We start from the raw sequence: 125,006 nt of genomic DNA on the forward strand, positions 1-125,006 counted from the left end.
GCCACAGGTTAAAGGGCAAGAGCTAATGGGAAAAGCAACTGGCCAGGAAAGGAGGTTGTAAACTGAAGAAGTTTTTACTTAGAAAAGGCCTTTGCTTCTAAAAATCTATATATGTTATGTATGAAATATATTGGCTTAAATGTAATTATGCAAAGGATTTAGAAAGTAAGAAATGTTAGATTCTTATGTTAGATTCTTATTTCATAGAATCATAGAATCATAGAGTTGGAAGAGACCACAAGGGCCATCGAGTCCAACCCCCTGCCAAGCAGGAAACACCATCACAGCACTCCTGACATATGGTTGTCAAGCCTCTGCTTAAAGACCTCCAAAGAAGGAGATATTTCATTGATGGTGTGTGGGAATGTGAACCCAAGATCTCTGACCTCTGTTTAAGATAAAAATTTAAAACCATTAGCCATCTGTTTTGGAGGGCAAAAGGGCAAGAGGTGATCTGGTAATTAAGGTGCCTTGTTGAGGCAAATGTAAGATATATGGCTACTTGTTTGCCATAGAAGGAAATATAGCTCTTTGTCTCCCATAAAAGGTAATAGGAAATGGGTGTATCTTTTATGATTGGTTCTAGCAAACAGCCAATAGGAATTTCAACCAGGCTGATTGGACAGAGGCAGCCAAAGGAGGAGCAAGGGGGCTGGGCTGAGGAAATATAAGTGCTGACCATCAGGGCTGGAGTGGGCAGAGCTTTGGTAACCATATACCACTGTGTCTCTCATTTATTTGTCTGACAAAAAAATTATTATTTTAATTTCTCTATTGCTGCGTTGAATATTTCATTCCAGCTAAGTGTTAACCACAAGCAGGGTGCTACAGCACCACTTTAGCTAATGGGGCCTCCTGCTGCCGCCGCGCTGCCAGAGCACGATTTCTGTTCTCATCCTGAAGCAAAGTTCTTAACCCGAGGTACTATTTCTGGGTTAGCGGAGTCTGTAACCTGAAGCGTATGTAACCCGAGGTACCACTGTAGATTGATCATCCTTACCTGCAGGGTTTATAATCCTATAAACCTATTGAAATCAAGCACTGTACTCTTTTTGGCCCCTGCTGAAAACAATATGCTTTAGACAAGTCTACCCAGATACTTAGAAAGTTGAGGTAATTTAAATCTGCTTTAGTATTTTAATTTTTGTATGTTTTAAAGTATGGTTGTGAATTTTTCTCATTTTTAATGCTCTCTCTTTTCAAAAACCGCATTGAGGTTTGTTTGTTTTTGCAATCAAGCAGCGTATAAATTTTAGGAAATAAATGAGCAATAAATGATAAAAGTCAAGGCACAAAAGGGGGGGAAGCACAAAGGAGGATAAAAACAAAAGCAAACTCAATTCTTAAAGTTATGTAGTAATAGTTCTTATAATACGCTGCTGAAATGGAAGCAGCCTGATGGAATCAGCCGAGGTGGGAGACCTGTGGCGCCACTCATGATGCAGAACTACAACTCCCAGCACTCCATGCTGCCTGGGTCTAATGGGAACATTTTTGAACGCTCAAACGCCCCCCCCCCACAATAAGCCCCGCTTCCTTTCTCTCTCTTCCAATAAGGTTCAAGCTCCTGCCTTCCGGCAATCCAACTAACCAATCCGCATGCTTGGAAGACGAAAAAGAGGCGGAGCCGAGCGCCCCTCGCGGCGTGCGAGAGAAAAGGCGCAGCGGAAGACAAGGCTCCATCCAGTTGCACGCATGCGCTCCGACTCGTGCACGGCCCGCCCGCCCCGCATGTCCGCCCGCTACGCAGCCTCGGCGTCTCTCGCATCCGGGTCCTTCCTGAGCGCGACTCGCCAATAGGCGAGGAGGCGAGAGGCGTGCGCGTGCGCGCTGGAGGGCCGGCCTGGCTGGTTCCGAGGCTGAGGGGGAGGGGCGCTGCATTGTGCGAGCTGCAGAAGCGGCAGCAAAATGGCCGCTGCGCCGTCTGGGGCCGCCGCCGCCGCCTTCGCCTCCCCCGCCGCCTCGTCTGCTGCTGCTGCCTCGTCTTCCTCCTCCTCGTCTTCGGCCAGCGGCGCCCCGGGCCCCAACCAGACGCCGACGGAAAGCAAGAAAATCACGGAGCTGCGGGTTATCGACCTCAAGTCCGAGCTGAAGCGCCGCAACCTGGACGTGGCCGGCGTCAAGACCGTCCTCATCGCTCGCCTCAAGCAGGTGAGGAGGAGGAGGAGGAGCGGGGTAGGCCGCGGGCCCCGCAGGCCTGGGGAGGGAGCGGGGAGGGCGCGGGGCCTCCGTCAGCGCCCGGCTCGCCTTGCCTCCGCGGCCTCTCCCTCTCTCCGCCGCTCGGCGTCCTTCCTCTTAACCGCCTTCCAACGAAGAAGCGCTGCCGGCGGCGGGCGGAAGGCTTTCCTGCGCCCCGTGAAGGCTTTTCTTCTTCGTTTGCCCCCGCAATTTGCAGGCTGGTAGCGCACACGGAGACGCCGTGGGGTTTGATAGGGCTTAAAAAACAGAAAACTATTTCGAGAGAACTGTTTGCAGGCGGTTCCGTGGCAATGGCTGTTCTGTATCCTGCCCTGAGGTCTGCTATAGGGCAGCCGATACAAAATGTGCTTAATAAAACAAATGGGCGAGATCGAAAGTGAGGGAAGGAGGCGGGAAACCCTCAACAGTCAGCGAAGGAGGGCATGTGTGGAGTTGAGCTTGTGCTCAGCTAAGTCACGATGCACCTTCGTTTTTATTCTTTCCTCCAAGGAGCTCCGGGTGGTCTGCATAGTGGTTGTCTCTCTCACTCCCCCCCCCAAAAAAATTTGCTCCGCACAACAACCCTGTGAGGTGAATGAGACCAGCAGTTAATGACTGGCTCAAGCTCTTCCAGTGAACTAAATGGCTAAGTGAGGATTTGAACCTGGCTAGTCTGACTGGTCAAACCATTATTCCATGTTGTCTCCTGAGAATCATTGCATATGGCTGGGCATTTATCATTCAGTAAATGTTTGTGAACTTGTCTTGGATCTCGGCTTCTAGAGCCAGGGGTTGTTCATACTGCACTTATTTTGAAAGTTCTGCATTGGCTGCCTTATCACTTCTGGGTTTAGCTTAAGGTGTTCATGGTGTTTAACTTTTAAAACTTTAAAAGATCTGGGACGCAAATTCATGAAGCAGCATCTTTTCCCATACCAGCCTACCCATATCTTAAGATCTTCTGAAGAGGCCTGCTCCAAGTTCCTGCTTTTATACTATGCTTCTACAAATGAGATTCACAAACGAGAGTGATATTTTCTCTGGTGGTATTCCAGATTTGTAATGCTCTTCCTATGGTGCCAATGTTACAGGTTTTTAGACACCATGTGAAAACATTTCTATATGCTTGGGCATTTTAGATTAGATTAGATTTTTTAAAAATCATGTCCAGGGGTATTTTGTTTTGTTTTATTGGCTATTATTAGGTTTCCTTTTAGTTTTAAAATGGATTTTTATATTGAATGAAAATTATTTACTCTTTCTACACGACTGTGGAATCTTTTAATGAAGGGTTGCTAAATATTTTAAAGAAAGTAAAATCTTGTTTGTTAGGTTTTCAAAGGCCTATTGTAGTTTAATGTTGGTACAGCACTTATAAATGTTGGGGGCTTCCTAAATAACCAGATTATATCTGGAACCCTTGGCGTATTTAAGAAAATCACAGGTTTGTACTGAGATCCATGACAGTTGTCCTGCTATAAGTTGTTTCTGGTATCTGCAGGCATATGTCGTGAAAGTTCGGTTAATCACTAATTGCTGTTAATGTGTTCGTGACAGACTTTTAATTTGCAAACTGTTGAATCCTGTACTGCTGCACCCCCATTTCTTCATGGTTGTTACCCTATTTCCAGATGTCATAATTCCCGAGTCTTCGTTCTTTTGCCCAAGGCACAGAACAAGAGCAGCTGCATAGGTTGAGTGTTAGATTTCTTGATTTATTTAAGAACACTTTTAACCCATTCTTCATTGAAAGGCAAACTCAGAGTGGTGTACAGTAAAACAAATTAAAATTGCTGATAAACAGCTTAGTCTAATCACAGGGTAGGTAAAACCAACACCTAAGCATTAGTAAAACAAGAATCGAAAGAAAGAGAAATAACCCTCCTACTTAACAAAACCTGTGCAAACAAATAATACTTTTAGCTGGCAATGAAAAAGAATTGGTGCCAGCCATAACCATGGATTCTACAACCATGGCACCACTACAGAAAAGGTCCCTGTATGCTGTCTGTATCAACATGTGACAGAAGTGAGCTGAAACTCAGTGGCTTGCCCCTCACTTTTGAACACAGATCATATATTGCTTTCAAGATGAACATGAATAAACTGTGATTAAAATACCAGATTAACTGTGTTGGGTATGGCCAGGAGATTTAGTCCCCCTCCCCCCTGCTCCTCCCATGTATTTATTGTTTTCTGCCCAGGACTACAATTGTTTCAAGTACATACTAGATTGGTTTAACTTTGTGGGCACAGGTGTCTAATGATGCATATATTGTTTGCATGTCATCATTTAGTATGGAGGACTGCTGCATGACGTGTGCAGCTATCCTGTACCTGTGGAATTGCTTGGACTGTACCTGGGTCTCATATCCATGCATAACAGACTCTCAGAACAATTATATTAGGTAGTCGGTCTGCTCAGTCTTGTTCAAGTTCATTCAGAAGTCTCACTTCTAAGCAGGGATGTGGGTGGAACATTTTCTCAAAGGAGTAATTTCCAGAGCTTTATTTTTCCATGGTAAAAAAATACTTAATAAGTTATTTGGTAACAATGAATGGTTGCCATTTGCAAATAAATTTTAGGCAACCTTGGCAATTCCAAAGTTTTTTGTTTGAGTACAAAATGCAAGTACAGTGGTAACCTCGGGTTAAGTACTTAATTCATTCTGGAGGTCCGTTCTTAACCTGAAGCACCACTTTAGCTAATGGGGCCTCCTGCTGCTGCCGCCGCATCGCTGGAGCACAATTTCTGTTCTCATCCTGAAGCAAAGTTCTTAAACTGAAGCACTATTTCCGGGTTAGCGGAGTCTGTAACCGGAAGCGTATGTAACCCAAGGTGCCACTGTAAAATATCCAAATACTACTGGGGGGTGGGTGGGAGGAGGCTGTGACCATTGTTCTTGATGATTGGACATGCAGACTGGGGCTTTAAGGGGAAACATGCTGTGCTTGTATTATTTAATTATCATAATTATTGTCATTCTGTGCTACTTTTCCTCTCATATGAAGTGCAGTATAGGGTAGTTTACAGCATAATAAAATTTGATCTTAAGAAATCATGTTAGATATTAAAGCCACATAGCTAAACAAAAAAACCTAACTCATCCCAGGGACATTTAAATTTCTTGTGATGATGCTGGTATGATCCTGTTCGATTAAAATTTCTGTGGCAGTCAATCAGTGAGGTCTCTCAATTATCCCTCTATATATTTTCATTGGAATGAAATCCAAGGATACTTTGCAGGAGAAACTGGAGAAGGAGAGAAACCTGCACATGGTTAGGCAGCTTAAGTCACATTGAACTCAGTGACAAAGGTGTATCTAGGGTCGTTTGCGCCCTTGCCAAGGAGTGATATCTGCACCCCCCCCCCCAAAATAACTTCACCCATGTTTGATCTCACCACTTATTGAACATACATTTAAGCTGTAATTATCACTGACTGGGGAAGGGACCCCAAGGGTCGTTTAGTCCAACCCCCTGCAATGCAGGATTTTTTATTTTTGTATCTCATTGCCATTCAACTCCCATCTTATAATTTTCTCCTTTGTATGCCTGTTGGAGGGGTGTGAGGAGGTGATGAATATTTCCACCCATACTGTCTGAAATTGTGATATTCAAAAGTAAGGACAACAGGGTTGAGGTTTTATGACCTTAGTTTTAAAAAAATCAGCATTATGATATTCTTTAAGATATGTGGTGACAATAATTATACACAATATTCCAGGAGCAGCTACAGAATAGACTTGTATAAGGCCATTACGATATTTCCATTTTTCCCCAATCTTTTTCCTAATGGTCACCCATTTTACTGCTGCCACAACCTGGATCAACTTCTTGAGCTTTCCACTATAAACCTAAGATCTCATTCTTGGTCAGTCACCGCAAGCTCAGACCTCAATAGCATATATGTTATTTTGCCCCAGCATGCATCACTTTACATTTGTTAACACTGGATCAGATTAAACCATTCACCCAGTTTGAAGAGATCCTTTTGGAGTGCCTTACAGCCTCTTTTAGTTTAAACTACCTCAAACAGCTTGGTGTCATCTCCAAGAAGGGTTAGAAAGATGCTCTGTCTCATGCTGCAGACTTAGGTTCAAAAAGCAGACGACAACACATCCAGTAAATCTCACTGTCACAAATGGGCAGGACCGGAACAAAGAATTAGACCAGAATGGGTTTCTTATCTATTTCAAAATAGAAGCACTTACACTGCTCGCTCCATACCAGATACACAAAATCAAACTTCAGAATGGGCAGGTACACAGGAAGGACGGCCCACCCCCTGCAAAAAGCCTCCTTTTTGTCATAATTTCCAGTTTGCTCTCCCCACCCCCATGGTCAACCTGCATTCCTAGGAAAAAAAAGATGCAGCAGAATCCAAATAAAGGGATCAAACCTTTGTTTTTCCAGGCAAGCCAGCAAAAATAATACTATGAGAAGAAATGAAAGGCAACATGAGAAAAGCAGCATTGCTTTACTGCAAGGTGGATTTGATTTAATTCAAATCGATTTAAATTACGATTTAAATCACTAGTCAGTAAGGCTTTATTTAAATCAGTGGTCAGTAAAACTTGATTTAAATCATTTTTTTACAGAGAGACTCATTGCTGGTATAATGTTAATATTGACAACCATATGAAGGTTTCATTTTTGGAATAATAAATTTTCAGAGTAGTTTTCACAGTTAATAACCATTTAAACAATTTATTTAACTAAAACAAGAACATTATAGCATATGTATCTATGTTTGTTAACCTTAGACTGAGTTTTAGCATGCATGAAAAACTTAAAGCAAATCCTTATTTCCTGATGAAGAGCCGTTGGACTATAATGTAACTTAAATAGAAGACTATATTTAGAAAGGTTTTTCCTCCAAAAGCATTTTATTTTAAAAATCCAATTTAAATTAAAAACTGATTTTTTTTAAAAAAACGATTTTTATTTTTTTTAAAATCATTGATTTTTATCCACCCAGCTTTACAGCTAGATAGGGCTGGGCCACGTCAGCTTTTCAACGTTGCGATGCATCACCAGCCAAACATCACGATATGGCAATACATCACAGTGTTGAGATGAAGGGGATGCAACATACACACACCCCCAAGTTAGGAGAGGGGAGGGATGAGCGCCATCTTCCTGCTTTGCGTTGCTTGCTAGCCTCCCCAGCACCACAATCCCTTCCCCTAGGATAGCTGCTTTCCCACGGAGCCAAATTCTCCTTTGGGTTCCGCTGTGCTCCTGTCTGATTTCAAGCATCCTTCACCACACTCCTGATTCTCCATGCCCCACAGAGGCCTAGGAAGAGGATGCCCCCAGCCTTAGTGGCCCAGTGGAGACTGGCCAAACGGGAGGCCTGTACCTTACCTTGGGCATTGCTGGGCCTGCATGGCAGAAAGGCTCCCCTTCAACAGGCACTCGGCTCCCAGGCAGGCATTGCACACAGCAAGCACAAGAAAGGCCGAGCAGTGCTTGCCTGCACGCCCGGCTTCCTACTTGTCTGTCCATTCCCAACGGCAAGGGCTGGTAGACTGGCTGGCTAGGTAGGCTCCCTCTCCCAGTTGTTTGCTTATTCCAAGCTGCCTCTGTTGCTGGCAATCAGCACCCACTGGCCAGCCCCAGAGGCACCATTCGCCTGCGGAGCTTGTAGCCAGGGCTACTACAACATACAGCTACACAAGCCTTTGGGAGGCAGAGAGATGAGAGGGCATCAGAGGGAAGAAAAGAGGGACTGAGGCTGGTGTTGCCCACAGCACCCCTGACCATCATTCAAGGCACCCCAGGGGTGCCTTCTCATTATTATAAAGTGCTATTAGGATCTTCCTCAAGCACCTCACCAGAACTATGCAATATGAATTACACTTTGTCCTTTGCAAAATGCCCTTAACTTGAAGTTTATTGTATCAGTGCAAAAACTAAATTGTAGTTTTTGTAAAATGTTTGTATAACCCAGTCCTGTGTTTCATTTTGTTAGGCTATTGAAGAAGAAGGAGGGGACCCAGATAATATTGAAATAGCTGTCTCAGCTGATACTCCAAACAAGAAACCAACCAAAGGAAAAGGTCAGAACTGTGAAAGTAAACTTTATGAAAATGGTGATGTTAGTTAAAGAATCTGCTACTGAATTTTAAAACACATTTCTACAAGTAAAAGGTATCCTGGTATTTATTGAGATACTAATTAGCTGATAGCCTTGTCTTGATCACATCAGTTTGTTTGAAGCCTGTGACTACACTGCCCTTTGTTCCTTTATAGTACAAATGGCTAATTTGCTAATCTCCAGATGTTACCAGACTCCAACTCCAGTTTTTGCCATCCTGGCCGTAATTGGGGCTTCTGGGAGTTCATGTCCAGCAACATATGGTAGCCACTCTTGCTTTCTTGGCTCAATCAACATTTTAAATTTATGCCTTGTTTTTCTTAACTTAAAAAGCACAGCTATCAGTATAGTTAGTGGTTCAGCTGGAAATTTTGACTGAAATTAGTCTTCTAAATGCATTTGATTTGTCATCGTAAGTTTATTCTAGTCAAAGGCCATGACAAACTTGTAAAATCATACAGAACATAAATCTATAATATAAGAGAGAAAAGATACCAGAGGCACCAACAAGCTTAAATCTAACTTAATTTCAGATTGCACCTCTGAATCACCAAAACAACTTATAGCAATTTTATCTAAAACACATTTTCCCTGAACTTTTTAGCTGCCAGTGTGTAGAGGGCCCCTCCATTATTGTCATTCAAAAGAAACTCTTTTCTGCCAGGGTGTAACTGCTTGCTTGTGAGAACAAAAGTTTCAGAAACTGATCTCCTGGATCTCTATACAAAGAGCAATCTAACAGATAATGAGTGATGCCTTCCACCACAAAGTTTCTGCATACGGGACCTTGTTATGGTAATGGCCATCCAAGGTTGCAGTTGGCATCACTTGGAAACACAGCTCAATAAAGGCATTTCTTAAGAAACTGGTGAGAGTTTGGTCAGATAACTAGCTCTGAAATGCTTTGTTGTCAGGAGTGGGTACTAAGGAGGAAATATGGTGTTCCTAATTAGTTACAAGTCCCTTCTGGATTCTAGCCAGAAGAGCCAATCTCTTAATTGACACCAGTGTTCGAAATCAACCAGTCGCTAGTTTTTTTGGGGTGGGGGGTTTGCAACTCAAGACCGCCACCTAGCGACCAAGTTCAGCTTTTTGGTTGCATTCTCTGCAACTGGCTGTGCAGGAGAGCTGAAGGGAACATCTTTGACTGAATTTGCTCTGAGGACTGCTAGGAAGCTCCAATACAAAAAAAACAGGCCGCCAAACCAGCCAGCCTTCCTCCAGGTCCTAGAGAAGGCTGCTGGATGCTTATCACAGGCAGCACAGAGGAGACCAAGTGCTGCTCCTAGTTGCAAAAGGAAGCATCTTTTACCTCAATAAGCCAACCCCTGCTGCCACAAGCCAAAGACCACAAGGGTCTCTCCACCCAAGAGAAGAAAGTCGCCCACTAATGTTTCCCATTTTTTTATGTCAAAAGACAACCCTCCCAATACCACAAATTGCAAAAAGAACCAAATATTATTTTTTACAAAAAAATAAATAGAAAGTGCTGTTGCATTGGGGGCGGGGAAATGGTGACTAACCATTCTGTTTTTGTGCCCACAACCCAGGTTCTAGGAGACATTTGGTGAATAGTTTTTGCATCTCAGTTTCTAACACTGATTGACAGTTATTCAAGGTCAATGTAGAGCTCAGTTGTGGGAATCAATAATAATAGTCTAAAACATCTTGACAGTTGGTTACCACCCAATTCCATATAGCACAGCACAGGAAAACACTCAATTGGTATAGTAGTGATTCTTTTAATATATTTTAACTAGATGCAGTCCGCTCTTGCCCTACAGGTTGACCACTTGTATTCTATATATGGATATTGTGTACATTTCCCAAAACTTTAATGGAGCTCAAACAGACCCACAAATTTCAATGTCATAGGGCATTTGAGTAAGCACTGCTACCAAATAACTTTAGGGCAGGTTCAGTCAGCTTCCCTCCCTTATTGTAATAGAACATTTATCAATGCCCCTCTGGTTTTCTAGGCTTGGACATTCCATTTGACACTTCCAAGAGCCAGTTTTACTAAAGAGTACACCCAAGTATCTAAATGAAGCAGTTTGTTCTATAGCTTGCTTCTCTAAACACCATTTATACCAAGGTCTGTCTTTGCCAAAATCATAATCCTGGTCTTATAGCAATTCATAGATAGGCTTTCCTGTTTACAGTATTTAGTGAGCACCTCCAGGAGATCTTTGAGTTCCAGTCAGGAAAGTGAGAGGAGCACTAAATCATCTACTTACATCAAGATTGAGATCATTCTGTTCCTAATTACCAGAAAGTTAAAAGGCATGGGGGCCAGTATGCAACCTTGCTTTCACTCCTCATGACATTTTAAAGGCATCAGTCATACTACCATTTAAACCTACTATGATCCTCATTTTTGTGTTTCTGCCTAGTTCTTGAATCAATAGCAGAAGTCTACAGACGATGTTAGCAATTTGAAATTTCTTGCACAGTCTATTGCAATTAATAGAATTGAATGTAGCAGACAGATCAATAAAGGTTGCATAGATTATTCTTAATGTTCTTAGTATATTTCTTTATAATATGGTTCCGAGTAAAACATTGATCAATGGTACTGCGTCCTCTGAACCCTGCTTATTCTTCATGAATAATGTTACTTTGCAGCCAGTTTGATAACAACCTAATTGGCTGGGCCCACCCATGCATAAGTGAAGTGCATGTAAGTGGAGAACACCCTGCAGAGACCTCATGGCTCCTGAAGAGACCTTTCCCAGAGCCCAAAGAGGACTTCCTCTTCAGGCTCTGGAAAAGGTCTCTTCATAAGTCATGAAGACTTCGGAGCTCCGTGGTTTCCTTGCAGCAGGGCTTTGTTGAGACTGCTCCGCCTCCCACCTAACAGCTGATGTGCAGGGTACTACAGCAGCAGCTGTTTCCCTACACATCAGCAGAGCAGCTCAAGAAAGTCCCACTGGCCCTCCAGCTCGTGAGGACACCCTTTCCAGAGCTCGAAGAGGACATTGGGGAGTTGCCTGTATTTAAAGAGTGAAAAAAATTGTTCCCTTATTTCCAGGAAGTTGTACTATAAATTATGCAAAATTTCAACTTTTCCCATCACAAGTTCTATAACAATGAAAGTTTAAATATAATTTAACATAAAGAGCATGCTGTCATACAAGTAGCTTATGTTGTGCAGTAAAGGATAAAACTTTGCTCAGTAAATTTACTGAAGATTTTGTTTTGTAGTATTTGAGGGGGAAACCAAAAAGTTTTTTAAAAAAAGAACTTTCAGTTGAAAAATTACAGGCCAAACTATGAATTTATGGAAGCACAGCTGCTGAAAAATAAATCACCCATTGCTAAATCAAATTGAGTGATGTGATTCTCTGCTCAGCTGAGCTAAATAAAGATATTCAAACACTGTTTTTTGCAGAAATTGAGTGCTTTTCAAGGTGGGCATCTTGAGTTCCAAGGAATAGTGTTTAACAAAGTGGCTTTTCTGGAAAAATCTGAAACTGCCACATTTCCTTAATATTGTGCCTGCATGTAGGAGCCATCCATTCATTGTTACTAATTTACTTGTGAAGTAAAACAATTTCCACAGAAAAATTAAGCATTGGGATTTTTTCACTTTTGGAAACATTTATTCCAATCAGCATTAGTAGTATGGGTATTCTAACCCCACAGGAACAGTGACTACTGGGGCATGTGAATACTACCTGTTCTTAGTTTTTAGAGGTGTACATTAAATTTACAAACACCTTAGAATATTTGGCTGTGGTAGTTGTTTGGTTAGTAAAAAAATTGAAAGCATTAAGTTGGTTGAGATGCATTTATTTTAAAGGGTCATTCCATATCATGTCATCCAATTTTCTTAATATATTGTACACTTGTTGAATGACCAAAACTAAGTTTAAATCTAAAATGTTTATTTTTTATATCATCCCATTTTTTTTTAGTTATGAAGGTTTGAAGTTTTTTTTAAAAATATATGGCAATTTTGGCCTTGCCAGACTACACAAAATCATTAAAAGCTCAGCCCAGAATTAAGACATTTCAAAACTCAAAATACCAACCTATTCAGAACTGCATGGGCTTTACTATGATATGTCATATGATGGGCTTACTTTAAATTTTTAAGTACTTCATTTCATGGACATTACAACAAAACATATCAAACAAAATTATGACACCTCTGCAACTCTTTAACTGGTGCTAAAAATTGGATCACTTGATATGGAATAACCCAATGTCAATTTATTATTATTACATTTATATTCCACCTTCCTTCCCAGAAACTCAGTGTCAGTACATGGTTCCTCCACTCTCTGTATAATCCTCTAGATTAGGCTGAGAGTTGGTGACTGGCCCAAGGTGAGATTCATGGCCAAGTGGGCATTTAGACCCTGGTCTCCCAGGTCCTAGTCCAACTAATCACTGCACCATGCTGGCTCTCAGACAGATAAGGATATGTTGATGATGATGATAAAATGGTATTATTGTTAAACCCTGTCCATCTGGCTGGGCTTCCCCAGCCACTCTGAGTGGCACTCACATGGCACTCAAATATATCTATTGAGGGACATGAATGCTCTACTCATGCGGAAGCCTTAACCTCTAGTAGAATTTACAGATTAATTTGTCTGATGTTGATGTCACATCTTAACCTGGGGCAGCAAATGTACCCCTCAGTTGTTGTGAACTCTTAACTCCTTCAACACAAATGTGTTACTTTATGATAGCTGTTTGGAAGATTTCTTTGGCTAACAAGGAGAGTTGTATAGATACACAAGTGACAATGTGATATGAGAATATGAGTTCAAGCCATGTGTTTCTTACAAGAAGGGGGTATTCTGTGATTCCTGTGGAGCAGGGCCAAGTAGCACTGCGTGATCCTAGGGCCAGTAATGCAGCTGCACTACGCAGTAGAATAACACATGAAGGGGATGTTAATGATGAATTTCCATAACTGAGAGGCAGAGATGCTCACCAGTTCAAATCTTTTGCTTGGTAGCAGGCAGTTGCAGAAGACTATCAATCTAGATTGTCACAGTATAGATTTAGATTAAGTTGATTAAGTTCTGTCTGTACCACAAGCTGTCCCCCAAAATGTAATATGAATAAGGCTTCCTACAGCATTCAATGTATTGTTGCTATGGTTTGTTTCTACTTGGGTAAGCAGCTAGGTGATTGATTGTATGTTTTTTGGTTAGATTGTTTTTCTGGAGTGCCTTATTCGTTGAGGGCTTTCCTGAGTCTTGTGGTGAGAGAGACATTTGAAACGGAGCAGATACAAGCTTGTCATTGGCATATCATGTCTTTTAGGTAAAAAGCAGGAAACTGATGAATTAAGTGGTGATACTTCAGTGGAAGATGATTCCATGGTCAAGGTAATTCTGCTATGAAAAATAAAACTGGGGATCCAGTCCTAAGTTTTGCCAAATTCATTCTCACTTCTAAACAATTTTGACTGTAAACCATCTTTGATACTGAATTTGCAGTTTATTGTTATTCAGACTAAGTTAGATGCTCTTGGTTCCCTTTGATTTCAGTGGGAGTTAAGTCATCACTAACACGTCCCATTGAGCTCAGCTTCCTTCATCTGCATACAGTTCTAGGAGACCTTGCATACCAACTGTAATAAAGTATTGTTGGGCAAGTTATCTGTCAAGGAAGCATGAACGCTTTGTAATTTGATGAAGAGACCTTATGTTTAGTTAGAATCCTAGGTTTTAAGGCTACCGAATTCAAGATACAAGAAATTTCCTTCTGATATATTAAGTTTAAGTGTTGCTCCTATTGAAAGGAGAGTGAACTGGAAGCTCAAGATGCAAGTGACCAGGATGGAAATGATGAATTGAAAGAGTCGGAAGAATCCGCAGAAAATGGAGAGGAATCCTTGAATTCTAAAGCGGTGCCTCGTGTAGACAAGAAGAAAACTCATTCAAAGCAGACAGAGAAGGACTTGGAAATCCAGGTATATTGCAATATAAGTAAATTATTAGGATGGCATCTACAACTTTCCTTTCAAAATTTGTCCCATTAACATTCCATAAATTCACCTGCTTCCTTGCCCATGGTGATTGCCTGTCTCATTTTGGGTCAGTGCCCCTTCTTCCACAGCAACATCCACCTCATTGCTGTTGCTGCCTCATACAAAAGTCAGGCCAAGGGATAGAAATTGCACCGCCTTTCCTCCATGAACAAAGTGGAGAGGGAAAAGGGGGTACAAATTCCCTCAGGAAGGAGCAATGATGGAAGCAACAGAAATAAGTGCTTTGTTTCCATTTGTGTATGTGCTAATCTGTTGCCTCCTCTCATCCTCTGTGCAATGTGAATGTTTAAACCAATGGAGCTCTTATGCACCAGCCCGAACCTCCTCTGCAGCTATGCTGGCCTGGTCCAAAACTGGGAATATAATTCTAGCTTGCAAAGCAGAGCCTTTGGAAGACAAGTATGAAGCACAGTCTGGCAGCTGGTCTGTGATTGCTAGTTTTATTTTCAGTGAATTGGCAGATTCACAGGAGGTAAACAAGTGCTGGGAGGATTGCATCCAAGGATGGGTGGGTAAATTGGTTTAACCCTTGCCTTGCTTCTCCCTTCTACCATGCAGTCCTAATTCTCCCCACCTTAATCCCAAATGCACTCTTCAGAGAGAGAAAGCAAAGGCAACATAAATGGAGAAAGTGCCATTTTAGAAACCCAAGCTTAAGTGAGCAACAAGATGTAATTTCTCCTTTCCTCCAGTTCAATTGTGACATTGGAAAGAGGTGTCATCTGAATTACTCATGGTTGCTTCAGGTTCTGTGCAGCAAAACACACTTCGTTTCTATTTATCTGTCTTTCAAGGCCCATTCTGTGTGATGCCATCACTCTATCAAGATGTCAGTGTGAACCTTTCCCCAACCTATTCCCACTTACTTGGGAGTAAGTGCCATGGAACTCTGAGACTTACATCTGACTAAGCCTGCTTAGAATCAAGCTGTTAAGAACACTTTCCTTAGCTAAATATAGTAAGGGAGAACAGTAGTAAAATAAAATAATTCCATTGATCTGCTCATGCAAGAAGATAAAAGTCCTGAATAGGATTTACTGCCATGGGAAACAATTAATTGTCCAAATTTTGATAAAGCTACAGAACTTGTAGTTCTTAGTGCTGAACAATCATAACAACCAGCACATATTTGATGAGACACAACCTCTCTGTTTGTCATCTTCCCTAAATCTTCTTTTGGCAGGAATCTTTGTTTGCAAGTGATGCTGGGATTGAGTACATTGCTAGAAAATGATTGGCCATCAATTCCAGACTCATTTGATGCTAAGATCTAATTTCCCTTTGCTTCTTGCCTCTTGCTGCAACAATGTAGTATAAAAAGTGCATTAACTGCCAGCGAGAGTGTTTACCATTTGTGACACTTTTTCTGGGGAAACGGAGCTCCTTGCTTCCCCATATGTCTCCAGAGATTGGAGTGGGGAAAAGAAGCCTTTCTGTCCTGTTGCAAGGTATTGTGGTGCTCTCTGGTTAATGGAAGAACCTTATTAAGGCGAAACCTTCGCATGGCACTGTTGACAGTAGCTCAATTTATGGACAGTTTGTGACTTGTCAAATAATATTGTTCAGTAACTTTAATGTACTTGGAAATGGAGACTGCCCTTTGTAAGCTCAAGAAAGGACTTGGTGTGCTTTTCATGGGTCTGAAATTTTGGTTGCCCAGCCACAACTGTGCAGAAGATGAAACAAAGAGAACTCAATGAGCTTTGTTCGGCTGGTCAGCATTCTGTTAGACAGGTCTGCTCCACTGCAGGAAATTATGGCAAGGTAGAGAAACTTGCTTAAGCAGAGGGTTGCAACATTACCAGCTGTCCCTTAGAAGGCATCTTCTTGTTACTGCTCACCTCCCCAGTGGGAGTGAACCACACCCAAGGCAACTTGTAAAAAGCAGTTGTCATTCAAAGTGCAAGTTCTTGGTTAGTGCATCTGCTTGCTTCTGAAGTAAGCCAACTTGCTTAGGCTGTCTTTGTTTATTTCCTCATGTTAGGCCAGCAATATTCGAGATACAGAAGATGAAAGCTTTTCCGCTAGTCATGTAAGTTTCTAAATTGCCTTCTTAAACCTGATTAGAAAGCTGATTATATATGAATTCAGCTAGAAGGGATCTATAGGGACCACCTCTAAAGTGTCAAGTTTAGTTGCATTGTAGAAAGACTTTGTATACCTTAATCTCTGTCATCTAATTCCACAAAACTACTGAAATAAATACCGTGTGTTGTGGACTATTGATGAGATTATGGCTTGCACCTTACTGTCTCAAACCAGGCTACTTAACTGTTCCCAGAATATTCCAGGATATCCCTGGGTCTGGTGTAGCACATTGTGCAAGCTAGTGCCTATGCCCTCCCCCCCCCATTTTATTTTTAATTTTTAAATTAAACTGCCAGACATGGATTCTTCCTTCTTGTGTAGTGAAAGAGCAGCCTTCACTAGAGTTAGTTACTTGCTCTGAACCAACTTTTAATGACATCTGCAGGAAGGTGAACTTGCCTTGAAACAAGGGTTTGGGGTGCTATTTAAGGAGCACCACAAGGGAGGGAGATGAACCATTAGCAAGTTTGACTGCACTAGTTCTATTGAAATGTGTGGGAGCAGGATAATTTCATAAATGAGAAGGATGTCTCTTGGGTTGCTGTACCTCAGTCACCAAAATCTTGCGGAGTTGTGTGGTCTTGGATTACATACACAAGACATTTAAAAGGCTTCCACTGGAAATTTAAGGACTTCCTGAATATAGTCAAAAGGGAAATGGCAGTTCCTTCCCTAGATCTCATAGTATGTTTCTGGAGTTTCCATATTGTAGACAAATCATTCTTTGAAATAGTGGAAGCTGCGAACCATCCACTAGTACTAGCTTAGAATGTAAAGCTTAATAGATTTCAGCTGGGCAGATATCTGTTAATTGAGTCCTTGCCTTATTAGAACAGGCACCTCAGTTTGTTCCTCTAGATTGCCATTAGTTTACTGGCTCTGTTTAAATTGAATCCTAATCTGGAATGCTTATTCGATTTTTATTTTATTTTACAGGATGGAGATGAAGAGAATGAGAGAGGTATGTTAGAAGTTCAGTAGAGTTTTGAGTGTTCTAATATGCTTCAAGTTGCCTTTTGTAAATGGCAGGTGCACCAGTTGGTTCTCTATCAGGCATTTCAGCTATATCTGTGCCTTTGCAATGAAGAGTGGTTGGATCCATGCTCTCTGTTGGCTTTTCTGCTTTTAAATTGTGCATGTGCCTATCAGTTACTTCAGTGGATGTTGTTACATGCATATGACCACCACATGCCTTTAATGGAACAAAGATCCCAGACTCCGTAGATCTGAATCCTTTTTTCTCTTTTTTTGGGGAGTGGGGGGTACGGTAAGTCTTTATGTCTATACATTCTCTTGCACTGCAGTAACAGATAGGTGCCAGTTGAATATTACGTATTCTGCAGTTTGAAAGCCATTTGAACTACAGGCCACATTCTGCTTCCACACATTGGCAATTGCCACATCACGCTTTACAGCCTCACATGAAATTTTGGAACAAGTAACAATGGAATCATCTAATCAGCATTGCCTTTAAAAGCTACAGAAACCCACCCTGGCTTCACATTATTGCTAAAGAAGACTTCTAGAGAGCATACTAAGGACCTTGCATGTTGTGGACTAAAGGACATGGAATCATTGTGACTCAAGCATAACAGTGGAAATCTTGAATGGGCACTTGTGGGTGTAAGCCCACAGACTTGGTGTTTGGAAGGGATCCGAAGGCAGAAGCTTTTGTGGAACGTAAGAATGCTGATGGAAACACTATTAACAGAACTGAGAGTATTGACCCCATGGACACAGGATGAAGACTCCGCATCCTTTCTGAACTTTGGCTTAAGTTGGTGCATGAACAAGAACAGCCGACATCTGCGACTTCACCATGGCTGACAGCAAGAGTTGGAACGCAGAGGACAGTGGTTCTACAGCTATGAAGGATTCGTCTATTGAACTATGAGCCATTAGAAGGATATTGGAAGACAAAAAGACTTGTCAGTGGAAGTGTAGATATACTGACAAGCAGTCAGTATTTGGTCATGAAGAAAAACTTCTTTGCACATTAATGCCAACATTGGAAGCCAGGTACTTGTATTGAAGAACAGGTATCTGCTGGATGGAACCTTTGTCTAACTTCTGTTCTATTTTGGTATTTATGTCTAGGGAATTTGTTTGCCATGAAGAATGAGTGATCCCGGGTAAAGGATTGGTTTATATGTTAATGCCCCTTATGCTTTCCTTCCCCCCCTAACCTTCCATCAGTTCTAATAACTGGCTTTGTATTTTCTAGGTCCTCTCTTCTAGCTTATACATATGCAAATGTTTAAACTTCTTGTTTTGCCATATTTATTCCTGTTAAATCCTCTTAGATAAAGCAGGTTCTGGTGATGGTACACAAGAAGTATCTAAGCCTCTTCCTTCAGAAGAGAGCCTAGCTGAGGCTGATCACTCTGCTCAGGAAGAGATGGAAGCTAACGTGTCTGTGAAAGAAGCTGAGGATGATAACATATCGGTTACAGTCCAGGCCGAAGATGCCATCACTCTGGATTTTGATGGGGATGACCTTCTAGAAACAGGTAAAAATCTGAAAATTACAGATTCAGAAGCAAATAAGCCAAAAGACGGACAAGATGCCAGTGCACCGAACCTGGAGAAGGAAAGCAAGGATTATGAGATGACAGAGAACCATAAAGATGGTAAGAAGGAAGACTGCGTGAAGGGGGATCCTGTCAAGAAGGAAGCCCGAGAAAGCTCGAAGAAAGCAGAATCTGGAGACAAAGACAAGGATACTTCGAAGAAAGGTCTCTCGTCTACTGGGGCCTCAGGTCAAGCAAAGAGGTTTGTCTTTCTATGTCAGTTCTTTAAGATACTGCCAGCATTCGATAAGATCACTCTGCATTAAGGGGGTAGCAGCAAGAAACTTATAATTAGTATCTTATGCTCCTGCCTATAAAATGTTTTGACGGCCATAAGTTACCTGTGTGTTCCTTAAAAAAAAATCGGGATCTTCGTATATGCTTTGTCCTGCTGGCTGCATTGGCGAATTGACAGCATTTTATTTTTTATTTTTTCAAATAGTCAAGTTTTATGTATCCTTGTGATGATGGTAATGAACAACTCTCAGTTCTGAGAAACACCAGTATGAAGTCAAGTCCCAGTCCTGAAAGGTGGAGAAGATTACCATATCCACTGAATAAAATTGTCAGAAAATCTAGATCTTCGGGCATCTTGGGGAAAATCAGTGCAAGAAAACCATGATGAGGGGAAATCACTTTTCCTCAAATAACAGTCCAGCCCTCCTTTTTGTTTTGTTTTGGTTTCCTTTTTTTGAAATGACTTGCTTAATAATGTAAGATTCTGGACAAGCAAATTCTGCATGTTCAATTTTCTTTGATTTGTTCCTCCTTTTAGCTCTACCAAGGAATCTAAAGAAAGCAAGGCTTCATCAAAGGATGAAAAAGGTAATGTGTCCTTTGTGATATGTTGCTATCTTGGATCTGGTAGCAAGGCCATGAGACTAGAAAGCTTCAGGGATGTTTCTGCCTGTCCCGGAGGGGGTGATGCTTATGCCCTTCTCACCTTCAGGTTTTTTCCTTTCCGCTATACAGCCTGGCTTCAATTAGCTGATTTGAAAGGTGTTTTTTTTTTTTACACAGCAGGTTACTTCTAAGTGGGGTGGTATGACTGTAGTTACTTTAGATGACCAGATGTCAATCTTGCTCCACTGCTACTTTTTATGCTATTGAGTGAGTGGGGGAACGTTGTAGAAGCAAAAGTGTTCCTTCCATTGCTACTAACTTGTGCCTGTGTCTTAACAAACGTTTCCCCAAACATCTTTGTGGAGTAGGAGGATCCTACTGAATATATCCTTAGTTGTACTCCAAATATTGTTTGTTACTCGAAAAATGTGTCATACATCCAGTTGATGATTACATTGCTCTGTTGTATTCTCATCCTAGAAAGAATCTATAGATTGTTCATGCTAGGTAGTAAAGTTAATTGTAAATGAAATTTTAAATAGAAGACATCTTCGTTTGAGACAATGGTCTCCTTACAAGATGGCATCTGAAATGAGGTGAGAAATCCTAGGCTTGGGCATTTGACTGGTCAGGTACAGTCAGCAAATAAGTTCTTTAAATTTAGTGGATTACTATAACTTAACAGTTTTTGGTAATGTTTTTGTAACTGAACAATTTCACTGGGCAGTGCCTTTACTTTCCCCCCTGGAATACTTAGGGCAGCCTATCATTATACTTTTTAAAAATGAATTTCAAATAAGTAAAACAAAATAACAGCACAATTAAAAAAAATCAGTTGTGCTAAGAGAGCCAATTATTCAAGCATGATCTTCATTATGAAGGAGATGCTGCCTGGTTTCTGGAGTAAGCAGGATTGAGACATGGGCTATCCTTGGCAAGGGCATTTGCCACTAACTGCTTATATTCCTATTTGGAGAAGCCTGCAGTTACTGCAGCTGGTCCATAGAAGCAGCTTTGCACTGCTTCTGTGTGTTTGCCCCTGACTACCGCAAGGCTTGGCTGCAAACTGCCTTTTCTGCCTCCCTTGCTAACAAATGGCACCATCATGAAATAAATGCAATATAGTGGCATTCTGAGTTGCATGGAATATTTGACAAGTCTGCTGACTATCCTGCAAACCTAATAGATCAGGGGTCAGCAACCCTTTTCAGCCGTGGGCCGGTCCACCGTCCCTCAGACCATGTGGTGGGCTGGACTATATTTTTTTGGGGGGGGGGGAATGAATGAATTCCTATGCCCCACAAATAACCTCGAGATGCACTTTAAATAAAAGGACACATTCTACGCATGTAAAAACATGCTGATTCTCGGACTGCCCACGGGCCGGATTGAGAAGGTACTTGGACCACATCCAGCCCCCAGGCCTTAGGTTGCCTATCCTTGTAATAGATCCTTGCTTGAAATATGTCCTCAGCCAACATAACTTGATGCAAGAATGCTAACTAATGGGTATTTAAAACAACAACAGCACCATGAAGTTTGTAAGGTGTAATTTTAAAAAAATGGAGGCACATACCTGTCATTGTCTTCTCGAAGGTATCTTAGAATAGTCTGCTTGTTTGGACCATAGAATAGTAGAGTGTTGACTAATCTGAGCTGTGGCAGTTCTCTAGGAGCTCGTGAGAAAAGGGTCTTTCTCGTCACCTGCTATCTGAGTGGTTTCTGGATGTGCTTGCTTTAGAAAATCTTTAAAAGCGCATCGTAAGTGTCTTTGCTGCTGTAAATTTGGTGGCACAGATTGCATACCCTCCAAATCTCCCCTCTTGCTCTCTGATCTTGGTCTTTGTGCACCGTTTGCTTATTAAAAGAAAATTGTGGGTAGAAGTCATCTTCCAAAACTGCACTTTACCACTTGAATGCTAGTTTTTAATATTGATACTGAAATGTTCTGTGAAATTTGTTTTAGGAAGTGCAAGCAGTGGGAGCAGCAGCAGCTCTACTAAGAACTTATGGGTTAGTGGCTTGTCTTCTAACACAAAAGCCGCTGACTTGAAAAATCTCTTCGGCAAATATGGGAAGGTATGGTTCCGTTTAACAGTATCAGTTAATGAATATGATGTTGACTGAGGTTGCAAACAGTGTTCACACACTTGGGAGTGGTATGGCTTTAAACACAAACAAACAAATAATAGTTTCACTTAAAATAGCCTAGATTTGAATGTATTACTTAAAGTCTGCACATCTCAGAACTGAATCTTGACTGTTGAGCTAAAACCTATTTTTCTATGTAAAAGAACAAGCCAGAAGCAAAAAAAATAAAGACTTTAAGATTAGACTTCATACAATAACCTATTATGTGCAAACTATGAGTACTTGGACATTCAGCCAAAGAGTGTGGAGACCTAATTTTCCATCTTCTGGAGAGAAATGCTATTTTGTCCAGCTACCAGTCTTTTCTTCTGTAATGGATTTGGCACTTACTCTTTAAGAAACTGGTCTTACGTAGTGTCCTTGCATGTGAACAGGAAGCCGGGCCAAAATATTTTAACTTAAAATTGTTCCCCTACACCGTGTAATAGGCACCAAAGGCTTGTGGGCTTGAGAGCATAAGAGCCCTTCTGGTCCAACATCCTGTTTTCACAGGGTGTAACGGACTCACCCCACTAACTGCCCCCAATTCAATACAGCAGGCCCACTGCACAGTACGCCAACAAATTTCTTCCATTTACCACAGGCTATCTTGTGGGGGCCTTGTGTGAGGGGAACTTTGTTTCAGGCAGTCTCAGGCAGGAGTTGATCAAACAAGGAAAGTTTTATTTACAAAAAGAGTGGTGAAACAAAGTTGGGTTCGGAAGAAGTTAACTTTTACTTAAACTAAATATAAAGATGTCACAGGCTTAAACACAGTAGTATATGCACATCTTTTCTTAAACTTCAGTTGCTAAATATCGGTTGCTGCACTTCAGGTAAATGTTCCAGTTTCTAGAATAGGTGGTGAAATGCTTAACTCAGTTTCTCTTGTTCCTTTACTTGGTTATGACAGGTCTTTTAGTTAAATACTTTGGACACGGCACAGCTTCCTTCACGGCTTAATGCTCTGTCTCGTGATCTGTTTCGTCATTTACCCCCTCTCACTTCTGAGGTATAAGAGACTTTGGGATGCTCTTAACTGGCTTGGGAGTCTTCTTTTCCTAGAAGAGCTCTCCTCGCCTGACGGGAAGGAGACGCAAGGGAACTGTAGTCCCACAGCTTTTCCCTCCCCTGGCTCAGACTCAGCCCTCCAGGCAACTCCTGTCTCCTCACACGGTCCTCATCTCTTCAATATGAGGCTCCTTCCTCTAGCTACAGATATTCTCTGCAGAGCAGATGCTAAACTCACATTTGAACCCACTCTCTTGGACAAACCCATTCCTAATCCCTTTCTCCCATTTCAAACCAAACTAAAGCCTGTCTCACTCCAGCTCTTTCCCTTCCCTATCCCCATCTCAAGGCTTCCTCAGAAGCTGCTCCTTTTATGTGCACCCCCCATTCTGCTCCTTCCCCCTCTGTGGCCAGCTGACTTTGTAGCCAATCAGAAAGAGGCTCCAACCCTCTGGTGGAACTCTGAGGGACCTCCCATCACATAGGGGCCAACCAAAAGCCTACATGGGAAGCCTGCAAGCAGAATCTGAGTGCAACTGTGTTCGCCTCAGTTATGCTTGCCAGCAACGGATGTAGTGGATTGCATCCAGTTAAATTCTACTCAGAGTAGACCTATTGAAATGGACACACCCAAATTAGTCATGCCCATTAATTTCATTTAGTCTACTTGGCGTATGACTAACATTGGATACAACTTGCTGCCTCCAATATGCTCCCGGGGAGTAGAAAGTCTCTAGTTGCAGGTGGATCTTTAATTTTGTTAAAGTAACAGGTAAGTGTGCATGCTTGTCTTGTTCAGAAAATACAGAAATTACAGTGGTACCTCAGGTTACATACGCTTCAGGTTACAGACTCCGCTAACCCAGAAATAGTGCTTCAGGTTAAGAACTTTGCTTCCGGATGAGAACAGAAATCTTGCTCTGGCGGCGCGGCGGCAGCAGGAGGCCCCGTTAGCTAAAGTGGTGCTTCAGGTTAAGAACGGACCTCCAGAACGAATTAAGTACTTAACCCGAGGTACCACTGTAGTTTGGAGTCCATCACTGTCTGGAGGCTCACCAGTTCCCCATCCTGACTTTAATACTACCTCAGGGAATGTTACTAGCTAAGAAGCATATTTTCTTCCCTTCCTTTTAAAAAACTGTTTGCCCCATGTTCTTCCATGTACACTCACCTTCAATTGAAGAGACCGGCAGGCCGGGTTAGCAAAAACTGAGTTCCAAGCCTGGCTCCTAATGGTTGAAAGTAAAGCAGATGCCACACTAAGTGGTGGCAGCAATTGATGCTAAAGTAAATTTTGAGAGCCAGCAACGCTAACCTGTTGAAGTTTCAGGGAAGGAGACAGAGAGATGCCAGTGCTCTTTTCTTCTCTACCCACTTTCCAGTAAGGGGCATAAACTACAATTCATGCCCAGCCTTTTCAGGTTATGACAGTCAAAAATAGCAGGCTATCATAACACTAGATACAGGAGGAAGAGGATATGGGTTTGTATGTTGGAACAAAGATCGTACATCTTGATGTAAACAAGAGCAGCAGTTAAGCAAAGGGATGAAAATAGTGACCTCCTTAATTTAGTAATGCAAGAGGATCTCACACTTGTCAAAGTGTATCTCACCATTTATCTAGAAGACAATTTCTAAACTGCCAAGTCATCTAAAATATAATGGCATTGTACAATATTATAATTAATATGTAAGATCAGTATTTACAGTGCAAATAGCCAATTCTGCATTCAATTAATCTCTAAAAATGCTGGGCAAAACCGACAGTTTCAGCAGACAACAGACTATCACAATCCTCAGGTTTCAGTAGAAAGTGTTCTAAAGTCCTGGAGCCACTTTGCTTTATTTAAAAAAAAAAGTATTGGTTCACAAAAAATAAACAAGTGATAACTGTGAGACAGTCGGTAGGGCTTCTCCAGATGATGGTAGTGTATAAGGGACAATTTGGTCCTTCAAGTAACCTGGTCCTAGGGTTTTTAGGACTTTACACACAAACAGTGGTATAGGCATAGGAATTGTGCGCATGTGCACAGTGCTGAACCCAGAAGTGACCCGAAAAGTCACTCAGCACGTCACAGAAAGGGTGGGGTGGGCTTATACACGCATGGGTGCTGGGAATGGAACCTCTGTGCAAAATGCTTGTCCTACTGTGCTTTGAATGTAGCGCCATAATATACTGGAAGCCAGTGCAGAGCTTTCACCACTGGTGTAATGCAGCTGATGCAGGGCTAATGTAACCAGAAGCCACACCCAACATTCTGCACTTGCTGCAATTTCTGAGCCAGCCTCAAGCGTAGCTCCACATAGGGCATAATGCAATAGAGGTTACCAAAGCCCACATCACTGTGACCTTAGTATCCATGTCTGGGAATGGTCATAACTCAATCTGAGGAAAAGCACTTGGCCACTGAGGATGTGGTTTTTGCCATATAAACTGCCTAAAATGGGCTCGTAAGAAAGGTACATTTTAGCAGGGCTGTTCCCCTACCAGCATCATGCCCAAGCTTGCATGTATCATTCATGCATTCTGACCACTTGGTGCAACAGTAATGTTCACTTGTTTTTCTTTGCAAGAACAGGTGTCATCATCACACACACACCCCGACTAAAAAGCTGCTTTTCTCCTGGCCAGCAAACCTGATGTTGAGGCATACAAATTGCCAGGTCTAATGTGGCATCAGATCATAATGACATAACTGTTGTCTGTGAATTTTTCTCTGGCTGTCCCAGTGCATGAGATGTATGCAACCTAGTTGCTTACTGATATTTAGGTATTGCCTCTGGATGTAGAGTAGCAAATGATGAAGATGTCAGTTTAAAACCATGACTGTTTCCATTTCTTTTTCTTACAGGTTCTTGCTGCAAAAGTGGTCACCAGTGCCCGAAGCCCTGGAGCCAAGTGCTATGGCATTGTGACCATGTCATCGAGCACAGAAGTGGCAAGGTGTATAAGCCATCTTCACCGCACAGAGCTGCATGGGCAACAAATTTCCGTTGAGAAAGTAGGTGTGACATGCGCTCTCTTTTCAGACAGGGGCAATATCTGTGGAGGGGAAGATGCATCTCTTCAAGAAACTGGGAGGGAAGAACTTATCCCTTCAGAAGAGGGATGCCACCTCCTTGACTCTGCTCAGCGGGCCTTGAGGAAATGGGCTGGGCTTAAAGTAGATGCTGTTGGAAGTGAACTCAACCTGAAACTAAGCCAGGCTGCACATTTCATATCTTGACCAACAAACAGTTGGTCTGGAGTTAATTTGGGAAGGGAAATGCTTTAGCAGTTAGGCCAGCATCCTGCTGAATTATAACAGTGTTAAATAATTTGGAGAAAGTTCTTATGTGACTCTCCTCCTACAATGTATGTATGTATGGGATGGGTTTCCAAAAATAAAAAGAAGAGCTGTATTGGAATTAGTTGTCCATGGTTTCTCCAGGGTGCTGTCCTGTGATCTTCTGTTTCCTCCTCCGCCTCATACTCAGAGTAGCAGTTGGCTGGATATATAACAGAAAGCGATGACTGATATTAAAAAGGAATGCATCCCTTTTAAAGTTTGTTTTAGTCCATTGAGAAATGGCTCTATGCTACACGTCCGGGTTGGCAGTCAATGTGTAACATGCTTACTTTTAAAAAATAAATTGCAGGTGAAAGGTGATCCTTCCAAGAAAGAACTGAAGAAAGACAATGATGAGAAATCTGGCTCTGGTAGAAATCCTGGAGAAAAGAAGATGAGTTCAAGCGACAAAGCCAGCAAGTAAGAGCCTGATCCTGCAACTTTTGTGTAACCAGAATTCGTTTGGAAAAAACATGAGCCCAAGTGCTGCTTCCTAGCATGACTATGTGTTCCCTCTTTTTAAAACAAAAATAAAAAAAATGGTTTATTAGCAAAAGCTGGATTCGGCAACCTATATAAAGTATGCAGACTGAGGAGATATGCATAATACTGCTCTTGCTAGACAAGACAAGGGGCAAGGAGCTGTGTAGCATTATAAATACTCACTCCCACCTACTAAAAAACTTCCTTAGTCACCTCTCTGGTTTGAGATTTCAACCTTTTCTGCCCATGTGCATTCAAGCGTATTTGATAACCATCTATCAGTAATCCATCAGAACCAGAAACTTGCTTTTTCTTCAAATTACAGTTATACAGGCAACCCCCGATTTTCTCAAGGGTTGTGTTGTTGGTCCCCACGCACATTAGCGGCACACATAATCCTGCCCTGTTCCACTTCCATTCTGCCCTCTTCCAGGTCCAAAAGGACCCACACGTCAGTCGCCGCCTGTATATCAAACATACAGTAACAAAGTTATTGTGAATTTTACTTTGCTCGCTAACTCAGTCCATAACTCATAAATTCAATCATTTAACTTGGTAACTTTAATGGCTATCCAAAGTCCTTCCCACTACTAAACAAAATTTTAGTTTCTCAGAAAGTGAATTCTGTACCACCCCTGTTTGTTACCTTTTTTAGGACCCTCTCCAAAAAGGAGGATAAGAAATCTGACAAATCTGAGAAGAAAGAAAGCAAGGATGGGAAGAAACCTGAAGGCAAAGAAGAGAAGAGTGACTATGGATCCAGTTGTCCTGCTCAAGACCCTATGAAAACGGCAGAAGAAAAAAAGCGAATAAGTATGCATTGCAGCTGCTCTCCTTACAAACAAATCTCGACCATGTACTTGGGTCCCTACTATATTATGCTATTGCTTTTTATGCTAATGCTTTGAAAAGGATTAGGCTGTATAGTCATACATTAGGCTGTATAGTCATACATTTTTGAGGCAGTGAGCTGGTATCACCTAGAGTTTCTCTTAATGTTAACAAATCTACTTTGAATATTTTAGAGTGGAGTAGTGTTAGGCTCACTTGACACAAAATGGTGGTGCAGGGGCAGCGCCAGTCAGAAAATGGTGGCATATGAAGGCAGAATTTGGCAGTCAGTTGAAAATTACTGATGTCACTTTCTAATCTTACACGCCTTTGGAAATTGCTAAATTCTTTGTCGCAGTGTTTTCCTTGTAGCAAGGAGTTCTATGGTTCAGCTTTCCTCCAGCTAAGAACAGACATTTGCACTGGAGGTATTGTGATTTAGCCTCCCCCTTTTCAGCAGAATTTGCTGATCCAGAAGTTCTAAATGGGGAAGGCCTTTTCTTTTCCACCCTCACATGCTCTTCAAAGTGTTTTTACCCATCTCCTGTAAATTCTTCTCCCATTCCCCTTTCTCTTGTACTTTATCCACATGCATACTGTAGTGCCAGTTTCTTTCATCCCTCCTCCCTGATTTTTTACTTTCACTTCTTCCTTCTATAGCAGCTTCCCTATCACACCCTCTTCCATTCTTATTCCCGGTTTGTTTGCTATTATTTAATAGCAAACTTTCCTCTCACTTTCTAATTTCCTTCAACACTTCCTCTGGCTCTTTCTTCCCTCTTCTCCCTGCTCCTCTCCCCACCCTGCACTCCAAACACTTCTGTCTCTTGGCCACTTTTACTCAGCATGCAAAGAGTTGCTGGTACTGTCCTTGTTCCAGCCAAAAAGCTGTGGCAGGACTGGGAGGCAGGAGAGGCAAATAAAGAGGTGTTGGGCAGGCTGTGACCCTTAGGGCCAACCTGAAGATATTCCAAGGCCCACTATTTAAGAACCATGGATCTAGAACAATTAGCATGGCTTCTTGTAAAATCCAAATCCAAATTAGTTGGCCTTAACATCAGAAAAATTACCTTTAAAATCTTTTTTTACATGTTCCTTAGCAAAATGGCTTTTGTGTTTTTTCTTATGTGAATAATTAAGCATGTAATTTATCTTCCAAAGGTGTAAAAAGTCCAAGTCATATGGTAGTCCTAGACCAAACAAAAGGAGACCAAGTTCACACCAGGACAATAAGAAGGGGACGGTTTGAAAAAGTAAGTATTGCTCAAAACATTAGTCTGTTTAGGCCGTAATTCGGTTTATGTGAGAGTTGGTTTTAGCTGAGACAGAGGAGTAATGGGGTGCTGTGTCACAAAGGAGACTAGCTAACCACAATTTGACTTCTTTCTGAAGCCTAGGCAACTATGAGGCAGCTCCACACAGCAGAGTTTGGAAGTTCACTTGCAAACAGTGAATTTTTGCAAAAGTCTTGATTAAATGCTGCAGTCAAGATTGCTATGCAAGCATCACTCCTATGAGCTTGGCTCTTCTGGAGAAAGATTTGATGGGGGTCTGGAGTAGGAGGCACTTCCCACTTCCTCTTAGAGCCAGTCTTTCTCTTGCTGCCTCTGTAAGCAAACTTCCGTTTCACCTAAGACCCTGTCGTAAACTGTTCTTAGTGGGAGTTTGTTCTTTATTTTACAGAGAAAGGGAGCTCTTGGGCATTGGGACCCTTCATAGTCCACAAGAAGCCAGATGATTCTTGGCATGCTGTAAACATGTAAAAGTGTCTCTAATTCTCATATTTATATTAAAAAAAACTTGTCTCCAGCCACCTATGTTAAGGAACAAAGAGCGTTTTCTTCAAGACAAAATGAAGTTCAGAGACTACCGGGGCAGAAAGGACATACTGCCTTTTGAGAAGATGAAGGAGCAGAGAATGAGGGAGCACATTGTTCGGCTAGAGCGAATTCGCCGTGCTGTAGAGTTACGAAGGTAGGAGGGATGCTCGACACTTTGTTGCCATCAAGCTTCTCAGGTGCTTGGGGAAAACACCACCTTGAGGCCAAAACTAGACTCTGGCAGTTGGACTCCTGTTTCCAGGCATCTCATTGGCACTGAGAGAGGCAGGGATGATCCGCAGGATGGAAGTGGCGATTGGGAGGAGGGGTGCTTAACCTTTTTGTCCTCCCAAGTTCTAGACAGGAGAGTTCATGGCAAGCATGTAGTCCTATGTAGCTCCACCCTAATATGATGGTTGCTAGTGGAAGAGGAGAAGAACAAAAGGTGACACCAATGAAGTACAAGATGCTTCAGAAATCATTACTCACAATGATGTGGGAGAGAAGAGAGAAATTGCAAAGTGCTAAACCTTTTTCTGCACAAGTGCAGTTACCCCCACCCCAAATTGCACACTCTGGAGGAACCCCATGCCCCGTTATAACAAACCCCAGAGCATCCCTCAGAGCAGGTTGATGTTACTGCCATTGTTTGTAGAGAGTTCTCCGCCCGTCTTGCTCGCCAAAGCACAAGAATCTGGCAAGTGTATTCTGCAGTAACTTTTTCAGCGTTGCCGTAACCATCAGTCGTGTGACTAACGAAGGAAGTCAAGTCCCAAAGGAGCACCTTGTTCACTTGTTGGCCTTGGGCCTAAAAAGGCTGCCTGCAGCTGCCCCACCTTTGAAGCTCCCGCTTTTTGCAGGCGAAGAGAAATTGCCGAGCGAGAGAGAAGAGAGAGGGAGCGCGTCAGACTCCTCCGTGAGCGTGAAGAGCGTGAGCGTTTGCAGAGGGAGAGGGAGAGGCTGGAAATTGAGCGGCAGAAGCTGGAGAGGGAACGGATGGAACGAGAGCGCTTGGAGAGGGAGCGTATCCGTATTGAGCAGGTGGGTTTCCCTCTCTTTTATTTTCTGTTGCTTGGAGTCTGTCCAGCTTCTTTGAAGGGTGTTAGCACTAGTTCCCTGGTAACAGAGACTCCCGCCAGGTGCTTTCTCTGTCACGTAGAGCCCAGGAACTTGTCTGCTTCTTTACATAGTTGAACTTTCTGGGATACGTTTTGGTGCTAAGGTCCAGTTTCTGCCATTGCAACAAAGTATGCAAATTGAGCCAAGTCTGCCTAGTTTTAATTAGCACAACTTGGTCCATCAGTAATGGCATGATGGGAAGAACCGGTGGGGACCATGAAGAAGGATATGAGTGCAGCTGAATACTTTTTAGTATTGGATTGTTAGCTTATGTGGTTTCTGAGGAGGGCTGGTAACATCAGCATTGCACTTTGTGTTGAAACCCTTTCAAAACACCAGGCACATCCACTTCGCTGCTCCTTTGGATCACTTTGAGCTCTTGTACAGTTGTCGGTGATAATTCTGCTACTTTCCCAATTGTAGCTGAAGCTCTATGGCAGGGATGGGGCACTGGTGGTTCTCCAGATGCTGCTGTACTACAACTCCCATCAGCCTCTGCCAGCATGGCCAATGGTCGGGGACGATGGGAGTTGCAGTCCAACTTCTGGAAGGTCATAGATGTTCCCCATCCGTTTCCTCTGGCCTTCCCAATGGGTTAACTTCTTCCAGTGCTCTTTAGAGATTCTTTCTCTTCTCCTGGCTAGGAGCGTCGCAAGGAAGCAGAGCGGATTGCTCGCGAAAGAGAAGAGCTTCGGCGCCAGCAGCAACAGCTTCGTTACGAGCAGGAGAAGAGGAATTCCCTGAAACGGCCTCGGGATGTTGATCACAGGTAGTGTTTTTTTCCTTTTCAGGCTGGATGCCTGCTCCTCTGTCCCATCGGCCCTGACAAAGCACAAAACAAATAAATGTATGTGGCAGCTTGGAGTCCTAACAGCCGTGTGTCTCTTCCCCACCCCATTAGGAGAGAGGAGCCCTACTGGAATGAAAGCAAAAAGATTTCCTTGGACACAGATGCACGTTTTAGCCATGGGTCTGATTACAGCCGGCAGCAGAACCGCTTTAGTGATTTTGACCACCGAGACAGAGGGCGATACCCAGAGGGTTCCGCAGTGCAGACTTCCTTTGACAGGTATGCTTGGGGATGATGGTCGCAAAAGTACATTCTGATGTTGTCATGATTCAGTAATGGAAGGGTGGCCTCAAGTGGAGCAGACTTCCTCAGGAAGTTGTGGACTCCCCTTCATTGGAGGTTTCTAAGCAGAGATTGGATAGCCATCTGCCATGGATGCTTTAGTTGAGATTCCTGCATTGCAGTGGGTTAGAGTAGATGACCCTTCTATCTCTATGATTCTAAGTGCCCCACAATCATTTTCATCCTGGGACACAGTTTGCACCATTCAAATGTGTGTTGCCTTAGTTAGAGAGGACAGGGTATTCTGATTCTTGAAGTATGATCTCAGAAATAAGTTATTATTACAGCTGGGAAGTTGCTGTTCGTGACACTAGTGCAGGGGTCAGCAACCTAAGGCCCATGGGCCAAAAGTGACCCATGGGGGTCATTTAACCGGCCCATGTACCCCCTCTGCCCACTTGGTTGGCTCCCATGCATAGCGCAGAGCAGGGACCGCCTTCTGCAACGCCGGCCAGCTTCCCATTGGCTTTAGGAAGCCCACACACTCTGACCCACCGCGGCGTCTGCAGTCCTGTGAACCGGCCCAAGCCACAAAAACGTTGCCAACCCCTACACTGATGTGTCCTTTGGTAATGGGAAGTGTAGTCCAACAATATCTATAGCAGAGATGGGGAATCTGGTGCCTCCCAGCATTGCTGGACACCAGTTCCCATCGGCCCCAGCTAGCCTGGCCAGTGGTCAAAGAGGATGGGAGTTGTGCTCCAACAGCATATAAAGGGCACCAGATTCCACATCCCTGGTCTTGGGTAAGAAATAGAAATCAACACGCTCTGAATAAAACATAGTGACTGTCTTGGAATCTTTCCCCTGTATTCCTACTGTCTTTTGTTTTCAAAACTGTTTTTGTGGGTCTTTCGACTGTAATAAAGAAGGTGTGTGTGATCTTGGGGGCACCATATTGGCTACCTGTGCTAGGCTCTGATTTTCAAGATGATAAGTTTGCAGTGTGATCTGAAGCATGTTTACTCAGGTGGCAGTGGGATTTACTCTGGGTCAGAGGAGCAGATCTGGTAGATTTCTGCATGGGTTGGCGAAAGTGACTCTCAACTGTTAAACAATAGTAGCAATACAAAAGCTCCCCCTTTCTAAATTAGCTTAGTTCTGCTAGTATCAATTCTATGATTCTGTGATAGTGAAAATAAATTTCTGGGCTGAGCATGTGCTTACATTGCTCCTAAATACTAGCTCTTAAACACCCCCCTCCCCAGCCCTGGTTGGTGGATTTCCGCTTGCAGGCTCAACTTTGTGCTTTACAGTGGCACCTCAGGTTACATATGTTTCAGGTTACAGACTCCGCTTAACCCTTCAGGTTAAGAACTTTGCTTCAGGATGAGAACAGAAATCGTGCTCCGGCGGCGCGGCAGCAGCAGGAGGCCCCATTAGCTAAAGTGGTGCTTCAGGTTAAGAACAGTTTCAGGTTAAGTATGGACCTCCGGAACGAATTAAGTACTTAACCTGAGGTACCACTGTACTAGAAGCCGTAGAAGTCTGCCCACCCTCAGGCTACTCCGGTTACTTGCAGCTGTATCCTTAATAACCTCATAAAGCAGTCCTTATAATGATAAATTAAGCAGCAAAGCACCTTGGGGTATGGCGGGCAGATGCTGTGCCAGACAGAGAACCAGTTTAGGGAGTGACCCTTAATCTGAAAAACTCCTGCCTTTCTGAACAGGCGGGAACGATTTGTCAACCAAAGTGATGGGAAAAAAGCTCGGCCAACCACCAGAAGGGAGGAGCCTGGGTTTGAAAGATACCCAAAAAGCTTCAGTGAATCCAGAAGAAATGAGCCCCCTCAGCCCCGAAACGAACTCCGTGACAGTGACCGGCGGGAAGTGAGAGGAGACCGCGATGAGAGGAGGACTGTGATAATCCAGGACAGACCTGAGATCCCTCATGGCCGTCACCCACGAGAGGCTGGGACCAACTCATCCCGGCAGAGTTCTTGGAAGGGTGAAGGAGGCATCAACCCTGACAAGCGAGATGCCAGGTGATTCTTCCGCCTGGGTTAATAGCTGGGATGTGCAGGTTCATTCCTGCCCAAAACTTGGGGTGGGGATATGTATATGTGGCTGTGATTCACCAAGACAGAACAGGTATGGCTCTGTTGCCCTTTCTTCAACTGGAAATTCTTCAGAGTGTGGGATGTGCTGGGTAGAGAGGGAAGATCTTGCTACTTTGCCCTGGCCCATTTGCAGCCTGCCACTTGTGCGTCAGCCTGCCTGTGTAAGAATCAGAGTGCTTTTCCTCAGTATGTTGGGTCTGTGCCTGTTCTATAAGAGGCCTTCAGGCTCATTATATTTTGATCCTTGATATGCTCCAACGCATTAATACTTAATTTCTAACCTAGATTTCTTTTAACACACTTCTTTGGGTGCCATCCTTGGCAGTGAACAGCATGACTTGCATGTGCCTAAACTGAGCAAATGCCATGTTAAATGACTGGGATTCCATGTCGTCTTCTATTTTGCATACTGGTGAGCAAATGGACAATATAGGCCCTTCAAGTCACAGTTAGAAAGAACCCTCTTGACTGAGGTGATGCTTGCCAGGTCTGCAGATTTCCTTGCCAAGCAGGGGCGATTTTCTAAGCCTAGTTGGGACAGGCCAAGAGAGCTCTAGAGTTACTTCCCTTCCCCAGTCAGCAGGAGGCAAACTAGATTGCTTTATATTTTTGGCACATTTAGACTGCAGCCTGTCAGCTAATGGAAACACATATGGGATTGGCTGGAAGTGCACAGATAGTAGGAGAGAATTGTTTGCACTTCCACAATTTGAGGAAGGCAACTTCAGCCCTTCATTCTAAGGTGTTAAGAGCAGTGAGTAAAACTGAGCTCCCCAATTCAAGGTGTGAATTACTACTTACTGTACCATGTTGACTCTTTCCTTCCGCAGAGAGAGGCCAGAAAGATCAGGCCGAGAAGTCTCTGGACATTCTGGGAGTCGTAGCAGCACATCTGGCTACGGAAGCCGGGAAGCAGAGCGCAGTGTGATGGAGCGTGGAAGTGGGGGGCAGGTAAATGGAAGGGGGCCTTTGCTCACTTGGTGGAACGTGGCAGGGGGCCATAATTAACATGCATATTCTGATTAGGAATGTGGTGATTGGTCTTTGTTGCATTTTCTGTAAGGCCACTTGCACAGAGGGAAAGGCAAGGTAGTTTTCATCTGCTAATTTGGATTCTAGTTTTACTTTATTTGTATACCACCTTCTGGCCAAAATATTTGACCCTCTAGGCAACTGATACTATATTGCTACTACGTTCTTTAAAAACCCATCGAAATAATGAAAATGATGAATCACTAAGAGAAGCAGAAAACTGTTCACTTAGTAGCGTGACAAAAACAGAAGTGTCAAAGCAAAGCAGTGAGGTAGCCAAGTGAGTTGATGATACCAAATGGTTCGAGATAGCTGAAATAAAAAGGGATTGTGAGGCGTTCAGAAAGGCTCTCTCTAAACTGGCTGAATGGACAGTAAAATGGTTAGCATAATTCAGCATAATCAAGTGTAAATTGACAGGCGGTGGGGGGGGGGGGAATCTTAACTCTGAATTAATGGAGACGCTTTAGGAATGAATCCCTGGGATTGTAGTGGATAGCTTGATGAAAATGTCAACACTGTGGCAACTGGAAAAAGTGGATTTCCTGCTAGGAGTCATTAGGGAAAGAATTAAAAATAGAACTGCCAATATCATACTGCTGTCATACAAATCTGGTGTGACCACATATGGAGTACTGTGTACTGTTCTGATCGCCTCACTTCAAAAAGGATATTGTAGAGTTGCAAAAGTTTCAGAAAAGAGCAACCAAAATGATCGTGAGGATGGAGCAACTCCTTTATGAGTAAAGGTTACAACAAGACAAAAGAAAGTACTTCATATAGTGCATAGTTAACTGTTGTAGTGATGGACACCAATTTGGATGGCTTTTAAAAAGAGACGTAGACAAATTATTTTTGTGTTCTGCCTCCCCAATCAAAAGCAGTATGATTCTAAATGCCAGTTGCAAGAATCGTAAGTGGGGAGAGCACTGCTGCACTGAGGTTCTGCTTGCTTATAGGCCGCTATGAGAACAGGTGGCTGGACTAGATGGGCTTTGGGTCTAATCTAGAAAGGCTCTTACGTTCTGTGCACCTGGTGAGTGAATGGCAGCTGGGCCTGGCAGACTTCGTAGGGAAGGACATTGAGAGGATGGACCACCAGTGAGGGAGCCCTGCTTGACGCAGCCACAAGGGCAGCCTCTAAAAGCTGTTCTGACTCAGAGTCTCCTGGGGTGGCCCCCACAAATGGGGAAGTCATTTTATGGAAAAGGCTTTTCCAACTTGCTGTGCCCCCAGATTCTTTAGGGCTGAAAAGTCAAGAAGCAGCATTGCAAAGTTTTTGTCCGGCAACCAGTACAGAACGCACTGTTTCTAACAGCCAAGCTGGTGCCTTTTCACAGGCTGGTGCATTGGGGTGGTCACTGAGCCCAAGTTGGTGACTGCTGTATGATCGTATGATTGGTCGATTTTGGGAAGAGTGATTTTTGTACAGTAGAGTCAGAGCAGATGGAGAGGAATGCTTCACCTTTTCCCTGGAGAGCCACGTTAGGCATCACACTCTGAGGAGAAATCCTCAACATTAGCGGTTGCTTAACATGGAAGGATGGGTGTCCAGTTGAACAGAAGCCCTCTTTTCCCATCTCCCCACCCACCATACTCCCTTTTTTTTCCTTCAGAGAAAAAGCAAGAACAAAAATGTGTATTCTCCTAATGGGCTGTGCAAAGTACTTTGCATGCTAACCTCTCGTTATTTCCAAATTTGAGGTTTTCTTAGTGCAACATCCAAGACACAATGCATGCAAACTCTGAATATCGGTGCAAAAAGTGTACCTATGTGGGTGTTGTCCTTTATAGTCCAAGGGCTGAACTTGAGACAAATTGAAAGTCCCTGATGTAGAACATGATTTGCAGAACATTTCCTGCTTTTGTTGGCGCTGCTTCTCTGAAGTTCTTCCGAAAGAGCTGCAGACCTTCCCAGGATGCACATCTAGAGAAGGCTGTACTGGAGCCAAGTGTGTGCAGCTGTTCTTCCTTTGGGTCCGTTTAGGAAACACAAGTCAAAAGGTGGTGGCACTAGCAGAGTAACCTCCCGTGTCCCTTTCTAGCATTATAATGAAGATCGCCACGTGGTTGAGCGGCATAGCCGTGACGCTGGACCAAGGAAAGAATGGCATGGGCCCAGTTCACAGGGCAGCAGCTATCACGACACAAGGCGGATGGGAGATGGCCGAGCAGGAGGTGGCATGATGTCTCCCCACTCAAGGTACCTGTGACGCTTCTTGCTTCCCCACACCCTAAAATACCACACTTCTGAGGTTGCTTCTAAAACTCAGCTTTAAATATAGGGCTGAAAAAGGTCATATTCAGATTCAAGGAGCACCCACTTGATCGGTGTGCTGGGACGCCCAAGTTTCCATTAGGACGGTGTATGCCACCCCCTCCCCATAACTGATTCGGAGCCCACTTTGAATTGGCCCTGAGCTCTGGATTTCAGTCTAAAAAAGAAAGCTTCAGAAACCCCAGCAACTTGCATTGAGACACCAAAATCACCATTTTCTTTACATGGGTGTGAGGAATTTGGAGACATGGTAGCCCCTATAAGAGGGGTTTAACTCTGCCACATTTCAGGCAGGTGGTTTACTTTTTTACTCTGGATCACCCCGGATCTCTGAGGCAATGCAGGATTGGGTACTCTGCCCCCACTGCTGGCACAAATCTGAGTTGCCCTGATTGAGCATGGGATTCAGTGCAGACTTTGGAACTCTGTTCCTAGAGAGGTTGGACTGGCTCCCTCCTTGTCCTTCTGTCAGGTGAATACATTTTTATTCCAGCAGATCTTTAGGAACTGGCTGTTGAAGGAATGGTTGGTGCTGTGGAGTTTTTAATGTTATCATCTGTATTTTTAATAGTTTTTATATTGGGTTTTTTCTCTTTGTGTTCAATTACTGTTAAATGAATATCTTGCCTATGTTTTTAGCTTTAAGCCACTTGAGTCCCAGTCTAGGAAAAAGATGGGATAGAAATAAATGTAATAACAATAATTCCTATGACTCAGTGGAAGCTTGGCAGTACAGTTGAGTAAGCTTTGCAGAGAGTTTCATGACCGCATAGAATATTGTCTGAATCTAGTTGGGCTTTGGAAACACATGAAACTTAACTACTCATATTGTTAGTTTGTAACCATGATGTGCTCTGGAAATCCCCTTGGGCCTGAGCAGATAAAGCTTGACCAGTGAGGAAATTGGACAGAGGCCCTGGGCCTGGGACCTTCTCCTGTGTGTGTGAGGCAGACACAGACATTTCTTGGGCAGCATCTGTATAGGTCACAGTATAAGATCCAGGAGTTCGGTTGGGCATCTTTTTAAAGCTCTCTGCACCTGAACATGATTACGTTGAATGTTGTCCAGCATGGGTTGCTGGCTCCCTGATGCACACTAAGGAGTGTTCTGTCCCCAGTCTCAAAAAAAGTAGCTGCTGTTCTCTCAGTAGCCTGCCAGCCTCACCGCATGGTTGAGTGGGAGCTCCCCAATGTGTCAGCCTTTACACCCTGTAACAAGATCAGGTTGTGAGAACTTTGCCTTGCTCAGCACTCTGGATAGTGAGATGTTAATTCCTCTGAAACTTCTTTTTAAATCTGCTTCTTTTTCAACTTTTATTCCAGTAATTCTTCGCCCATTAATAGAGTTGTACAGATTACGGGCAATTCCATGCAGAGGGGAAGTGGTTCAGGATTTAAACCGTTTAAGAGTGGACCACCACGAAGATTCTAAGCCCGCCGACCTGCTTGCCCCCCCCCCCTGGTTTCAAGATAACTTATTGGAAATCTTTTATGAACGAAGAAGCCTTGGCTAAGAGAACTTGTCTTTTTTTAATTTTACCATAATTACTTTTTCCTCTTTTTTGGAGGCATTTTAAATAAGTTAGGCTGTTTGGATTTTGGATAGTTCATTGTACTTTTTTGATGAGCATTTCCCCCTGTAACACTAGGAGCTCTGAAATTAATTGGAACCAAACATGTGAACCGCTGTACAAAGAGATGATTTGTTTTGCACCCAGTAGTTTAATTTACAATTTAGCTCTGTGATGTCAGGCTTGAAAATTAGGTACTTACCACAAAACACACAGATAACCCAATTGTACATTAGAATGGGTAGAGAATAAGGGTTGGGTTGGTTGTTTGATTTCTGGGTATTATGTAACCTATTTTTGGAGAGTTGTTAAACTGAGTGGATCTGTATCCTGGCCACTGTATCCTTTTGAAATAAAGCTTCATAATCTGTATTGCCACTTGTACAGTCTGGTTTGTTTGTCTGGGAAGCTGAAATCAGCTGGTCCTACGCAGTAAATCATTCTAGGAGTAACTCTTTTCTCTGTTCCTGTCACTGAGGTAAGATCACAGTAAAAACAGACACAATTAAGCAATGTTGTAATGACATCTGAAAACTTTGTGTGAAAAGCGTAGAATAAGAATCTTCTTCTTACTTGGCCCCTGCCCCGTTTCCCTTCCAGCAGCCCCACTCATGGCCTGCAGTAATGGAAATGGCCAGACCCAGATGACATTGCTAAAAAAAATTAAGACTCCATTTGCAGCAGAGCATAGTGGCCTTATGATTTGGCCGTGTTCTGCTCTTGGCCTTCAGCAGCCAAGCTGGGGAAGTGGCTGTTCACATATGTCCTCTTGAAATCTGCCTCATTCTTAAGGTACATCCCATTTTATCTGAAAGATTTACTTGGGTGATATACTGAAAAGTACCCATAGTCTACATTTTTCAGTATTCAGTGCTGCAATGTCCATTGTCAAGGAAAGCTAGATTCTCTACCCTGTGTAAATTATGCATATTGGCACTTTTGTCCAATTTTACATTTGTTTTTACTCTTTTGCATAAAAGCACAATGATTCTGGAGGAAGGGAACAAGGAACGCAACAAAGCACCATTGCTGACTTCTGGTCTAGAGTGTTCAGGCATTTATTTAATTTTCACATTTTATATACTGCCCATAACAAGAGCTCTTTGGGCAGCTTAGATTTTTAAAAAAGTACAATCAAAGCATAAAAATAGAAATACAGCATCAAATTTAAGTTATATAGTATAACAGCAAAGGCATTGTTCAAACTTTTGAACAAATCTTAACCATGAACACTAGAAACTTAAAGTTAAATGAAAACTGGAATGTGAACTATCTAATCAGTATCCTTTTCTCTCATTTGTCTGTACTTCTTTGATACCATGGCATGTACAGCCTTACCCTGATTGCCATTTTTCCAGAAATTAAAAAATATATATCACGTGTTTCCATTGGATGACATTCAAGCAGGCTAGCAACAATAAAACAACTTAAGCAACAGCAAAATAGTGCTAACAGAGTCAATACAAACAGCAATTTAATTACACCATCTCACATTCCTTTAAAGTGCTGGGTTCTTGCTGTTTGTGTGTTTAAAACTAGTCAGGTGAACACCTGTAGGCGCTATTGTAAAAACCAGAACCTGTCTTGTGTTCCACTTCTTCTGCAGCCATCTGGATTTTATATAGGAAATGATGTAGGTGGGCCACTCTGTGTGGAAGGAGATGGTTTTTAAAGAGCTCCTACTTGCAAATGTTTAAGGCCTAATTATGCTACGGAAAAAGCAATCCACCTGTTTTCATTCAGGCCCAAGTTCTTGCATACCAGTATGCTGCTTGTAAACAGTGTAAAATACCTATGTAACATCCGGGGGGGGGGGGGACAAATGTTCTATACACTTGGCCATTTTCATTCCTAAATGCCACTCAGGTAGACCTCTTAGACAGCTGCAAAAAAAAAAAGTGTCCTGTGATATAAACATCAGCCCACATCAGAGGCATGTCAGGTTTGTGTCCATTTATTCTTAAAAATTATTCCATGAACCAAGTGTGTTCCAACTTTACAATAACCCCACATTTGGCATGTTTAGCTGTGGCCTCTGCCCTGTACAAAAACCAGCAAACAAAACACTGTGTTGACCATATCTTCAGTTGCACAATAAAGGGGCTATCAAACTTAAGGCAAGTAAGATAGCTGTTGAAGTGCTTACATATTTAAAATAAACTTTATCAACTCCTCCAGCTTTCCCATAGTGGCAAGCTCACAGGAAGGCAGGGGCCCTTTCCAGTAGCTGAAACATTGCCTCTGCCCCTGGACCTTTGTTGTTTCAACATGAAAGGTGGAATGTAACTATTTGATAAAATACGTCCTTTATGAATTGGTTTGGATCCATTTTTAAACCCTTCTAAGATGACAGACATTATCACACACATCTTGTGGCAGCAAACACCATAAAACAGCCTTCCCCAATAATTATAGACACCATGTCCTACATTCTGATGGGAATTGTAGTCTGAAAGGAGAGCACCAGGTTGGTGGTGTCTGTAATTACATTATTGAGACATTAAGGAAGGTTAAATTTCCTAAGTGATCCAAGTTTCAACAGAATATATATGTATACACACACATCCCTACTGCCTTCTGTACCTCATCCATAATTTTATAAACCTGTTATGAGGCTTATTTACTTTTTCTCAACAAGAGTTTTGGTAAAGGTAAAGGACCCCTGGACAGTTAAGTCCAGTCAAAGGCGGCTATGGGGTGTGGCATTCATCTCGCCTTCAGGCCGAGGGAGCTGGCGTTTGTCCAGAGACAGCTTTCCAGGTCATGTGACCAGCAGGACTAAACCGCTTCTGGTGCAACGGAACACCATGATGGAAGCCAGAGTGCACAGAAACACAGTTTACCTTCCCGATGCAGCAGTACCTATTTATCTTGCTTGTACTGGCGTGCTTTTGAACTGCTAGGTTGGCAGGAGCTGGGACAGAGCAATGGGAGCTCACTTCATCGCAGGGATTCAAACTGCCAACCTTCCAATCGGCAAACTAAAGAGGCTCAGTGGTTTAGAGCACAGCACCACCCGCATCCCACTAGTTTTTTTTTGAAACAACAACAACAACACACACCATCTAGTGATGGAAAACACAGTGGCTCTTCAGTTGTTGGAGTCTCTCATCCACAGGAATCACTGCTAGTGGCCAGGGATTAGTAGAGAGGCATAGCTTACTCATCCCTTCTCTAATAATTTTGGCTGGTATCTATGCCAACTTCGGTTTTCTGTCTTTTGGCATGTCTCTGTCCTTTCAGTGGAATGTGTATCAAGGAAAGCCTACTGATAACTGAATATGAACACAGCATTAAGCACCCTGCAAATTACAGCTTTGCCTTTTCAGAAAAATATTAAGGCTCTTGCCAGACTTTGGGCCAGCAAGGGAAACTGATTTCAAGGAAAGTTTCTACATGCTGTAGATGCAGATTTTCAGCTAAAGATCTACCCTCTGCTCTGTAACACGTGTGGCTATAATTGGGAAATTAATCTTGAAGGCAGCCCTGTATCGTGAACGTTTTGATGTTTGACTTTCCCCCTTTTTTTTTGCTGGAAGCCTTGTAGAGTGGCTGGGGAAATCCAGCCAGATGGGCAGGGTATAAATAATAATATCCTGCACCTGCTGGCAGCTACCTAAAACTAGAGCTGGATTGCATGATGGGCAAGGTCTTGTTTATGGCTGCAAATTGCCTGTAAGGGAAGCTTGATTGCTTTTGAAGCTACAGCACCCAGCCCTTGAAGCTACCTTTTAGATCATAGGATTTACATTGTTCCACAGGTGTCTCTGACCTTGTTTGTGTAGGTTCTCTTTGGTTTTTAATAGTTCCGTTGAGGAGGATGTAGGCTGAAGCAATAAAACACACAATTAGCAGGATGCTACAGTACAAGTTCAGCAAGGGCAAACCAGACTGTCCCCCTATGGGTTTTGTTCTTTGCTTAAATACTCCATGAGTCATTTCAGCAGTTGAATCAATTTTTATTACATGAGGAAGTCACTTTTAAGACTATTAAAAATTATAAATATATATATTTAAAAATTAGAAAGAAAACAGTGAGAATGCCAACAGTTGTCAGCTCAATACATCAAAGTAGGTTGACAAGATCCAACAGAAAACAGCTAGCTGCTGATCACAGTGTAAATCCATGCAAAGTATCTGATCAACTAGAAGCCAGCCTGTGGCTGAGATATGTGGGTTGGAATCTAAAGATGGACAGAAGCCAGGAAGTGCTGCTGTATTTGCTGCCTGAAGGTTGCACATACGTGTATTTGCGGAGTAAGACAGATACCGCCCCCCGCAACACACTAACTGAGCAAGCCATATGGGAAACCAGCTTTCAGTGGTTCTAGCCCACGCAGTGGGAGCTTGTGTTTCTGAATACTGCCATTGCAGGCAGAGGTGAACTTGTGTGCTATTTCCCAGCCAGTAATAAAGAGAAAAATCCATACGATTGGCCCCAGCCACAATGGTTGCACAACATTCACTCCCGCTCTACAGCCATAAGCCAAAAACAAAAAGAAACAGCTGCAGTGAAAGAGAACTAAGACATTCTAATTGTTAAAGGATGCCATTTAGGACAACTGTCATGATTTTTTTCAAAAGCAACGTCTTACACATAAGTGCCTTTTACAAAATTATAAAAGTATTTGGCAGTGCTTTAAGTGGTGACATTGATGAATCTCTGCATTTATAACATCAATTACATAGCCACAGCAAAAAAGAAAAGATCCTACACTCCTGCTCTACATTATTAAGCTTTGATAAGGCAAAAGCCTGTGTTCATTAAGGGCCTTAAGTCTTTCCACACCCTTCACTCTCTACATAATCAAGTCTTCTGGAAGTGATGTGATGTTTTGTTTTTAAGAGGCAGCAGTAGGGAAATACATGACAAGCATGTGTTTTTGTGTTAAACTTGATTTTGCTTGCAAGTTAAAAGCCTAGGCTAAGTCTCTGCAGGAATGATCAGGAACCCCATCAATGGCAGCAACCTTATGGAGAGGTATGCAGCCTTGAGCACCAACAACACAGCATGGCCCCTATTACTATGCCCCCACCAGCTACTCACAAATGCAAGCAAATAGACCTGGGGCTAAAAATTGGGTTGTTATGGCTAGAAGACATAGATACGCCATCTTTCCTCTCCGCAGCTTCTAAGAGGCTACTAATGGCTCCCAGAACACCACCACCAATCACACAAGTCTGCCAAAAACCTAAATGGTAAGATCATGCTGTTAGGGCAAATCCGCATCTTGACAAGGTTCTGCATGCTGCACCAAAGTATGAGATTGTCAACATAAGGCCAGGCATGACCTCAGAGCTAGCCCTCCTAGAAACTACCTCTTGCCTAATGGGAGGAAGTCATAGCTCATTGCACACAGCAGGCCCTCCATCTGCTGGAGCTTTCTGACTCCACAACACCAGCCACATCATAGAAATCTAACTTCCTTGATATTCAGATAAAAGCAAGAGAGTCATACCCTACTGTAAATGAAGAGGGAACAATGAATAGGAGCATCAGGCATTTCTTTCACTATGACTGACTATTGCAATTGCCAATGTAAAAACAGACTGGAAATGGAACAAACGTACACTTAATGTAAACACCTTCGCATTTTTTCTGCAAAAAGAAAAGCCTTGATACAGCTTTGTGCTAATGTATGTGTTAAAATCTCATCCATAATGTAAGATGGCACTATTGTCTAACAGAGGGTTAGGGTAATGTGCATATGTGAAATAAGATACTCTGAAGTAGTACAAGAAGAGATACTCTTTAAAATGTTATGCAATACAAGGGTAAATTCAGTTATGAATAAAGCCATTCTGTTTGTTCGCAAATTTGCCAGAAATGTTTACCTTTCAGACCAATGGTTGAAGGCCAATATTTTAGACTTAATTTAAAGGGGACAAATATACGCACCCTGTCAAGCAGTAGGCATCTCTCATGGAAATGACTTTGGCTAGAACTAACTTCAGGGCACGGCCTCCCCCTCATCTGAGACTTAAGGTATTTTGGTGCTGCTGCAAAATGGAAGTTAGAAACAGGGTATCTAATTATTAGACTGGACTCTCTGCTCCTAAAGGAACTTCAGGGGGGAAAGCATCCAACCCTCCCATTTCAATGGCACCTTGTTACCAACCACCTCAGTAGAAAGATTGCCACACTGAATGTTAGGCAGGGATGAGGTTTGTCTATAGATGCAATTATCCAGGCTTTGTGATTGTAGCAAGTAGCCTCTACGGACTGACATATAAAGTTATCAAAAGGATGAAGGCCAACGCCTTCCTGGTGAGGATGGCCTGGAATTTGCTCCCTCTGACAGTAACATTCAATACTATCAGTACTATGAGAAGTAGCATGTTCATTTGTATGCTGTCCTCTATAAAATGTGATTCCCCAAAGTTCTACTTTAAGTGTTTACAGCCAAGTATCTTTTCCAAATATTCAATGCTCCTTCCCTCCATAACTGCCTTGTAAGTCCCACCAAAATCCAGGAGATTCGTTCGCATATGCAGTTAGGACCACAGCCCCAGAGCATAGTGGAACAATTTTCATACTCTGTGGAAGTGTGCTTTAGAGCTGCATGGACATGATACAGATTATCTACCTACAGTACACTTGATAAGGCATATAATCACACACATCCTCATATTACTCATCCAAGGTACTTTGGGTGAGCGGGGGGCGAGGCAAGTATCAAGCAATTTTAATTCCACAGATTACAGCACATCAGCTTTTCCTTCCAGTCACCTACTCCTGCATAGAGGAGATCAATAAATAATAGAACAGCTCTGGTCTCACTCATCTGTATTGAACAGAAAAGGGCCAAGTACAATGGTGAGCTTGACTCAAATATGGTACAAGCCTCCATTTCTCTTGCCATTTCTGAGTAATCTTAACCAATACTTTTCAGACCCAGGTCTCACCTAGGTTGAAGACAGCTCAGGGGACACCTTCCCAAAAGCCAATAAAACAGGTGAGCTACAGGCTGTGAGATGCCCAGAAGCCTGAAAGACTGCTTTCACACCATAAATGGTCCTCTTGTGGCAACTGATGTACAGACCTCTGGCAGAAGCCCAATATGAGAACCACTTAACTCCTTTCATCACAGAGACAAGCAGATTTACTAACAAATATTTTGAGTTAGTTATGTTCCAACAGGTCAAAACCTGTGGCAGTGTGGACTCCCCCTCCACAAAGGTGGTTATTTTCTCACAATGCATTGAAGGCAGAGGCAGCCTCATTCAAACCCCTCTGAAAGAGAGCGTGCATGACTTCAATGGTCTTGGGGGCACCATCCTCTGTGGGGCTATCAGGCACAGGCGGCATGTGGAGCTTGGAGTCCTTAGAATTCCTTGTTTGTGTTTCAAGGATATGTGCTTGGGTCCAGGTAGAGTCCCCCTCCTGTTATAGAATGGCACAGCTGTTCTTCTCTTTCTCTCGCTCTTTTTCTTTCTCCCGAGGTTCTTTTCTTTTCCGCTCACTACTCCCAGATTGTCTTCCAGTTGATGGAGACGCAGCTCCTTGCACTTGCTATCAATAGGAAAGGGGAGGGGGAAAGGCAGCTTATTTATTTGAAGTATTTTCATCCACTGCTCAGGCAAAGAAAGGCTCAGAACAGATCAGCCAGGCATCATTTATGCTTAGAAACACTCACTAAGGCCAACTAAGAGATACTGTCCACACTGGGCCAAGCACTGCTGAACATCAAATGGTGACCAGCCAGCCAAGTTCATCACTGGAGGGGGGCCAAGGGAGCGTAGTGTAATGTCCCCAACTACTCCCCACCCCATTAGGAATTTTCACATTTCCTTTTCTGGAAGATGGAGGCCCACCACTCACTTCAGAATTCACTCCGTGTGAACTTGTTGCAAAGAAAGTGATTCTTGTGCCACCATAAAGACAAAGAAAGATAGCCTAACAACTTTGTGTTCCATTCCTAGGAAAGGTGGCTTGTCAGCTTCAGGCAGGCCTTCATGAAGCAGATTATCTAGATCCATTTCATGAAATTGCCTTTACTCTTTTGTCTGTTGCCTCACATCTTTGTTTGCAGCACCATTGCCACACCTGTGAGCTATTTGCTGAGTTTCTGTGAGATAAATGGCTCTTAGCAGTTTGTATGCAGCTGGACAAGTGAGCTTTGTTGTTTTTGTTCTGTTTTGTAATTCCCAAATGTACTCCCAAACTGTATTTTCTAATTGTATTTTCAGAGTATGCAGGTTTGATTTTATGCTATTATTTTTAATTACCGGTACTTTAATAAATCTATCATTTCAACCCTGATGTAGCTTTTTTGGAAGCCTTATTACTGAATCCAGTTTTCATAGCTACTGAACAATTTTTGTGGACCAGACAGTCTGGTTTTTTGCTCTTGTCCCAGTGTATGTCATGCGATATCTGGTAATGTTATGGGAGTTTCCTGGTCCAGCCTAGTTGGACCAGTGTCATGGTAGCAGCTGCACTACCTTGCAGGGTTGGTTTTTCAACTGTGGTTGCTTGGCACCTGCTAAACCAACAAGGGCTGGTTCCCGGGGTTTTAGGAGTTCAGTACTTGACGCCAACTATAAAAAATAGTACCTTAATCCCTCAAGATGGTACCAAACACCCCATGTTAAAGTCCATGTCATTGAAAGAAAATATGCCAATAGATGAAAAGGGAGGGGAAGCATTAGTTTACATTAGGTTACCTCAATAGATATGTGATCAGTGTCAGATAGCAGGCTAAATTAGGAATATATTGGTGTATAACATGCAGAAGACAGACCAATCCTCAGCCTCTAAGAAACAATTTCATCCATAAGTGAAATCTAAAAAATAAAAATTTCCCTCGCATTATTTACAGATTTTGCACTGTGTGTTCCGCATTTGTTCAGTAATCATGTATGTTTTTCAGGGTGTGAAACCTACAGCTACCAACTGAATTTTACATATTGTCAATTATTTTTGATGTAATTAAGAATTTTTATTTTTATTGAAAACTACTCAGTGCCAGCAGCCAACATGGCTAATCATTTTACCAGGGTCACCCCTTCAGGTCTATGCAGGAATGCCAGGCTCCCCCCAACATTGTGGAAGCCCGGAACGTGCAATGTCACACCGTGGGAGGAGGCCTGTCACGCCCAACAGGGCTTGCTGTGGCTGTAATGCGCTCTGTCGGGCCCTCCCACCACTGCGATGGGCTCCAGTGGAGCTCGCCACTGCAGTGGGAAGGCCCAACAGAGCCTGCCGCCGCCACGGCACATCCCATTGGGCCTTTCAGAGGGCGCAACAGGCCCCATTTACTCCCAAGGGAGAAAACAACCCCCGAGTGTCCACTGATTTGTGATGTGTGCATTTGCTGGAGAAAATTGCAAATGGGCCTTGGGGATACAGGCTCTAGCAACTCACTTTTATGCCAAACAATGGCAGGCAGGCCTGGTCCCTGAAGTCCTCAGGAAGGCCTCTCAAAGCAGACCCTAATGTATGTTCTAAGGACTTCTGCCCCAGATGGAGCCATACCTCACATCAGCTGTCCAGCTACAGAATTCTTTGGATAAATTTATGCCTCGACTTTCAGCATTACACTTCCAGAAAAGTTAACAGTTAAAGTCAGATCACTGGCCCAGTGAACTCAGTATTGTCTACAACAACTGGCAGGGGCTCTCCAGGGTTTCAGACAGAAGTCTTTCCCAGCACTACTTTCCCAGCTCTGTCGCTGAGCTACAGCCCCAACCAACTCAACAGGAAATGCTTCCATGCAAGCATGCAGAAGACAGGACTATGAGGAAAGTTGCTGGCAGAATACAAGGGCCACCAGGAGCCAAACTTCCGTACCTGAACCTGAGCAGCGGTGGCAGCAGCGGTGGCAGCGGCAGCTTGCTCCTGCTCCTGATAGTACTGAGAAGCCCGTCTGTCCTCCTCTTCCTGAAGTTTCTTGGCAAGTTCAAGGTCACTGATTCCTTCTGGTATCTGCTCCCAATTAATGTCTTGGCTTTGCTGCTCTTGTTGCAAGGATAATGCCATCAGATAATCCTATTATGTAAATCCATGGTGAACACTGCTTTAGTTGGCACAATACAATCAACCAGTGAGATTGTATCCACCATCCAAATTTTCAGCTTTCCTCCATACACAAAAGAAATATCACTTTCAGCGGCTGCATGAAAGCTGATGTGTGAAGCCTCCTTCCACAATGAACTGGGTAAAAAATTGCTGGGCACCATGCAGCCCTGACTTGGTTACAAGTTGTAACTGCTGGATCACTCAGCAGCTTTTAGTGTACAGAATCTAGCAGGCTTTTTGTCCATCCTCAACATGCTTCCAGATATCATGGACAAAAGGCAACCCTCAGATACCTCCTGCCTGCCCTCAAGATCTCAAGGACAGAGAATGGTATTTCAAATAATCCAGTGTCCTTATAGATGTCTTTAAAAGGGCATTAGACAAAGTCATGGATAGGGCTATCAATGGCTAAATGTTACTGCATGCCTCTGAGTATCACCACATGTTGGAAGGCAGCAGTGCAGAGGGCTGTTGCCCTCTTCATGGGCTTCCCGGGGGCATTGGGTTCAGTGTTGTGGGGAACAGGATACTGGAAAAGGAAGGGCTTTCTGTCTGATTCAGCATGACTCTACTGAGGTTCTTAAGAAACGTAATGTTATGCTACATGACTACATAATTGAAGCAGACATTGAGTTCTGCCTAGTTTATTCTGCTTTCAGAGAATCAAGAGGGAAAAGGAGGCTGACACAAGGCACGATTTACATACAGCGCTAGTGGGGAAATTGTATCCATCCCAAGTACTGAAAAGGCAAAGCAAATCTACCTGGTCTATCTGATCTTGCTGTCCTCTGTATACTGTTTCTGGATCAGATGGAGGTCGTAGATGGAATTCAGAATCACAGAAGTTTCCATCCCCATCTACATTGTGTAAGCTTTCCCAAACAACTTTGTCTTCTGTAAGGAAACCCTGATCTGTCACCAGGAGATAAAGCTGGCCCTAAACAAAAAGGAAATTCTTTTACACATGTGTAGTTGGAAACTAATTTGGATGGGGGAGGGAGCGCTGAATACTGCTAATACCATGTCCATTGTTTGAGATGAAGTTAGTGACGATGTCCTGAGTATTTTTAGCTTTAGGAGCCATACTTGTGGAGTCTGCAACCCTGCTGCACAGTTATGCAACTTTCCATAGTAAATCATCAGTTTATAGCTATCAGCTAAAATTTCACATCTGCAACTATTTCATGCATTATTATACCTCCTCCAGAAGCGCAGCTCACCATAAGTTGTTGGATTCCAACTCCCATCAGCATGGCCAATGGCCAGGGATGATGGGAGTTGAATAGTCTTAACAACTGGAGGGCTGCAGGTTCCCCACGTTATAGTCTCTGAATGCACCCAGAAGAGGTTCAAGGAGACATGGCACTATCTAATGGCATAACAGTGTGCAGATGTGGATATCAACTTAATTCATTGGCTGTACATTTTGATACATAGGATTCTAGTAAAAGAAGGCTGATCATCAAGTCAGAGCTACAACCCTAGAGAAAAGAATTAAAACTGAACCACTTGAGCATACATGTATGTGGAGTTTGAAAATATGCCAAAGGAAACACATTTAGAAGCCAACATGCATTCCTCAATCGGAAAAGATCTGGGATGCCAGCATAGTCAATGACATGGGACAATGGGACTATTAGTTAACATATTGAAGGCCACAGGTTCCTTATCCCTGTTCTCGGGCAAAGCAGCCACATGACACTTTAGGGACAAATGGACATCAACTAGGAGCAGGCCACATACTCATGAGCTTCATTAGTTAACAAGCTCAGATAAAATACAGAAACTATTCACAGCCATATACCTTATGTTTGGTCATGGTGCTAAAGTGGTTGTTTCTAAAGAACACACATAGTTCTCCTTCTTGAACAGTGGAAGTCAACTCACATAACCCATGGTAGGTCAACTGAGTGGCTGTGTTGTTTAGGAACTGTTCTGCTATGGAACCTGCGAAGAAAGGTGGTTTACTGCAATTTAAAAATACAATATTAAAATCAGTTTAAAACAATTACAGTCAAGAAAATAGGGTAGATCCCCCCCACACACAGAGTCAAAGGCCTGTGTAAAAAGGTGCTTCTTCAGCATACGGCTAAAAGTATACAATGCCAGAGACACCTCTTATAAACTACCACAGAAAAGACCCTCTCCCAGGCCACCCACCCACCCAAAAATTATGAAGGGTAGTGGAAATACCAAGAGGAGCCCCTCTGTTTATCTTCAGTACAGACTCTTGGATATTAAGGAGGCATATTTCAGATATTTGGGGCCTAAACCTGCTGTACTGTAGTACCCAGCCAAGCATGACATTTATCTGAAAATTGGAGAGTGTCAGCTTAGAACCGCATGGAGGACAAGACAATTCCAGTGTAAGATGGTTAAGGATGGTTTGCTGGTAAAATAAAAAGGCATTAAATTACTACAAAGCCTGTTCGACTCAAATGAGAGGAAGAGGTTGATTGTGAAGCAGAGTTACAGGCTTGTTTCTAGGTTAAGTGGCCACTGGATTGCAGTCACAGACTATTCAATGCTAGTCCGACTCAGAGCACACCCATTTAAGTTATTGGACATGAATTGTTCATTAATCTCAGTGGGTCTACTCTGAACAGGACTTAGTTGAATTCTACTCAATAGGTCTATGCTTAAAATCAGAGATTTCCCCCCAATACGCCGCATTCATGCATGTGACCAAGATGGCTTTATAATTGTGGAAGCTGCGAAACAACCGGGTGGGGCCATTGCCTTCATGCTCTGCTTGTGGGCCTCCCAGGGACATTCAGTTAGTTACTATGGGAAACAGGATGTTTGGTTGGATGGGCCTTTAGTCTGCCCCAGCAGGGTCCTTAAGTTCTTATGGGTTCTATTCATGTCAGCTACCAGTTGCTGAAGAATGACAGCATTGTCTTAATGCTTCTGACTGGTCCATGTTGGATTAGTTGGACATTTGATATGATCAAATAGTGTTTTTCTAACATTCTTAAGCAATTCACCCACCTTCATCAACTAGCTTAGTGTTGTCTGACTGCTTACAACAAATTATTTTCTCCACCAGCTGATTGTAGCTGCAGTTACCAACTGCTTTCACAATGTCAGCAGTCTGTGGGGGAGAGAAAAGGTAAACCAAGCTTGACTGATATTTTGTGTCTATTATGAGAAAGACAAGTTAATGCTACCAACAGTTAAAAACACACTACTGTGATGGCACACACAGGTGGAATGATATAACGTTGTATTTTCCAGTACACAATGATGACTAAAACAATATGCAGCTGCCCATCCACCAGTATCATTCTTTGCATGATTCTTTCTTAGGAAGGGAGCTGGGTGACTACTGGAAAGGTTTTTGCTGTGGTGGCACCCACACTCTGCAATTCCTCAAAGCCACATTTTGGACCTTCCATGCTATTTCTTAGTTACAAGAAGGCAGCTGTACTGATGCACTTTTAGTGGCGTTTAGGATCTGTAAAAAATTTAGTTACTATATTTATCTTTGTGTTTATCCGTTGTAGCTTTTAAATGTTCACTTAAGTTCTTATATGAACTTGTTTTACAGGCCATCCTCTGAGCTGGGGACAAATTCCATAAACCACACCCATAGGATTAACACATCCCCTCTCCTTGCTTACCTGGGGATCTACTAGCCATCCATGGTATAATGGAATATCAAGAAGGTCAAACACTATGCATTCAGGTGTGTACTCAAACACTCGTACACCAGTGAACCTCACATTCACATCAAGACCTGTCTGAAGCTTATGCAAGATTGCCATTGCATCACTCATATTCTGCCAAAAAAAGGAAAACTTAACTGTTTGCATCAGTCAACACACAATACCAGTATTAGTAACAGTATTTTAAAAGCAGATTACAGAAAAAATCTGAAGCTGTTGAGTTCTCAATGCTATATGAAGACAGCGGAAAGTATAAAAAATTATCATTTACAGTAGGATGAGACTTGACCAATAATCAGATTATAACCTCATTTACCAATATGTTAAAACATTGCCAAAGGACATAGAGTGTCCAAATCTTATAACCATAGTTTCTGAGAGCAATAATATCCAGGAGCTTTTAACAAATAAGTAACATTTAACACATTTTACTGATTCATATTGAAATCTACCAAGGGTTAGCAAATGCCCATCATTAAAAAATTAACTGCTTCAGGTTTTTCAGGAGAATCAGGAAATTCTCAACTCACTGCAGATTTCTTATTGGTAATTTACTCCCTTCAAGTTTTTTATTACTTAAAAACTCTATGAAAGTAATGGAAAACAAACTTATTACAGAGAAAAATTAAGCCATCCTATCATTTGTTAACTAGACTTTAGCAGAAAGAAGAACTGTAGGTTAATTCACTAAAGAATTTCATCTCACAAACAAGATAAAGAGTGTAGCTCATGTTGCTATATGTAATGCATAATTCTTTTTTTAATGTAGCAGTCTGTCTTCCACTGATTTACTCTTGCTTTTAATATGATTAAACAGAAGCTTTAACTTTACAATATGAATGGGGGGGGGGAGAGATTAAGTGGTTTAATTCACTACTAGAAAATGCCACTTACTCTTAAGAAGAGCTTGTTATTTATTACCTGCTCATAGTTTAAGCGCTGAATTTCAGATATTTCTTTTGGTTTTGCATCAAGGATATAGTCCCCTATAAGAAAACAAAAGATTCTAATTTGAAAGCTGGAACTTTATAATCAAAAGCAATCTAATCTTGTTAAAGCTTTATTGGTTCTTTCACAGGAAAAAAACCTATCAATTAGAGGAGATTAGTTGTGAGAGGCTGTAAAGATGCAAGCAAATACTCAATATTAGAAAGCTGCTGCTTACTAGCATGAGTCAGCTTCCTTTCAGGTATGCCCTGAAAGACAAAGCTGGAATTTATGAGACAAATTAAGGAGTGTATTTATATGCTGAATAATCGGTTGCAATAAAATTAGCTTTTCTAAAAACCTGTACTTTGACCTGCCAATTTCAACTTTGGTTAGATACATGAAGAGTTTCCAATACTTGTCCTCCAAAGGTGTGTAAAAGTGATTATTTCTGCCTTGATCAGATCACACCTGGAGTACTGTGTCCAGTTCTGGGCAACACAATTTAAGAAGGATATTGACAAGCTGCAATGTGTGCAGAGGAGGGTGGCCAATACGATAAAGGGTCTGGAAACCAAACCTTCTGAGGACTGCTGCAGGGAGCTGGGTAAGAGGAGACTGAGAGGAGTGAATATAGCCACCTTCAAATATCTTAAAGGCTGCCAGAACCAATGGCTTCAAGTTACAAGAAAAGAGATTCAAGTTAAACATCAGGAATACCTTTCTGAAAAGTAGAGCTCTTTTGTCAGTGGAATGGACTCCCTCAGAAGGTGGCAGACTCTTGTTCAGCGGAGACTTTTTAAGCAAAGCTTGGGTGGCCATCTGTCATGGATGCTCTAATTCAGGCATCCCCAACCTTCGGCCCTCCAGATGTTTTGGCCTACAACTCCCATGATCCCTAGCTAACAGGGCCAGTGGTCAGGGATGATGGGAATTGTAGTCCAAAACATCTGGAGGGCCGAAGGTTGGTGGTGCCTGCTCTAGTTGATATTCCTGCTTTGGGGGGGGGGATTGGACTAGATGATCCTCAGTGTACCTTCCAACTCTACAGTTCTATGGTTCTATGATTAACTCAAACAGAGAGAGAGAAATGAAGTGGGAAAAACATTAAGATTTAAGCTAACCTTCATTAGCCTGGAGCCCTCTAGATGTTTTGCACTATAACTCCCATCAGCCCCACCCAACCTCAACATGGCTCTGCTGGCTACAGCTGATGAGAGTTGCCCTCCAGATGTTTGGGACTGCACCAGGTTGGTGAAGCCTGGATTAAGCTTTGGCAAGAGAGTCATTCTCCCTGAATCGTGCTTGCCTGAGCTTTACATTCCCCACTCAACTTTGAGTGGCTTCTTCTTGTTTATATCAGCTTTAACATCTATTTTAACACTTCAAACTGTTATATTCTTCAGTAACATAAAATATTTTAAATTGTGCACTCAAGATTTTGCTTCCAGCGTATCAACCTTTTATCACCAATTAGCAACCACAAAAACAAATACTACCTAAAGAGCAACCAATAGATTACTTCTTCTGTAACAAGTGTGGAGAGCTACCAAAACATCTGGCCCATGGTGCATTCCCTTGCCGCTTTTAGTCTCTCCTCCTCAGACCCCCCCAAAGCCCACTGTGCTGCCTTGCAGGGCAGCAAAAAAGACACCTCTCTTCCTCCTCCAGTACAGAAATACAGTGAGCTACTTGAAAGAAGTGACTGATCTTCCCCTTTTCTGGCAGCTCACTTCTTCCTTCCACTTCTTTTCCTCCACATTCACCACATAAGCCAGGAGAGAATGGGTGGCCCCACTTTCTTTTGGCTCTGGACCAGCCCATGGCTAGCACGCAGCCCAAAAGGAATTCCCACTCCCATCCCATTAAAGGGAGCAGAAAAGGTTCCCTGCCCTTGCTATAATATTTCTACAGTATATATCAATCTGTGTATCCTATATTACTGAGTAGCATCCCTCAATTTTTAGCTGTTAAATTATTCCCTGGAGAGACAACCAAACAAGTCTATAGTATTCTGAAGTATTTAAGGGCAGAATGAGTCATGGCCCCTGCAAATCCATTCTATGAAATTAAAGTGGAGCTGCTGAACTCCCCCTGCAGAATGAACCAATACATTTCAGGACTGCTGGACTGTGAATATTCTAGCCTACTCAGTTCCATTTTAACTAAAGAAAAATCTGATTTCCCATAGAAATCATGCCAATTGTAGCAAGTGTTGGAGATATTTTCCTTTTCAAATTTAAAGAGACAAAATGCAAGAACAGAAATAACATTTGCAGTCTTACATCACCCAAACTAACCAAATCAGTGAGAAGGGTAGGGTACAAATCCCCATGCCCTTGTTTCCCAACCATGTGCCAAGATCTAAAGTGAAGGGCCAGTGGGAGGGGAGAGAAATAATAGTCCTTAGTAGGCAAAGGTGAGCTAGTTAGTATAAGGTAAAGGAACCCCTGACCATTAGGTCCAGTCATGACTGACTCTGGGGTTGTGGTGCTCATCTTGCTTTATTGGCCGAGGGAGCCGGCGTACAGCTTCCGGGTCATGTGGCCAGCATGACTATGCCACTTCTGGAGAACCAGAGCAGTGCACGGAAACACCGTTTACCTTCCCGCCGGAGCGGTACCTATTTATCTACTTGCACTTTGACGTGCTTTCGAACTGCTAGGTAGACAAGAGCTAGTTAGGGCCCCAATAATTAGAAGCTATGTATAGCTTCTAGAGGAGCCCTTCAGTGTCCAAGGATCATCTCACTCTAGCATGGCCAGGCTTCTCCAACCCACAAGCTGACTACACCCATTATATTTTAAAGTTAACAACAGGCTCAAGGCTAATTTAAACGTTCAACTACTGCCAAGCAGGCTATCCTGCCAGATTCTAAACAATCCTTGCTTAGGAATTAACCATTTTTCTCAATACAAATTACTCATGCAGTGTTATTAGTACTAACCTAAGTATTCCATCAACTGCTCAGCAGTTATGATTTCCATCATTGGTGGCAGTTTCACCTGTGAGAGAAGAGAATTTAAGCTCAATTGTTTTTCCACAGTACTTAAAAGACAATAAAAGTTTGTAAGAGTTAAATATCCAAATTTGCACTGTAGATGTACAAGAGCCACAGATATTTTTGTTACATGTAGAAATAAGCCTGCCTATCAACTATTGGAAACTATATTAAAAATCAGCAAGAAGTACAAAGGTCAACTCCCCAAGTGAGAGAGACACATTTCTCTGCTGCTTCCAAATTCCTACATCTAGGAAAAGCTGCAGAAGATATTATTCTTTTGATGACTTCTCTTTCCATGGATTGTTTTTACTACCACAACTTAAGAGTTCTATATACTTCAGAAAAGCAGTATTAGTATTCAGTTGTCCTTGATATTGAAGCACCTCACAAGTTTAGGCTCCAAAATAAGTCCCTTGGTGTTTATGTTTTAGTCGACAGAGGTTACTCCTTTATATAGAACTGTATAAGCATACTGCAAGTGGTCAGCAGCATTAGCACTGCATACCTGTTTTTTGTTGTGATTGCAAAGAAACATAAATGTCTCCTCAAATGCAGAAGCTACAGAAATCATCATGATGTGCAATTTTCAACAATTTATATAAAGTCTGCATCAACACCTGGTACACAATCGAGACCCAAAGAGCCTTACCAGACTGGAATAGAGTGTGTGGCTAGGTCACTGTGGAAGTAAAATTACGGCAACATATGCATAGGACTGTCTTTCAGGAAGACTTGAATTTCATTGGGTCTCTTGGTGGAAACAAATCCCAGCATCACTTAAGATTCTGAATGCTGGGCTACAGATGAAATTATCTGAGCTGCTGAACTGCTATGCTTCTCAGAGCTGTTAATGTATGTTTGAACTACTGTTCAAAGCTACATTAACAACGCTGAGAAGAATAGCGAGGACACAGATTGCAAATGGAATGTTTCAGGCAGCAGTAAGGTTAAAGAAGATGCATTAGTTGACAAAGTAATTCTCTCTTCCATGGAAACTTTCAAAATGGAGAAGTTAATGTTCAACATAAAAGGATGCCATATGTACACATTCCTTTACTGTATATGGAGACCATAATTATTTCCATTTCTGTAAGATGCTGCATGCATTTCCAGAATGAGATTTGTTTGGCAAATAACTTGGTTTCCAAAATGGAACATATCGCATTTTGTATCACATTGTTTGTAACAATGTTGTTTGGCAACTGCTCTCTGTGTTCTGAACAGTGCTGTCTGAGAAACAAGCTTGATTTAGGTTTCCAGCACCTTGCAAATAGACATACAGAGTTGAAAGGAATTTGCACACCCTTGCCCCATGCACTATCCAAGGGACTAAAAGTCAGTAGGTTCCTTGGGTTTAGTATGTGTTTTCCTACTATACTACACCTGCAACGTTTTGTGCAACACTACCCCCCTAACTCGGCAGGTAACAAATGCATTATTCTCGAAAACAATATCCCAACAGGAAGCCAATGTTCAATAGTTCATGTTTTACTTAATGAGAAAGTGTAGATGCAAAGAAACTATTTGTGTGAGGCTTGTAACAGCACAAAAATGAAATTTCTTCCTGTTGGAATTCTACTGCCAAATCCCCAGCAAAACATGTGATTTTTACCACTAGGATAATAAACCCTTTTCAGACCAACCCAAGTTAATCTAATAGTAGTTGATCAAATTGGAGATAACATGAAAAAATCCTTCCCAAATGAAGAGCTTATCATTTGCTCCCAGTTTACCACTCCTTTCAGGATCTTTGGCTAAAGGCAATCACAGCCCTTCTCAAAACTAGCTTCTCTCTTGTCCCCAAAATAGTCATACTAGATTACTTTATTTTGAGAACGCTTTGTAAGCTACTTGTAAAGCCTCTTGGGACTAAAAAGCAGAATATAAAATAAACGTGAGCTTCCTTCTGTACCTAGTCAGCCACCTAGCAAGAATAATACTGTTAGCGTATTCTAACTGGCTGTCAGTATCTTGGGTATTAAGGAAACAGACAAAATTCTTTTAATGGGAGGTCAACCTGGAACCTTCTGTAATCACAGCATGGAATCAAAAGCTGAGTTATGGCTTCTAAAACAGAGGGAGAGGTGAGAAAACAGTAATGGTGTCATTTCACACCTCCCAGCACCAGATTTAGGGTGGTACAGGTGGTTCCCCACAACAGAGCACCAAGCCAAGGGAGCACAAAAATGAGGAAATCCATAACTGAGAAGATCCATTTGGGGTGCCAAATGTTGGCCTTGCACAGGGTGCCACATTATGAAAGATTACCAAAGTCCATCCCTGCGCCTCCACAGACCTTAGAGAAGAGTTTGGTTTTGATATCCCGCTTTATCACTACCCTAAGGAGTTTCAAAACGGCTAACAATCTCCTTTTCCCTTCCTCCCCCACAACAAACACTCTGTGAGGTGAGTGAGGCTGAGAGATTTCAGAAAACTGTGACTAGCCCAAGGTCACCCAGCAGATGCATGTGGAGGAGCGGGGACGCGAACCCGGTTCACCAGATTACAAGTCCACCGCTCTTAACCACTCACCATGCTGGCTCTCTCATTGCTTGCCTTAGACTGAGTCAGCCTGTTGGACCACTACCTGCTATTAGCTCCTCCAAGTGGCAGCAACATTCGGAGTCATCATGTGAGGGGCTAGCTGGCTACAATTATGTTGCAGAACACATACATACATGCTCTTCTGCTTTTAGCTACAGGGGCTTAGTTTATAGATCTCTGTCAGATGAAATTGCCCAGGACTATAGATTGACGACGGGTCTGTCTGTGCCTAAGGCTACTTGCTTCATATGTTTTTTGTATGGCTTTTGTCAGTCAGGACTCACAGAAACTCAGTTCCGGCACCTCAGGAACTCAGGCATCTCTCAGGTGGGCGCCACTGCTATTATTAGAGAAGAAGGGAGGTGTTCATGGTGAGTTCCAGCACCTCTTTTTCTAGAAAAATAGCACTGGTTCTTTTCAACATACAGTATGGGGGAAAACCTCACCTCAACAGCAAATACAGCTTTGCAAACAAAAGGTCCCACTTTCAGCTTCCTACACCACAGGTTAAAAAGGGTCGGATGGTGGGAATAAACCTTCTACCATGTCTGAGAGGCTGGAGCAGGCATAGGCAAACTCCGGCCCTCCAGATGTTTGGGACTACAATTCCCATCATCCCTAGCTAACAGGACCAGTGGTTGGAGATGATGGGAATTGTAGTCCCAAACATCTGTAGGGTCGGAGTTTGACTATGCCTGGGCTGGAGGGTAGCTACCAGTCACAGCAAACAATACTGGGCTAGATGGTATAGAATGAATTCACATGTAATGCTATGGGCTTAGGATGAATGTGTGGGCTCCCATGGAGGAGATTACAGCTGCCTTGCTCCCCCTCCCAGTCTTCAGCTCAGTGAGGTGCATGTCACACCTAAACTAATGTTTGGCTTAACACATTGTCCAAACCCAGACTCTTGATACAACTTTGAGGTTAAGAAGAGAGCTTAACTGTGAGCCTGGGTTTAGATGACATAACAAGCCAAACCTTGGCTTAGCAGCACACTGCACTGAACTAAGAGAACCAGGGAGAAGCAAAGTGGGTCTGAGTTCCTTTCTGACAGCACACTTGTGCAGGCTCAATAAACCATAGCTTGGTTAACCATGTGCAAACTAGATCCTATTTAATATGAGACTGAACCTGGGATTCTCTACTTTCCCAAGATGAACTGCGGAGCTGTAGAAAACTTCCAAAGGAGAGGCACCCTGCCAGGGCTTGCAGCCTGAGGCAAAGGGAAAGACCCCTGCTATGTACAGAAACAACTAGCAAGACTGAAGTACAGTGGTACCTCAGGTTACATACGCTTCAGGTTACAGATTCCGCTAACCCAGAAATAGTACCTCGGGTTAAGAACTTTGCTTCAGGATGGGAACAGAAATTGTGCAGCGGCAGCAGCAGGAGGCCCCATTAGCTAAAGTGGTATCTCAGGTTAAGAACAGTTTCAGGTTAAGAACAGACCTCCAGAACGAATTAAGTACGTAACCAGAGGTACCACTGTAAGTTGCGCCTTACTTCAATTCTGGCAATGAGGCAGTGTCATTCTAGGAGCTGCATCGCAGGGTAGGTTCCAGGTTGTGCCTCCAACCTCACAGCATCAGCCTCCTAAAATGGCTATCTCACCTGCATTCTGCCCATACCCAGAAAGAAATTCAACTAGGTAGTTGTGCCAACTCCAGGAGGCCCACTCAGTATCTGTGGGCAGGGTGCCCTGCCCGTTGAATGTTAAGGGGGCATTCGCACTGACCCGTCTCTTTAATGATTGCTAACAATCTCAAAGGAGCATGCCAAAGTGATGTCATGCATGTGCAACCCGCACCCCCCAAATAATGTTGGGTGCAACTGCACCTCTGCACCTAGGGTGATCAGTTCCTGGGCATGGCAGACAAGGGAAGACATCCACACATGTAACAGAGGAAGCAGCCTTACAAGAGGGATCACACTCATCCCTCTAGCTCAACAGTTCTCCAGGATGCCACTGTGAAAGTGCTTCCCAGCCCTACCTGGAGATACCTGGGATTGAACCCTCGATCTTATGGAATGCAAAATGCAGGTGCTCTGCCCCTGCCAGGGGGCCCTTCCCCTGAAAGGATAAGGAAAGACGACAGCCCTCCTGGCCAGTTTATCTAGGAAGCTGCCTGTCCCTCGGGAGGCCAGCGAGGCGTGCAGCTGGCCTGGTCCTTCTCCCCCAGCCCCGCCACGCACCTTCCAGGCCAGGAGCAGTACGTTCATGATGGCCAGGAGCGGGCAGGGCCCGTTCTCGTTCTGGGTGATAATGGGCGTGTTCTCCTCCTTCCAGCGCACCCACTTGATGTGGTAGACCGACTGACCCGGGAAGCGCTCCTTGGCGCCCGGCGGGAGGAGCAGGAGCGGCGACGGCGAGGAGGACGACGAAGAGGCGGCGGCGACGGAGGCAGTTCCTGCCGCAGCCCCCTTGCTAGGGCGGACTCCATCCTCGTCGTCGTCGTCTTCTCCGCCGGCGACAGGGGCTCTCCTGGGCGCCGCCGCCGCCTCCTCGGAGTCGTCCTCGTCGTCCTCGCCGCCGCCGTTGAGGTCGGAGATGCTGGCCCCGTCGCAGGACGGCAGGTTGGAGAAGGAGCCGAGCGAGTCGGCCAGGCTCGCCGACTCCTCGCCGCCCGCCGGGCTCAGCGAGCCGGGCCCCGACACCCCGCTGCTGCTGCCGCTGCCTGGGGACGGAGCCGCGGTCGCCTCGGCCTGGGAGGGGCTTTCGGGCGGCGTCGCATCTCGGGCGCTCTCGGCCACCGGCGGCGGCTCTTCCAGGCGGGAAGCGAGGGACGCGGCCGCCTCTGAGAGGACCGTCGAAGAGCTTCCCGCCCCTCGCTGCTGCTTCTCCGCCTCCTCCCGCGTCTCCTCAGATGCCGCCGCCGCCGCCTCGTCAGGCTCTGAGGCGATTCCCGCCTCTTCCTGAGGGGAGACGCGACTCGCCTCAGGGGCGCCGCCGCCCCGCTCGAGCGCGCCCAGGGGGGCGGGAGGAAGCAGAGCTGGCGGCGGCGGAAGCTCCGCCAGGCCCTCCATTGCCCTCGGCGGACAGCTTCCCCTCCCTCGGTCAGCGAGGCGTTTCCGCTACGGGCGGCGGCAGCATGAGCAGCGCCGCCGCCGCGACCGAGACGGCTGCTTCTGGCCCAAGCGGCCTTCGGACGCCATGACAGGCAGAGGCCACGCCCCTTCCCCGCCCTGCCCGGGGGAGGGGCTGGCTGCGGGGCGCATGCGCGTGACGCGTGCGAAAAAGGGCGCGGTTTGGTGGGGAGTCCTCTGTCCAGGGGGCTGATTGTCAAACACAGGGGGACCGTTGGGGGGGGGACAGACAGACACCCCCACATAGACACACACACACACACACACAAGGCCGCAGCTTCCGCCCCCTCTGTTAGAGTTGCTGTAAGTGAGTTCCCTGATTTGGACCTTGTGCAGAGCAGAATAGAAATGAATTTGCTCTCCGCCTCAATAATGCGTGTCAAAGCTTTACTGGAAACAGTCTTAAGGTAGTTACAAATAAAAGTTACAAAACACAGAGCAACGCATTGGTTTTTAAACAAACTAGCGATGCTATCCAAGCCTTCTTTGTAATCCTTAATGCAGTTTCAAATTAAAAATTGAAGGTCTTATATACATAATAAATGTTCCAACCAAACACATACATAAATATATAAACCACATGTCTGAAGCAGCACAGGAAAACAGTCCTGAAATCATTTTGACTCCCAAGCTGACCAAGTGTTTCTCTGCAAGGAGGGAGGGGGTGAGGGAACCTTCCCATTCTCTCAGGAATTAAGAAATCACCATCTCAAAGGAATGGCCAGACTACCAGGAAAGGCAATCAGATAAGGCAAAACAACAGCATTCAAATTTCTGTTGTAGACCACCTTTTCTGTGATGTAGGTATGATGTTTGTGGGGGTGGTCTTGGGTTACACCCTTTGTGTGATGTATGTATGATGTATGGAGGGGTGGTCTTGAGCTCCAGGGCAGGGAATTTAAAATGTCTATATAAGGGCAGGCACACCTTGGTTCTGGGTCCTCCTCCTTCTCCTGCGTGTGAAGGGGGCACCCTGTTGCAACAGTTCAATAAAGAACAGGCTTACTAGCTGCTTTGCTTCTCAATATTCTCTGGTTGGCCTCTGTTATTTTCTCCAACCGATGGAAAACCTACAAAGGACTCTATAAGGGCTCTTGTGTCCCCCATAAGGGAACAAGGGCAGATTTTTGTTTATTACAAGTTCAAAAAGCTTTCCTCTCTCTGGTCCCAGATCCTAAGTAACTTGCTTGTTAAAACGGTTAATTTCTACTCCTGCTGTTGGCTCCATCCACTGCTTGAGACGTTTGTGTTCTTAGGGTCCATCTTCCTTCTGTGAGAGATCTCTGCTAGACTTTCTAGTACAGTGGTACCTCAGGTTAAGTACTTAATTCGTTCCAGAGGTCCGTTCTTAACCTGAAACTGTTCTTAACCTGAAGCAGCACTTTAGCTAATAGGGCCTCCTGCTGCCGCCACACCACCGGACACGATTTCTGCTCTCATCCTGAAGCAAAGTTCTTAACCCGAGGTAATATTTCTGGGTTAGCGGAGTCTGTAACCTGAAGCGTATGTAACCCAAGGTACCACTGTACAGTAATGAGTCATCAATTAGCATAAATCCTCAAATGGAAACATCTGCTGCATTAGCTAGAGACAAGCATGCCTAATGCAAAGTTCTCTTTGCAAAATATTTTAATAGAATCATAGTTGGGACCATGGGGATTGGGGGGTCATCTGGTCCAACCCCTTGCAATGCAGGAATCTTTTCTCCCATGCGGGGTTTGGAACCAAGACCCTGAAGTTAAGAGTCTGATGCAAACACAATACATACAAGCATAGCATTCTATGAACAATAAATTTATATGCCCTATGCCTGCCCCACATTATAACTGCTTCCTCCCATTCTGCTATCTCCATCTGCACTCTTACTTAGATTATAATTCCCTGTTATCCACTGGGTTTCTTATACAGGTGATAGTAACTACCTAAAGTAATGTATTGCATACAGAGGACCAGGACACCTACCTGCACTGGATGTATCCAGGGCTTTTTTCAGCCAGAACTTGCCAGAACCTAGTTCCGGCTCCTCTAAAGTGGATGCCATTGTCATTATAAGAGAACAAGGGAGGAGTTCATGGTGAATTCTGGCACCTCTTTTTCTAGACAAAAATCAATGGGTGTAACAATACCTCTTGGGAAAGCCTGGTGCCATCTCACAGAGAAAGCTCAAGACAGCTTGCCATGTCCAAGGCGAGCCAAGTTATTTTGGCACTTGAGGCAGATTTCCAAAGGTGCCTCTTCCTGGGAGAAAATATACACAAATAACTGAAATAGCACAATTTCCAGCCTTTCAGTGACACCCAAAGCTAGGTGCTGTAGACAGCCCCCTCACTCACGTCCATATCAAATCTCTGAAACAGTATGGGCCAGTGTGGTGCTGTCAGTGTACCAGACTAGACCTGGGAGACCCAGGTTCAAATTCCCACTTGGTCCTGAAACCCATCACTCCCAGCCTAACCTTCCTCACAGTATTGTCCTGAGGATGAAAAGGGAAGGTGGAATATAAATGAAAGACATACATAAAACCTTGAGTAGGATTCCTCTCAGGAATAATAATAATAATAATAATAATAATAATAATAATAATAATAATTTATTATTTGTACCCCGCCCATCTGGCTGGGCTTCCCCAGCCACTCTGGGCGGCTTCCAAAAAATATTAAAATCCTCTAATACATCAAACATTAAAAGCTTCCCTAAATAGGGCTGCCTTCAGATGTCTTCTAAAAGTCTGATAGTTGTTCTCTTTGACATCTGAATCCGAATATCATCCCTGGATATAGACCTTTCTTTTCCTTCCCCTCCTCTCTCATTGTCCCCCCTCATGGTAAAACTGTTGATGTAAGCTCCTTGGGGCAGAGACTTCTGCTTGGATTAATCTGCACCAAGACCTAAAAGGAAGTGGTAAATTCTGAAGTGCAGGTGTTCGCATAACAGCCATCATAGCCACAAGCCTTCAAAGTGTCAGCTTGGCTTTTCTCCCCCCTCTGCTTAGCTTATTTTGTGGATTTATCTGTTGGGGAATGAAACTTTATATTCTACATGCAAAATATTTGCAAAAAGTGCCTCAGGAGATGACAGGCATGCGCCTCTTGTGAAATAAAAGGCAGAGCTTCCTGCCCCACAACACCTCTTTGTAAAAGAATAAAAATACATCAAGGGAATATACTCATCACAGAGGGCTACATGAGACAAACCACAGCTGCATGGCACTATGGGACAGCAAAGCCAGAAACTGCCTTTTGTTTTCAACTTCATCTGTGTTCTCTGGAAACAGCTGTTTCCTGTGTGCAGTCAAAAAGGACACAATTGTGGAGAGGAGGCCTTCTGTGTCAACAATACAGGGCTCCTCACATCACTCGGTTCAAAATAAAGCCTTTTAAGCAGTGTAACTTGCTTTCAATAACACCCATTAGTTATTTCCCCCCCAAAGTGCCAATCATATTCCAACAAACATGCATACACATAGCAAAGCATTTCAAACTTTCTAAAATCTTATGCAGCCCTTGAGTGAACTCCGAAGTCACATACACCATTGGTTTGATCTGTTGTCCATCCAGCACAGATAGCAACTGAATAAAACCCATGCAGCTGCAACAGATCAAAGGCCCATCATCAAGCCAAATATCCTGTTTCTACCAGCAGCCAACCAATATCTAGCTCTGCCATTCAGACTCTTAGACAGGAGACACCTGTACATTCTTGCTAGTGCCAGAGGAACCTAACTCATATATTACAAATATTTTCATACCACAGTGTTCTAAGACACTTTTATGGTTGTATTTATATTCCACCTTTCCTCTAAGGAGGTCAGGTGGTTGCCCGATTTTCCTTGCTCCCCTTTTTATACAGTGGCACCTCAGGTTAAGTACTTAATTTGTTCCGGAGGTCCATTCTTAACCTGAAACTGTACTTAATCTGAAGCACCACTTTAGCTGATGGGGCCTCCTGCTGCCGCTGCACCGCCGGAGCACGATTTCTGTTCTCATGCTGAAGCAAAGTTCTTAACCTGAAGCACTATTTCTGGGTTAGCGGAGTGTGTAACCTGAAGCGTATGTAACCTGAAGCGTATGTAACCTGAAGTACCACTGTACTTGCAACAACTCTATGCGGTAGGCTAGGCTGAATGAGAGCAACTGGCTCCAGCTCACCCAGTGGGCTTCATGGCTAAGTGGGAATTTGAACCCAGGTCTCCCAGACCCTAATCCAACAGATGTGTGCAGTTCAGTGCTTGCGGTTGTAATCTTCCACCCCCAAAAGAATAAATCCATTGTTTACTATATGCTGCTGTGATAGGAATTTCATGGTCTTAGATATATGGCAACGTTCATAACCACACGTACATAGATCAGCACAGGAAAGCCAACCTGGAACCATTTTGATTCCTAAACTGAGTAAATGTTTCTCTGCATGGTCAAAATGGAAAAGCCTCCCCATTGTCTCTTCCTTCACAAATCCTGTCTTAATCTGTGTTTGAATAAGGGTGTGAGCCTTATCATTACAAAAGACTGCCCAGGCTCCCCAAGAAATCCAATCAAGTAACCTGCCAGACAGGAAATAAACAAAGCGACAGGAGAAAACAACATGCAAATGTTCTGTTTTAGACCGCCTTATCTGAGGGGTGGTCTTAGGTTACACCCCTTCTGTGATGAATGCATAATGTTTCTGGGGGTGGTCTTGATCTAGAGGAGGGGAATTTCAAAAGTCTTTATAAGCCCTTGCACAGCATTTTTGGGGGGTCCTCTTCCTCTCCTGCGTGTGAGGGGAGTACCCTGTTGCAACAGATCAATAAAGATCAAGCTTACTAGCTGCTTTGCTTCTCAAATATTCTCTGGTTGACCTCTGTTATTTTCTCCTACCAATAGGGAACCTATGTAAGGACTCTATATGGGCTCTTGGATACCCCATAAGGGAAAAGGGCATATTTTTATTTACCACAGATGGCGACCACGCACGAAGGGACTTTTGGTTACCCGGATTCTGGGGGCGAGGAAGGACTGGTTATCCAGCGCGCACCAGGCAGTTTGCCAGGAGGAATGGCCAGTCCTCCATCGATCCCAGGGTCTGGAAATAACTGGAGGTTCAGCGGGGTCAACCAGGGGAAGCAACGCTTGATCAGGCCGGCCTTAAACAACCAGTCAAGAGATCGTGGGATCACCAGGAACAGCGCATGCGGAAGTGAGTATTAAGTAGGAAACACGGGTAGTGGGTTGGGTTCTCTAAACCACAGCAACCAAAATTCTTTAATTCTTCCTTTTCCCTTCAAATCTAAAATTTCTACTTTTTTCCTCATCTAAAAATTGCCTTCTCTTCCTTTCTGTCCCCTCGATCTCAACACCAGCCCTAGCCCTCGGAGTATGCCCAGGCAAAAGTTTTGTGTGACTTCTTTCATTTCCCTTCTACAGTCTATATGCCGACCTATTCCTTCGGAGTTTTGCCCAGAAAAAGGTCGTGCTTTTTCTTCTGTACTGAAACTATAACTCCCAGGTGCAGCCGCACCTCTGCCATGGCGATCTTTGTTAGAGATGACCTGTGAGCAGAGAAAGCAAGGGCACCTGATTCCTTTCCTTCTTTGTCATTTCTGAGTCCCAATCTGGCACTGCGCTACGCAAGCGTCCAGTAGGGAACTCTCAGGTTAGATTGTAAGAGGCAGAAGGTTGCTGTGGGCTCCCTGGCTGAGTAATGACCAAAGGGGGGGGTTGAGATCGCTGACCGCACTGTTAGCTTAGTAGCCAGGAAAGGCCAACAGCTGTACCAGCCTAGTAAGTCAGGCCAGACGAACGGCGGTGTGTCACAGTACTAATTCTCGGAGTTGTCCAAATTGAGTCTACTGTGGGGTTATTTATTGTGTTTCCTGAAAAGTGGGGATAAAACCCCGACTGCAGTATAAAAGTAAAAGCTAGCGCTATTAAAATTCTTAAAATGGGTGCACCTCAATCAAAGAAATGAACCCGCAGACTCCTGATGGGAAAGAAGCCCAGTTGGCGCTTATTTCCGGCCTGGACTCTGACAGTCCCCTTCAATTTGTGTTTAAGAAACGTTTTTCTTGTGTTTAAATTGTACTTAGGTAACATCCAGCAGCTGCTTATCTTAAATGTGCCATCTAAAATAAAAATGCAAGCTTGCTCCAAAATTTTAAATCTAAGAAAGCCATGTTGGGCCTTATCAATCTTAAACAAGACAAAAATGAGAATGAAGTGTGCAAATGTTTGTTATTTGAGAGAGGCTCAAAAGAGTCTTCCTCCTTGTATGTACTTCATTAAGCATATGCCTATGAAAGTATGGTCTTCCTTCTAAGAAAAATATCTGAGTTCAGTTTTAACTTTGATTTGGTTGGACAGAAGAGTTATTGTAAGGCTCCTGATATCAGTCTCTATAAGACTTCCTGGCCTCTTTTCTTAGAAAATGCCCCCCCTTGTTTCATTCTGTTTCTTTCAGGGGTTTTTCCTTCTTACTTCTGTGCCAGGTAAATTTACTCCCGAGAAAGCTTCCTTTAAAGGAAACTGCAAAAGGGGGGGGCATAGATTAGGCTTACTATTCCTCTGCAAGTTCAGGAAAAATTGTTCACTTTTGTATTCCTTTTAAATCAAATCTATGGCTGTTTTAACTATGCTTTATAAGAGATCCTCTCCCTATCTTAAGAAAAATGTTCACTTCAATCTTCTTTTAAAGATAATTTAGGAACTTGCACTCTTAGTCTAAGGAAGTAAACTCTCACTCAAACTAGCTTCAAGATCTGCTAAAAGGGTTCTGTATAAAGCTGGGTACTTTTATTTTCCTCTTCCTTAGTACATGATAGGAGCATTGATTGTGCTCTCTTCCCCAGTAGTGCCTGTGTACATAAGTATGTGTGTGTCTCTTTGGTAGTACAAATCTTGCTGTGAAATCTTGCTGTGAACCCTATATTATGGAGGGTTGGACTAGATGACCCCAGGTCCCTTTCAACTTTCCCAATTTGTGGCTGATGAGTTGAAATTCAGCCCAGATTTGCTCTTTGTTTTTTAAAGGTGAGAGGTGAAAGTCGTGATGTTTTGAAGCAGAACTGGTTATATCAGGCATTTGAGTGATTACAGTGTTTATCATTTTGTCTATTATTTACAAAAATCAGACTTAAAAGTCTACTCAAAGTTTAAGCACATACAAATTCATATAATCAAGTAGAATGAGCCTTGACATATAATTGAGTAGCCTTGACCATCCTGTAAATAAAGGGCAGGAAAATTTTGTCTGCAAAATGGTAAGGCTGAAATGACTGAGAATGTTAAAAATCTTATGAATTCTGACTCTCTGGCCATTTTTTCCCATATATAAGGGCGTGGCAGATTGTTCCACAAATGGCCAGAGGGATATTAGCCCTTTCCTGTACATAAAGGAAGCAATCCCTTTGCTTGGGCTGCAATTGCTAGCTTTGGTGAATTGCTGAGTTTCTCTTTTTTGTTTTAAAATCTAACCCTATTTTTAAAATCTACTCCTTACCCTTCCCTTCCCTTATTCAAATTCTAATTTAGCCAAAAGATGCAACATTTTCAATAGTATAAAAGGTTTGCTGAGACATGAACTCTGCACATGCACAGAGGCTAGATCAGCTTACAAAGAGAGAGAGAGAGAGAGAGAGAGAGAAAGGAGGGGGGAGAGAGGAGGTTTGGAGAGCTTGGGCTGCAGGGAGAAACCTATCCAAATTTCCTTATGTAAAACTTGGAACCATTGAGGGAAATCACCCTTAATGTGTCTTTTGCTGCAAAGGCTACTGAACCATCAAAAGTCAAGAGGTTGCCAAGTTTCAAATCTTAACATGCCAAATTCTTTTCACAGGTAAATATCAAAGCACTCCCACTGACTTCTCACATGAAATAATTTCCCCTTTTAACAGGATATGTGAACCCCACTAACAAAGTGTTTGTCCCTTCTTTTCTCCCACAACAACTTTCTTTCTGTCTGTGAAACAAGTCTGAAACCTTGCTGTATTAGTGACTTCCATCTCTTTGTGGCTTTGACACTTTAAGTTACAAATAATCTGTTTTCATTTATTAAATCAGTTTTTCCATGATGTCTATGAAATTAATCGAAGCACAACCAAACATTGTTTGTGGAATGGTATTTGTTTACCTTTTTGCCTGAGTATTATTATTTTTGGTTCCTCATAGGTCAGTGTGTGTGTGTGTGTGTGTGTGTGTGTGTGTGTGTGTGTGTTTTACTTTGGGGACATGTCCATCACATATTGAAAGTCATTTTAAGCCCTTTTCCATTGTTTTCCCATTTTTTCAGTCCAGTAGTAATCTGTGTGGTTTTGATAATATCTTTGTATTATTTAATAATAATTCTTTTCTAAATCTGATGTCTTTGTGTCAAGTCTGTTTTCATCTGACTGGTAATCTAATTTTTTGCTTTCTTTTTTATTTTTTAACCTTTGTTGTATTTTTTACAGTTCTCTTTCTATACATGTGGAGTAATTTTTTATTTAATAATATGAAAAAAACAACGAAAACTAAGTGAAGGAAAGCAAACAAACTTAGCAGATAATAACAGTAATTATATGAAAATGTGATAATAATATTAAAATGAGTAAAATGCTTAACTTGCTAAGATAACTCAAGGAGATTGGGGGGGGGGCTTTTGCCCCTTCCTTTTCTAACTCTGTCTTTTAAGTCCCTAAAAAACCCTGCCCCCTTACAGGATGTCACTTCTACAGATGTGTTACTACAGACCTATGATGAAAAAGCTTCGCCACCACCTGCAGCAACAACAGACACCAAAGTTTTCAAAGTGCCCACAGCTATCTCTTTCAAAGGATATAGACTGACAGAGGAGTGGGGCTGACAAAGGGGGGAGGAGTTGAATTGCAAGGACATTTTATCACTTTTGAACCTTAAGACTGTGCTCCAGGATTGAGAAGATCACAATTGTCTCAAGATATGCAACTGATATTTAATTAGGTTTTTTTTGTATTATGTGTTATTACGTAGGAATGTTGAAATGTGTCTGACAGTGTGTTATTTCCACAAGGGGGGGGGGCTATTTTTGTGTGTAATTGTTTTTAAGTTTAATGTCTTATTCCTTACACCCCAGTGGAGGATTCTCATACATTTTATGCGTTCTAATAGACCAGGCTATTGTGTAGTCCAATGTTTAGATTGTCCCACCTGGCACTATGCCAACCTTCCCTACCCATTTTAAAATTGTGCTAAAACTCGCTTTACCATGGAGAAGCTTCTAAGATACATGAAGGTGGATATGCTTTGGTTTAGCAGGAATGATCCCTTATAGAGTTAAATTGACTTATTTGGACAAGTGCCCTTTTTAAGAATGGTTTTCTTTTAACAGTTTGTTTTGATAAGTTGAGAACCATGAGCATATATAAATTATAATTGGACTCAGTTTGAATTGGGCAAGTGTATCCAGGCTGCAATTAGCTTTTTGGTCCTTTAAGTGCAAGTGAGCAACTTCCCATGAGTGCAAGACCACAGCCTATAATAAAATCCCACAGAAAGGCCAAGGCAAAGGCATCTCTCTCATGAGATGTCCAAACCTTCTGTGCCAGGCGACATGGTTAAATGAAAGCCCCGAGGGGATTCAACAGGATGTGTTGCTGTAGCACTATGCCGGTGTGAGACCACAGAAGAGCTAGCTTGACACCTGAGAAACACACAAAAATGGCGAAGGACAAAACACCAATTGCATTTTTCAGTCAGTAGTGGACCTTCCTGCTAATTGTAAAGCATAGCCACTATTGAGAAAATGTTTCTCCCAAGAGCTAGAATGCCACAAGTAAATTAGTAACAAAATGCAACATATGTTATTTTTAGATGATATATTTATACAAAGGCATCCATTTACAACATACGATGTTATTGTTTGTGGGGCAAAAATTTTTAAGAAAAATTCTAGCCCCAAAGGGGGGGATAATGTGATAGGAATTTCATGGTCTTAGATATATGGCAACGTTCATAACCACACGTACATAGATCAGCACAGGAAAGCCAACCTGGAACCATTTTGATTCCTAAACTGAGTAAATGTTTCTCTGCATGGTCAAAATGGAAAAGCCTCCCCATTGTCTCTTCCTTCACAAATCCTGTCTTAATCTGTGTTTGAATAAGGGTGTGAGCCTTATCATTACAAAAGACTGCCCAGGCTCCCCAAGAAATCCAATCAAGTAACCTGCCAGACAGGAAATAAACAAAGCGACAGGAGAAAACAACATGCAAATGTTCTGTTTTAGACCGCCTTATCTGAGGGGTGGTCTTAGGTTACACCCCTTCTGTGATGAATGCATAATGTTTCTGGGGGTGGTCTTGATCTAGAGGAGGGGAATTTCAAAAGTCTTTATAAGCCCTTGCACAGCATTTTTGAGGGGTCCTCTTCCTCTCCTGCGTGTGAGGGGAGTACCCTGTTGCAACAGATCAATAAAGATCAAGCTTACTAGCTGCTTTGCTTCTCAAATATTCTCTGGTTGACCTCTGTTATTTTCTCCTACCAATAGGGAACCTATGTAAGGACTCTATGGGCTCTTGGATACCCCATAAGGGAAAAGGGCATATTTTTATTTACTACACTGCGTGAGGCAATACTTCCTGAAGTCTGCCCTGAACAGAGGTGTACCTAAGCTCCCTTGTGCCCTTGACAAGGAGCTGTATTGGTGCCCTCGTCTCTTGGGCCCTTAGCAAGGAGATGTATTGGAGACCAGGCCAGCAACAGAATTCCTCTGCCAAGATGCCCAGAGGAGCCTGTGCACCTCACCTGGTTGCCCAGAGCAGTGGAGGAGTGGCCTTGGGCGTGTGTGAATGGGGGTGGGCTCCTAGCCACTCCAAGCCAGTGTGCAGAAGCACAATACCTGACTGAGCCCTAGACACACCCCTGGTCCTGAATCTTCCAGCATTCAGCTTCATTGGATGCCTCAAGTTCTAATATTTGGGAATTCACTTTCTTAATACCATGCATAACATTATATCTGTCTATCGTGACACCTCTGACTTGCCTTTTTCTCTAAACTAAAAAATCCCAAATGTTGGAACTTTTCCACATAGCTTACTAGACCCATGCTTGGGTGGCCTCAAGGTCAAATTGTTACATTGTGCTCCACATGGGGACTGAAGACAGCCTGGAAGCTGCATCTAGTGCAGAATGCAGTGGTCAGAGTGCTGATGGACACAGCGGATTGAACACATACATACTGATCAAGGGAACTTCACCGGTTGCCAATCCACATCTAAGCCCAATTTAAGGTGACATGTAAAGCCCTACAATGACTGGAGACCCAAATATCTGAAGAAGGGCATCTTTCCAGATCAACCTCCCCATTGATATGTGGATGGGTCTTCTCTATGGTGGCTCCCTGTCTCTTGAATGACCTCCCACCCACATTAATATCAGTGAACCATGGCTGGGAACCATTTGCACTTTCTGCAGCCTGGGAGGCTGTTAACATACCTACAGCTGGGGCTCCATACTTTGTTCCTGTTTGGATGAAGCAGCATGCTTCCTTCTGTAGATATTTGTAAAATGGCTTTGGTCCCCACAATTGGGGCATGAGACTCCGGAGACAGGGCAAGGCTTTGGTTTATGCGCACCGCCACATATCTTGCAGGAAGAGCTGAAGAGCTGTCCTTAGGAACTGCAGACCGCACATAAATAAGTCTTTGCCTCCTGGTGCACTGTGTGCCTTTGCTTGTTATTTTGAGTGAATACAGGCATTGTAAGTTGTAAGGGCTTGAGCTCTGAAAATGTTTATTGCTTGAAAAGGTGTGAGACTGGAATGCTCAGTAGGTTTCTCTTTTAAGTTGCAATCAAGGATGCTAAAAACAATTTTGTCTCTTATCATCACATCCTCTAAGGCTCCAAACTCACAGTCCTGAGCTTTGTGCTAGAGTAGCAATGCCTTCTGTTTCATTAAATTTGAGCTATCCAAACCGATAACATTCAAACTCTCTAGTGTCACAATGTAATTTAAAGGCTGGTGATGACTCCTTGGCCGTGACTGCGAAGACTCCTCTATATAAACCAGGGGTCGGCAAAGTTTTTTGTGGCTTGGGCTGGTTTATGGTCCTGCAGATGTTGCAGAGGGCCAGAGTGCACGCACACACGCATGCGCAAATGCTATTTCTGGCGGTCCTTCCGGTGCGGAGGAGGCGTGCACAGCTTCCCATTGGCTGCAGGAGCTTCCTGTAGCCAACCAAGTGGGTGGCGGGGGTCCATGGGCCGGTTAAACGACCGCTTGTGGCCCATGGGCCTTAGGTTGCCGACTCCTGATATAAACCTGATATATATAGAGTGGTGCTGATAACGCCAAGGTTGCAGGTTTGATTCCTGTATGGGACAGCTGCATATTTCTATGGACTAGATCAGCGTTTCACAACTGGAGGCCATATGGCCCCCTGCCCCCCCCCGGATATTACAAGGGGGCCACAGGTGAAAATTGCACAAATGGGGGGCCTCAGCATGTGACTAGGGACCACAGAGGGAAGTGAGAAGTGAAGAAAACAGAGAAGTAACCAAGAAAAGAAAACAGAAAACAGAGAAGTACCGTGGTACCTCAGGTTAAGAACTTAATTCGTTCCGGAGGTCCGTTCTTAACCTGAAACTGTTCTTAACCTGAGGTACCACTTTAGCTAATGGGGCCTCCTGCTGCTGCCGCCACACAATTTCTGTTCTCATCCTGAAGCAAAGTTCTTAACCCGAGATACTATTTCTGGGTTAGCAGAGTCTGTAACCTGAAGCGTCTGTAACCCGAGGTACCACTGTAGAGTGAACAGAGAAGTGATGGTGATTCCCACGCATATTCTGCGGCAATGTCGCTTCCGCTTCCTTCTCCCTCCCACTTCCGTACTCCACTGCTGCATGCACCAAGCTGTCCACATTTCGTATGTCTCGGGCAACGTGCGTGGCTGCAGCAGTGTTAGTGTGTGGGGTGCTGTTTCTTCATGCAAGTACTACTGCGAAAGGAGGTATGTTACTCAGCCTTGTTATCTTCCGCCTGTTCTGCTGTTGAAGACTTATTGGATCATTCTTTGTCTAGCTCCTCCCCTTTGACCTTACCACCTTGGGTGACCATGCTGGGAGTACGAGATTCCCGATGGTTCCGCTCACAAGGATCATAGGAACATGCAAGCCCATTCCCCACAACAAGGTGATGATCCCGCACAAGACAATCTAACTAAGCTATGAGTGATTGCCAAAGAAGTTACTCAGCCCAACTCAGAACTGCCTTAACATAATGGACAAAGGTGATTTTCGGTTATCCTTCAGAGCAATAGAAGAAGATATAAAAAAAGCTTGTTTCTGGTCATCAAGCACAAGGGTCACGTTGATCGAAAAATACTTAAAGTATATATTTTTTATGTAATTGTATTTTGTATCAATTATAAAAATTATAATTTTGTTTGTTCTATTTAAAAACAAAACATTTACATAGCTACCTTTCTACTGGTAGGACAGGGTGCCACAGGAAGGAAACAAAGTTGGAAGCGGGCCACAATGGGGAAAAGGTTGAGAAACACTGGACTAGATGATCCTCAGGGTCCCTTCTAAATCTACAGTTCTGGTTTTATGAAAAACTGTTATGGTTTATTGAAAGTGAAGGCCTACTTCGACACCATGTGGTATCCCACTGGTTTGGGAAGCATACCGTGCAACGGTTTGCCCTAATACCAAGAAGCTGGAGTCAGGTAAGCTTCAATACTAGGCATAGCTGTCAACTTTCAGATTTGAAACTAAGGGATCAGCAGCCTCGAAACTAAGGGATCAGCAGCCTCGAAACTAAGGGATCAGCAGCCTCGAAACTAAGGGATCAGCAGCCTCGAAACTAAGGGATCAGCAGCCTCACCTGTCCAGGGGACAGTCTACAGGATATCTAACAATCCGGGATAGCAGCGGGAAGCGGTGCTGGAATAAGGGAATTTCCCACAAAAAAGGGAAGGTTGACAGCTATGATACTAGTACAGTATTTCTCCATAAACAACAGATTAACAATTCAGCATAGCAGCTGAGGTTTGCTACATGGGTAAGGTCCCAACACCTTTTCGGTTGGGTTACTATTGCATGTCTCTTTAGAACAAAAACAGGCCACACACGTTATAATGGGGGGAAAGCCTCAGAAAGCTTAGAGGTGATCCACTTGCAAAACCTTTGTGAGACTCTGTAGAAAAGATCACGGCATAGACGAGATCCTCCCATGCAGTTTTTCAGGCTGGTTCAGTCTTTATTCTGTGTCTGTGTGGAGATGCTAGAATGTTTTTCTCCCCAAAAGGCCAAATATCAAGAAAAAAAACATCGCACTGCGAAAGGATTTGCAAATACAGCGGGTTAGATCTGCTGCACGCCGCTGCCCCAACCATGACCCGGCCGCCACCTTCCCCTTTAAGGAAACAATGATGGCAGGAAAAACAACGCCCCTCACTCCCGCCCCAGAGGAGGGACTCACTGCGCACGCGCCAGCCGGCTCCGGCCAAGGCCTTCAAGTTAACAATAACAACCCCGGGCCACGTGATAGACAGGAGGCGGGCTTTTGGCTTGTGCCGGGCGGGAAAGAAAGGAAGAAAACACGAGACTGTAAGGGGCGTGGCCCCAAGCAAGGACCGCCGGAGGGCGAATAGGCGGGCCTAAACACAGCCACGCCTCCTCTCGCCTCCCCGGCGATCTCCCAGCGCTTGCGTGCTCGGCGCCGCTAACCTCCGTCGCCCCTGAGTGGCTGAGCGGAGGCGGCCGGGCGCGCGCGCGCGCACGGAGAGGAAGAAAGAGGGTAGCGGCGGCGGCGGCCGGGAGGGGGAAGAAAGGACTGAGGGAGGAGGGGGGGAAGTGCGCGGGTGCGCGCGCCGGGCGCTGACTGGACTCTGAGGCGACCGAGGGAGCTTGTTCCGAGGCACTTTCGGTGGTCGCCTGAGGCGAGGCCGACGGGCGGCGGAGAAGGGGGGAAGGAGCACAGCCCCAGCAGCAGCAGCGGCGCCGCTCGGCTCCTCCTCCTCCCCCTCCTCCGGCCGGGGCGGATGCTTTGTGGGTAGGAGGAAGAGGAGGAGAGGCGGCCGCCTGGCTGGCTGGCTGGCAGGCGGCGGCGGCGGCGGGGCCTTGCGGAGAAGATGGTGCTGCTGAGGGTGCTCGTCGTGCTTTGCTCCTGGGCGGCCGGAGCCGGAGGTGAGGCGAGGCGAGGCTAGGCCGCGTCGGAGGAGGGCGAGTGGTCCCCCCGCTTCTCCCTCCCTTTTCCCTCTCCCTCCTTCCCTCGCCCCGGGAAGCAGCCACTTAAGCAGCCGAGGTTCCTTCCTGCCCCCGGGGGCAGCTTCCCTCACGGCTCCCGCTCCGCTCCGGTTCTGCTTCCCCCGCCGCTCTTTCCTTTCCCGGCCCCGATAGCGGCTTCAGTTCTTTTTCGGTGTGTTTTAATTGTTGGATTGGGCCCATTTTGAAAAGGGAGGGTGGCGGGGAGTCTCCTCCACACTCTCTTGTCTCTTCCTTTCACTCCTATCTGCCGCCGCCACACTATTTATTTCGACCCCTCTCCTGCTTTTCTGTTTAAAAGGACAGCTCCGGGCTCTACGTAAAAGAAGAAACTGTAATTATGAAAAGTATAACTACACACACACACACACACACACACACATACATGCAAAGGTGGCCGTTTGACCCATTAAGGGGAAAACCAACAAATAAAAACCCACGGTTGGGTAATCCTTTTACTAGAAGCAGCCAAAAATGTCACTACTGTGTAGCAGTCGTTTGAGTTCTCTAGAACTCTTTATTAGACAAGATGTTCCACAAAGCCCAGGTGAAACGAGGCAGAATAATAAAAATACAGTAATGGGGAAAAGTGCAAAGCTTGCAGCCATGAGGTCAGCTTAGAGACTCCAAGATGGAGCTTGCAGGCTGATTTATTTATTTATTACTATTTTGATAAAATTTATATACCACTTGATTGAAAAAACACACTCCCTAAAAGCAGTTTGCAAGTAAGGCTCTTTTACGGTGACACTTGGAGGAGACTGTTTCTCCTCCACTTAGTCTTATGTGCATACAGTAATTGCTTTGGGGTAGCACACTTCCCCCCAATAACCGTAAAACATTAGAAAAATATTGCCTTCATGTCTTTCCTGCCTTTTCTCTACCCTCCCCACCTAAGTATCTGACTTTGCCCTCTGAGATTTACTCTCCTCTCCTTCCTGCTGCCTCAAATGAATGGAGGGGGGGTTGTGTGAAAAAGGGGAACAAGGCAGATACATGTAAATATGCCCTCTGCACTCACACCTAGTATGGGGTAGTTTCAGTGAGTCTTTTGACTTCCTGTTGTGCCGTCCCTCTTTCTCACCACTGTCATAGGCCTGGAGTCTGATCCAGTTGGGCATCAAGTCAAAAGAGCTAGAGGACTTTCAGAAGGGAGTAGGCCTTCTGAAAGTTGTATATTGTATCTGATACCTGGAAGGAATGATACATTAAATGAGTTTCTAAAGCAGGGTGAGGTATTTCTGAAAAGAGGAAGTGCAATATTGTTGAGATTTGCTAAAATGTTAGTTGTAATTTATGGCAGATCTGCTTCTTTTATTTTATCTTTTGCTAGCATTCTGTCTGTGGTTCACTATCCATATTTTGAGTAAGCTGAATAATTTTGCTTACTTAAATCAGAAAGCAATTCTTGTGGATCAAAATTAGAAGTCCTCACCCCATCATTGCAACTTACTGTGAGTGCTCAAGAAGCGGCTTGGGATTGTGGCTTTGTCTTTATGCATAACATCCCTAAAGTGTCACAAAGCTCTTAGCACATTTATTCTGTCATTATCTTTTGTGGAACTGTACATGATGAAGGGGGCCTCTTATTGTGATGCAAGTTTTCATAGACATACAGTGCAGTCCTAACAATGAATACTCAGCAATAAATCCTATTAAATTCAATAGGTTATATGACCAGCTAAACAAGATTAGGATTGCAGCCTAATCTATTAGTCCAGTGGTTCCCAATTAGCTAACTACTGTGGCTTTTCAAAGGCCAAGTCATGAACCTACTACTTTTGAAAATTTTGATGATAGTTTTAGTTATGTGGGTGGGTTGAGCAGACCACCAATTGGGAACCACTGTATTAGTCTTAAAGGATACATAGGGACTTTTTTTGCTGTGTGCTGTGGTGGCAGCTACTCTAAAATTTTGATATTATGGAAGGCAGAATAAACACATTTATCTTATAGTATCCTGCCATTGAAGGGTGTTTTGGTTTTATTTGCTCTTTGACACAGGTTGGAATCAGAATAATTTTGTCTGAATGGTGACAAATTCCTCAGTTGGTTACCAATTCCAGACATGCAGCTCTGCTAGGAAAAAAACAAAAAATAAGTCTCATAAAATACATTTATTGTGGTGAAAACTTTTGTTGACGAGAGCTGTGAAGTGGGCTCTAATTCACCAAAGGTATGTCACAAATGAGGCACCACTGTTTCCCCCCACTTAAAAGTGGCAAAACATGTCTTCTTTGGAAGGGCACAAGGTGTGGTCCTGATGATGTCATAGAACTTGCTTATGAGCAATACTTATCAGGAAGTGGAATAGGGCGTGGATTAACAAGATTAACTAACATTTCAACATCACCTGTGTAGTATGGTTTCAGTTAAGATCCTGACTCTTGGAAAGGGCCTATTTAAAAGTAAACCACTTTTACATTTCACTAAGTTCATGCAGAAGCTTTTGTGAGTTAAATAGTGGTTTTTTTTCTACTTAGGGCAGTGGTTCTCAAAGGGTGTGGCATGCCACACTAGTGTAGTGGGAAAGGATGGCGAGTGTGATGGGATTCAAAGACAATTGGAGAAACATTTAAACATTTCAGTGTTGTATAGTATCAAAATAATCTTTTTTTATTTGCAGAATAGGGACATATCTTTTCAAAATGAGAGCAAAAGCATCAAGTGTGTGGGAATGATTGTTTTATACTCTGCAGTGATTTATACTTTCTGGGTGTCCCGTGATCATATTTTAAAGTAGTTGTGTTCTGTATTATAAATGAAGCACTGCTAGTTGTTGTTTCTCTCCCCCCCCCCCCGCCCCAATGTATTTCTTATCAATTAAAAATTTGGTGTGTCACAAACAAATTTTTATTTTGAAAGTGTAGCCCAGAGGGAAAAGTTTGAGAACCACTGACTTGGGATGTTCACATGTGAGTATGTGCAGACCAGTGGTTACAAATGATTGATAGCACACTTCAGACTTACTCAGTTATCAACCTTCTGTTGTTCTGCACTTAAATAATAACACCATATTAAAGGTTTCAGTCCTTGCTTCAGAAATTCTCACTTGGAGTCAGTGTTATTAAGTGTTGGAGGATTTGCAATCTTAAGTATACTGTACTGAAAAGAAACTTTGTCTATCAACATACTTTTAGTTGTTGTCTCCTCAGAGTCTGAATCTAGTTGTGAGACCATATAACCTATGCTGTTGAGATGATTGGTAGGGTTAATGGCATGTTGGGTTTTTTTTGATAATATATAGTAAACTTCAACCTACTGTCCTTCTAAGAGAAAGTCCATGATTGCATTTCTGCATGTGCATTTTAGCATCTTCTTAGCCTTTGCAGTCTCCAGTATACTTTAAAAAATGGGCATAAAAGTGGCTTCATATAGTGCAAAAAACCCAGAACCTAGTTCAGGATTGGGAGCCTGCAGTCCTTCAGTTGTTGAACTCCAATTTCCATCATTTTTGACTATTACCCCTGATGTTTAAGCAGATGAGAGTTGGAATTTGTCTGACCTAGTCAAAGCTCAGAACTTATAAAATTCAAAGTAATTTAAAAACTCTATTCTTGTCAGTTAACTAGAGAGCGATTCATTAAGTCAGGAGATCTTTACAACTATTTCAGCATTTTACATGGAACATGATGTATTCCAGCATCACATTTGCCTGGTTAAGATATTCACCGAAACTTTGACTCAGATGACCTGAAACTGTCCATGACACTGCCCTCTCTCTTTTTCCTCTATGCCTGAGAAAGAGTGGCAGCTTTTGTTTTTATGCTGGAACTAACTACAGTTTCATATTACATGACATCTGAATTGGGAAGTTGAGGATTAAACAAAGTTAGTTTAAACAAACACCGGATGAAAACACCTCAGTTCAGATTTCAGCTCTGCCATAAATTTGCTATGCGGCCTTTGGCAAGCTGCTCTTTCAGACACAGCTTCTGTATCTGCAATATGTGTGATAATAATGCTCAGTTACTTTATTGGGTTGTTGTAAGTGCATGTGAAGTATGGGGCTTTCAAGTATTCAAAGTGATGTGAAAGGGCTATATAAAAAGCATTATTATCAAACTGGTTTCAGATCTTGGTTTAACTAACTTTAATTTGAACAAACAGAGCTCTCCCAAGTTTAGATGTAACATGGAACTGTAATTGTTCATAAATTAGTACTAAATAAGGTGAAAAGGAGAGGCAGCATAAGTCTGAGGCCTGCTGCCCCTTATTTCCAGTCACTGAAACAATAGATTATAATCTCAACACGGCCCCTACTTCATATATCTGTATTGACTGATTGTAGTGTCAAGCTTTGTGTTTACTGATAGAAGAGAAAGTAAGGTTGTTTGACTTTGTGGCTAGTTTAATGCCTGGAAATTAAAACTTTCAAGATAAGGTCATTCTTTGGAGCATTTCCTAAGTTTGAGCTGAGAATGGAAACCCATTAACTTTCATCCAAGCAGTCAGCAAAATGATCCAACAGTTTGCATATTCTTTGAACCACAGACATCTGGAATAATTGCTGATAGTTGCAGGCTGGGAGGTAAGGTGTGCTCCTGGTCCTAAGTTCTAGTGTTTATTAACATGGTATGTTGATGAAAGTGAAATGTTTACTGTAGATGCTCTTGCAGATTACATGAATCTAGGAGTACTTATGTACTTGAGGCTAGTATTTACAAGGCATGTAAATGTTCCTGTTCATTTTGGTTAGTCTGGTTTTCTTTGGCTATTCTCCTTTATGTTAAAAGGACAGGCAAGTGTTTGCTTGTATGGTGGAGTTGCCAAGCACCAGTTTGATATCTTGGAAAATTCCAGCTTCACATTATTCTTTATTTTTGTTTCCTATCATATGCAACTTACTGTTGTCCAAAGTTATGAAGTTTATGACAGTTTTCTTACCTTAATTGTTTCTGAATTAAAACAGATTTTGTATTTACTTGCTTGTTGGACTTACAGGGCTGTCTAAAAAATACTTGCAAAAATATTATGCCAGTTTATATGAAGCTTTTAAACTTGTTCTTTCTGAAAATCCCTATTTAACAACTTTTGTGGAACCTGGTATGTAAAGAATAAGCTATTTTGGAGCTGCTTAATGAAAAGTTAGATTTTTGTGGAAGAATGGAAGTCTTTTTCAAAACATTTAAAGAAATATTATAGTATGATGAATTCGTGAGCAGTATTTGAACTATGAGCAACAGAAGGAATTAGAGATTGTTGTATGATGGTTATGATGTAAGGGAGAAAAAATAAGGGGCAGCAAGGGGAAGAAATTAAAAACACCGTGGAAAATGGGAGGGGAAGTTGAAAAAACAAAGAATTTTTTAATGCTTTGTTTATGTGAATTTTTTGTAGTTTTGAATTTTAATAAAATATAATTATTATATTATTATGCTGCTCATTTATTCCTCTGATACTGGTTGCTGGGGAACATGAGTGGAAGAGTGCACTCTTGTCCTTGTTGTCGGATTCCTATAGCCATCTAATTAGGAGTCTTAGAAACTGGGATAGAAAAGGTATTTGCCACATGGCTCCCTGGAACCTGGGTTATAAGTGCAAAAACCGAATGGCTACTGTAGCGGCACTTTGTTTATTTTTCCATAGAGAATTTATTTGGTTTATTTTGCAATTTGTGGTATTGGGAGGGTTGTAACCAGCCATAGCAAAGCAGGTCATACAGAGAGCACAGTGGGGCTTAAAATTAGGCGTGTATACGACAGTAACACCCAGTGAACTTCATGGGGATTTAGCGTGTCTAGTCATACAGTCATATACCACACTGCTTCTCAATAGGAAGAAGCTTTTTCTTTCACTTTGCAAAGTCACAGCTTCTGCCAGTGAGGGACCATGTCTCATTCTGTACAGTCATGCCCACATAACGTGATTTTCAAAGTTCTAATGTTTTTATTTCTGAAAAGGAAAGCACTTCCCTGTAAATGGTACAGGAGTACTCATGCAAATATTTTAAAAAGTAGGATGATACTCCACCAGTTTGTTTTTTTAAAATCCAGCATTATGATATTCTTTAAGAGACATGGTGATGAGAATTGCACACAGTATTCCAAGCACAGCTGCATCACAGACTTGTATAAGGCCATTATGATATCAGGAGGCAGGTGGCGCTGGGCTTGCTGATCAGAAGGTTGGCGGTTCAAATCTGCGACAGGGTGAGCTCCCATTGCTCTGTCCTAGCGGCAGGAAGGTAAATGGCGTTTCCGTGTGCTTTGGTTTCTGTCATGGTGTTCCGTTGCGCCAGAAGCTGTTTAGTCATGCTGACCACATGACCAGGAAATCTGTCTGTGGACAAATGCCACCTCCCTCGGCCTGAAAGCGAGATGAGTGCCACAACTCCATAGTCACCTTTGACTGGACTTAACCGTCCAGGGGTCCTTTACCTTTTTTTTTACCTATTATGATATTTCCAGTTTGTTTCCAATCCTTTCTCTAATGATCCCGAAAATATATTTCCCCATTTTACTGCTGCCACAACCTGGGTCAACTTCTTAATTGAGGTATCCACTATGACCCTAAGTTCTTGGTCAATCACCACCAACTCAGACCTCACTAGCATATATGTAATGTTAGGATTTCCCCCCCCCCCCAGCGTGTATCACTTTGCACTTATTAACACTGGATCAGATTTATCATGTTAATGCTCATTCATCCAGTTTGGAGAGATCCTTTTGGAGTGCCTAACAGCCTCTTTTAGTTAAAAGCTACTCCAAACAACTTTGTGTCATTAGCAGACTTTGCTAACTCGTCTCCAGGAAAGGTTAGGAATGCTGCAGACTTGGGTTCACAAAACAGAAAAGCCACATCCAGTAAATCTCACTCACTGTCATAAATGGGCAAGACTGGAACAAAGAACTAGACCTGAATGTGTTTCTTATCTCAAGAGATAAGAATGTTTATTCGACTTACACACCTCAAGAATGTTTGTTCGACTTACACACCTCCCTCCACACCAAATACACCATCAGATACACAATATCAAATTTCAAAATGGGATACACAGGAAGGGACCGCCCCCCCAACCCTCCTTTTTGTCATAATTTCCAATGTGCTTTCCCCACCCCAGTGCTCAACCTGCATTCCTGGAAAAAACGATGCAGTAGAATCCAAATAAAGGGTGTAAACCATTATTCTTCTAAGCAAGCCAGCAAAAATATTATTATAAGATGAAATGAAAGGCAAACAAGAAAAGATGCACTGCTTTACTGCTAGAGCCATTTCACTTTTGAGATGCAAAAAATTAGAAGCATTTTAAATAATCAGGCAGCACAGGAAAAAAACCTTTCACCTGCTTGTGTTTGTTTGCAAACTACAATGTGCTTTCTACTTCACCCTGCCCCCGCCCCTGCAGGAGATAAACAATTAATTCAACTGTGTGAAAAAACTTTTCCTGTTTGCTTACTTTCCTACAACAATGAAAAGGTTCCCCTTCAATCCCCCCACCCGCAAGATATCTGTTGCAAGATTTCCACCCGCAAGATTTCCAGACTGGAAATCTCAACTTGGCCACTAGGTGGTGCTCCTGAGTAGCAAAACTGGCGATAGAGTAATTTCAAACGCTGTGCCTGGACCAGCGGCATAGCATTGTTTGCTGCTGCCCCGGGTGGGAGTGTGCAGGCTGGGTAGGGGCTAGGTGTGGAGGGCGAATGAAACCTGCTGCACCAGTCTAGCGGACGCCACCAGGCAGATGTAGAGTGTGAACGGAACCCGCCATGCCAGCTCAGCCCTTGCCACCAGAGCCAAGGGGGCCTCTGCTGCACTGCCCACCCATGCAGAGGGGAGCCTGGCCAGCCAACACTGGCCTTGGTGGGAAAATCTCCCCCAATGCCTGTCAAGAGGAGCACTGGGCCGGGCTATGCAAGGGTTGTCCTTTGCCTCCCTCCCTTCATCTGTGCCTGCTCACTGTCTGAGCAAGGAGCAGGCCACTGCTGGCTGGGTTGCCAGGGATGTGACAGTGAGGCCAGGCCAGGTTCTGGGGCCCAGAGACCACAGACGGCAAGCAGGGCGCAACAGGGAACCCTGCATGGGGGCGCCTGGTTCACGCCCCCTCAAAATTGTGTGCCCAGGGCCACGACCCCCGGCTCCCCACGCTACGCCCCTGACATGTCCACCCTCTGGGGATATTTGATTTTGACTGTTTTTACACACTAATACCACATCCTGTAGAGTTCTATCAGTTACCTTTTATATGTACAATCAAAATGAATTTAAAGATTCCTAATGCATTTTTGTGCAGCTTGAGCAGGAACAGTGAACAATGTTATAGTTCCCGGTAATTGTTGTAGCTTGTCTTTGCTTACCCTACTCCTCTGCCCTGCTCACAGTTGTGAAGAGTATTATTACGTTATGAATGGTCTGTGTCACCATTAAGAAAAAGAGGTAGGAATAGGCCAATATATATGAGGATATCTTGACAGGATATTGTTAAATTCTCAAAGTTTTTAACCTAGCTCAAGGTTGTTATCAGAACCAGCCAGATATTTAAATCAATCACAGTCAGTTCATCATTTGAAAAATAAGACTTTAGAGCTGCCTTGCCCCAAAATAGCAACTAGACATTCTTTTTTGGTGGCTCTAACCTTCGTTTAAGGAGCCATTTGGTGCGTAGTTTATATACCTGAGTTTCTAACACTGCTTTAAAGCCCTACGGCCATGGCCCTGTATAGCTGAAGGAGCATCTCCACCCACCTTGTTCAGCCCAGACACTGAGGTCCAGCTCTAAGGGCCTTCTGACAGTTTCCTCACTGCGAGAAATGGAGTTACAGAGAACCAGGTGGAGGGACTTCTCCATAGTGGCATGCACCCTGTGAAATGCCCTCTTGTCAGATGCCAAACAGTTAAAAAACTATGTGACTTTTAGAAGACATCTGAAGGCATCCCTGTTTAGGGAAGTTTTTAATGTTTGATGTTTTATTGTGTTTTTAATATCCTGTTGTAAGTCGCCCAGAGTGGCTGGGGAGGCAAATACTACTACTACTAATAAAAATATTTATTATTTTATTGACCACCTTTGGCACATTACAGAAAGGTAGGGTAAAATGCTTTCTTTAATTTTATTGAAACTATTACAAAAATATCCAGATTTAGATGGAGCTGCCTGCAGCTTGAGCTGGTAAACGGGGGGTGGGGTGGGGAGTTAAAAATAAAACAAAAGCTAAAATCTGACATTTTGGTAGACAAAAGTGATGGTTACATAATTTGGGCATAACAAAAATAGCATGTACAGCCCAAATTTTATGTAGAAACAAAAACCACAATTTTCAGAGAAAAAAGTTGAGAAGAGAAAAGAATAACCATAGGATTAGTTCTTTCTTTTTAGTGCTGGTCAGTGATATTTTATTAGGTGCCCCATAAACCTTCTGTTCATATCAGTTGGAATATTATTTCCCCCACCCCACCCATAGGTTTTGCGTCACTAGTTCAACAAATGGTTTGGTTTGGTTAACTTGAAAAATGCTAGAGTGATTTTGCAGCTCTGTCTATATTTAAGAGCCAAGAGATACAAAAGTGATCATTTTTCTAGATTGGAAGAAAGTGAGGAAGAGATCAGGAAAGGGGGTTGCTAAACCTTTTTAAAAAGCTCAATAGCTATGTCCACTTATTACTATTTAGATCAGTTCCATATCCGTGTGTGCTTGCAGCTCACTTTCAAAACCAGGTCTTGGATGCTGTCTGTTGCTGTTGGTGGGTGGGTTAGGGGATGGGGGAGAGTTGCAATTCCACAAAGCAAAATGGTGTATCATGATAAAGCCATTGTTGGTAAGAGTGCTGTCTGAAATGCTGTTCACTCTAAAAACTGGTGCTGTCTTAACCATTGAATTGTCCCCTTAAAAAAACAACAAAAAGACAAAACCCTGTATAAAACTAAAAATGTACAGTGGTACCTTGGTTTTCGAACGTCTTGGAAGTCGAACGTTTCGGTTTTCAAATGCCGCAAACCCAGAAGTAAATGCTTCCATTTTCAAACGCGCCTCAGACATCAAACAGCATCCACTGAGTTGTCCCCCCATTTTCTCTATTGAATTTGCAGGCCGCCCTTTGTGCCTCGGTTTTTGAACGTTTCGGAACTCGAATGGTCTTCCGGAACGGATTACATTCAAAAACTGAGGTACCACTATATTTGCTAAATATTGCCTTGTAAGTATTTTGCTTTGGCCCTCTTACTCAGTTGTGTCAGACTTATGTTCTAGTATCGTCCCCCCATTGACTGGAAGTAAGGGAACTGAGGTTCCTTTTAGTATTTGCACATGTTTGGGGCCATGTGCTGTGAGACCAGTTAGGGAGCAAGTGGTCGCTGAGGCTGGGCAGTGAAGCGTACAACTGCCACCAAAGCAGAGACTGTTAACCGAAAAGGCTCCCAGAGCAGTTTGCAAAAATCAGCAAGTCAGGTTTGCAAATTAAAAGACACAACCCAAAAAGAAAAGGGCTTGGGAGACAGGCGGAGGAAATGCAGACTTGGGCATTTGTTCTTAGTCATGAAGTTCTTACTACCATCAGTTGGATTGGAAGCAGTTCAAGGAGAAGAGGTGCCAAACATTGCTGGTCTCTCAGATAAGCTGATAAATTGGCTGTACTTCTCAATCTCTCCCTCAGATGCTGCATAATGGAATGGCTGCTTCTGGATGACAGTTTGGGGAAGACAAATGTCCAGTGGGCTTGGCTTTATTTGGGCAGGAGAAAAATAGTGTTCTAGCACCTTGACCACCAATATATGAACATAGGAAGCTGTCTTTGGTCCATCTAGCTCTTTACTTCTAGGATTTCAAGCTGGGGACCTGGAGGTGCTGAGGATTGAACCTGAAACCTTGTGTATGCAAAACAGGTGCTCAAGTACTGATCTGCAGCCCTTTGTTATATGGCTGCACATATACTTGGACAAGTTTTGTTTCTTTTATAAAACTCCCTGTGTTTGGTTCAAAACTTGTGGATGGAAAATGCACACTTGAATTTGAACTTTGTTTCAATTCCATATGATGCCTACTCATTTCACAATTGGTGTTCTCCTGAAGCTCAATTCTCCCATGAAAAATATCCTTAGTTCTTTTTACTCTTTAACGGTTTCTCTTGTTTTTTGTCATAATCCTTCTTACTATATTGGCTCCATTTTCTTCTGTCATCTAGCCCTGGTTAGATTTTTCATTTTTTTCATTTTTATTGAGCAGTTATTTTTAATTAGCGGGTTAACTCTTTTAGTAGATACAGTAGTCTATTCAAACTGAGAAGTACAAGCATAATCTAGTTCTCAATATTTTTAGGAAAAAAATAATCTTGGAAAGCTGTTTTCAGGCCAGATTATAATTTATCTGTACCTGTGGTAGTGGCCTTCCAGATTATGAAGCAAACATCTTTCCCATCACTTGATACTGATTTTTTTTTTTAAATGGATATGCCGGGTAATGCTGGTTGATACCTGGTTTTCAAAAGTGTGATATATCACTAGCTAATCATCACAATATACTGATACATCACAATGTCTGAAGTAAGAATGGAGCTGTGTAGAGGCATTGGCTGGCTTCAAGGTTTTCCCCACATTGTGATTTTTCAATAGCACAAACCATGATTCATGATATATTGCCAGGACAAAAATTATGAAAGCAATACCACATTATGGACTTCAAACCGGTTTTGGGTGATATATTGCTCAGCCCCAAGACTAGGAATTTAATTTAGTGATTTCTACATGCAAAGCATGTCTTCTGGATCACTGAGCTGTTGCCCCTCCCCACTTAGAAATATAATTTCATTAAAGTGGAAGCGTCTAACCCCTAAGAGGTTCGGCTGATGGAAGGAGATTTGTCCGTGACTCTCCTTTTAGCTTCAAGTATGGGTGAGCATCTGTACCTTTGTCTTCTGTGTCCACTTCTAAAACCTGCTCACTCTCCAAAGAAAGTCTGTTGGCTTTGTTCTGCCCAAAACAGAGCACAACTCAAAATACTAATATTTATCAGTGTAATAATAAATTTCCTAGTTCTTCACTAGCAGATCCAGGGAAGGTTACAGCAATTCAAAATTCAGAATTAAAAACATTTAAAATAGTACAGTCTCAGGCTAGGGCAAAGAGGTAGCCCAATGTGTTTCAGTCTAAAGGTTTCTTCAGAAAGGGAAGTTAGTGTCCCTGTTTCTTTTTATTTCTTTTGGTGATTGGCTTGGTAGGTACTTCCTAGTGTGTATTTTTATAGTTCTTAAAAGGACAAGTTATCCTGACTGTCTATTGAAAATATTTGATATTTCTTAATCTGAAGTAATAGGGTTTGGAATCAAAAATATAAGTTATAAGCAACATCTTAAATGTATTTCAACATGCCTTGGAGTTACAACTGGTACATGCAAGAATATCGCTACCATTTGACGTTGAATTTGTATTAACAATCTCAATTTACTTTTCTAAGCAAAAGGTTTAGAAAATTAAAGGAGAATGAAAATAGAAATAGTTTGGGGAAAGAGCCTTTCGCTTATTTCTGAAATGTGCCTGGACTGACTGATTAATCAATCCACTGTTTTGTTCACAGGTCAATACGGAAATCCTCTAAATAAACACATAAGACATTATGAAGGCCTGTCATATGATGTGGATTCATTACACCAAAAACACCAGCGTGCCAAAAGAGCAGTATCACATGAAGACCAATTTTTACGCTTAGATTTCCATGCTCATGGAAGGTAAGTATCACATCAAGCTTATTACTTTATATTCCTTAAATTTCATCAAATATAAAGGAATGGTAAAGAATTAACTTAATATTAACATTGCATTGTACTTAAAGTTATGGTTCTTGGCTGTTGAATTCCTTCAAGTTTTTCATTCAATGTGTAAAGGCACTTAGCACTTTGCAACTTTTTTCGGCAACCTGTTGGCTTCAAGACTTAAGTTTTCAGGAACTGGACAGACTTTGACTAATCTGGTTTACAGTCTGGGGCACAATGAAATCTCCTTTGTATATACATAGCTGGTTTTTCATCTGTTAATGTTCAAGGCTGAGGTGCTGAAGGAATGATTGATAAATTGCTCCTTGCTGCATACATTTATAAGCCAATGCAGCTACATTGTTTTTTTAAAAATAGCTGAAAAAAATAACACATGTTTGTTCTCTTTTCCTTTACTCTTGCTTTGCACACCACTAGCTCTGTTCTACTCACATTTACCAAAACTAACTTTCAGAAGTTTATCTTATAAAATTCAAATGAATGTAATTTTAGTGGATAGTTGTCTGGGTAGAAACCGGTGTGTCTGCATCTATCTCTTAAAAAAACAGTCAGTTGTGTATTTATAGTGTTTAGAAATCGGTAGTTTATTCCCATAGTAGTAAACCAGGGATAGGGGACATCTGACCTGCAGAACAAACTTGATCCACAAGGCAGTTTTCCTGTGACAGGTGGACTGGACAACCTGACATCAATATTAAATGAAAAGCGAAATTCATTTTGGGAAAGCCTTTACTCTCTTGTGTGGTTCCAACTGTGAATTTCCTCTCTGTGTTATGGTCTGGGCCTGCTTGTCTGTTAGCTTAGTTTCTTTTAGTTAGAATTACTAACGAACAGAAGTAGATGTAGGCCCAGCTAGTTAATAGACCGGATTACTGCAAAAGAGCTTTATCCTATACTTGGCTTCTTGCCGGAAATGAAAGAGCAAAGAGAAATTGCCCTGCTCCACTGACTAATAAAAAATTATGGATTTCTCCAAGATTTCTGGGTTTTGGAGTGAAAAAAAGCTCGTTGCAAATTGTCCTGCTTAGATCTGACTCCCCACCCCAAGTATTTTGTCCCCTGCTTATAAGATTTTGCCAAGTGGTACTGTCTCTTGCAGCTTTAATCAGAGCAGTATTCCTAATATGTACTTCTAGGCAGGGGGCAGATGTTTTCCTATAAGTGGTTGAAATAGGAAACCTAAAGATTATAATAAAGGAAACTGGGAATGCATGGCTGCAGTACCAGATGGTGTTTTGGGATAATTGGGCTACATTGATGGCCTATGAATATCAAAGAAGGAAAGTATTTAACAAGATTCAGGATGTTCATTCTCACTCACACTCTTAACAGCTCATGTTCTTGAGGTATTTTTGTAATTGAAGAGCTATATGGCCTGGGGACACGGGTGGCGCTGTATGTTAAACCACAGAGCCTAGGACTTAACGATCAGAAGGTGGGCGGTTCAAATCGCCGTGACGGGGTGAGCTCCCGTTGCTCAGTCCCTGCTCCTGCCAAACTAGCAGTTTGAAAGCACATCAAAGTGCAAGTAGATAAATAGGTACCGCTCCGGCAGGAAGGTAAACGGCGTTTCCGTGCGCTGCTCTGGTTTGCCAGAAGTGGCATAGTCATGCTGGCCACATGACCCGGAAGTTGTACGCCGGCTCCCTTGGTCAATAAAGCGAGATGAGCGCCGCAACCCCAGAGTTGGTCACGACTGGACCTAATGGTCAGGGGTCCCTTTACCTTTACGGCCTGTAGCTTAGTGGTTGAGTACCTTGTTTGTATGCAGAAGGTCCCAGAACACCTGGCATCTTCAGCTAGGACTAGAAGAAAATGCCATCTGCAACTTTGGAGAACCCCTGCTGCCCAGTGTAGTCAGTATTGAGCTGGATAGACCCAATTGTCTGACTCTGTAGAAGTCAGCTTTGTATGTTCCTTTGTTTACATTTAAGTTCTCTTGTCTTCCCTTTGCAGACAATTTAACCTTCGAATGAAAAGAGATATGTCTCTCTTTAGTGATGACTTCAAGCTAGAGATATCAGATAAAGTACTTGATTACGATACCTCCCACATATATACTGGGCACATTTATGGTAAGTTCAATCATTTTGTATTTAAATAGTTTGTTGTTGTCTTAAGTTAGTGATAAATCTGTTTTAACTGTAATAGTGAACAATAGATCAGGTCTCAATAATTGAAATATTTTTGGAAAGTCCACCTAAAAACTGCCTCGAAAAGTTGCAAGTAATGTGGATTTAAGCTGAAGTGCTCTCTTTCCATTGGTTTTGTCAAATCTCATAAGCTAAAGCTACTTACCTCAGGCAAGCCTCACATCTGGCCTACTGCCTTTAACTGAAGGTGCACTATGTGTGCATCCTGCCTGCATGTAGCACCCCCTCACTGTTTTGACTGCACCCACTACTGGAGGACGACCTTCAGAAGATTGGCTCTGAAGGAAGGTGGGCCTTGGGCTCAAAAATATTCCCAACTTCTGCATGAGACCTTTGCACCAGTGGAGAAAAGGTGTAAGTCAGAGGTGTAAGTCATCTTTCAAATTAAAGCCACTTCAGCAATATTTAGATGGCCAAAGGTTTCTGAACTACAGCTGCCATTATCCCTGGCTATTGGCCATGCTTGCTGGGGTTGATGGGAGTTGTCGTTCAGCTACAAAAGAAGGGCCAAATGTTCCTCAAACCTGGATTAAATAATTTATTTGTATGAATTTATATGAAGTACCTTTGTTACTTGTGTTAAAATCCAAGCATGGATCCCTGTTATGCCTTTGAAACGAATAAAGCCACACAAATAAATGCATATAGCACATGCTGCACTCACACACATACAGATACTTTGCATGTGTTTTTCAACTCTAGTTGTTGAAGGAGAAATGATCTTCATGGAGATACACCTAGGGAGGTTTTTTAAAATATATAAAAAATTAGGATCACACTACATGTATCAGTTGACCTACCAATGCTACGATGTTTGCTCTTACAAAAAAAAAAAAAAAAGTTTATTGGCCATTGTTAATGTAGCTATCACCTTCTGTACTTTGCTCCATTTAATTTCTTTCTGATTGCACTGTTTACAATTCTACCACCACTACCAGCTATGTGTTTATTTTCCTGTAACACTTGAAGGCATCTGAAGAAGTGGACTGTAGTCCATGAAAGCTTATATCATAGTAAATTTGTCAGTTCTTAAGGTGTCCCACAATTTGTTGTTTAGCTATAGCAGACTAACATGACTTAACCTTTTGGAAATTATTAGAAAGGAAGCCTTTGTCATTCCTTCATAGCACAAAAAGTCAGCAAATCAGTAAGTGGCTTGATGGCGTCAGAAATATTGCAGGACATCTTGTTTGCTAAAACTCATTATTTGTGTATTGACAAATAATGTTCACAAAGTTAATTTTAGGAGTCTTTTTATGGATAATTGAGACATGTGGTTTTTTTTTTAAACTTTTGTTATAAGTTTAGTCAACATCTATCAAAAAGACATCCTTTTCATTTTTCTGTGACTTTAAGGAAAAGGCTTGTTAAGAGAGTGGGAATTTAAACATTAAAGAACTGACCCTGCTCATGATGTTTTCACTATTTATTAAAACTAATGATAAACTGGAATTGTACAGTTATGTGCAGAATGGTGTATTACTTTTTTGACTGTTTGCCACCTGCTGAAAAGTGGTAAACAATTTCAGCAAGATTGGCCAACTGAACTATTATTTTCAGAGGTTAAATCTGTGACAGAACCTCATGGTAGAGGTTTTATAATAAGCTGGTTAAGCATTCATATAAGGGTCACATGGTATTTAATACAATTATTTTTGAAGCAACTGGGATAGCTCTGCAACTTTCCCGCTTTGAGCAGAGCATGTTAATGGTGGTTAAAGGAGAAGGCGGCTGGCAGGGGAGGGTATCAGCTGTTTGCAAGCATAGTTTAAGAAGCTTAATTATTGGTGGCTGATGCCTGAGTATGAAAACTGCCAGTGCACTTTTTTCTTTAATCTTTTATTTCTCCCCCAAAGGTGAGCAGGGAAGCTTTAGCCATGGATCTGTTGTTGATGGAAGATTTGAAGGATTCATTAAGACTCACACTGGGACCTTCTATATTGAACCAGCAGAAAGATACATTAAGGACAGAGCCCTGCCTTTTCATTCAGTCATGTATCACGAAGATGATATTAGTAAGTATTTCCGTTTATCATGTACCGTGAAAATAATCAGTACAGCACAAATATCCTAAAATGGTGCGACACTTGATTTTTTATGAAAGCAAACCGTGTGAAAGCTGTTCCCATACTCATACAGGCATTCGCTGTTGTGCTACTGTGTAAATATATGATAAAAACCATAAATCTCTTTGACTGCAAGTGTGGGGATGACAGATGCTTAAGGGCTAACTTATGGTGGGGTACAAACAACAACAGCAACAACACCACATGGGAAGTGATATTACACATGTATCCTTGGTCTACCAAAGCGTTAGGGAATGCATGTAACTGAAGAGTGACATCACAGCTATAAATTGTCATAGGTATGTTGCCTTGGAATGTTATATCAGATGTGTTTCTTAAGCAATAACTATTAGTATCATACAAGATAAAGGGTGGGCAAGAGCCGCACATATTTTGTAGGTTTGTCCTGGTAGAAGCAATGTGAGGAGTTAATTTTCCTTAGTATTTTAATTTATTGGATATGGTGCACTGGCTGTCAGTCTCTGAAATTAAATGTGTGGCTTAGCAGTTCTAGTGATTGTCCATGTCTTGAGGATAGCATTAGGGAATCCTGAAAGGATTTCTGCCAGCAATAAAGCTTTCCTTTGTTGTGTTCTGTTCTCTGTCCCTTTCCATGACCCCTTTGTTGTCTTAAAAAAAGACCAGCCTAGTCTCTTCATTAGGGAGGACAAATTGGTGCTAGTGTATACTGGGGCCATTGCTCTGGCTCCTGCCAACTTTGGTTAAAAAGCTATCTGTTCAGGCAGTGTGTCAAGAACTTCTGGGTTCAAGTGAAAGGAATGGATAGTACATTTCTTGAGATCATATTATGTAAAATCAGTAGCCAAAGTTGATAAGGATAATTAAAAAGATACAGCCAAACATAGTTCAAATCAGCTCCTATCTTCCACCTTCATCAACTTCTCTGTTGCCTCTGCTTTTTTTTTTTTTTAAGCTTCCTTGAGGTCCTGTTTGTCTTCAGTTACCTCTTCTTCTGGGATCCCTACCCCTTCACCTCCTTACCTCAGATTCCTTCCCAGTTCACAGCCTTCTTTGCAAGGCTACTGCCCTTAAAGTCTGTATTAGGTTCTAATCTCAGGCATTTTCACCTCTCCTGGAAAGTGCATGACCAACATTCCATCAGATTTGAGCTTTAGAATGTTTATGAACAGCCCTTGCCATCACAGCAGCTTAGTTAATGCTGTTAGTCTTCACTCATGAGCTCAGATACATAATACAATCAACAACCAAAATTCTCATTGCACTGTTCTCATTTTGCAACTGGCAACGGACCTTTTGAAACTGGTTGGAGATGTCCAGGAGCCACCCGGGAGCCACCTTTGTTCCTAGCATCTCCAGCTGCCTGTCTGCTGGGCACCACGCTGCCCCGCAAAACACCTGATTCGCCAAGCAGAGCAGCAGCAAAAGTCTCTCTCCCCCCCCCTCCCTCTCCCAAAGGTCTGGGTGGGCTCTTCACAGCTGCTGAGCTGGCCAGTTCCATAAGTTTGAGCCGGCAGGAAAGAGGGCACTATCCCGGCTGGTTTACTTCAGCTGCGTAGAAAGAAAGGGAAAGGCGTCAAAGAGGAGTTTTATTTCTCTCTCTCTCTCTGGGAGATTTTCTTCTCAGCATGCTGTGGGATTAAAATGGCCAGAACTTTATTGAATTCAGGTGTAGATAAGCCTTGGCATAGGCCAGGCTTCCTCAATCTTGGCCCTCCAGATGTTTTGAGACTACAATTCCCTGCTAGCTAGGGATAATGGGAGTTGTAGGCCAAAAAGATATGGAGGGCCAAGGTTGAGGAAGCCTGCTAGGCATTGGGCGTTTGTCACTCTCAGCCCCCTGCTGAGGTTCTGAGGCATGACAGGGTCAGTTAGGGGAAGAAGGGTCCAACGCAAAATGCGAATTTATGCAGCCGGACCCTCTCCAATTTGCTGAAGGGAGCTCTGTGGCCTTTCCTCCGTGCGCTTCTGACACTTGGACAGACTCCCCTCATGACCCCTCTTACCCTGTTATTGCCACCGCCCTTCCTTGCTTTCTTGCTTCCCGATCACAGCAGCAGCGAGTCTTGCATTAACAATGGAGATGTGGGGGGCTTTGGACAGGGAAGTGAGCATTCACTTGCTCTCTGAAGAGCTCAACAGCTATTCTTGGGATAGCAGTGCCTTGAAATCTTTTTAGAGAGAGGGGGAAAGGGGAGGAGAAGCTGGAGCCTTTGAGGGGAGAGAGTGCCAGGAGCAGCCACTTTGCCTTGAGATCTCACATCAGTACAGGCAAAGAATTTTTCTCAGCTGCAGAACCCCCCCCCCCCACCTTTACATCTAACCCAACTATACCTACTCTGCTATTAGTTTAGCAGCTGGATTGGAAGCGAAGTATGGAATTGGCAAGGCTACAAAGGAGAGGTAGAGATAGAAGATACTACTGCAAACCCAAATGTATGGGAGCAAAGCAGCTTGATGTTCCTGTTTAGGACATTCATTTTGGAAAACTAGTTTTTATACAAACAGACCACCTTGACGGTGTCCATCATTTTGTCTGAGGTTTATCAGATCAAAATCAAATTCAGTTGACAGAGAATAAAGTGAATTTAGTGAGTGTTTGATTGTGAGAAGTCTTGTCTCCTGTGCTTTGAGGCACTCTACACTATGGGAAGGTAACAAGACCGGCATCAGCTGAGAAGATTGTTTGAGATAGACAGAATTTGTATTTCTAATGGATGAGCCTGTTGGTTGCCGGATCTTTCAGTTTTTGGCAGGAATATCCTTTTAGCAGCTTTTCAGGCACAACAATGCAACATATGTTTAGCATCACAATGAAGTCTTATTCAGAGTTTAAACAAAAGCCTATTCTTCAAGCGGGGATCTTGTCCACTTTCTACAAAGCCCTTTGTCCATGTTGCAGTGAAATTGGTGGTCAGTGAAAGGTGACCTTTCTATTCTAATTTCAAAGTATGGTGAACTATTTTAGATTCTTACTCTTGATCTTGATTCATACTTTTTATGTTAGTGATGTTAAATATATAAGTGATAAGGGTTCTTTCTTTTTAAAAAATCCTTTCTATTCTGTTTCGAGATGAATTGTCTTCGTTAACTAGTACTCGTTCTTTGCCGTAAGCCAGGGGTTTTCAACCAGTGTGGCGCGGCACCCTGGGGTGCATTGAATGATGGTCAGGGGTGTCATGGGCAATTTTCCTTCTCCCCCCCCTCTAATGCCCTCTCGCATCTCTGCCTCCCAAAGGCTTGCACAGCTGTTTGCTGCAGCATCCCTGCTGCCACCCAAGATAAGGTACTGTGCTTATGTTCACCTTTGGCCAGTCTCTGTAGGGTCACTAAAGCTGGGGGCATCCTCTGCCCAAGCCCCTGTGGAGTAGCAGGAGCAGGCACCTCTTTGGGGGGGGGGCAGCTCAGATACCAGGGGTGGCTGCAGCGGCTGCCCAGAGGTCTCCTGAGGAGAGAGGAGAGGAAAGGAGGCTGAGGGAGGGTGTTCAAGAAAGGGTAAGAGGCTGTCAGCTCTGCAGGCAAGGGGTGATATAACTGGGCTCCTGAGCACCACAGGGGTGCTGCAGAAAAAAGATAGTTGGTCAAGGGAGTCGTGGACTCAAAAAGGTTGAAAACCTCTGCTGTAAAGCTGTGTTACGAAATGCAGAAATCACTGAAAATTTTCTCGTAGAGCAAGATTTGCAGTTTAATCGTGGCTTTTTAATATACTATTGGTACTAAGTAAATGGTGGGTGGTAGGAAATGGGACTGCTTTGGGGCTTGTTGGCACATTTGATTATACCCCCTTTTCTTTCATATGTTCAGAGCAGAATTAAAAGCTGATAATACAATCAGAATTGTAGAGTTGGAAGGGACCCTGCGGATCATCTACTCCAACCCCCCCAATGCAGGAATATACAGCTGTCCCTTATGGGAATCGAACCTGCGACCTTGGCACTATCAGCACCATGCTGTAACTAAGCTAGCCAGCTGAAGAAAGTTTAAAGAGAAAAGAAACTATCTAGCAGTAGATCTAGATCAGCACCCATTCGAAGCTGTGATATTATGAAGAGAATATTGATTAATTGGTCAAATTGCGAATGCAAAAGCTGGTATATATCTAATTTTAGCATTAAGTAGTACTTTGTTAAATATTTTCTAAAAATAGCTTGACTGAATCCTTCCCCCACCAAGTGCCTTGGATTTGCTTTATATAGGAATGCTTGTTTTGTTTGTTATGTCATAGTGTTTCTTAATACATACCAGGAAAATGAAATAATAGTCATAATATAATACAGTGAACAGTATTCTTGTGAAATGATATTTTTAATGAGTGAAGATGTGAATACTGGAGCTTTCAAATTCTATTTTTACTACTTTAACTGTATTTCACCTTATTGTAGAGGATTGCAGTTGGGAAAATAGCCACCTGGAAGATTGTGCTTGTTGAGACTAGATTTGGTCTCGTGACATTAAATCATGTCTCAGATCTACAACCATGTTTCAAGACAGAAAAGCTCCCACTGAAATCTGGGCATTTTGCATAAAAATTCAATTTCCCCTGAGCTTCAAGATCCAAGGTTAGGGGCAGGAATGCATTGAATAAGGTGAAGTGTGTCCTGCTGAACTCTGTGCAAATGTGACCAAACTGTTTCTTGCATCATCGTATAGAGTAGTAATGGTGACGCAAGTAACCTCCAGCCCTAGAAGTCATAGATGACATGTATATTTTGTATTATAGCATCATTTACTTAATTGGGATGGAAAAAATAAACCCCAAATTAATATATATTGCTTCTCCTTCTTTGACCGAGTTCAGGTCCAAACAAACACATGAGTAATGCCAGTGTTCTTCTAGAGCATGAGTTAGGCATCTTACTAAAGGGCTGGCTAACCTTGCAGATGCTCCTGGACTACAACTCCTATAATGCCTGGCTGTATTTTTTAAATTTATTATTAAATTATTATTTTTTATTGGCCATGCTGCTTCTTTGCCTCAAGAATGCTACCTGAGAGCCAGTCAGGGTATGTTACCTGGTCACTGGACTCCATGCTCTGGTAACCTCCCAATCAGACTGTTGCAATGTGCAGTATGTGGGGCTGGCCTTGAACATGATTTGTCAACTTCATCTTGTCTAAAATACTGCAGCCATGTGATCAGCTGGGGTTTCATGTAAAATGTACATTACCTTTGTTTTGAAACAGCTGTATTGGTTGCCAGTTAGTTTCTGAGCCCAGTTCAAGATGCTGCCATAAAGCGCTAAATTACTCAGGCCCCAAGTAGCTGAAGAACTACCTCTTTCCTTACAGATCCTGTCAGATGTTAATATGTGCAGAGAGGGCCTACTTGGCAGTTTCATTGCCCTCAAGAATCATGGGGAAGGGGTGGCAGCCCAGGAGGGGGCATAATGGGTTTTCGTTGTTTGCTGAAGACACCCCCTTTACCTTGGCCTTTGACAGATGAGATTTTTGTGAGGCCACCTATATCGCCTGATACATATCTCTTGGTTTGTTTAAATTCCTTTATTAGCTTCCTCTAGACGAACCATGAGCTTGTAACCAAAGTCTGCTTTAGAGTTTACAGCTCATGGTCTTGTCCATAGTGAGACAAACCACAAGCAAAAAAAAAATGGATAACCTTTTAAAGCGAAACCATGGCTTAACCTCACAGGAGGTCCAGAGGAGGAGCACAGTATCCACACTCTCTCACATTTATAGTAAGCCATGTTAGTGTTACAGTGAATGAGTCCTCTGCTTGTGCAACCTGCTGGTAGCAGTGGCATTTGGGCCTAATTATTACTCATATCAGTAATAACTAAGTTGCAGCTGGAGGCACTATTTAACATTAGAAAACAATTTGTAAATAATTGCAGCCTTCTTGTGAGCATGCGGTATCAAAGCATGAACATCTCTTTGTTGGCTCCTCTTTGTACATACCTACTACCTGGTTCTTCTGTGCCTCTCCAGTATGCAAGCTCTTAAACACTGCATAATCAAAACTGACATAGTCCTTATTAAACTGTTCATTGATATTAGTTAACTCTTTTTTCCCTTTTTAGCTACTTTGAAATCACTGTAATAATAGGATTTGTTTGTTTTAAACTTGGAGGGAAATGGATATCTTAAGTTCAAAACGGCTTATGCGGGAAGCATGCAGATTGTCTTCACTAAACAGATTTGATAGTAACTTCCAAATATTAGGCAGATCTGTCACTAGTTTCATAATTAAGATCCAACTAGTCACTTGGTTTGTGTTCTAGGATACCCACATAAATATGGACCACAAGGTGGTTGTGCAGATCATTCCGTATTTGAAAGAATGAGAAAGTACCAAATGACTGGTGTAGAAGAGCCCATGAACCAGGTATATAAATATAATCATTTACTCCTGACCCCCACTACTCCATATTAGGATGCTCATAGCTTTGTAAAGGAACTTACACTCTTTAGCCAGAAGCCAAAGAGCTATTTACTGTAGCCATGACCAAGGATCATGCCTTGTGATAACTATGTCATTATTGCACACTCTCCCCCTTCAGTTTCAAAAAGGAATTGATATATTTCATAGGAGGACTGTATGAGAAATACGAGCTCAAAGAACCCTTGATGGCACAAAACTAGTTAAACTGTTACTTGGATCTGAATCATATTACCTGATAATGCAGTTTACATTAAATTTCCTGAAGCTTTACAGTCAAGAACATGGATACCATTAAGCTAAGTTGATTTATTAGGTTTTCTGATTTTGATTAAAAGTTAATTGCAGCTTTTAAGAACATTTTAAATACCTGTCAGTAGCAGGCCTAAAAACTTGGCTAAAAATTTCCTCAGGCTGCAGAAATGTGTCTTTTTTCATTGAAACTTCATTCATGCATTCAGCTGGCTCATGAGCTATTTTATTTCCTCTTAGTCCTTAGATAAACTTTGCATGTGCCAGATTAATTGGAGGCAAACATTTTTAAGAGCCAAGTCACTGTGCCAGTACGTATGGTAATAGGGGAATGTGGCTGGATTCAAGCAACTGTAATTGTGGACAGTGCAGAGATGTGTCAGACCACTCTCTCACTAAAGAGGACAGCCTAGTCCTGCATGATGGAGGATAGAAGCTTCGGTGTTGAACACATCTTTGCATATTACTGCATCAAAATTTACCAGCCAATACAAATTGTTAGTCACCACTTGCCCACAGTTACCTTCTGCATGTTGGAGCCCTGCTTGATTTGAAGGTTCTTAACAAGCCTTATTTTCTCTCATCCTTTCCCGTCCCCCTGTTTTTAATGCAGATTGTTTTTCATTGTGTGTAACTGAGGCTGCAATCCTAATCCTACTTACCCAGGAGTACGCCCCACTGAATTCAATAGGATTTACTCCCAAGTAGCCATGGTTAGGATTGTGCTATTGGTCTCTGTATTCTTTGAACTGGAAGGCTGTATAGAAGTGTTATTTATCTATATTGCTAAGCTCCTTGGCTTTGTATGCTGCAGCAAACTTCAGAAGAATCTACCAATCATGGCCCAGAGCTTTTAAGAAGAAAACGAGCTGCACAGGCTGAAAAAAACACTTGTCAACTCTATATTCAGACAGACCACCTATTCTTTAGATATTATGGAACAAGAGAAGCTGTGATTGCTCAGGTAAGTGTTTAGCTATTGCTTCAAGCGATAGTTTCCTTTTAAAGGAGGTGAAAGGAGGATGTCACCTTAATGTACAGCTGCCTACATTGTTCTTTTCTGGGAAATTGTCATGTATACAACTTTTTGCACAACACATAAAAAGCACATTGTCAGCAACAGAACCTATAGTTTCTTGTAGATGTGCACTATGGGTATTTATGTATCTCTAGAACATACGATAAATGCCCATGCAGGGGGTGGACCCTGAAATTTCCCTGGGATGTGGTAGAGCACATGCTTATTATTATACAAAAGGTTCCAGGTTCATCTCCAGGTAGGATTAGAACCCTAGAGCAACAGCCTGTTAGTTTGTACTGCTTTTAATGGTTTTTAAACTGCTTTTATATTGCTGTACACGGCCCTGACATATTTATGAGGGTGGTACATAAATACTTCTTTAAATAAAGAAGTAAATGAACTAAATGAATCAGTGGTTTAAGGCAGCTCCCTTGACATTTTGCCTCTCAGAGAACTACATGCACAGAACTTTAACCTTCTTCTGTTTTAGATATCCAGCCATGTTAAAGCAATTGACACAATTTACCAGTCAACAGATTTCTCAGGAATCCGAAATATCAGTTTTATGGTGAAACGAATAAGAGTAAGTACTCTGTAATTTAATTCTTAGAATTTCTGTTCCTTGCAAGCTCTAGCTAACTTAGCCATTCCTGCTAAATATTTTTCAGTTGCCTATTACTTATTCCAGTAGTCCAGTGCTGGTGAACATACTGTTAATTCTTACCCTATTTACACTAATGGAATAAAAGATGTGGAGGCAACTTTTGAATCTTTGCTACAAATGAAACCAGCAACAAAATGTTGCATTGAGAAATGTTCTTGGTCAGGGTGCCAGCCAGCCATACCTCTTCCAGGTTACCCATTTCTTTCCTCCTCCTGCAGCTTGCCATCTTCCCCCAAACACATTCAGTCTTCCATAGCCGCAGAGCAGCACGAAGTTCTTCCCTCTTGTGTGTGGTACCATTTTGACCAACATTAGCATTGAGATTCTCCTTCAAATTCCACTAATAGAGGGGTGACTGAGATTCTGAAAATCTCAAGGAAAATCAGTTGGTGAAATTAGATTCTTTACTAAGAATTACCTAGTATAGTGGAGAAGTTTTGGACTTCACATTTGGGTCTGAATACTTGCTCAGCTTTGGAACCCGCTGGTGGGCTTAGACCTAGTCACTTTGTCTCAGAGAGGTTATATAATGGAATATTAATAATATAGCGCTCAGACTTGATGACATGAAAAACAAACCTTACGGGTTTCAGAGCAATAAAAGGCAAATGTTATTTCTTTCCACCCTTTCTTAAAGTGTAAGTTAGGCTGTCTGTGTGTGCAGTGATGTTGGTTGACCTCCATCCCTCTGACACTCAGATTTTGGGTGTGATATTTTATCTCCATTTTCTGGCCCATATAAATTTTATGCCACTCCATCTGTACTAGTGGGTGATGGTATTGAGGCCCTGAAGCTTTCCTATAACTGCAAATGTTCTTTGATTCCAATTACATTTCCCCTTAGAGTTCAAGGGATTTCTCCTGTGCATTTGCTTCCTCTTCGTTTAAATTTACTAGCCCCTAGGAATTGGAGTACATCTGTTGAACTTATTACCTGTTGTTACCATTTACTTGTTGTCCTTGGGTGGTGATTAAAGCAGTTCCTTGGCTCTTGGCAAATAATCTTTTCTCTGGTCCTGTGTCACTTCATACCATGCCTCTTAATGACTGCAACATCAAGCCACAAATTGCATGTGTTGAACTGCTTTTGCAGATCAAGCACCACAGAGTTTTCTTTCCCCCTCTGAATGCTTTTCAGTGGGTACTGTTCATATAATTCATTTCTGAGTCACTGAATGTTAAACTGGTGAGATTGAGTAATGTATATTATTATATCTGTGAATCAGTCTTTTGCAGTGTGGATTCTTACAGTGAGCATAGGTTACATCTTTGAAAAGCTGCTACTTGGCTAGCAAGAGTTATTTGACACCACAGAACCTTTTCTTTTAGATCAACACTACTCAAGATGAAAAAGACCCTACCAATCCCTTCAGGTTTCCAAATATTGGTGTGGAGAAATTTTTGGAACTCAATTCTGAGCAGAATCATGATGACTATTGTTTAGCCTATGTGTTCACTGATCGTGATTTTGATGATGGTGTCCTTGGCTTGGCTTGGGTTGGAGCACCTTCAGGTAAAAAAAAAAAAAAGTTTATGTTGCTTGAGGGCATCTTGTGTGTTAAAGATCTCAAGATCAAGACCAATCTGGCATCTCCAGTTAAAATGATATCTATTAGCAAGGATATCTATTTACCTGTATCCTAGAGAGCTGCTGCCTGTCAGTGTTGTGGCAATGGTCTGGCTCTATACGCAAAGTTCCATCTTGGCCATCATTCGTAAATGGTTGTATTGCCTAGTTTAAATGGTTAAACTCCTAGTGTTACTGAAAGGCAGCATACCTTGCTACCTGGCAGGCTTGCCTGACTGAGGTGATACTTCTTTTCACTTGTACTACATAGTTGTCATATGCTCCTTACTCCCACAAAAGTATATGAGGCACAGGAGATTAACTTCCACCCCACAGCTGAAGTGTTGAAATAAATCTTAACCAGCCAGAAAAAAAGTTACAACTTTTCCTAACCTGATGACCTCCAGACATTTAGGACTACAACTCCTATCAGCCTCAGCATCATATGGCAGTGCTGGCTGATAAAAGTCATAGTCCAAAATACCAGGAGGGCACTATGTTGGGGAATTCTATGCTAGACAATACCAGAACAACTGCCATTCGGTATCATCAGTGCCCATTTAAACTGTGTACAGTGGAACCTCTGGTTATGTACTGTCCTCCTTACTTTGAGAAACGAGCTCCGCTAACCCAGAAGTAGGTGTTCCGGGTAGCAAACTTTGCCCCGGGATGCGAGTGGAAGTCACATGGTGGCAGTGGGAGGCCCCATTAGCAAAAGTGTGCCTCAGGTTAAGAACGGTTTCGGGTTAAGAACGGACCTCCGGAACAAATTTAAGTTCATAAACAGAGGTACCACTGTAGTATAAAGGGAAGAGTCTTGCTTTTCAATTAAGTGTCTAAAGCTGCCCTCATTGCAGTTAACCAAAGTGGAAGGATCATCTAGCACAGTCCAAGGCTAGAAGGATGTGAAACTCAAACTAATTTCAAAAACCCTTTGCAAGCAGTCAGTTCAAACCTTTGGCAAGCGTGGCCAGTCCATTCTGCAGCAGTCTCTGGTATACAGAGGAAGAGGAAAGAGAAGGCAGTAGTAGAATGATAAACTACAAGTTGTTTTTCCCACTGCTAACTGTAGCCCATTGACAGAAGACAGGTTGCCTTTCTCATGTCTGGTCTTTGGATAGAGGTAACTTCGCTTGTTTACTACTTAACGTGCAGGTTCTGCCTAAAAGCAAGTGGCAAAGCAGATCTGCTTCTATTTCAATGGGCTTTGGGAAAGGCTATAGTTCAGGGGCAGATCACCTGCTTTGAATGCAGAATATCCCAGGTTAATCCCAGCATCTCTTATGTAGGGCTGGGAAAGGCCCTGTCTGAAACCAGAGACTTACTGCCAGTCAGTGTGTAGACAATACTGAGTTAGATAATTGGCATAAGGCATTATCCTGTAGTCCTTTTCAGGCATTGTCATTAGGGTTTTCCTTTTTGTACTTATCCAAGTCACCTTCGGGTAGCAAGCCTTAAACAGGAGAATGTCTTTTGAACTGATTATGGTTTGAACTCACTAACCACTATACAGGTGACTTATGGGTGTTTCACTTCAGGGCATTTGGGTGCATGAAATACACTTTAGGGCATTTCTCTACATAGCACTTCGATGGCAAAAATAACTTCTTTTTTAAGCTGCTTTGGGAGTCAATATTGACTGAAAAACAACATATACATTTAATAAGTAATGTATATAAGGAGGAGGGAAAATTATCAACCTTATCCTTCTGCATATATCATTTTTAAAGCCCACAGATGGCTGGTTATTTTGGCAACTCTTGCATTATTTTTCTGCAGACGTAACATAGCCCCTTCCTCAAAAACAAACAAACAAAACAAAACCTTCGAGAGACTACTGTTAACCTCTGCATAGCACAATTTATGTTATTTTCAGGTCACAACCTATCTCACCATCCTATTAAAATTCCTGTTGATCAGTAGTTTCATCTTCAGGAAGACAGTTTTGGATAACTGTGGTAACTCAGAAGTGGGTGTGACTTGTCTAACTGATATTTTTGTCTTTGTGGTTTCAACCCAAACTTCCCGAAGAACAGTTGGTCTGTAAATATACTCTTAAGAATGAGTCATACTGCTTGCTGAGATAAGCAGATATTCTTAGGCTAAGTACTTTGCAACAGCAAAGTGTGCTATTTAAGCACTTGAACTGTAGCACTTGGAAGAATCACAGTTTAAGAAGCACATATTTGAGGACCTCAAGAATTTATAGTCTACCCCTGCAAGTGCATGTTGACCTCCATATATAATAGACTGTTGGCCATTGGGGGTTGCAGCTGAGGGTGGGAAAAGTGTGTGGCAGTGCAGGATTGTAAAGCTTTGTCTCTGCTCCACTCCGTCTCTCTCTGAAAGCCATATGAAAGGCTAAGGGTCACATAAGGGCTGCAGGTTCTCCTCTCCAGTATAAGATAAAACTTTTTTTCCTCAGTCCAAAATTAGATATTTTACTGAGGCACAGTTTGTAGGTCCGCCCCCCCAAAAAAAATTACGTGTCCTGCTAAAATCCTAAGATCATAGAGTCGTAGAGTTGGAAGGGACCACAAGGGTCAGCTAGTCCAACTTCCTGCAATGCAGGAATGTGGGGCTGGAACCCACAAACCTGAGATTAAGATTCTCATGCTCTACTGATTGAACTATCCCAGTTGTGAGACCCTTTCCATACTTGGCAACAGAATGGAAGGTCAGTGATACATGTTGGAGCAAAGAATCAAAACTTCAAATAGAGCCTGAATGGAATGATAGGATTGTGGAAAGTGGTCATAGGATCATGGAAAGCTGCCTTGTACTGAATGAGACCACTGGCCCATCTAGCTTGGCCTTGCCTACACTGATCAGCAGCCGCTCTCTAAGGCAGGCTTCCTCAACCTCGGCCCTCCAGATGTTTTTGGCCTACAACTCCCATGATCCCTAACTAGCTGGACCAGTGGTCAGGGATGATGGGAATTGTAGTCTCAGAACATCAAGAGGGCCGAGGTTGAGGAAGCCTGCTCTAAGGTATCAGCCAATTCGTAGGAAAAACTCACTGTGTCAGTTTGTTGTTCTGTGGCAGAAGTTCTGTGTTGGAGATTATTCCAAACGATACTAGAGGTGGGGTAGTAATGTTACATAAACTAAAACAGTTCCTCACTTAACCCCAAGCAATGAAGTGTCCACTTAAGTAAAGTGTGGAATGTGCCAGAAATTTGAACTTCTGATGGAAGGGAATGCTTTGCAGGGGATTAAACATGGCCAATAAATCTGCCTGTCATTCACTATTTGTCTGCACAAAGAGCTTTGTTACAGTTGCTCCTTGCTAATTGTGCCAGAATATAGGGTGAGATGTTTTGATAACAAAAGTAATGGCGAGAAAAGCTCTATTGTGGCATTTTCTTAGCTGGAATATTTATTCATAGCTTTCTAGTGAATCTAGAATAATCCCCTTTTAAAATGTTTTTGCTTAATTTTAACTGCAGGGAGCTCTGGTGGTATATGTGAAAAGAGCAAGCTTTATTCTGACGGCAAAAAGAAATCCTTAAATACTGGCATCATCACAGTACAGAATTATGGTTCCCACGTCCCTCCTAAGGTCTCTCATATCACCTTTGCACATGAAGTTGGACATAACTTTGGTTCTCCAGTAAGTATGAGCGTTACAGCTGCATTCCTAGCTGGCCCTGCTTTTATAGCAGATTCAGAGGTACCCAAGAGTTGTGCTAAAATCCTTGCCTCCCGTTTTGTGTAAATAGAACTGATGTGAGTTGTGCTTCTCCCAAGTTAACAGTTTGTTGCATCCAAGCCTTGACTCTTGAACTTGGGCAATAAGGAATTATCCTACTTTCACAGTACACTTAAGACCTTGTGCAACAGAGCAAATGCTTCTCTCTCTCTCTCTCTCTCTCTCTCTCTCTCTCTCTCTCTCTCTCTCTCAGAAATGACATTTTAGAGCCTTTGCTATGGCATGGTTGAAAGAATACTGGCTTGTTCCTATACAGTTTGGCCTTGTTTTTCACAGCCTGCAGGGTCACATGTGCTAGCAAGCTTCTGCAAGATAGATGTTAACAAGGACTGAACTCTGCTTTCCAAGAACATGTCCTTTGCAAGCTTCAGTGAAATTACTAGGACTTGTGTGAGATGTGGCAGGAGTAGTTTGCAATAACCATGTGGAATGTGCTGTTTGTATAAATACAAAGGCGGACACACTCTCTTGTGTGGACACAGTTATTGCAACTTGCCTTGCTAAAATGTAAGCAATGATATATAGTCTGGTTAACATAATCTGGAGAATCCATTTCTTTGTCCTGGCTTTTGATAGCGTTAAATATAAATCTTATCACTTATGCCAATGTTTAAGAAAAAATTGCCATGTCTCTTATGGTTTATGTGACTAGCTTGTATTGATACTGAACATCTTCCACTGGGATATAAAACATGTTGGGATTAGCAATGCCAATTTATGCTGAACTTGGAGTTTGGATGCTCAAAGCACTTTGAGATATTAAAATGTTTTTTGTTTTCATAGAATCATAGAATGGTAGAGTTGGAAGGTGCCCATGGGTCATCTAGTCCAACCCCCTGCAATGAAGGAACCTCAGCTAAAGCATCCATGATAGATGGCCATCCAATCTTCTTAAAAACCTCCAAGGAAGGAGAGTCCACAACCTCCCAAGGGAGAATGTTTCCCTGTCAAATAGCTCTTACTGCCAGAAAGTTTTTCCAAATATTTGGTTGGAATCTCCTTTCTTGTAACTTGAAGCCATTGGTTTTATCTATTGCTAGAGTGGTTGTTGCAGTTTTAATTCTAAATTTTACTTCAGTTGGTGCTCAGACTGTTCATATTGAGGTTGAATCCTGACAAGACAGAAGTACTGTTTTTGGGGGACAGGGAGCGGGCGGGTGTGGGGGATTCCCTGGTCCTGAATGGGCTAACTGTGCCCCTGAAGGACCAGGTGTGCAGCCTGGGAGTCATTTTGGACTCACAGCTGTCCATGGAGGCACAGGTCAATTCTGTGTCCAGGGCGGCTGTCTACCAACTCCACCTGGTACGCAGGCTAAGACCCTACCTGCCCGCAGACTGTCTCGCCAGAGTGGTGCATGTTCTGGTTATCTCCTGCTTGAACTACTGCAACACGCTCTACATGGGCTACCTTTGAAGGTGACCCAGAAACTGCAATTAATCCAGAATGCGGCAGCTAGACTGGTGACTGGGAGTGGCTGCCGGGACCACATAACACCGGTTCTGAGAGATCTGCATTGGCTCCCAGTACGTTTCCGAGCACAGTTCAAAGTGTTGGTGTTGACCTTTAAAGCCCTAAATGGCCTCGGTCCTGTATACCTGAAGGAGCATCTCCACCCCCATCGTTCAGCCCGGACACTGAGATCTAGTGCCGAGGGCCTTCCGGCGGTTCCCTCACTGCGAGAAGTGAGGTTACAGGGAACCAGACAGAGGGCCTTCTTGGTAGTGGCGCCCACCCTGTGGAACACCCTCCCTTCAGATGTGAAGGAAATAAGCAGCTATCTATCTTTAAAAGACATCTGAAATGCAGTACAAGCTGTTCAGGGAAGTTTTTAATATTTAACGCTGTATTGTTTTTAACACTTGATTGAGAGCCGCCCAGAGTGGCCGGGAAAACTCAGCCAGATGGGCGGGGTATAAATAATTTATTATTATTATTATTATTATTATTATTATTATTATTATTATATTGTGCAGATAAGGGGATAACATATTGGTTATTAATGGATAATCAATCTATCGAATGTAACAAAAATATTATATTGCTTATGGTTGCTGGTTGGTGAATGTTCTATGAAAAGTTTTCAAGTTCCAGGAAAACTGGCTGCAAATATCATTTCTCCCTAACCCTGCCTGCCTCTTATCCTGGGGACATTCACTCTTCCACTAACACTATTACTGTAAAGCTGCCTTTAAGACAACAGAAAATTAAACCGAGAATTATCTCTCTTGCAGCATGATTCTGGAACAGAATGCACTCCAGGAGAGTCTAAAAACTTGGGACAGAAAGAAAATGGCAATTACATCATGTATGCAAGAGCAACATCTGGGGACAAACTTAACAACAACAAATTCTCTATCTGTAGCGTTCGGAATATCAGTCAAGTTCTTGAAAAAAAGAGAAATAATTGTTTTGTTGGTAGGTCGATAATTCATCCATTTTTTGGGGGGGGGGAGGGTGATATGGGAATAGGGTATCAGTATGAAATCTAGACAGTCTCAAGACTCTCCAATTTGTCATTTTTGAAAATTTCACTGGCCAGTTGTCCCTCCAATAGATAAAAAAGAAATCCAAGCAAAACCAAGCAAGAACCTTGCTTGTCACCAATAAGCTACAGCTCTGCTTGTTCACAAGTGTGTCCCACCCGCTAGCTCACACAGATGCTGTTTTTCTGGGTCCTGTTCAAGGTGCTGGCATTTACCTTTAAAGACTCAAATGCCTGTCCCAACCTACCCATGTTTTGAGATCTGCTTGGAGCTCTTCTTCAAGGGCCCGTCTTAACAGATGTGCACTGTGTCACAACAAAGGAGAGGGCTTTTGTGTTGGTGGTGTCCTGATTTGCAAAGCATCCTCTCACAAAGAAATGCACCACACCATTAAGTGGCAACCTTTTTGCTCCTGGTTGCGTTTCTGTATTCCCAGGCATATAAATGCATGCAGTGCCCTATGGTTTAGCTGTTGCCAAATATTACTGCTAAAGTTACAGTTCCAGCAGAGATTCAGCAAGCATTCCTTTTGATTTGCAGGCATCACTTAAATATTTTTTCATGCCACAGGCCTATGTGGCTGTTCAGAGGATATATTTTTTTAACTGACTAGTCATTTTAAGAATTTTTTGTACAGTTTTTTTAGTTTACATAGCCATATATGGCTCTGATATTGCAGCATAGAAATACTTTTATCAATAAAATCATTATATTTGTTCACTATCTTGGAATCTACTGGATGGAGAGCAATATCCACATGTTTTGAGTAAACAGAACATTTTAAGCAACAAAAAAATGCAACTTGGTACTCCCCCCCCCCCCCGAAAGTCAGAGCAAGCTGATACCTGCCTCCTGCAACACACTCATTAGAAGTGTCCTGCAAAATGTTTCCCATACCTGCTCTGGTTATTTAAAAGGAATTTCCCCCTTTTTTTGGTTCAGTTAATCACTGTGTCCTCCAGTGTTGCTCCAAATATCTCACAATATATGTTTAAGGGACAAAGTGTTCTGAAGATCTTCCTGCTTTTCAGAGTCTGGTCAACCTATCTGTGGGAATGGATTGGTGGAGCAAGGAGAGCAGTGTGATTGTGGCTACAGTGACCAGTGTAAAGATGACTGTTGCTATGATGCAAACCAACCAGAAGACAAGAAATGCAAACTAAAACCAGGCCAGCAGTGCAGGTATTGATGTCCAACTTGGTTTTCACTATCCAACTGCTTGACTATTGCTGCCCCTGAACATTTTGCCAATTTAAACCACAATTTACAGTGGCAATTGAAATTATTCAACCCCCATTTCAAATTGTGTTTATTATCAAAATTAAAGACTTTCAGCTGTTTGCAGTGAGCAGATCAAACAGAAGCAATTGAAATAGCTCAACACAGTGGATGCTTCCCCAAATTCAGCTGGCATACTGGCTTCTCCAGTCTCACTATTATCCAACTCCCTGAATAGAATCACTCACAATAGCACAAATACAACAGGTGTTGTCTCAAGCACACTTGATGCAACTAATCAAGAGCTTCATTAGTTGCACCAGGTGTGCTTGAGCTGGAACGCATGAAATTTACGTAACTGGCTAGGGCAGTGGTTTTCAACCAATGTGCAATGGCATCCTGGGGTGCCTTGAATGGTGGTCAGGGGTGCCATGGGCAACACTGGCCTCAGTCCCTCTTTCCTTCCCTCCCTCCCTCTGATGCCCTCTCACATTTCTGCCTCCCAAAGGCTTCTGCAGCTGTTTCTTGCAGCAGCCCTGGCTACAAGCTCCCCATGCAAATGGTGCCTCTGGGGCTGGCCAGGGGGTGCTGGTTGCCAGAAGCTGAAGTGGCCTCAGAGTAAAGTGAACAAGCGGGTGAGGGAGCCCAGCCAGCCAGTCCACCAGCCCTTGCTGTTGGGAATGGACAAACAAGTGGGAGGCCAGGCACGCGGGCAGGCACAGCTCTGGCCTTTCTTGTGCTTGCTGTGCGCAAGGCCTGCCTGGGAACTGAATGCCCAGCACTGATGGGGAGCCTTTCTGCCATGCATGTTCATTGGAACCCATTGCTGCCTCCCAAGGTGAGTAAGATGCTGGCCTCATGTTCATCTTTGGCCAGTCTCTGTCAGGTTGCTAAGACTGGGGGCATCTTTCCAGGTCCCTGTGGGTGGGGTGTGGATGCACCTCTCTTTGGGGTGGAGGGGGCTCAGAGACCAGGGGTGGTGGCTGCCGCCTGGAGGACTCCCGAGGAGAGGAGACTGAGGGAACACTCCACAAGGGAGGATGTTCAAAAAGGGGTGAGGGGCTGCTGGCTCTGCAAGCAAGGTGTGACATAACTGGGCTTCTGAGCCCCACAGGGGTGTCGCAGAAAGAATGTAGTTGGTCAAGGGAGCCATGGACTGCAAAAGGTTGAAAACCCCTGGGCCTAGGGGTCTGCTGAGCATCAAATTTGGCTGCATGTTAGAAATACGACGTAAGTCAAGAGAATGGTCCAAGAAGGCAAGTGAAGAGATCATCGGCCTTCACAAACAAGGAGCAGGATACAAAAAGATAGTGAAGGCACTGAATGTTCCTAGAGGCACATAGTTGGGAACATAGTTTGCAAGCTCAAAGTTAAAGGAACAATGGTTACATTACCTGGATGGGGCAGGAGGGAAAAGCTATCTGTGGCACCAATCAGATTTCTGAGAAGGCAGGCTGGGAAAAATCTTGAGTGACTGCAAAAGAGCTGCAGCAAGACTTGGTGGCAGCAGGCACTGAGGTTTTAGTGAGCACAGTAAGGCACATACTAAATGCAGAAGGTTTCCATCCCAGAACTCCCAAGACGTACACCACTACGAAACCAAAAGCACAAGAAAAGTCGGATCCAGTATGCTCAAAATCATATAAATAAGTCATAGAAGTTTTGGGATTCTGTTCTGTAGAGCAATGAAACAAAATGGGAATTTTTCGGCCCCATGGATCAGCGCTATATCTGGAGGAGGAAGAATGAAGCATACGCTGAGAAGAACACTCTGCCTGCAGTGAAGCATGGTGGTGGCTCGGTGATGCTCTGGGGCTGCTTTGCATCCTCTGGCCCTCAAAACTTGCAGCGTGTGGAAGGCAGGATGGATTCACTGAAGTATCAGGAAATCCTAGGAGGAAACATCATGCCGTCTGTGAGGAAGCTGAAGCTTGGACGTCACTGGACAATGATCCCAAGCATACCTCAGATTCCACCAAGATTTGATTGCAGAAGTCCTGGAAAGTTCTACAGTGGCCATCACAGTTACCTGACTTGAACCTCATAGAAAATCACTGGTGGGATTTGAAGAAGGCGGTTGCAGAACGCAAACCCAAAAATATTACTGAACTAGAGGAGTGGGCTAAGATTCCTCAGGAATGCCGCCGGAAGCTGCTGTCTGGCTATGCATCTCTTTTGCAGCAGGTCTGCAAGAGGCTTCTCCACTAAGTACTAAAGATGCTTGCCATGAAGGGGTTGAATAACAGTGAGACTGGAGAAGTCATTTCAAGTTGCAATTTCAGCTGAATTTGGGGAAACCACTTGAAGCATCTGTTGTGTTGAGCTATTTCAATTGCTTTGGTTTGCTCATTGCAAACAGCTGAAAGTCTGTAAATTTTAATGATAAACGTGATTTGCAATGGGGGTTGAATAATTTCGATTGCCCTGATACATCTGAATAGGGTCACTATTTGAGGCGTTTGAGTAGTATATGAGGTTTTTTTTAAAGAACACTGGTGGTGACAAAGTCCAAGCCTTTTTGTATTGTCGATCATGCTAGCTTTAGTCCTCTTTTCTGGCTCTGCTTTTGAGTTCCAAATTCCAATTTTCTGTTTTCCTTCTGCCAATGGTATAGAACACATCCCTTCTGTTTGGCCTTTGATTCAGCTGACTAGGCTGTTTGCTGCTATTGATGTTGTTACCTCTATTTTGCTTTTGTTGAATATATTTTATTTATTTGTTGCCTTGAACACTTGAAAGGCAGCTACTAAATTATTTGAAACTGAAGGAAGTGCCACAAGTAGGGCTGAGTGTGTTACAAGTGGAAGGGGGACCCACATGTTCTTTTCAGTGCCTTGTTCTTTTTACTACTGATTTAAGCTTTTGAATTCAGCTAAAAACTATCAATGAGACTTTAAACAACCCTGTTATACCCACAGTCATAGGGATTAAAGAGTGACAGGAGGCACCTTTTTAAGAGCAAGCTTATCAGTTAAAGTTTTGATCTATATTGGTGATGGGCTGCAGAACAAAGGCTAAAGCTAATCATTCCAGCTAAATAACAAAAGGGTATTTGTGGGCTGAATAAGGTGACAGGAGGTACCTGTTAAGAAGTGACAACTGAGTATTTACCCCTCTTTTACAGCCCCAGTCAAGGTCCCTGTTGCACACCATCTTGTACATTCAGGGTATTTGGAGCAAAGTGCCGAAATGATTCTGAGTGTGCGGAAGAAGGGAGGTGCAATGGCAACACTTCTTTCTGTCCAACATCTGCACCGAAGCCTAACTTGACGGACTGCAACAGAAATACACAAGTTTGCATAAATGGAGTAAGTCTTCTAGAGATGTTACAGAAAAGCTAAGGAATCAATATCAGCTTACATGCTGCTGGCCCAGGATGATTGTATATTTCTCCCTGCTGGAATAAAGCATTTCCTTTATTGGGTAACAAGTGGAGAACCTGTGAATTTTCTTAGTGTTTAGGAAATGGCATTCTGAAGCTTTGCATTCTCAGGCCTTGTATTCTGCCCAGTCTATATCAAGTGCCACCAGCTGATGCATCCAGTTTTATTATTTCCAGAGTGGGAAAGGTATTACTCTCTGTACCGAAAAAAGTTCACAATATATGGTGGTGGTGGTTCTTCCTGTACAAATGATGAACCTTAAGTTTTCTGGAATGTAAAGCATGTATGGAAAATAATTGTATCTTTTCTTCTAGCAATGTGCTGGTTCTATCTGTGAGAAGTATGGCTTAGAAGAATGTACATGTGCCAGTACGGATGCAAAGGATGATAAAGAATTATGCCACGTATGTTGCATGGAGAAAAGTAAGTTCTCTTCACATTAAAACATAAATAGTGTAAGCTTAGATTTTGATACTAGAATTTCAGATACTTTTATTCAATAAAACTGAAGCTGGGGAATAGTTTGCAGAACTCTTGAGTTATTCAGAGAACCTTACCATGAAGAAAGATGATTGGATCTTGTGTGCCATTAAGGACAGCCAAGTGTGAGGACACAATCAGTTGAGAGATCCTGGTAAAAGCACTTCTATCCACTGAGGCTCCCTGGGACTCCAGTGACGGAGTGGGATCCAGATGCACCCCCAGACTGTGCACCTGAACAGGCAATTGACCAACATCTCTGACATGGAAGCCCCTCATCGACCATACCTCCATCCTGTCAGGGTTCAAGCTTGGCTTATTTTGTGCACAAGCTTTATTTAAAAAAATCTCTGCTCCTTTGCAGCAGGAAATGAAATTACTCATGTGAGAAACCATCCCAGTGCATTGTGTGCTATTCTACTAGTTCAAATGGTGTTCCTCCCTTTTCTCTTTCAACCACCAAAATGCCTTGGCTCAGTCCTGGTTGTAACACTTCAATCTCATGAAGACTATCCATTTAACCTGACGGCAGGAGGAACCTCCAGCCCACCAACCTAATTAAGCTCACCAGACCTCTGAATTTGACCCATGAGGCCTTTTGGGCAAACTGTATCCATCCATGAGTTACCCAGTGACCTGTGATGTCAGGCGTAGAGATCTGTTATCTCTGATCTTGGCAGTAAGTGATGACAAGGGATCTCAGATCTTAGTGCTAAGTGCATCAGTACTTGTACCGATAAGCTTATATCTGGTCTTTAATGCTGTGGTGCTTAGCACTGAGATAACAAATAAGCCTCTGCCTGCTCTTTGTAAAAGTCAGCAAGATCTTAACCCATGATATGAGAAAATGGCAACCCACTCTTGGAGCATTTCCATTCATCCACAGATTTCTTGCTTTGCAATCCTGGCTTGAATTTGAAGTGGGGCGGCAAAGGAAGAATCATGACACAAGTGATTGGCAGTTGTGTGTGTCCCCCCCCCCCCCCGGTCAAAATGACCCATGGATCAATTTCCTACCCTAGATTTAAGTAATGATTGCTGTCCTGTACCTCTTACGTTCTTTCAATACACATATAATTGTGGGCAGGCTGTTGCTTGTGATGCATTTTGTTGTATTGCTCTTCCTAAAAATAACATCTGTTCTTAAAATGTTTTTTGCTTTATCCAGTGCTTCCAGACTCCTGTGCAAGTACAGGATCTGCTAAATGGAAGAACTTCTTCGATCACAAAACTATTACCCTGCAGCCTGGGTCACCCTGCAATGATTTTAAAGGTTACTGTGATGTGTTCATGAGGTGTCGATTGGTAGATGCTGACGGCCCCTTAGCCAGGTTAAAGAAGGCCATTTTTAATCCAGAGCTGTATGAAAACATTGCAGAATGGATCGTTGTAAGTTTTTTAAAATAAGAAATCTCTAATACTATGTTGTGAACTGTGGTAAAGCTTGCCATTGTCAGTTGTTTCGAATTTGAATTAATTCCCACCTCCAAAAAAACAACAACCCCTTTGATTGCCACAATTCTACAATGCTACCTTGATGAGTAGTGCTTTTAGAAGAGCAGTAGTTCATTTTCTTCAGAGCCATTGTAGCATCTGCTTTGCTAATATGTAAATATTTACCCGAAGGGTAGCATGCTAGCAGTTTTATTGATGCACCACTAGGAGTAAGGTTCTCTTTCTTCCCCCGCCCCCCATATGGATAATGGTAAAATTCTCCTGCAATCATACAGATTCTGCTTTAAGAATGTTGTATGCTTTTTCTAATGAAGCAGAGTGGTAGTACACTGTTGAATAAAGTGGGGTGGGAGAATGACAAAAAGCCATTAAGAATTGCTCAAAGCTGTCCTCATGAGCACTTGTATTTTCCAGTTTTCAGAATTTGCGTATGTGTAACATTGGCCATGGTTGCTGGGGCTGATGGGACATATAGTTCAGCTACATCTGGAGGACCGTATCTAATAGAATAGAATAGAATAGAATAGAATAGAATAGAATAGAATAGAATAGAACTGAATGACACAAATATATAGAGATAAAGCTTGTTGCCAGCTTTGGGTATGACAAGAGGTGAAAAAGGCTGTTGTGCACTTTCCAGGCTTTAGAAGACAGTGTGCTATGGGGCTAGAGCATTGGACTTGGTCCAGGAAGAGCTGGCTTAGATTCTTGCTTGGCCGTGAAGCTTACTAGGTGACCTTAGGCAAGGCATGATTAGTCTTAGTACAGTGGGGTTGTCATGAGAGAAACTGCATAACCCTGTGCTTCTTAGAGGAAGGGTGAGATAAAGATCCAACAGGCAGGCCCTGGTGCAGCTTCACTGATTTGTGTGCATCTGTATTGGCTGAGTGCCAGGAAAAATAGATTTTGATTTTTATATTTCTATGCTGCTTTTCATTCAAATGAATCCCAAAGCAGCTTGCAAACAATAAATAATAGTAACATGGTAGAGCATAATAGAACATCACAAATACAGCATGAATCAAATGAAATAACTAAAAAATCATCAATATAATAATTACAATCTATAAAACACCATTAACAAAACAGCAACTAAAAAACAAGCTGCACTGTAATTAAAGCAAAAGTCATATGATTAACAAATCAAGACAGCATTTATAATCTATAAAACAGTATTAACAACATGAACAAAAAAGCAGCCAAAAATACACTAAGCTCTGTTAAATTCATACTGCACCCCCATGAATTGTATTCTTTCACTCTGTTCAGCGCATTGAAATACAGTGGTACCTCAGGTTACATACGCTTCAGGTTACAGACTCTGCTAACCCAGAAATAGTGCTTCAGGTTAAGAACTTTGCTTCAGGATAAGAACAGAAATTGTGCTCCCGCGGCACGGCAGCAGCAGGAGGCCCCATTAACTAAAGTGGTGCTTCAGGTTAAGAACAGTTTCAGGTTAAGAACGGACCTCCGGAACGAATTAAGTACTTAACACGAGGTACCACTGTACACATGTGCATAACAACTCCCTTCTGACGGTTCTTCAGGCCAGACATGGGGCAACACTGGTGAAACCAGCCACCCTCCAATGGAAACAGAGTCTCTCCTCAGAGTTTGGAAACAGCTCTCCTATAAAATCTCCTAGGGCTGGAGGGTGGGGCAAGGCAGGTGGGAAAAGCCATTACCTGCTGGCCAACTCAGTGTCTCTCTCACAGTTCTTCTCTGGATATTACTGTGTTTCATTTCACATTTTCCCTTTATTCACCAGGAGAACAGGAAATGTTACATTATAATGAAACATTTTCAGGGTTGTTTAGGAATGGAAAAGAATGGGAATTGCCAGATAAGAAATTTTCATATACAGTGGTACCTCGGGTTAAGTACTTGAATTCGTTCCGGAGGTCTGTTCTTAACCTGAAACTGTTCTTAACCTGAAGCACCACTTTAGCTAATGGGGCCTCCTGCTGCTGTCGCGCCGCCGGAGCCCAATTTCTGTTCTTATCCTGAAGCAAAGTTCTTAACCTGAAGCACTATTTCTGGGTTAGCGGAGTCTGTAACCCGAAGCGTATGTAACCTGAAGCGTATGTAACCCGAGGTACCACTCAGTGGTACCACTCAACACACCACTCAACACACACTCAGTAACTAGGTTTATTGCAGTAATGTGTTTTTGACCTAGCACATTTTCCAAACAGTGACCATTGCCTGTGTCCATGGGCGTAGCCAGGATTTTTGTTAAGGGGGGCAGGCTTTTGTTGGAGGAGGCAGAACCTCAGTTAAGTATTTTTCTTGATTTTTATTGATATGTGGGGCAGCTGCACCCCCCAGCTAAGCCCATGCCCATGTCCTTTAAATTTGGTCTCTTGAGGGGCTGATTCTCACCTCATTACATTAGAGAAGCTCTGCCATTGTCTTACCATGCTTGGTGGCTTGTTCAGGCCTGGGTGCCATTGCATTCCTTTATTCCTGCTGAATTGTGATTGTCAGACACGTTCTGTTTCGTCTGGTGACCAGTCAGCCTCCATATCTGCACTACTTCTAATGAGACCTCATGGGAGACAGGTCGTGCAGTCAGCTCTTCCTTAGCAGCTCTCAGTTTTGTGTGCAGTAAATGGTAGTTGGTAGAATTCTTTGGTGCCCTCTGATTTCCGAATCTATAGCTGCTGTATATGTCTCAGTTGTAAATGGTTCTTTATACACTGCCAAAAGTGCAGCCATTTCAGCTTCCTTTTGCCACCTTACTCTGAATCTGGCCAATCTCACTGCTGGTGCAGTATCCATCTTTTCTTCCCTTAACAAATTTTACGTTTGGTCACGGTTTTTAAAAATTTCAATAAAATATTGTGCTGTTCCAGTTTTATCTTCAGCATTTTCAGGTACAGGGCACATTGTTAGCTCTAACATGCAACTTGGGGCTAAGGTTTAAATATTTTGCCATACAGATATGTACTGTGTTCCTGTGCATGGAAAGAAGGACTCTGCCTCCTTTCATCCTTTCATCACTTAGCCAAAATGATTAACATAGTTCCCAAATGCCAGGTCAGAATAGCACCTGTGGCCAGCCCTCTGCTCCCAGGAGATTTGCATATGATGAGTGCCCTTTGTGACACAGATTACAGGACAGAGAGCAGGACCTGTTTCCCCACCCCAATTCCCACCCTGTCTGCCCACAGAAGATTCACTTCCATAATATATAAAAAGTGAGATGTCCCTGGTCTCTTATTTGTTTTTCCTGCTCTTGTCCTGTGTTCTGTCTTTTTCTCTCTCAAATGCTACTCTCCCTAGCAAAATGCAGCTGCCATTGTCACAACCCACCAGTGTCCTGTTCCAGTCTCTCCTCCTTTAGTAATTCTATTAGTGCGGTATTTTCTAGTTTTCCTATGGAGTTTGGGCAGTTTCCAAGATGGAGCTTAACCTTTTATTCTCTATATCAGTCCTGGGAAAATTCACTTTTCTTGACTCAAGTCAGTTTACTTTTTTGGAAAATGATTGCATTAATATATGGATGACTTGATTTTAACCTGCAAATTCAAATTGAATTAAAGCCAGAAAATGTAGTGGAGAAACTTCAACACAATAATTAGATTTGCTAATGGTTAAATGGCTTTTGCTTTGCAATTTGTGCATCATCCAACTTCAGCCTTGTTTCTAGAGCTGGGGTGGGGGAAGTGTGAGGAGGGCAAGTGCCTGTCCTGAGAAAGCAGATGACCTGTCCAGGTTTGGGTAGTTGAACTGGTTTCTGCATTCATTTGCCTCCCTCCTGAGAACTTTACTCATTTGATTTTTCCTTTGGTGCTGTAACTGCTTTTATAACCATCTAAACCACTCCCAGGTACGCTTTTATAAAAGTAGGTGGTTGACAGGCCCTCAACGATGCTGCTTCGTTCAGCTTTACTTGTTATAGTCAAAACAAGCCACCTACCCTGCTTGCATTGCTGGGGTCTGCATGCCCTCTGCTGCCACCACCAGGATCCCCTTCTGGTGGACCATAGAGTAAGGCAGGTGGGCTGCAGCTGAGGAGCCAGCAGCTAAGGCTGGGATCCATGGGCCTCTCCCTAGCTCCATGGGGGCTCTCAGGGGTCCTAGAATCTCATTCATAGAGGCCTCTGGTGGCATTTGAGGATTAAAGCTATGGCTTTGCACTGATTTTAAGATGCAGTAGGGTTGTACATGCACATCTATCTTAAAAATAGTCTTTTGTGTTCTTTCACAATATTTCAGATATACTGGTGGGCTGTCCTGCTTATGGGGATTGCGCTGATCATGTTTATGGCCGGTTTCATTAAGATATGCAGTGTTCATACCCCAAGCAGCAACCCAAAGCTGCCACCACCTAAACCTCTCCCAGGTAAGCACCTTCATGTTGTGACTTCTGTAAATTCTGTATAACCTCTTCTGTATAATGGAAAATGTCGCTGGCACCTTGTAGTAGTTGCACTATGAAAGGGCAGTGCTGTGTTTGCCTCAAAATGCTCTTGTATATAGAAGAGGAAAACCTATGAGAAGGTGCTGCCCTATTGGACACTCAGAGGCTTAAAAGTCAGTTGTCCCTTCAGCTGTCAAATCTTTGTGGACTTAGTATAACGGGTGGTATCCTTAACTCCTTCACACTAATGGGCTTGTACTGCCCCTAAAGGAGTAGGTATGTAGCTTATGTTCGTTATTGGAGGTCCAAATGACCTAGGTGGCCGTTACCTGTTTAGTCTGGTGCAACAGCTGTATCTGATAGCCCATGTGTTGGTAACATTGAGAATGGATTGCTGCAATGTGCTCTGTGTGTGGGCCTTGTTCACATAGAACAAGCTAGGACAGAATGCAGCAGCTAGTCTACTGATGAGGGCAGAAAGCTGGCAGCATATGACACCTCTGCTAAAACTTCTGTACTGGTTGCCCATGTGCTACAGGGCCAGGTTCAAGGTTCTTGTGTAGATATACAAAACTCTGCACAAAACTCAGGATGCTTTAAGGACCGCCTGAGCTGTTGTATTTCAGCCCAATCACTGAGAACATCCAGAGGAGAGCTGTTGTCCTCTGTGTTGTAGGGGCCTGACTGGCCTCAGCCTAGAGATCAGACTTTCTGTGTCACCACCAGTCCCATGCTATGAAGCACTCCACTAGCAGAAACTGAGCAGGCATTTTGACTTTCAGGCTTCACCTGGCAACTTACTTTACGCTGACAGGCGTTTGCAGTTGCATAAAATGTTGCATAAAATGGCCGTCTCAACCACTGTTTTGTATTGCTTTTCCTTTGTTTAATGTAACCCCCCACCCCACCCCGATGTTTTGCAGGAAGAGGGAGAACTGATCTTGAGTACTCTGTGCTTGGCATCCTTGTTCTTACCTTAGATAGGCAATCAAAGGCCTTGCACATTTGCATATAGCACATTAAGCCTTAGGTTTTGACTGGTCTCTAAACAGGCAATATGTTTTTTAAAACTATGCTTTTTTCTGTAGGCACTTTGAAGCGAAGGAGACCGCCCCAAACAGCTCAGCCTCCTCCACGCCAGAGGCCCCGGGAGAGTTATCAGATGGGACACATGAGACGTTAAGTGCTGTTTTTTGCCTTGGTTCTTCCTAGTGCCTACAGTGGGAAAATTTCACTCCAAAGAAAACCTATATTAAGTCATTGTCCCTGGTCTAACTTTCAACTAAAAAGCAGAAGAAAGAAAAAAAAAGGCAAGATGTGGAGATGTTCAATGCTCGCATTTCCCTGCCCCAAAAGAGAAGCGGCTGATCTTGAAGCAGATTTTTAACCGTCTTCAGCACCATGATTTTGACCTTCTCCTCCCTGTGCTCTTCGTTGTTGCCTTTTCTTCACTTGGAGGCAAACATGGCTCTTGTGAAACTCCTCTTCACATGAATTAAAGCATATATTTTTCAACTGTTGAGGCTAGGAAGCTAGACATTGGAGACATTACTTTGCCAATGTACATAAAATGTTATATGCAGACATTGTATTTCTCATGTACACCTGTACTTCTGTGTGCAATTGTAAAACAAGAGAATTGCAATATGGATGTTTCTTTGTATTATAAACCTTTTACGCTCTTAATGAAGAAATTACTGTTTAATTGACATACTCAGGATAACAGAGGTTGAAGGTGTATAAAAGTCTGGATTCTGTAATGCTTTATGCAGGAATTGTGAATCGGATCGAATCCTTTTTTAAATGTATCTATATTATGGTCAGAATTACTGCTAACATTCACTCTGGATGCAAAACCCAGATTTCTCATCCTGCACAAGCCCCACTAAAATGAACGAAGCTCTGCTCTGATCCAAAGGGGGCTTGTGGAGGAAACGTTCCCTCTGGATTGTGCTTTCTCTCTCGCATTGTGCCGCTGCTGTCCTGGGGATAGCACATGCCAGAATGTTCCCATCATTAATTTTTATGTAAAATATATGATTTCTGAGAGCTCAGCATAAGTATTTTCCAAAAAAAGGAAAAAAAATATTTGCCTGTTAAATGATCGACTTCCTTTTTTCATGCTTTGGTAGAAAGACAAGTGTGTTCTATTTTTCCTCAGAAGATTGCAACTGACTTTCTTTGATATGCTCTGATAGTCTTAATATGTGGTAATTAGGTTCCCAGTTCTGACAGATATGGGAGAGATGAAAAGTTGTTTAATTTTTTGTTTAAGTATTTTGGTGATTCTTCAGCATGATACTGTTCTTAAGGATAACCACTAAAACAAAAGTAACTGCTGCAGAGTCTGCTGTAGTTGTGTTTTAATTGTGTAGGCTGGGGAATGTCCACAGAAGGCGCTTAAAGGAGTCCGGAAGCTCAACAGCACAATGGCCCAAAGTTTTTATTATGAGTGTAAATAATTGGCATTTTAAAACAAAGTAGAAACAAAAGCAATGTCATAATATGCTTAACTGCTATGCAGGAAATGGAAGAGGGCATTATTCAAGCTTGTGATACACTGCTTCTGTTTTTCCAAAAGCACCAAGCTAATTAGGGAACAAATGGCTGTAAAAATATTTCTGGCTTTGCTTGGGAAGCAAATTTTATTAAGGGGTTGGCCAGGGTTTTGTTTTGTTTTCCAAGAGTATACAGTTTACACACACATTCTCATAATGTGAAGCAAGCCAGCAAGGCCAAAAATGTTAAAAGAATATAATGAAATCTCTTCCTTGTAAAACTTGTACAGTATGTGGTGACTTTTTTCAAAATACAGCTTTTTTGTACATGGTTTAGAGACAAATTTTGTACATGAAACCCCCAGACCAATAGACTATAAATAATTCTGAAGGATCTTAACTAGTTAGAAATCTGTAGTTGCTTTTAAACCATTTTAAAATACATTTTGGGGTGGTTCTGTTCTTGTTCTGTTCTTCAGACTGTGCAAAGGCTGGAAGCTAGGTTTGCATTTCTAAAATGGTGACTTTTGTTCTGCAAGAGTTCATAGTAACTTCTTGAGTGTGGTAGATCTTGGAACATGTAAATTCTTTGCTTGTAATGTTCTCCTGTGGCTAGGGTGCCTGGCAGAGAGCTGGCTACCCTGTTTTATTTTGGGTCTAAGTTTCATGTTTTCTGCAAAGAGAAAAGTGCACTGAACTCTCCACTACAAGTTAAGATGTGGTAAATTAAAACAAGATTATCAAGGCAAATTGCAATCTAATACTACTGTCAGTTTAATGTCCACTGTGTTTTATACAGTATCTTTTTTTTTTTTTTTTGGTTCACTTTGGAAATTTTTACTAAAAAGTTGCAAAAATAAAATAAAGTATTGTGCAAACAAATGTAAGGTTTTTTTTAAAACTTGAAATGCATTAATAAATAGACCTGATGAAATCACCCTGGAATTTGAGCTCTTTCTCAGAATTGAAGGGCAGTCAATTCTGATGTGCCTTCCTACATTTCACTGCCAGAAGCAGGCTGTGCTTCTTAGTAGATCTCATTTTATTGGTGTGGCTCAAAAAGGGGGGTCTCAGTTAAACATGCCCCAAATCATACTGCTGCTGTATCTGCAGATTCTTCCTCCAGGCCTGTAAAACCTTATCTCAGTACAGTGCTATGGTGTGATTATCAAAATATTTGTGCTTTATTGAAACGTGTTTGTGGGTTAGAGGCTCGTGTGCATGCGTGTATGTGTGTGTGTATGTATGTGTGTTTTTTTAGGGATGGATTGGCCTATTTCTGATCAATGTCAATTCTACATACGTTTTTAAGTACATTCTGCCTCATTTCTGCACCATTCTGTGCATTTTCTCAAGCCCACAAACAAATTTTGTTTTAAAATGTGTATTTAAATGCTTTATTTCAGTGTTATTTCCAAATGTATTCTATCTTAAATAAGCATTTGTTAACATGTTCTGGAACACTTTTAAGCAGAGAACTATATCACAAAGTTCAGAACTGCAAAATCTGAAGGAGAGTTACATTCTAATCTGTTTACCAAAATCCATGTACCACTAGTTCCACTT

General features: G+C 42.7%; 3 protein-coding genes across 7 annotated transcripts; 2 read left to right on the forward strand and 1 right to left on the reverse strand.

Moving 5' to 3' along the window:
* Window positions 1–1,690: 1,690 nt before the first annotated feature.
* Window positions 1,691–38,966, forward strand: SLTM (SAFB like transcription modulator). Its single transcript, XM_083586350.1, has 21 exons — window positions 1,691–2,151; window positions 8,157–8,244; window positions 13,566–13,630; window positions 14,047–14,217; window positions 16,280–16,327; window positions 17,320–17,344; window positions 18,687–19,155; window positions 19,729–19,778; window positions 21,763–21,875; window positions 25,790–25,939; window positions 26,577–26,686; window positions 27,405–27,562; window positions 28,742–28,833; window positions 29,391–29,554; window positions 30,261–30,441; window positions 31,164–31,288; window positions 31,421–31,588; window positions 33,324–33,638; window positions 34,544–34,664; window positions 36,791–36,948; window positions 38,347–38,966. The coding sequence occupies exons 1-21, from the start codon at window positions 1,909–1,911 to the stop codon at window positions 38,453–38,455; spliced, it is 3,123 nt and encodes a 1,040-aa protein (XP_083442476.1). The 5' UTR covers window positions 1,691–1,908; the 3' UTR covers window positions 38,456–38,966.
* Window positions 38,967–42,532: 3,566 nt separating this feature from the next.
* MINDY2 (MINDY lysine 48 deubiquitinase 2) lies at window positions 42,533–61,957 on the reverse strand. Of its 5 annotated transcripts, none has more exons than XR_014541657.1 (10): window positions 60,955–61,957; window positions 56,158–56,215; window positions 53,205–53,269; window positions 52,239–52,397; window positions 51,607–51,709; window positions 50,420–50,562; window positions 49,379–49,552; window positions 48,388–48,585; window positions 47,262–47,381; window positions 42,533–46,107 (listed from the first exon to the last, which is right to left on the reverse strand). XR_014541657.1 is itself a non-coding variant. In XM_083586581.1 (10 exons), the coding sequence occupies exons 1-10, from the start codon at window positions 61,783–61,785 to the stop codon at window positions 45,982–45,984; spliced, it is 1,503 nt and encodes a 500-aa protein (XP_083442707.1). In that variant the 5' UTR covers window positions 61,786–61,943; the 3' UTR covers window positions 42,533–45,981. The 5 variants fall into 5 exon arrangements, 3 of the variants coding, with proteins under 3 accessions (XP_083442707.1, XP_083442706.1, XP_083442705.1); XR_014541658.1 differs by having other exon boundaries at window positions 53,178–53,269; window positions 60,955–61,950; XM_083586581.1 differs by lacking the exon at window positions 47,262–47,381 and having other exon boundaries at window positions 53,178–53,269; window positions 60,955–61,260; window positions 61,642–61,943.
* A 14,519-nt stretch (window positions 61,958–76,476) lies between these two features.
* On the forward strand, window positions 76,477–124,377 carry ADAM10 (ADAM metallopeptidase domain 10). The gene is made up of 16 exons (XM_083586500.1): window positions 76,477–76,965; window positions 89,550–89,700; window positions 91,702–91,820; window positions 93,755–93,913; window positions 100,183–100,286; window positions 101,407–101,556; window positions 102,104–102,196; window positions 103,607–103,790; window positions 107,294–107,457; window positions 109,789–109,972; window positions 111,072–111,222; window positions 114,383–114,566; window positions 114,956–115,064; window positions 116,290–116,510; window positions 120,798–120,924; window positions 122,031–124,377. Exons 1-16 carry the CDS (start codon window positions 76,911–76,913, stop codon window positions 122,123–122,125), a joined length of 2,250 nt encoding a protein of 749 aa, XP_083442626.1. The 5' UTR covers window positions 76,477–76,910; the 3' UTR covers window positions 122,126–124,377.
* The last annotated feature ends 629 nt before the right edge of the window (window positions 124,378–125,006 follow it).

This window comes from Podarcis filfolensis (genome assembly GCF_964270895.1).
Source record: "Podarcis filfolensis genome assembly, chromosome: 14".
Lineage (NCBI taxonomy): Eukaryota > Metazoa > Chordata > Lepidosauria > Squamata > Lacertidae > Podarcis > Podarcis filfolensis.

Excerpts from the sequence above, each read along its gene's own strand:
- SLTM (XM_083586350.1), top strand. The coding sequence starts at position 1,909 with ATGGCCGCTGCGCCGTCTGGGGCCGCCGCCGCCGCCTTCGCCTCCCCC. Across the intron at positions 21,876-25,789 it reads TCTTCGGCAAATATGGGAAG|GTTCTTGCTGCAAAAGTGGT; the intron begins GTATGGTTCCGT and ends TTTTTCTTACAG. Across the intron at positions 28,834-29,390 it reads GAAGGGGACGGTTTGAAAAA|CCACCTATGTTAAGGAACAA; the intron begins GTAAGTATTGCT and ends ACTTGTCTCCAG.
- ADAM10 (XM_083586500.1), top strand. The coding sequence starts at position 76,911 with ATGGTGCTGCTGAGGGTGCTCGTCGTGCTTTGCTCCTGGGCGGCCGGA. Across the intron at positions 89,701-91,701 it reads GATTTCCATGCTCATGGAAG|ACAATTTAACCTTCGAATGA; the intron begins GTAAGTATCACA and ends TTCCCTTTGCAG. Across the intron at positions 93,914-100,182 it reads GTATCACGAAGATGATATTA|GATACCCACATAAATATGGA; the intron begins GTAAGTATTTCC and ends TTTGTGTTCTAG.
- MINDY2 (XM_083586579.1), bottom strand. The coding sequence starts at position 61,785 with ATGGAGGGCCTGGCGGAGCTTCCGCCGCCGCCAGCTCTGCTTCCTCCC. Across the intron at positions 50,563-51,606 it reads CACTAAGCTAGTTGATGAAG|GTTCCATAGCAGAACAGTTC; the intron begins GTGGGTGAATTG and ends CTTTCTTCGCAG. Across the intron at positions 48,586-49,378 it reads AGCAAGATCAGATAGACCAG|GATTATCTGATGGCATTATC; the intron begins GTAGATTTGCTT and ends TTTACATAATAG.